Below are 121,896 nucleotides of genomic sequence, written 5' to 3' on the forward strand. Positions count from 1 at the left end.
CAATAGTGATTACGAAAGCACAAAGGAGAGCTAAGACAAGTAGAATATTTTATATATTCAGAAAAATAATAAAAGATTGGCGTATCTAAATGTGGAACCTGAAACAGCTCTGGGCAGGAGCACAGCTCATGTTTACAAGAATAGTTGACCAAGTACTGGATACATGCGTACCTAGTGGAACAGTTTATGACGGGAGGTATGCTCCATGGTATACAGTCTCTGTTAAATTTGCAAAGTAACAGAAACTACTGTACGGTAAGTGTACGGCGAACCGTAGATCTATGGCTAGAAAAATGCTACTTTGAAGTCGTTCTGTTGCCAAATAGGCAATGCGCGAGACCTTCAACGACTACTGTAGCAAAATCTTATCGAAAAATCTCTCATAATCAAAAGAAATTCTGGTTACATGCAAAGATTGTCAGCAGCACCAAAGTTATTGTCCAGTTTCTCATGGAAGAGATAAAACTGAAACTGAAGGTAGCAAATCAAACGCAGAAATGCTGAATACCATTTACAAACGTTACTTTACAAAGAAAATTCAAGACAGACCAAAACAGTTTTATTTACGCACCACTATAAGGAGTGCTACAGATTTTAAGAAACAGCTCACATCGCTAAAATTGAACAAAGATCTAGGCCCCGATGAAATCCCTGTCAAACTGCAAACGGAGTTTGTGGCTAAGTTAGCGCCTCTTTTAACCATAGTGCACAGCATATACGTCAAAAAAAAAAAAAAAAAAACAACCGTATGGCTGGTAGTTGGAAGAAAGCGTCACACAAAAACATTGGTCATTCGAAGCCTAAATCGCTCACATGACACGAAAGTCGTGAGTTAAGGTAGTCACGTGGATGCAGTATTTCTCGACTTCTAAAAAGCATTTAACTCAGTAATACTCCTACATTTCTTACCTAAAGCACGATCGTATGGGGTATCAAGTGAGAGTTGTGCTTGGGCTTGAAGATTTCTTGAGAAGGAGGACCCAGCAGGATGGAAAGTCATCGACAGATGCAGGAGTAACTTCAGGTGTGCCCCAGGTAATGTCGAACATTAATGACAAGGCACACAATATTAATAGTAAGCACAGACTTCTCGCAGATGATATAATTGTCTATAAAAATGAATCCACATAGCTGAAGGAAGAAGAGTCAGATCTTGATAAGATTTCAAAGGGGTGCAAAGTTTGACGACTTACTTGAAATAGTAATAAATTTAACATTAGGCGATGGTGGTGGCGGTTAGTGTTTAACGTCCCGTCGACAACGAGGTCATTAGAGACGGAGCGCAAGCTCGGGTTAGGGAGGGATTGGGAAGGAAATCGGCCGTGCCCTTTCAAAGGAACCATCCCGGCATTTGCCTGAAACGATTTAGGGAAATCACGGAAAACCTAAATCAGGATGGCCGGAGACGGGATTGAACCGTTGTCCTCCCGAATGCGAGTCCAGTGTGCTAACCACTGCGCCACCTCGCTCGGTCTTAAAATTATGCACTTCACCTACAAGGAGACAGTGTAATATCACACGACCGCAATATCAGTATTGGAATCAGTCAACCTGTTGCACGGTGTAAAGGGCATAAGTGCAGATATTTCTATTGGTAACTGAGGACAGTGTACCGAACGTGAATACATCAGTATTTCTCTCATTTGTAGACAAATAATTATGCCTATTACGAGCCGTAGCAGTTCAGATATTGACCTGTGGACACGAGAATGTAAAACAGTTAGTCTACACTCACAGACATAGTCCAGTTAGCGGCGCAATTATAACCGTGCAGGAAACATCAGGTAATAAATTATATGGCGTGTTAGTGGAAGGACTGTTAGATGCAGACAAAAAACAACCAATACGTGTGTACATATTAAGGCATGACATACAAAAATATCTCCACATGTACCTGTTACGCCCTGTATAAATACCTGGACGTTTTTCTTAGTAGGAATTCACCATGGAACAATCACATAGACTAGGTCGTAGGTAAATCAGACGGGAAACTTAAAAAATGCAGTCAGCCCATAAAATAGATTGCTTGTGTCCTATCATAGGATACTGATGACGTCTGTAAAAATAGGGCTAACAGGAGATGTTGCATATACAAAGAAGGACTGCACGAGTAGTCACAAGATTGTGTGACACATGGGTGAGTGTCACGGCCATGCTGAAGAAACTGAACTGGCAGACTCTTGAAGGTAGACGTAAACTATCCCGAGAAAGCCCGCTGAGAACTTTTGAAGAAGGAGCAATGGTGAGAAATCTAGAAATATCCTACAATCCTCTACGTCTCACGTCAGTAGGGACCGTGAAGAAAAGCCTAGATTAATTACAACGCGCACAGAGGCCTTTAACCCTTTGAGTGATAGTTGTTTCTGCGAATTCAGTGCATTGTAGCAGTCACAGCGTTCAAAGCAATAATCGGTGCTGAGATTGTGCCACGTGATTGTGGTCCTTTGTTATTGATTATATCGAGAAGATCATTGACGTTGAAAGTAAATTTATTTCAAGATATTGTAACGAAAATTGGAGTTAATACTACTTCTTTTGCGAGTAGTTTCGTGGTGAAACCACTGAGGCAGTACGTATTTTCACATAAATTTATTAATGCTTAGGCCCATTTTTGCTTGTTATTTAGAACTACTTTAGGATTACTTTAAAATATACCACATGAAATAATGGGTGGTTGAAAACTGTATGTACCAATGCTTTCAAAATGAAACTAACTCATTAAAACAACTGATTGTTTACTTGTTGGCAATTTCTTCATGTATTCACTGCTTTCTGTGATGATTAAGCTCAGTTTTGTACTCGAAAGGTTAAGCAGTCAATCTTCGCGCGCTCCATACGCGAATGGAACGAGGATAAACCCTAATAAACTGTTGCAGTAGCAAGTACTCTCTGTCATGCACTTCATAGTAGTTTGCAGATCACAGATGTAGATAAACTATAAACGAAAGACATTCACGGCTGCCAGTCAATAAATCCAGATAGGTTTACTGTGTCTGCTACCGACAAATAAACTCCATTTAGTCTCAAATAAAGGGAAATGCGATCCCTCTGAATTTTAAAAGTAATGTGAAAGTGCTGGCCATGTTTCGTCCACTGTGTTTTATCTACGTGTACCAAAGTACGATGGAATTTATTGAATTAATCACTTAATTTTGAAGCATCACAATGTGATGTATGATTAATAAGAAGAAATTTTCAGAACAAAAAGCTGTAACTTTACATTTTATATACGAATAATAAGACATTAATAGTAACTAGTAACTCCATCTATAGCAAGTTTAATTTTATGTTTTCAGTAGATGAGACAGACGACTGTCTTCAGAATTTAGTAGAGTCGTTTGAATGACTCTATACACTCCCTTCTGCAACCGGATTCATACAGACCTCCCGAGGTGACAGAACTTCGTCACTGACTTCGTTTCGGGCTGTCGTAGCATTTGCCTGAGGATATTCACGTCAGAGAAGTCTCACATGTAATGATATATTTGCAATTCCCGCAGAACAAGTCGGTGCTGCAAGCAGGTAGCACAAAATATGCCTGCTCTCCGAACTTAGTCCCTTACGATTACTGTCTCTTAAGGTGTCTGAAGGATGCTTTTCCACAGGCAAGCATCTGATCAAAATGTTAAACACGACGCGAAATACTGTTGCTCGAAGGAAGAATGGAAGGAATGACTAATTTTTATTCAGCACGAGCTGAGTTTACGAAGAGATTTGAAAGAAAATCGACTTTGCAGTTTTAAAGGAAACCAATCCTGCATTTATGATAACTAATTTAAAGAAATCATAAGGAACTAATGAGGATCTCAACGGCCGTCGTCCCGAATGCGAGTCTAGTGTTTTAACAACTGCGTCACCTCGCGCGGTACTTTAGCAAAAGCTAAACGCATATCGTCGTGTGTAACTGATTACTCGAATAATCAGGAGTGCTCAACTGCTCGGTTTGCACGAAGAGTAATGTGTAAGCAAAATGTTTCGCTGTGGTTGAAAGAAAAATCTGTCGAGAGCCTCTGGCAACATTGAAAAAATATTTTCCAGTAAAGTAACAGCAACTCTGATTTTCAGAGGTGCTGATCTATAACAGACCTTTCATCCACATTTCGAATTATAACAGATGAGGCCTGAGAATTTGATACAGATATCTACATTGTCTTGGTGGGTTCACAGAGCTTGTAACTCTTGCTAAACGCGCATTACAAGACTAAGCAAATTTGTGAAACAGCAAATCTAAGAACATCTAGAAAGAAAGGTCTTTGATGAATGCACAAAAGTAAGAGCTGGGCAATACAAAGAGTGATTCAGGTGTTCCTACCGCTGTCGTTTCATGAAACCCGCAGTGTCACATCTGGCTTTCATAAACCACTCGCGAGGCTGCCATGTTCTCTCGTTCACTACGCCCACTACGCCTACAGGAAAAATCAGCATGACCTTTTTATAGGAAATTTAATGAACTTAAATTTTATACTGGAAAAGGTTTTCGCTGGAGGCTACGATTTTCAAGTTAATCAAGAAAAACGTACAGAAGTGACCTTCAAGCGCACCTCTACCCCATACTCATCTCTCACCAGTCAAGATTTGTAGTACTATGTTCGTGGCACTTCCTCCTACCGATGCACAAAAATTTCAGTCTACGTGAACTATTCCCGATATTAGACCTTCTTCGGTTTCTATTGATTGGACTATTATGTCGCTTGAATAGTCGGCTATTCGTTAACATTATTAATTTAAACGTGCTCGTCACGGTAATGAAAGAAAAACGACTTTTGTAAACATTACTCTAAAACTAATTACGTTGACAATGCGATCCGAACTTAATCCTAACAAAGCACAATAGTTTCGTAGTCAGAAGGTCTGACGAATACAACGATGTAATTGCTTATTTTTTGCTTTAAAATTCACAAAATTGATAGGTAAAATTTACACAAACGTAAATTTTACAATCGTCAAGTGCTCAGTTAAGCCGGCGGTACAGTAAGGCCGGTCAATGAAGACCAAAAATCGTCTAATGTGGGAAATAATTCGTGCAGTCGATAATATTTGTGCAGACAGTGTCATGAACAACATACTAGAACTCATGACCGGTGGGGGCTGAGTATGGGAGTGAGGGTGCCTTTGAAGTTCACCTTTGAACGTTTTTTCTCGAATAATTCAAAAACTACGGCCTCTAGCGAAAACGTCTCCTTGTACGAAATTTAACTTCATTAAATTTCTCACAAAAAGGTCCTGTTCATTTTTTCTGTAGTTCTAGTAGTTTACGCGTAGCGAGCGAGAGAATGTGAAAATCTCGCGCGTGAGTATAGAAATGTGGATGCAGGAGAGTCATACGAAAGAAGTGGGCCAAGAGAAAATAGAATCGTGAGCCCCAAAACGAAACAAAGCAAGAAGGAAAATCCCCAAAGAAGAAGAAAGGGGTGCACATGCTACAACATAAAAGATGGATAACAAATATTTTTGAAAGAAAAATACTAGTTATAAAGGATAGAAGCAGACTCTAAAACAACTCTTCGATGGAATTGAAGAGAAGACTGGGTTACAAAATTCACAGAATGATGAAAACTGAAACGGGAGACGGAAGAAAGCGGTTGTATTAACCAGTCTTAGGTCATAGAGCATGAAATAAGTCTCTAATTTCAAAATAATGCTGGTCAACAAAATAAAACTTTTTTCTGCGTACAGTTTGTAAACGCGTGGATTTACCTAATTTTGGGGTGCTGTATTCAATGATAAAATCAACTTTTCTCTAATACGTAACATTTTCTAAATACACAGCAGAACCGCCGGCCGGAGTGGCCGCGCGGTTAAAGGCGCTACAGTCTGGAGCCGCACGACCGCTACGGTCGCAGGTTCGAATCCTGCCTCGGGCATGGATGTGTGTGATGTCCTTAGGTTAGTTAGGTTTAAGTAGTTCTAAGTTCTAGGGACTTATGACCGCAGCAGTTGAGTCCCATAGTGCTCAGAGCCATTTGAACCATTTTGAACACAGCAGAACCAAAAACTGTACGGGCCAACATTCGCGGAACTAAGACATACAAGAAATACATATTCAGATTAACACTATTTAGTGTATATTTAGGCCTAAATTACTTCACAACATAGTTTCATCTCAATTCTTTAGTATTCTAAAAGTGTGACTACGATGCTCTTCTTTTATTTGCCATTTCCTTACCGCACCTGTTATCTAGTGACTCCTGCACGAATAACAAAATTAAAAAATTAGACATCTAAACAAAAGAACAATAAGCATTACAAACGGAAAACAAACAATGAAAGTCATTAAAGATTCAAAAATCTTACTTGGGAGAACAGTTTGAAAGGTAGATTCGAATTCTACACACCAAGATACGTACTAACTGATATATCATACCCCATATGCAAAATGGCTGTTGAGTAGTGTAATCGACAATTTTAAATATGTAGAAAGCCTTGTTAATTAATACATAGTGTTCGATTTCTAAATATTATGAACGAAAAAAGAGGAATCTACCTTTGTTGTTCACTGTGTCCGTGTTGGAACAGGGCATCAGCTCCTGTCCTCTAGAGAGAAAGATGACAAACGGCTGACGGTATTGCAATAAGAATTGCAAAGACTTTTTTTCTTTTTATATTTCTAGGTGAACCAGGAAAATGTGGGATTCCTGGCGACAGACAGACATCTCAATATTGTGGAAAGATTTCACCAACATATTCGACCACAATGCGGGAAAACCTCGAGAAAACCAGTAAGTGAACATCGGTTCCACCGCTCAAGCAGAAACTGGGCTGCATCGCCACTTTGCATTTACGCGTCGTACCTGTATGTTGCAGATTCAGGTACGAAAGCTTGTCCGCAAAGGGCGACCGTTCTGAACAGCGGCAGGACCCCGAAGGATTGCGATAATTTCCCGACGAGCCGAGCGGCAGTCCGACGCGCATGCGCACGGAGACCTCGAGAGGAATGCCCGTCGCTAATCGCCCCAGAAAGTTAGCCCACGCGCCGCGCATGAGGACTGCCTGTGGGGAGAGCAGAGCGTAATCCCGGCCGTTAATCCCGACGGGATGGGACGGAAGGGTCGGGACGTGGGACGGGGAGGGATCAGCTGGGCAGCGCCTGGGGGCTGCCGGCAGCCGCGTGCAGTATATAGGAGCGCGCCGGCCGGCGGAAGGCGCAGTCGCCCGGCGGGCCGCGCAGGAGCACCACTGTCCGCTGTACACTCAACACCCACCCCACTACCTCCCACTACACTACGCTACACACTCCGTAAGTACGCCCACGTGCGCCAGCCACACGTCACTGCTCGGCTAATTCTGCATACTGCCCACCACTGCTGCACGCCTGCTCATTGTGTATTTACAGCTCATCCGATACACCTTTTATCTCGAAGGTATTTACTTGTCTTTTGGTTCGAACTTCACTTTACTTATTGACCGAACGCGTTTCGCACAACTAGGTTCGGCATCTTCAGTGATCCACATTATAAATTTTTGTTACAATTGTTTCGTTATTTCACTCATTTTTTCCCCTTACGTTTGGCTCAAGCAGGGGCCGGGAGACAATTTCGATTCCTTGATGCAATAATTTACCAACAGCAGTATGTATTGTAGAAATTTATTTTATTTTATGAACTTCTATGTGCTACCAGTTTCGGCATTATATTGATGCCATCTTCAGGCCCCACTCGTCATATCGTGAAATCACTATACACGGAAGGAGCCATATAAGTGGATCCGTGAATCTGAGTCTGTGTCGCTTGGCCAGCAAGAGCTGTTGCAGGACGAATTGATTCACGGATCGAGTTATATGGCTCCTTCCGTGTATACTGATTTTACGACTATGACGAGTAGGGCCTGAAGATGGCATCAATATAATGCCGAAACTGGTAGCATATAGAAGTTCATAAAATAAAATAAATTTCTACAATACATACGGCTGTTGGTAAATTATTGCATCAAGAAGTTCATGCCAGCTGTCGTCCCACGATCCATAATGGATCAACGAAGAATTTCGATTCCTTCTCATATGGTCTTTTCTTATCCTTCTAAATTTACTGCTTTCTTCTCAAAACATATTTCTTCTGATTTTATGTTATATATTTCTTAATGTTATTTTTTTAAACTTATCAGCTACAACTTGTTGTTGATTTCTTTTTCCAGATGTACATAAAGATCTGATTCTTCATTCTGTAAAAATGCCCGAAAAAAATCTTTTGATGGTTTTTATTATTTTTTCTATATTTAGATATATTTGATTGTCGCATCTTAATTTGCAGGCATTTCTTTATTATTTTGCTGTGTTAATTATTTTACCTTAACTTGTTTAGATACTTTAGTCTACCATGGCAATCGTTTTTGGGTTAATTCGTTATTTCATTTGCTTTTAAAAAAGTACATTGATTAATCACAACCGGCCGGAGTGGCCGATCAGTTTTAGGCGCTACTGTCTGGAACTGCGAGACCGCTACGGTCGCAGGTTTGAATCCTGTCTCGGGCATGGATGTGTGTGATGCCTTTAGGTTAGTTCGGTTTAAGTAGTTCTAAGTTCTGATGACCTCAGAAGTTAAGTCCCATAGTGCTCAGAGCCATTTGAACCATTTTTGTTAATCACTTACTTTCAAGTTACCCACGGACTATTTATGTCTATCAGTTTCTGTGCTTGCTACATTTCACAGTGTGTGTGTTTGAGACAGAGAGTAGGTAGTTCAGACATATAGAAGACTTGCTACAAAAGTAAGTGATTAATACGTATGCTTTACATTGACCTAATTGAAATACGGAAGTTACCAAAAACGTGTTGCTATGGAACGTAACATATCTGAACAACCTAAAGCAAATATAAGAATTTCCGTTGCACATCACTGAATTTATGTTTAAGAATTAGACGAAACACTGTCTTCAACAACAAAGTAAAAATCAAAGGACGAGCCCAGTGAAACTGTTATGTAAGCTATGTCACTCATAGTAATGATTATTCTCGTTATATTTCGCTATTTAGCAAATCGACCGAAGAATAATTCCTTATATTAATTTTAGAATTACTACAAATAACGTTTTACATTTTATTCCCCTGAAGCGTTTCCGATTTTTACCAGTCTTCAGCTTTCATAAAGCGAATATTCTTCTTCTTTTGACTACATTTGTGCGGTGTAACTGCCTTTGGTACTACAGTTAATGGTTCCCTCTTCTACTATTATTCATATGCGATTATCAGTTTACTCCAGTTTACTTGTATCCACAATTCGCAGTTGCTCGTATGATTGTACTGAATACGCGGGAAGTGTAATCTAAAACGCATTCCGTCGCCTTCATACTGATATTCACGCGTTTGGATTCGTGTAGTTCTGTCATCAAGTACAACTTCTTTCTTACATTACGTCATTGCTCGTGCAAAATGATGTAGGAAAGTGAACTGCTGTGACGAGAAGATTGCTGCGTACCATTTTTTTAATTTCGCGAATCAAAGTAAAGTAAAAGTGAACAAGCATGGGAAACTACTTTCTTCGGGTATTTTATTTGGGACTAAACACATGTGAGGGCTAGGTTCATGTCATCACCCATTGTGAGTCCCAGGTACTTCACAAAATGACTGATTTTCACTGTGACTCATCAGTCCAACAGACGAAAATTATCAGAATGAAGTGCGCTTCTTTAGACTATTTTCCAAGTTTGTAGATAGTTGTCCTTGTATGAGGTCGATATCTGAACTGGACAGTATAGATACTCCAACAAACTGCCACTGCGACCAACATGTACAACATTGTACTTATTTCTGCGTTCTGCAATTATTTTCCCACGCTTTCCGTGTCACTCACAAGATTCAGCATATTTTATTTTTTTCCTGTTTTGGATCTCCTGAAACACACAGGTTAAAACGCAGACCACAGACTATGGAACCATTAAGCAGACATGTTGGGCGCCGCGAAAGAGCAGATTATTAAGATTAGTTATGTGAGGTAACTCCATACTTTTGCCTATTGGATTATGTGCAAATTAAATAACTATATCCGTCTACGTGCCCTCCATATAATAGGAAAGTGAGCTAGAAGGCTATATGTTATCCAAGACTTCCTGTTTTTCATTCTACGTGCTGAAGAGAGTAAAAGGTACACCGCAGTGCTCATTTATTCTTTTTTTGCCTTCGATTGCTGTTCGTCATTATTTTGTTAAAAATTTCACTTCACTGTTTTCAATAATGTGTTTCTTTCTTACTTTCGTGAGAATCAGTTCCGAATCTGAAGAATCTCGTTTAATTTTCAAATGACCTCGTGTTAAAAAAAATGCTAACTGCAAAAGTGTTGAAGCAGGTTGCAACTATGTTTTGCTTACATTTTACATATCGATGTTTCCAAAGAAAGAGGTATCTGTGAGTTCAAGTTTGATTTAGACGGTGAATTAGCACTATCCAGACCAATCACGAAGTTTTCTGTATGTTCGAAGTCTCCGTCCAGTAGTTAAATTTTCTACGCTGAGTGGTGGAAAAAGGCAGAAATTGTATTTTTATCGTTCGCGATTTGTTGTCGACAGTGAGATTTCGGACTTATTTCTTCAAAAAAGTTATGGGAAATAATCAGCTGTAGGCTTTTTGATCGACCAATGTAGAGTAGTATCAGCTAAATTTTGCTGTCATCAGTCGGCTTTTAATTCTCTTGCAAATCATGAAACTATTACATAATTTTTCTAATGTATTTCTTACTTATCATTCTGCATTTGCTTTTCAATGTGGGCTATTGTGAATATTCCTAACACACAACACAGTTCTAATCGATAAATTCAGACACTGCTGGTCGATACTCAAGCAGTCGTGGACCAGTCAGGGGGAGGGCAGGAAGGGTACAATTCTGCATCTACATGACTGCTCTGCAATTCACGCTTAAGAGCCTGGCAGAGGATTCATCGAACTATATTCAGACCGTTTCTCTATCGTTCAGTCTCGAACGGCAGGGGAATAACGAATACTTAAATCTATCCGAGCAAGCTCTGATATCTCTTGTTTTATTACGTACGGCGATCATTCCTCCCTACATAGGTGAGCGTTAACGAAATTTTTTTTGTATTCGTAGTTGAAAGCTAGTGATTGAAACTTTGTGAAAAGATCGCGGCGCAATGAATAACGCTTTTGTTTTAATGATTGCCACCCAAACTCGTGTATCATATCCGTGACAATCCTCCCCTATTTCGCGATAATACAAAACAAGCTGCCATTGTCTGAACTTTTGCCATGTCCTCCGTCAATGCTCTCTGGTAACGACCGCGTTCCGTGCAGCAGTACTGCAGAAGAAGACAGACAAGCGCAAATCTGTTGCATCTTCTAAGTGTTCTGCCAATAAAACGGCGTCTATGGTTCGCCTTCCCCACAACGTTATGTACGTGATCGCTCGAATTTACGTTGTTCGTAACTATAATCCAATTACTGCGAAAGAAACCATAGCGGCCTTCGGTGGCAAGTAAGTCAATGGACGCCTATCCAAAATTAAGACAGGGACGGGGGTCACCACAGTATCTTAACCCTTAGGTTCCAAGGTCACATTTTTGTCACACACTGTCCCAGGTGCAGTCTCATCAGTGACCGCTATAAATAGCCATAATAATTGCATTTAGGAGTTTCAGTGGAACAGTTCAGATTTTATGTTAAAGTTGGTATGGATACCATACAAAGAACATATTTAAACAAATTTTAAAGTTAATTTTTACAAAAACAACGCATTTAAACAGAAAACTGTACAAAAAGGACTTAATATTACAGGATAATGTTATTGCTATGAAAACTCAAATACTCTATACAATTTATTTTTTGCTATATTTTATCATTCATGTAATAATAAAAACATAAAAACTCCCACAAAACATAAAAAAATGAAAATTACGCTAGAATTTTTTTTGGTGTTTAGTTTCCTTCTCAGAGGTTTTGTTTGCATTCGCTGGAAATTTTAGTACAGCTTTCAAGTCAGACTGACTTCTTGCAACAGTGGCAAATGTAAGATGTCTGTCTCTCTTATTTTTTCGGTCGTAGGTGGAGCATGTTTTACGTTCTTTCAGTCGTTCTATAAAGATTTGTACTCTTCGTTCTGCTACGCCCAAAACACAGTGAAGGATGCACGAAGTTGACAGGGTATGTGATATGTGATACTTGTTGTTTCGCTTTTTACCTGTGGTCTCATCAAGGAGTTTACAAGCTTCTTCAACAATTAAAGCGGTTCCCCTGAGTATTGTCTTTGCAGGAAATGTGAAGGACAAACGCATTAACCCCACTTACGTCCAGCATGCGGAAAAATAATGCCATTGGCCCTCGTTGGATGAGGCTTCGACGACCAATGATATTTGTTTCGACCTGATGTATTTCTAACAGAACCTTTAGCTAAACATCCAGTCTCCAGAAGTCTGTCTTTATCTCTTTCATCATTTGTTTCATTCAAGGAATTCACAGGTGGCAAAACAAATTCGTCTTCACTTTCGCCCTGGTCCTATAATGTATTATGTTCATTTTCAATTTCGTCGCGACTATCTGATCCAGCATCATTTCCTGAACTGTCTTTAAGCCATTGGCAAACAGTATCCTCAAAGGCAGTAGCATGAACAGCAGACGTAAACCTGGCTACTGAGTCCAAACGCAAAGTTCAAGGTACGGTGTCACAGACCTCTAGAACGAAAGAAGCAGTAATAGTATAGGTTCACGTCACATCCACGTGGGTACTAACAACGGAAACTACGGCAGCTTCGGGAAAGAACAACTAGACAACGCTGTAATCTCCTACCCCACCATTACGCATTAATGCAACAGAGTAACAACAATCGCTAGCGGTCTGCGAGACAGCAGCTGGGATGTTAAGGGTGAAGCAACTCGCCACGCGTATTTTCTGTGTCAGCAGCTGCAGCTGGTGTGCCCACGACCACCCCCAGCTCTGCGCGGAGCGACCGAGTTGCTGCCTCCGCAGCTGTACGTCTATCCAGCAGCGAGGCTAAGCGAAGCGCGTGCCACCTGAGAGAGCGACAGCAGGTGTTTGTGCGGCAACCTGGCCTCTCGTTAGCTCAGCTGCTTACTTTGCACGTCCCCGACGGCGCCAGCCCCTCCGGCGGCTAATGCAGGAACTAACACGTTGGAAATGACGAAATGTCTCGTAGCTAATTGCCGATTGCGCAATCATACCCCAAGCTGCCGGTCCTAGATTCGGTATTCACGAACAGGTCGTTGAGTCTTGCCAATCTGAGTGTCAGCCGATTCTATCCTCCTTTTCTTTCCGTGAAATTGTGTTCGACAAAACCTTTCATGTCGCTTTAGGATAGAAAGAGGAGATCAAATACATGCGCTTTCATGTATTCCATGAGTCCCGTTCACATGTATCAGCGTAGATACAGACGGGTTAATGGCATCGGAGACGTAGCTCAAAATGCCTTCTAGTGTTCTACGAGATGCGCCAGAAATATTGAAAGCATCTTCCATTAACACAAATACAGAAGTGGTGTTTGAGTAATGACCACGGTGCAACACACTGAAAGCAGTCCAATTTTATGAATAATCGGTGCAGTTTCAATAACGCGACGTTGTAAAAGGACCTTTCCGAGCAAAGTGAAGTGAAAGAAAACAATCGTATCAGCAATACACATTTTACTTCTCTGCGGTTCGCCAGAAGGTCGCATAAGGTAATACTCCTGAATTTATGCACGCGAATTGTAATTTTTTTAAATGTAGGGCCTGTCTCGATTATCGAACTTTTTTAGTAATATTCCACTTCCAGAGCCAGAAACAGAATTTAATTGCGAATGATTTATTACCCACATAATATGTGGTTACCTACTAAACTCTCATAGCCTCTAATGGTTTTCAGGGCTGATGCATTCACTAGAATTTCGCAGCAAGTAACAGAAAAGTCAACAACAAATACGTTTTGCCGTATTATACTTATTCTCATTATCAACGGTAAAATAAGAAAACGCGCATAGCATACTGAAAGCTTCATTCAGCAAACGGCGGCTATGTTGTGGCTGGGTTCCTCTCTCGCGTATTGTTCTCTCTGCAACGGTACTGAGAAACTAAAGCTTTGGCGCGGAATGCGAGTACAGCTGCGCTATACCACAACTACGGTTCGGTAGTTTTGGTACATTACATAAACGACTTCGTAAATGGTAGCATCACCAATAGTACTGGTAGCACTGATAGGGAAAGAAACATATATCACGTCAGAGAGAGTTACTGGAAGTCAAATACTTCTCTTAGTTTCTTCGTTTTGCACGGTACACCGTTCAGTATTAGTCCATTGTTTATTTTATATCCATACAAAATATAAACTACATTTTATAAGTAATAAAAATTAACCAATCGCGTAACTTCTGCTCTTTTATGTCACCGAAGAAATTACTTTTCATCCAAGTACAGTTTGTAAGCACGAACATAAAAATTCTACATAATTATTGTTGTTATTTTGTAGTCAGTAGAAAGTTCTTCATCTTGATCAAAGCCATGAGATTCCTGTTATTACTGATAAGTCCGAAAATTGTTTATGAATACCAGAAACATGCTTTATAGAATTTCGACGAAGTACTGAAGCATTGTCTGACATGATTTTGTTTTGCGTTTCCCTTTTTAAATTTTACCGTTTTTTTTTTTTTGAGATCTGTTTTTTAACGCTGTATGATAAATCTGTATGGTTTTTTTTACGTTTACGCAACATCCTCTATTTCACATTGCAAATCAACAATTTTCGAAAAAAAAGCTGCATTAAATATTGACAGTTTCAATTTTTCTGTAACTATCGTTCATTTTTAAGTAAGAGACATGAAATAATTATCTAGAACAAAAATGTTCCATAGGTTACACGGCCTTTTATCTATCTTCAGTCAGTGTCTAGAGGGTTCACTGCTTCTGGCTTCTAGGGGAATCTAATCAGTCACTGATCGCATATGCAGACAAAGCGACCGAAATGAGGTAACGCCCGACAAGCAATGCACCTAATGTACAGGCAACGCGGTTACGGTCTTAACTGACTAAGGTTACTAGGAAGACTACCGTAGTCTACGCTTACTTACGGTAGTCTACAGTAGTCCACGGTAATTTTACGACTCTTGCCTGTGAAGCGTTCGCAGGTAGTTTAGGCGGTAGTTTAATTGCGCGCAAAACAAAACCTCGTGCTCGTGTCACGGTCCGTGTAACGCTTTAATATCGTAGAAAGGTTTCAAGGTAAGTGAGCATGGAAAGAGAAACAAACGAAAGTTATCATTCCCTTCATTTATGTAATGTGTAGAGGGATTCACCCACTGATAAAAGAAGTGAGCATCACTGCAACTAAAATGGATGCAGCTGCAAGGCAAGTCTACCTCTGCCAGTAGCTTCTCAGCACGAATACACCGCAGGCTAATTTTTGCGTCCTAATTTCTCTTCTGATTCTGATACTAGCGTTTAAGTGTTACACTTGCCACGCCGTCAGTATATCCATGTCGACAGATCGTCGGTGAACTTTCCACTCGGCAGCTCGACACTGTTACTTGCTTCTTACAGGGCAGCCAGATCTGTTGCAAGCCCTTCAGCAACTTGTACCTGTGACGTGGCTGTAAACTGATTTCCTTGGCATCGACCAGGGAGTTCATAAGATATAACTGACTTCCCATAATTGATGTGTTCATTTGTTAACAGTTCAGCATGAACCTTGCTTCGATTTAAGCTTAAATGTGAATCAAGCAGGCCCTTGTTATCCACTCTTTTCTGTAGGGAAACCTTAAAGTTCATCGTGTTTTCTCTTCATACAATTAGAATCAATAGTAGCTTACGAGGCTAGGTGCTGACAGTGAAAACAAGTGTTTTTTTTTTTTTTTCGTGTGAATCAGTACCTGGGTACAAGTCTTTCAGTTGGAAATTTTAGCTACTTGCGTGTCCCTAATGTACCACCACTTATCCAACCGAGGAAAGAAGACCCACAGTTTCACGTGGAATTCGAAACACATGTCATTCATATCTTTGATAGGTGAAGGTTAGATTAATGGCAGACGCAAAATTTTGCGTGGTCCAATTCGATCGGGATTCGATACCGCGGAACTGTTCGTCACAAAATCAAAAGAGTGGAACAGAAAGCGGATACATAACAGGAAACCTCATAAATGTCTTTAAATGAATCTCACAGCAACTACTTCACACTATATGCAAACACGTAAGCAGTATTGTTACTTGTTGTATAACTCTCAAAACACAGATCCAGATACTACCATGCTTGCGTCAAGAAATTATGGAGCCTCCACAGTGCTCTAATGCTGACATATGTTCGACTACACTATATACAGTGCTGTGTCAGTTTAAAAACTGGCGACTCTCAACAAGTGTTTTACAGCTTCACTGCACAATAATTAGTCTAATAATTGCCAAGGAAGTACGAAATGTGTTCGATTCAGTGTAATAACTCAGGACATGCCTTTCTTCTTCGATCCTTTTCAATATGTGCACCTCTTGTGACGTCTGTGCCAACTTATCTGTTTTCTAACTGCATCCATATTTTGCACAGCAAGTTTCGTTCGGCGTAAGTAGTTCCATTTCGACGGCTTCAAACGACCATCTTCACATCCAGTTGCTCGACACGCCAGCCATACTTTCAGGGACAACGTGTTCAGTGAGACGAGATAAACTGGTAATCTGCAATGATAAGTGTGACTGCACCAAAAACTAAAAAACTAAAAAATAAAACCATTTCAAATATTTTAGCAATCGCGATCGTTTATAGACAGTATATAAAATAACGTCATAATTCGTAATTTGCATGATTGATTCAACAATAACTTTAACAGTAGTTTGGTAAACATGGCTTTCAAACTGCCCCAGAGGAAAAAAGTCAAAAGGTGCACGAGAAGGTAAGATGACAATCTCTACCAATCCAACCTACAGGAAACGTCTCAGTTCAAGAAACCAAACTATCTTGCTGGAAAAGGATTGTTGGATGAATGTTAGCTAACTGTGAAATCACATACAGCTGTCGTCTCTCAAGTTTTCTCAGCGTGACTATATTCATACACGTAAGCAGTGTCGCTACTTATTGTATAACTCTCAAAACACTGCACAAAAAAATACAGGCGTACTTCCTTGTGTACAACCGAAATGTTGTTCCCGTTTCATGCACGATGTTTCTACCACCAAGCCAGGAATCTTCGCTGGATGTTGCGAGTTTATGCTACCTGGACTCCAACCAGACTGTGAAGTATCGTTCGACTCGCGCCGCTGTTATAGGTGTTTGTGTGTTCGACTCCAACGCCTATTACTCCCTGTGATGCTCTTTTGTTTTCCAGATCCCGTGCTGATATTCCGTGAAGCACACATTCACTCAGCGTTTCCATCAGAGCTGGGAAACTATGAAAACTTCGAGAGAATGTTCGTTTTACTGAGTAGCAGTCCGGTCTCTGAGAAACGAAGACCATCAAAAGCCCGTTGAACTCACAATCAGCTACAAATGGCGGAGCGAGACTAATAGTAGTTCACAGTCTGATTGAAATCCAAACAGCGAGTACAAATCACAGCGTAGCTCGCAGCACTTGGAAAATGCGAATGGAACAGTCGTCGAAATATTGAGCATAAAATGGAAACAGCAACTCGGCTCTACACCTGGAAGCACGCCATTAATCACGTACTGCTTCAACATCTGAAGGTAGTTGGTTCCATTAATTGTATCTTCCACAGAAAGACAGGGTAAACCGTAAGTCAACAGCACTCATTAATCTTTACGACATCACATTCCACTCCTCGTGCAACACTTTCAGGTGAAAACTTGACTATCGTAAAACGGAAGTTTCTTTAGAAAACATTAAGCCAGCTCCAAACAGTAACAATCTCTACAGCAAATAGAATGAGCTTAGGACTAACGTCTTCTGGCGCTCACTGACGTAATAACAGCGTGCACAGACGGAATGACTCGGACCAAACTAGGAGTTCATCCGAAAAACGCGTACATCACTACAGTTTATAAAATCTCTGCACAGCACGATAGCGAGAACAGTAACAGTGAAGATTTTCCTGGTAGAGAAATGCTTGGAATCTTTTACGCACAGACCAACTCAACGGCAGGGTGAGTTATCGTAAAAGCCTACACAAAGTGAATCGTAGAAGTAATATTATTCCTTCTTTACTTTGTTACTTTGTGAGTTCCAGCTGTGACATACCCTCTAAGCAAAAAAGAAGAAAAAGAAATAAACAAAAAGATTGATTCATCACGAAAGAATTACCAGAATGGGACGGGAATCGATAGACGTGGGTATACGTACAGGCAAACAAATGGGGCGTCTCCAGACACGTCTTCGGCCTGGAATCTCATTGACCGGACTAGGACTGTCTTCAGTGATGAGTACCGCTTCGCCGGCCCGTGTGGCCGAGCGGTTCTAGGTGCTTCAGTCGGAACCGCGCGACTGCTATGGTCGCAGGTTCGAATCCTGCCTCGGGCATGGATGTGTGTGATGTCCTTAGGGTAGTAAGGTTTAAGTAGTTCTAAGTCATAGGGGACTGATGACCTCAGATGTTAAGTCCCATAGTGCTTAGAGCCTTTTTTGAGTCCCACTCCGGACTGAGCCGCAATGACCAGCGAAGACGTGTGGATGCCAACGTGACTTGCCGCCCGTCATACAGTCCGACAACTAGGAGTGATTGTCTGGGGTTCCATTTCATTTCATAGCAGGTCCCCTTTGATAATCATCCGCTGCCACTTTACAGTTAGTTACATCTACCGATTTCTGTCCTATTCGGATAATTCCTTCGTCGAGCGTCTTTTTCTTTTCTTCTACTTAGAGTGTATTTCTCCAACGTCACACAAAGCTTGCGAGTAACATTTGTCTCTAATCACTAAAATTTGATTAGGTTACGCATGCTGCTCCGCTCAGCGGCATAGAGTCAAAACTTTTGCTGTCAAATGGGCGAGGAAGCAAATTGGTGTGTTGGACTTTACAGAGCATTAGCTTAATGTAAAGAGCTTACGTGCAGGCATAGCGCTCAGTTTGATAGTTAATTTAGTTTGTGAGGATTTAGAGTTATGAACAACGCCGAGGACAGACAACTTTTCGCAATAACAGACTTCGTGTGTGTATAATAATTTGTGAAAAGAAATGCTTGTACTGGTATTAAGCTAAATGATTTGACTTGAAATGTTTGTGGCTGGATAAATAGTAAACCTGAAAAGAACAATAGATAAAAGAATATAAACATTCAGTCAACTCCAATGTCGTTAATGAGCTGCAGTCAGATAACTTTTTAAACCGAAATGGGAAAAAAACTTCAAAACCTTGTGAGATTGTGTTCCTCGCAGATACGATTTTTCATCAAGGATCAATGGAAGAATCTATTAACATGATTTAATTGAAGGCTCTTAATGAATGTGTTTCTAAGTGCATAAAATAACTGTCTACATAAGTCTTGAGGAATGAGTTAATGCAGACAGCTAAATGATACCGTGAGTCACAGAAGTAGTTGTTTCTTGCACAGAGTAGAATCTGTCGCAATGAATGTGGAAGTTGATATATGCTGCATGTACAGCATACAAGACTTATTCGCAACTTCGTGTGGAGAAGGAGTAAGTAGAATGCATCAAAGAAAGTACATTAAGGTCACACGAGAAAAATAGTGCGGTAAATTAACAGTAAGTTAACTGAACATAAAGAAATACGGAAACAGATGGAAGTTTTTCGATATGTGGCGTAGTAAAGAAAGATGTGTTTACCTGGTTTGCACACGTGAACAATATGAATGAAAGAAGTGTAACACTAAGTGTTGATGAACGTCCAAGTTAATGGGAGAAAGGTTGCGTGGAAGAATGCGTTCGAGAGCAATACTAGTTCTCGACGCCTGTTGGAAATATGTCAGGGGCTAGATTGATAAAACAATACAAAGGAACCATTCTTCCTGACGCTCGATGAGAAATGGATGAAGGGTAATGAATGTGCGATTTTAGAGTCTTGTTTTACGTTCCATAGAAGCAGCAGACAAAAGCGAAATAGCTGTCCTTGGTGAGTCGGTTGACTTGAGGAACAATAATATGGTCGGTGAAGTACGGAGGCCAAGATAAGAACAACATGACGAACTAAGGCAGCTTATTTACCGCATGCCTTAACAATCACTTTCCTGCGTGGCAGAGATAAGCACGGACACGGTTAACAACAACGTGCGCTTATGAATCGCGCCCTTTAAGAACAACTTTCCTCGATCAGTCGCTATGGAAAAACTGTTCAACTGGGTGATGATCAAGGACAGTTAAATAAAGTCGCGTGATGTAGTTGGTTAGGTTGTTAAAACGGGAGCCCACTGGGGCCTCTCCTTGACATTTCTGAACGACGTGTTCACTTTGCGACTAATGCAGATGAATATGAAGAACGTGTACGCCATCTCCTTTCATCAACTTTGTTAAAATTCGGATACCGCCACACAGTCCACGGTTTCAGACGTCGAACGCTATAGCGCAGTCGCTCTTTAACGACCTCGGTTACGGAAGCAGTTCAGTCGTTATAACACAAGTGATAGGGACGGATTGTTTCGAAACTGAGACGAGACTGAGAGGAGCGCTCTATTAATAGTAACTTCTAGTGGCTGCAGCTGGTATCAGCTAGGAATTTCATAATAAGTATGTCTTCCACAACACGAGCAAAGTTATTTCGTAACTGAGTTGTCAGCTGATAAATATCGATTGCGATTTTCCGCAATCTGAAACGAGGATGAGCGAGTATTATCTTAGTTTTCATTTGACCCACATTATTACGAAAATTAATAGCGATATATTTCGCTGTTCATTTCTATTTGCCCATGAATTTTTCAACGTAAGACAGACATCAACTCACTAACCTTTAAAAAGAGAGAATACGTATGCACTCGAAAATTCACGATAGCAAATAAACCTAGCACGTAGCTTTTCAAAATTTGACAATTCTGCGATGAACAAAAACGATGGATGGTCTTAAAAAAGTGTTACATGTTTGCATTTTTTTGCGGAATTCAGACTAAGGTTTTTAAAATGATTCATTTCGCAGTCAGTACATAACGTTGCACATTGAAAGTAAACACCATTAACAAAATAGAAGCTTTCGAGTTGTGGATGTGCCGCAGAGTACTTAAGCTACCGTGGACACAAATGAGGAAGTCCTTAAGCGTTTTAGCTGAAAAAAAAGGTTCAAATGCCTCTGAGCACTATGGGACTTAACATCTGAGGTCATCAGCCCCGTAGACTTAGAACTACATAAACCTAACTAACCTAAGGACATCACACATATCCATGCCCGTCGCAGGATTCGAACCTGCGACCGTTTTAGCTGAGATCGAGTACTATATAACATAGAAAGAAGGGGTATTTCAAACATATCACGAGGAGGATGACTTCAAAGAAAGAAATACAAGGCAATATACCCCCATCGGCTGCATAATGTTTCGCAGCCAAGATGTATTCTTCCTCCAAATTTCTTACATGATATTCAGTCAATGATAGACGCTGCAGCATATTGAATAGCTATCGAAATTTTGATGAATACCTGCGTCCATTTAAAGTTATTTTCATGTCAATGATAAACGGAAAGCGTTCGCTAAAATGACGAAAGCGGCGTTTGGAAGTTGTCAGTTTTTGAGATCTTCCTTCTCGGCTTGTCATCGTGTGCATTTGTATTATTAAAGACGTAAATGTCTTCCAACACTTATTTGAATCTGTTTAGCTCTAATGCTCCGTCGGTAAAAATGTGGCATACCTTTTTCACTAGTTAATCGCAGTATTAAACACACATCAAAAAAAGTATTGCGTCACCTCGGTTCCGAGAGTTCCGGAACCTGTGCAGAAAAATGGAATAGAGATCAACATAAACATCATTTCTGCTCTTTTTATTGCTCATGAAAACCACCTTGTTGTACCACCATACAGCGAGACCTTTAGAGGTGGTGGTCCAGATTGCTTTACACACTGGTACCTGTAATACCCAGTAGCACGTCCTCTTACATTGATGGATGTCTGTATTCATCGTGGCATACTGTCCACAAGTTCATCAAGGCACTGTTGGTCCAGATTGTCCCACTCCTCAACGGCGACTCGACGTAGAACCCTCAGAGTGGTTGGTGGGTCACGTCATCCATAAACAGCCCTTTTCAACCCATCGCAGGCGTGCTTGATAGGCACCAGTTTGCTTTTGTTCTACAATATTATTTTTATTGCTAACCGGTTTTCGGCCTACTAGGCCATCTTCAGGCATTTACTGAGTATTATCACCAAAGAAGTTAAATGTTAGCAGACAACATTGGAAGAGAAGTAACACATCTAGAGCGAAGTAGAAACATACAGTGAGTAACATCTTTGCAATGAAATAGTAAAAACTGAACAGTACATAAATAACAATGGAGTTGACAGGAAAACCTTTAGCACAAAATAAGAATAGCATGCCTACATAACGGTTTCTATTGATAAACAAAACTATTGAAATAAGATAAAATTAGTACTAGGCAAGGCTGCATCAAGAGGTATGAAACATGGAGAGTGATACACAACCAATTAAAAAGAAGAGACAGTTGTCAATGTAAATACAGAATACACGAGGAACTTAAGCCATATCAATACAATAAACAGAAATTAATAAATGCAGGAAAATTGAGGTGTTTGAGGGAACCTATAGTTTGAGAGTGTGGTGGTACTGCATTTTAACATTAACATTATAATCAAAGCAGTGGCTGCATACCAGTTATTTTATCCAGCATACCAGTTATTTTATCTTATTTCAATAGTTTTGTTTATCAATAGAAACTGTTATGTAGGCATGCTATTCTTATTTTGTGCTAAAGGTTTTCCTGTCAACTCCGTTGTTATTTATGTAGTGTTCAGTTTTTACTATTTCATTGCAAGATGTTACTCCCTGTATGTTTCTACTTCGCTCTAGATGTGTTACTTCTCTTCCAATGTTGTCTGCTAACATTTAACTTCTTTGATGATAATACTCAGTAAATGCCTGAAGATGGCCTAGTAAGCCGAAAACCGGTTAGCAATAAAAATAATATTGTGGAACAAAAGCAAACTGGTGCTTTTCATTTATTATTATAATGTTGTTCTACCAAGAACCGACGGAAGATTCTGTTAATATGCTTGATAGGGTTCATGGTTGGAGGACATGCTGGCCACTCTAGTCGAGCGATATCGTTATCCTGAAGGAAGTCATTCACAAGATGTGCACGATGGGAGCGCGAATTGTCTGTCGTCCATGAAGACGAATGCCTCGCCAACATGCTGCCGATAGGGTTGCACTATCGGTCGGAGGATGGCGTTCACGTATCGTACAGCCGTTGCGGCGCTTTCCATGACCACCAGCGGCGTACGTCGGCCCCACATAATGCCACCCCAAAACAGCAGGGAACCTCCACCTTTTTGCACTCGCTGAACAGTGTGTCTAAGGCGTTCACGTCTCCGACGATTGTCTGGTTGAAGGGATATGCAACACTCATCGGTGAAGAGAACGTGATGCCAATCCCGAGCAGTCCATTCGGCATGTTGTTGGGACCATCCGCGGCCCACCGCACTGCATGGTGTCGTGGTTGCAAAGATGGATCTCGCCCTAGACATCGGGAGTGAAGCGCATCATGCAGCCTACTGCGCACAGTTTTGGGTCGTAACACGACGTCCTGTGGCTGCACGAAAAGCATTATTCAACATGGTGGTGCTGTATCAGGGTTCCTCCGAGCCGTAATCCGTAGGTAGCAGTCATCCACTGCAGTAGTAGCCCTTGGGCGGCCTGAGAGAGGCATGTCATCGATGTTCCTGTCTCTTTGTATCTCCTCCATGTCCTCACAACATCTCTTTGTTTCACTCCGAGACGCCTGGATACTTCCCTTGTTGAGAGTCCTTCCTAATACAAAGTAACAATGCGGACGCAATCGAACCGCAGTATTGATCGTCTAGGCATGGTTGAACTACGGACAATACGAGCCGTGTACCTCCTTCCTGTCGGAATGACTGGAACTGATCGGCTGTCGGACCCCCTCCGTTTAATAGACGCTGCTCATGCTTGGTTGTTTACATCTTTGGGCGGGTTTAGTGACATCTATGAACAGTCAAAGGGACTGTGTCTGTGACACAGTATCCACAGTCCACGTCTATCTTCAGGAGTTCTGGGAAGCGGGGTGATGCAAGACTTTCGTGATGTTTGTATTTCGGTACTAGTTAAAAATAATAAGTGCTCAGAAGTTCTGCTTACTACTCTGACACTGCTGCTGCATTAGACATGTAATATTTGCAGAGGTTTCTGAACAGTTGTGTGTGTAGCTCTACTTTGTTAGGACATCCTATGTTATACACTGAAGAAAACATTTTGAGGGTCAGTCTTATCCTGAATGTATTACTCGGGACAATTTGGAATATGACCGCTCAGTAATACTGTAGCAAGAGAGAATTGTGCGGAGGAATATGATTGTTTAACGTCTGTAAGAAGCTGCTATGATGTGTATCTCAACACCGCTCCTCCTGAATGAGGACTTTTGTCTTGACCACTGCGCCAAACTGCTCTGTACGGAACAGGGAAGAGTCGTTCCGGTAAGGTAGGCCCGTCAAGAAGATACGTGAGTCAGCAAAGCATTGCTGCGGGAGCTATCGTTTTAGACAAATTTGATGAAATTTCCTGGGGTTGATCATTGCATCAAGAATCGATGTGGATGTTTACGCAGTATCATTAGCAAGTTAAGCTTCCTGCCTTTTGTCTGTAATTACTTCGCTGACAATGACAAATCAAACGCTGAAAGACACAAATTCTTGCCAGAACGTTGCTCAATACAGCGTTAGAATGAGGACACGTATTTCCCGGCTGTTTCGGCTGGCGAGACAGCAAGGCCCCAAGACCTTCCGGAGTCCCAGCGGAAGACTTTTGACCATAATCTGCAACGGAGAATTGTATCCACCGATTGAAAAAAAAAAAAAACAAAACAAAAAACGTAAGGGCACACTTGCCTACAAAAATAGAAACAAACCAGGAGAATAGATTCACAGAACTTCTGTTCTATATCACACACTCCTTAATATAGAGGAATTCTAGAACATATTCAGATATCAGAAGTAACGAAGTGGATGTAACAATACGACCTTTCCGGCGAAAACCAGCGTAGATTCAGAAAGCACTGACCAAGAGAAAATTAATTCGTGCCTTTACATGCGATATCTTAAGTACAATCGACAGAGGTAACATTTATGGACTTGGTAGTAGCAGACGTCTGAAAAATTTATGATTCAATGCCACAAGGCAGCTACTTAAGAAAATATTTTCGTAGTTATAGGGTAAATGCAAATAAATTGCCTTTTGATGCACTAATGTAAGTGGTATTTAAATGGTAGATATACTGTATGATAACATTTTTTTGTTTGAAAATTAGTTTGATTTCTGAAGAAGTCATTAGTGATTGAAAAAGTGTGGGAAAATTAACATGTATCTTTCTTGAACGGTATCTGTTATTCGCTGGCTTAATGATCTCAGATTTATTTTAGAGATGAAAGTCATCCACGAACTGGGCTACGCGCACAACCAATGAAGTCACTGTTCGTGTTCTGTGATTAATGGTAGATGGATAAGACCTTTGCACTCGCAGGAATCGTATAGACAGCCGTGTCCACGATTGCAGATAACAGCCTTCGTGTCAGAAAGATCTGTCTATGGATACCACGCCAGCAACTGGAGACCCACCTATTGGAATTTTCAATGCACGGTTGATATGTTTAATTATTACATGACAAAATCCGTACTCAAGCAAGCATCTGGGTAATTTGGCCCACACGCTCCCACGCCTGGCTCCTACATTAGAATCTTCCTCGAAGATGCACGTCCTACAGAAGCAATGTATGCGGACAAAGGAATGTTGTGCTGTTTCATTACAGCAAGTGGGCAAATTATAACATTAAAATTTGAAAATTGTAGGACAGTAATTGTAGTTTCATAGTTTAGTGTGCCTTCTTTAGCTACTCGAAAAAGTGTAGTAATAGTGACGTGAAAATTGTAGGACAGTAATTGTAGTTTCATAGTTTAGTGTGCCTTCTTTAGCTACTCGAAACAGTGTAGAACACATTGGCAAGATCCAGCGGTGGGATCGTTTAGTTGGCGCCAGAGCGTTACTGAGATGTTCAAAAACTCCAGTGGCAGACATTACAAGAAGGGCATCGTGCGCCAGGGCGAGGATTACTGTTAGAGCTGGTTCCGGGAAGCTTCGGGTAACATATTGCTTCCTCCCACATGCGTCTCACGAAATGACCAGAACGAGACAAGCAGAGAAATTAGAGCAAATACGAAAGTTTACGGACGAAAAGTTTCCTCGCACACGGCAATAGCGAGTGGAACAGGGAAGGGGGTATCTGATAGAGGTATCAGAAATACCCCCGCCATACGAGGTAATGTGGTTTGCTGAGTGTAGCTTTAGACGTAGATTTGAAAAGTATCGGATCCTGGCACTTCAAATGGTTCAAATGGCTGTAAGCACTATAGGACTGAACATCTGAGGTCATCAGTCCTCTAGACTTAGAACTACTTCACCCTAAAGCCGTCGGCACACGGACCGTGCATCCGAACGTTGAGCGTTGAGGGTGCCGAGTTTCTGGCGTCATAGCGTGGAACAGCACGTCCGGCAGTCTTTCCGAACGTGCAGAGCAGTATCTGGCACGTCAGATATTCTGAGCGTGCGTCTGAGCGTTGACCAATGAGATGGCACAACGCCACCTACGTCACAAGCACGCCGTCTCCCTTCAGTACAGAGTTGTGAGGCGCCATAATGGCATTCATTTCTAGCCTATATGTATATATGCTGTTTCTGAGTATCAGCAAATTTGGAATCACGGGAAAAACCCGTTGTTAATTGTGTGATTCGTTCCAATGAAATGATGAGAAACATCATATGCGTGGCAAAAGAATTATTGTAACCTGCGTATTATGAGAGTAGGTTATTTGAAGGCAGCGACGCACTGAAGATCCACCCAAAACGAATTTTTCTTGGTACAATTTGTTATAATTAAATTTCGATTAGTAACATATCTCCGGTTAAGATTTTTAGCTAGATGTAACATAATAGTGCAAGACGCACAGAGTGTAGTGTTGGTTTAGCGTATAGCCGGCACGGTAGCTCAGCGTGCTCGGTCAGAGGGTTGGTCACCCTCTGTAACAAAAAAAACTGAGTGAATGGATCAAGAAGAACCTGAATGCGTGTCATCAGATGGCCGCCTCGAACAAATTCAACGAACCATATCGAACAAAATAAGATAAAAAACAAAACCGTATTGAGTAGCGCCTCTGTTATGTATTGAATTCTTTGTTGGGGCGGTGGTTCGCGTCATGACAGTTCCAAATTTTTTTTCCTAACATTCGCGTTTTTATTAGGTCCTGATACTTTATTAGCGTTTTTATTAGGTCCTGATACTTTATTATTAGTTTAATATAAGTAATACTATAATAGTTGATGTTATGTAAATATAAGTTCACCTTTTCTGCGGGGTGACTTCGTTCGATTGGCTTAATCTACAGGACAGCTTGCGTTACTTGTATAAAGATATTTTGCTCCATTTTCTTTTACGCTTCGTAATTCAGATGTTGCAAAGATTCTGCTTCTGGGTAGGAACAGTGATCAAGTAAGACTGACCTTGTGGTTTTACTAAAATGTGGGAATGATGAAATAATCTTTATCTTATGCGGATAAGTATTCCAAATTTGAACCGCACTGTTTGTAATGGAACTTTTATAAGTCTGTGTCTTTACTGATTGGACATGGTACTTTCCTTTCCGTGGACGATGGAGGAAATGTGCGTTTTCATAGAGGTAACGTGGGAATTTTACGCACGCCCGTTGAGTAAACAGTATGATTTACGAACTAGAAACGTCCCTCAACTGCCGCTGGAGTGCGTTGCGATCGCGTATACCACTTTGGATCCCACGTACTGTATGCACAAGTCCCATCGTTCCTGAGCGTTCAGCAGCACGTTGAAGTTGGCACGCTCAACGTTAACGTTCAACAGCACGGTCCGCGTGCCGACAGCTTAAGTAACCAAAGGCCATCACACGCATCCATGCCCGAGCAGGATTCGAACTTGCGACCGTAGCAGCATCGCGGTTCCGTACTGAAGCGCCTAGAACCGCTCGATCCGGGCACTTCCACAATCACGTTACAGCTCAGGCCTGCCCGTATGGGATTTCTCTCGCTTCCCTCTTTCCGACAGTGTAATTGGGAGCATACAGAAACGTCTCTTCTTTCTATGAAGCGTTCCTCAACGAACTCAGCGGGGGAACATCTTAAGAAGCCTTCACACGGTTATTCGAGTGACAGTATAGGTGAAAAGTTCCAACATGATTCTCACAATATACGGGAAGCGAACAAACGAGGAAGAACAATGCCCCACCGCAACACGCTGATGGTCGCGTTTACCTGAGCGGCGCGAGGCTGACAGAAACTAGAGACATAGCGGGACAGGTCGCTCCCCTCCCAGACGGGCTTGGCAGCGCAGACGGCAGCGCGACACACACACACACACAGGTCGCGCGACTCCTGCTGTGCTGTTCTTGCCTCGGCGTTTCGTCAGACACAGGCAGAGAACGTCACGCGAGTTTATCGTCGCCTAGCGATCATGCAAGCACTTTATTGGCAACACCAACTTGAAAGGACGGACATGCGAGGCGACTGCGCTGCATTCAGGCGGGGGCAGATGCAGAGTTCATTTCCATCTGTCGTAGGAGGGTACGTGACTCCTCGCTGCACACGCGATTGTCATCTGAACATTATACGCGGTAACGACATACGAGCGATAGCTGTAGAGTTTTAATTAGCTCCTCGTAAAAATAAAGTTACGAAACCGATTTTTTGTTTGTCTGCAGGTACATTTCCGAAGTCCTGGCTCACGTTAAAATTTTAACGGGACACAAAATAGCACGTCACTAACAGGACACAGCACAAATACGTGCAGCCCACCTCCACTGTATTCACGCTTCCGGCGTTTGGTTTTGTCTCCTCTAACAACATGCTGTCGAACTGTGGAGTGTGGATTGCAATGTGTACCAGGACTGCACACATTTGCCACCAGACAAACAAACAATACATTTCGTAACTTTATTTTTTCGAAGTGATCATTATAACTTTATGACTACTGTTCATAGAGAGTGCTCGAAAAAGTACCTTAGAGTCCGAAATTCCCGTTACTAAAAATTACAGCAAGACTGCTTGAAAATTTTTGAGAAATAATCGTCCATGATTCATAACGAACCTTTCCCTTTGCGGCGGAATGTTCGCTGTAACAGGAAAATTTTATGTGGTGCCTTAAAATACAAAGACATTTCTGCAGCTTGCATGTCAGTACGCTGCTTATGTATTCAAGTGGCTTCCCACTTGACCTTCCGAGACCAGAAACATCCGGGCGCCCGCCGAGCATCAATCTGGAGACTAGCGCGGAGCCCGTCGCCCGTCTCTCCTGTAATGGGTCGTTCTGACACTGACTTGTGTTCTAGACCAGGCCTTGTGCACGGAGCTTTGACTTTCGTGAACAGTGTGCATACCAACTAAACTCAGTTGGTATGAGCGCTAACAAACTAGACAAATGGAAAAAAAGTAATTAGAGGCAAAAAATGGAATCGAGATTAGGCTTTAGCATCCCGTTGACAACGATGTTATTAGCAACGTTCACGAGCTATTTTTGGTCAAATAAAGCTCGGGAAATTGGGACCATCCCTTACAAATGAATCGTCCAGGTACCCAACCGAAGCCATTTAAGGAAGCACAGATAACCTAAAAAGTATCACCAGTTGGGAACCAGAATACCACTTCTGAACGTGAACCCAGTGAGCCATCTCACTCGATTTTTTAGCTTCGGAGCAAGAACAGCAGGACCTTTGGATCTCCCTCCAGACAAGGCAAGACTCTTTCGATGGAAATTCGTGTAGCAAGATTCGGTGAAATTTCGAGCATATTCCGGCCGATCATGAAAGAGTGCGGTGTCTGGCGGTTCCTTAACAGCTTAAGAACTGGTGCAGATAGAGCGAAGCAGAACAGCAAGTGTGAGTGTGAAGAAAACCTTATTTCCCTAGGTGTGGCTCAGTTTTAGATAGATGCCACCTGATTTGAAAATTTGGTGGATGACATTACTGAATCTTCCTTTTTTTGGTAAATATGTACATACTGTGTATAACTGTGTGTATTGCAGGAATTAGCTTCTGACACGAGTAAACAAAACTAGACTCAGCGAGAGGAAGATGAAGGCATTCGCCATGAATGATGCAGGGAATCTACAGAAACTTAAAATCAGTATCGCGGGACGGAATTTAATTGCTGTTGTTTTCCAATTCAGTGACATTGCACAATGCCCTCGTTCACCTCTCTATTCGCGGCATTAGCTACACCAGTGATTTTGAAAACGAAATGGAAGTCCACAAAATCGCAGAAAAGTTTGTCACATTTCTCTACTATAAGTATTTGGGTACAATACCGCACAGTGTGACCGATTTTGCAACAAATGTGGCGTTCTCGCGTCGACCGTGAAAACACATAATACTTGCGCGTATCTTGTTTTCTCCTCACCAGCAGTGCCCAGAACCGCCAATTACATAAAAGCGGGATTCCTCTGAGAATATCAGGCAGGCCTATTTCTTTTGATCCGAATCATGTTGTCTGTTTACACACCACTCCAATGTGACAATCTTTGCATCGCAACCGTTCTGCTTTCGATACAATGTAGAGGTCATCAAATTCTTGTAGATGAAGTGGGTGCCTGAAACACTAGGAAAGCCTGGAGAAATTTTATGCAGGAGTAGCAGTTCTCTTCCTTTTCACCAGTTATGTCCTATTTTTTTCTGACTGTTGTACTTTGTCCACGAATTATCCATACGGCTGGCTATTTCTGCTGTTACCAGCAACTTTCTTCAAACTTGAGGATCCTCTCTTCGGAATTTCCGTCGCACTAGAAACTGTGAATGTGGACGTGCTGCAGCGTTAAGGACACAGTGCTTGAAAGAACAATGATTCGAATATTCTTTCGGGATTGCAGATTTCCGTGCTTGTCATAAGCCGCTTCGAACATGTCGGCACGAATGACGCCTACCGCGTGGGTTCTGAGGCCCTCCTCGGTTGCTTTCGGCGGCTGGCTAATTTGGTGAAGGCAACTAGCAACCCACGCGGGGTGCAGGCTGAGCTGTCCATTTGTAGCATCGTACCCAGGGTTGATCGCGGTCCTCTCGTTGGGAGAAGAGAGGAAGATCTAAACCAGAGGTTTAGAGGTGCGACGGTATCGGATGCGCGTTTCTCGACCTCCGCTGTCGGGTGCAGAATTGTAAGGTTCCCCTTAATAAGTCAGGCGTGAACTACAGGCAGGAGGCGGCTATTAGGGTAGAGGAGTACGTGTGGCGTGCATATCGGGTTTTTTAGGTTAGAGAACCCCTCCCTTGGTATCAAAGACGATTTGCCTGTTAAATCAGCCACAGTGATCTCAGAGAATCTTAGTCCTCGCAGATCAATATGACTTTAGTAAATTGCAGGAGCATCCAAGGAAAGGTCCCAGAATTAGTATCGCTTACCGAGGGTTATAATGCACATTTAGTATTGGGAACAGAAAGCTGATTGAAACCAGACGTCAATGACAACGAAATCCGAAGTTCAGATTGGAATGTTTATCGTAAGGATAGTTTTGTTGCCAAAGGTGGCGGCGCGTTTATTGCAGTAAAAAATTCGATAAAATCTAGCAAGGTTATCACGGATTCCGAATGTGAATTAATCTCGGTGAAACTGATTATCCGAGAACGGTCAAAAACGATGATCGGATGCTTTCATAGACCACCTGGGTCTGGATCTGTAATTGTAGAGCGCTTCAGACAGAACTTGCAGAATATCATTAGTAATTTTCCTGATCATGCAATTGTAATAGGGGGTGACTTTAACTTGCCAGGTATAAATTGGGAGTGTTATCCCATCAAAACCGGTGCCAGAGACAGGGATTTGTGTGGCTTTGTTCTGGATGTCTTGCCCGAAAATTACCTTGAGCAGATAGTTAGAGAACCAACTCGTTAGGGTAACCTCTTAGACCTCCTGGCAACAAACAGACCTGCACTTATCGAAAAAGTTAACGTAGAGGAAGGTATCAGTGATCGTAAGGCTGTCACAGCATCTATGACGACGGGTCCTACAAGGAATGTTAAGAAAGGTAGGAAGATATATTTCCTCAGCAAGGGTGACAGGATACAAATTTCAGAACATGTCAGCAGTCAGCATCAAATATTCGATTATGAGGACGAAAATGTCAAGAACAAACGGGAAAAAATTCAAAGACATCGTTCAATATGCCCAAGACAAATATGTTCCGAGTAAGGTTTTAAGGTGTGGGAAAGATCCACCATGGTTTAATAGCTGTGTTAGAAAAGCGCGACGTAAACAAAGAGCACTTCATCTCAGATTCAAGGAAAGTAAAAACCTAGCCGACAAACAAAAGCTGCACGAAGCGAAAATGAGCGTAAGGAGAGCAATGAGAGGAGCGTTAAATAATTTTGAAAGTAAGATGTTGTCAACCGACCTGAGTAAAATCCCTAAGAGATTTTGGTCGTATGTTAAATCATAAGTGGATCAAAATCATCTATTCATTCTCTTAGTGACCACACTGGTTCCGAAACCGAAGATAACAGAGAGAAGGCTGAAATACTGAATTCGGTCTTCCGAAGTTGTTTCACCGCGGAAGACCGTAACGCTGTCCGGCCTTTCAATCGTCGTACGGACGTCGAAATGGCAAATATTGAGATAACCGGTCGCGGAAGTGAAAAGCAGCTACAGTCGCTTAGTAGTGGAAAGGCGTCAGGCCCAGATGAGATACCTATAAGATTCTATAAAGATTATGCGAAAGAACTTACTCCACTTCTAGCAGTAATTTATAGTAGATCGCTTGAGCAACCAAAGGTACCTAACGACTGAAAGAAAACGCAGGTCATTCCCGTTTTTAAGAAAGGCCGTAAGACAGATCCACACCATTGTAGACCTATATCGTTGACGTCAGTTTGTTGTAGAATTCCGGAACATGTTTTATGCTCAAGAATTATAACGTTTTTGGAAAATGAACATCTCCCCTATAAAAATCAACAAGGATTCCGCAAACTGAGATCCTGCGAAACTCAGCTCGCTCTGTTCCTCCATGAGATCCACAGCGCAGTGGACAGCAGCCCTCAGGTTGATGCCGTGTTCCTTGATTTTAGTGAAGCATTTGACACCGTCCCGCATTGCCGTTTAATGAAAAAAATACGGATTTACGGAGTATCGGAGCAGAGGAGTACCTCAGGGAAGTATGATACGACCGTTGCTGTTTACAATATATATAAATGACCTACTAGAAAGCGTCGGATGCTCTTTAAGGCTATTCGCAGATGGTGCAGTTGTCTATACCAAAATAGCAACGCCAGAAGATAGTAAGAATTTGCAGAACGACCTGCAGAGAGCCGGCCGCGGTGGTCTCGCGGTTCTAGGCGCTCAGTCCGGAACCACGCGACTGCTACGGTCGCAGGTTCGAATCCTGCCTCGGGCATGGATGTATGTGATGTCCTTAGGTTAGTTAGGTTTAAGTGGTTCTAAGTTCTAGGGGACTGATGACCGCAGCTGTTAAGTCCCATAGTGCACAGGGCCATTTGAACCATTTTTGAACCTGCAGAGAACTGATGAAAAGTGCGGGCTCTGGCAGTTGACCCTGAACGTAATAAATGTAACATACTGCGCATACATAGGAAAAGAAATCCACTACTGTACAGCTACACTATTGATGTCAAACAGCTGGAGACAGCGTCTGCCGTAAAATATCTAGGCGTAACTATGCAGAGCGACCTTAAGTGGAATGGCTACATAAAATAGATTGCGGGAAAAGCAGAAACCAGACTCAGATTCATCGGAAGAATCTTAAGGAAATGTAACTATCCACGAAAGAAGTTGCTTATAAGGCGCTTGTTCGCCCGATTCTTGAGTATTGTTCATCTGTCTGGGATCTCTATCAGGTAGGACTGATAGAGGAGATAGAGAAGCTCCAACGAAGAGCGGCGCGATTCGTCACGGGATCGTTTCGCTGGTGAGAGGATGTTACGGAGGTGCTAAACAAACTCCACTGGAAGACGTTACAAGAGAGGCGTTGTGCATCATGGAGAGATTTACTATAGAAATTTCGGGACAGCATTTTTCAGGAGGAGTCTGACAACATAATATTCGCCCCCACACATCTCGCGCGTTGACCACAAGGAGAAAATTCGAGAAATTAGAGCAAATACAGAGGCTTACCGGCAATCATTCTTCCCACGCACTATTCACGAGTGGAACAGGGTTGGAGGGATCAGATAGGGGTACCGAAAGTACCCTCCACCACACACCATTAGGTGGCTTGCGGAGTATGATGTAGTTATAGATGTACGAGTAGATGAGCAGATCACGGCCAATTTCCTCCCACGATCCGAGTCTGTGCTCCTTTTATAAAGACCTCGTCGTCTATAAACCCTAATCTTCGTTTTATCTCGACTGTGATGACTTGCTCATCTCATAGAGAGAAATCAACGGGAAGGAACTGAAATAGGTAGTATAATGAATGGTACTCTTCGTCAAGCACTTTGTGTAGATGTAGATGTAGATGTAGATGATTGCCTCCAACGAAAGCGGACATTTCAATTGTTGTTTACTGTTGCAAAAGAAACTGCCCATAAACAAGAAAATACGAAAGGAGTTACAGTTTCTACTTACTACGTCTTATAAATTCTTTGAAGGCGCTATCCATTCCGTTTAATTGAGCTTCCAAGTCCTCAGCCGTCTCTGACAATGTCATGGACAAAGCTCAGCTGTGCTGAGGGAATTATATTAGGAAATGAGAATTTTCAATTTAGGCAGCGGATGACGATGGCCGAGTAGAGGGGATGTAAAATGCTGATTGGCAATAGCATAGACATATTAAAAATTGAAATACTGTTTCTGATGTAGTGTGCATTATCTTTTCAGTCCTAAGTTGTGTGATGATGGTGCGTATTTCAATTTTTAATAAAGAGAATTTTCTTAACACGGGTTGTAAATGCAGGCCCTAGGAAGTCATTGCTGAAGGCAGCCTTGTACGAAGTGACGCGTGGGTAATTAACATTCAGACAAGAAGATTTTGATAGTTGGTGTTACGAAAGAATGCTGAAGATTGGATGGGTAGATCAGATAACTAATGAAGACATGGTGAGTCGACATGGGGAGAAAAGAACTGATTCGAACAGCTTGACTAAAGGGAGGGGTCGACTGATAGGACACATAGTGGGGGATCAAGGAATCATCTGTTTGGTAACTGCAGCAGTTATGCAGAGAGATAAAGAGGTTTTCGCGGAGTAGACTATCGTCGAGAGCTGCAATGAAGAAACTAGTTCTTAGGACTGAAGATCACAACAACAAAAACTTTTTTCAGGCGATTAAAGTTTCAAATTTTTACCGCTTCTCGAGTAGTATGCTTGTAAAATGCAAAAATTTTCGGTATCAAGAGGTCAGTAAACTACCGGTCCGGTAAGCCGACACCGCTATGCGCTCGCTTTCGAAATATGTGGAGGCGAGCCTGCCGCAGATGGAAACCGCTTTGCAGATTATCGGCGGAGAGCTGTCCATCCTGGACGTGGTTCTTAGGTGGTTTTTCGCGTACAACTTTGTGAATAGCGGTCTGGTATACACGCTCACCTCAGATACAGACTATGCAAACATTTCGAAAAATGTTATCATACGCCGCGCGGGATTAGCCGAGCGGTCTTAGGCGCTGCAGTCATGGACTGTGCGGCTGGTCCCGGCGGAGGTTCGAGTCCTCCCTCAGGCATGGGTGTGTGTGTTTGTCCTTTGGATAATTTAGGTTAAGTAGTGTGTAAGCTTAGGGACTGATGACCTTAGCAGTTAAGTCCCATAAGTTTTCATACACATATGAACATTTTGTTATCATACTTGAGCGTGAAATCTACATTAGACCCAGACAGGTGGGGTACACGCATTCCTTCCCCAGGGAAGGGGGTGGGGGGTGGATGGTGGCGTCAGGAAGGGCGCCGGTCTACCAAATTGATCATAAACTACTGCTCGAAAAACTTGGTTGCTATGGAGTCCGTGGTACTGCTCATGCATGGTTTAAGTCATACTTATCTGGCAGAGGCCAGAAAGTAGAAATAGTTCATGATGGAAAGTCATACTTTTCTGGTTGTAAGGAAGTTAGTTATGGGGTGGGTGCCCCAAGGTTCGGTGCTGGGACCCTTGTTGTTCTTGATCTTTATAAATGACTTGCCAAACTATTTAACACAAGCTGATTGTGTACTTTTTGCTGATGATACAAGTCTCTTTATTAAAGCTCAGAATGAGACTGACCTTAACAGGAAAATTGAAACAACAACAGTTGAAACAAGTAAATGGTTCAGGGACAACAATTTATTTGTGAATGAGAAAAAAACATTATGGATGAATTACAGACATGTGTCAAATAATGTGAAGCCCAATATAACTGTGAAGCTAGGCCAACAGAATATACTACAAACGCCAAATACAAAATTCTTAGGAATTTGGTTAGATGAGCATCTAAAGTGGGACAAGCACATAGATGTGCTCAATAAAAAATTAAGTAAATGTTGCTTGGTATTTTGAATGCTCAAAAATTGCTGCAGTGATCAAACAGTATTGTGTACATATTATGCATTTATGCATAGTCTTTTGCTATATGGTGTCATATTTTAGGGCAATTCAAGTCAGGCAAAACGCTCTTTTACTATTCAAAAACGAGCGACAAGGATCATAGAAGGAGCTGCACCTAGAGATCCATGTAGGGAATTTTTCAAGGAATATAAAATCATAACTCTTCCATCCATTTACATCTATGAACGTATATGCTTTCTGAAGTCTCACCCCCAGTTTTCTTCTTTAAACAGTGAGTTCCATGACTATACAACAAGACAGAGTAATGACTTTCACAGAGAAGCGCGTAAGAAAGCCCAGTACAACAAGAGTGCAATATACCAACCGAAAATTTTCTATAGTGCTCTTCCCTTAAAAATTAAAAGGATTCAGAAGCTGAGCAGTTTTAAAAGTGAACTCACAAGAATGTTAATTAGTAATAGTTTTTACAGTGTTAGTGAATACATGAATTCTTCAGAAAGATAGCGTGCCTTCACTTATCTTATGTGGCCGGCCGGAGTGGCCGAGCGGTTCTAGGCGCTTCACTCTGGAACCGCGCGACCGCTACGGTCGCAGGTTCGAATCCTGCCTCGGGCATGGAAGTGTGTGATGTCCTTAGGTTAGTTAGGTTTAAGTAGTTCTAAGTTCTAGGGGACTGATGAACTCCGATGTAAAGTCCCATAGTGCTCAGAGCCATTTGAACCATTTGAACAAACTTGTGTCGTGGGGTAGACTCTTTTATGTACACACAAAAATTAATTAATTTGTCAATATAGAGTGTCATAATCATTGTTTCTTGTTGCTGACCATTATACACAGAATATATGTAACTTATTTGTGTCCTATATTGTTACAAATTTATATCATGTAAGCTATAATTGTTTTTGCCTATATATATATTTAATTCAGATTTGTTCACTGATATTTTTTACATAATATGTTGTTATTCATATTTTTTCTGTATGTAATACATGACAAATCCCATATCATTGTACATGATAAAACGGGTGCTCAATAAAAACCAAATGCCACTAACGACTGCCATACCGGCATATGGCAGTGCCGACCCTGTAGAAAAAAGGGGAAAGGCAAGAGGGAAGGGGAGAAAGAAAGTAGGCCGTAAGACAGCAGCTGTGGGATTGCGTGTCAGCTCCTGCTGTGGAACGATGGCCCCCTCCCCGCCCCTTACCGGCTGTGTGCCAGAGACGGGCTGAACGGCGAGCGCGCTGCAGCGGAACGGAAGACTCGAGACTGGTCCGTCGCGCAGGCGCAAACGTGACCTGCCTCGCCGCGCGCCAAGGTTGCGCCGCGCACTCTGCGGTCTGCGCAGGTGCCAGACCTCGTGCCTCCACCACACGAACACGCGGCCCGGCCGGCAAAAGCGCGCCCACGCGCTCGTGCTGCCTTTTCCGGTGCAGTACGCTTCCGACCTCCGTCACACGGCCATTCTCTGACGATTGGGTGACGTCAGAACCCTTAAGTCGTGTATCAAAATACGCGCATCTGTGATTACAAACAAGTCGAGTGGCTTTGTCGAGGCAGTCATATCGGCTGTCAAATGTGTGCTCTACGCCAGTCGAATAGATAGCGTGTTCTTGTACAGAAAGCCTTTAAAGGGATATCACGAAGAAGTCGCATTCAAGTTGTTTAAGAGCAAGGGCCCTCGTATACAAGCCATATTAAACTTAAGAAACGTTTTCTCTTGCGCAGTACGCGCTATAAAGATATTAGTTTTGGAGTAGTATAGAAGATCGAAGGGATTTCGGTAATTAGCAATTATTCATCAGACAGTTTTTCTTTGCAACTTGAAAAGTTGAAACACAAAACTTTTAATTTTTAGCATATTAAGAAAAGACTGTGACAAAATGCGCGAACTGTTATGCTGTACAAACGCTTAAAACTGTTAGGTCTTTTTCTGTAATTGTTCACTTGAAAATGCACGTTTTCGCGAAACGACGTTAGAAATTCTGTCACAAAGCAACTCTCCAACTCTGCTTCCTTTCTCTAACTTTCCTCTCGAAATCCTGTTTCCTCTAAGCATTCCACTCGCAGTGGGAAATCGGGAAGGAAGTCATTTAAGGGGAACCGGAGGTGCCTATGCTGTCTATGTTAAAATCTCGAAGTTTGAGTAACATTTATGACTAAACTACCAAATAGAAAAATTTGAATTTTTTTTTACATATAGAGTGGGTTAGTATTGAACTTATGACATTTTTTTTATTAATGACCCAATTTTTTTACAAATAATTGCTTTATAATTAAACTGAAATGAAACTACTGAACATATTGCCAAATGGCTGTGTTACAATGTAAGCTTGACCACTAGGAGTGCTGTATAAAAATTTCATCTCTCTAGCTTGAGTGGATTTTGAGAAAATGTTCCTTATATTCGAAAAATTCTAATTTACGGGAAATGGCTATCAAAGTTTCTCAATACATTCCTGCACTATAGGATGGATTATCCGGGTCTTCTTCTTCATCCTCCAAAAGCTTCCTCTTCTGTCTTCTTTTCTGGCCTGTTGTTCCATCATACTTCATATGCCTTTCTCTTCTTTCTGCTCCTCTTATCCTTTCTCTGTCAATATTTCTTAGTGCTCGTACAGTATTCACCCCAGCTGTAAATCCTAATGCCTTCAGAACTTCACACTGTTCCCTTGGTTGTAGGTTGCTATTGCATCATAAATGCCAAAGTGCAGTGTTTTTATGCTTACAAACACCCTTTTAGGAATCACTTTCCAAATCAAATTGTTTACGCTCTCATTAGGATTCTGCGTCTTTCCGTGTAGACATTTGTGTAACAATTCTGGCTGTGCTAAGTCATGAAAAATTGGTTTTATTGCATTTATCACAGCTGCTGGCAAACCATGTTTGTGATCATAGTCCTTTTTTGCATTATATTTGCAGCAGGAACCTTTTGGGCACAGGCTGTGTTGAGGGTATTCATTGGAAGAGGCAGTATGAAGGAACAATGCCCACACTGCTTTTCGCATGTCACTAACATTACTAGTATTTTGCCTTATAGCATACCCATAGTATCTCTGTAGACGTTCAATCACCTCATCAGTAAGCCTGCCTCTCCCTCCTATTGTCTTTCCATCACTGAGTTTACTTGAACCCAAAGTTTGTTTGAGCCTTCGAAGCCGTGCACCCATACGCCTTTGCACATGCCCAATGCATTCCAACTTTTCAACTACAATTTCATTTCCATATGGTTTCAGTTCCTCTATAGTCTTGAAACCTTTGGAGTCACCATCCACAAGGTAGTATTTGTACCTAACGTTGTATCTGGGCACTGAACGTTCAAAAATTTGTTTCACTCCTCCACTTCCATTGCTCCACTTGATCCACTAAAATGTGCCTCACAGGTTCCACTGTGCTCTCCTTTGATTTTATTTTTGCACCTGCAATGTTTTGATAATATTGCAACATCTATCACTTTTGCACTATCACCACAAGTAGCCATTACAACCCCATTCAGGGATCTATGACCCCTCTTTTGCCAGGAACCATCTAATGCCACTACCAAATCCCTAGAACCACCGTTCATTTCTACAGATTCCTCCACTGTTCCTTCATGGTTTTCAAAGCCACATCTTCAACAGAGGATCCTACCAGCTCACAGTAGTACCCAAATTTGCTTGGAGGCGATGGCAAGTTCATAATACCACAAAACAGTTTACCAGCAGCAGACCCTTTTCCAATGGATCGAAGACCATACACAAGTCGAACATTCACATAAAACACTCTAGATCGTCCATTTTCACCAAAGAGACTGGCATGTGAATTATAGAAAGTCACTTGATACTTGCAACATGCACAGATTGTCTTCATCTCACAAGCTAAACCAAAGTGCTTTGTTATCTCTAGTCCCACTCCTACACTTGAACACATTTTGCACAGAACACTTTCTTTCAGCACAGAAGATAATAATCCAATATTCAGTACTTCGTTAATGTCATCACTGTCACTAATATATTCAGGAAATCTGTCACTTCCACCAGTCAGCTTCTTGCTAGATGATGTCACAGGGCTATGGCCGGCCATGTGTTGCTTAGCAGAAGAACGCACTGTTTCAGTAATTGTAGTATCGCAACTTGTTATTAGTGTTAATTTTCTTTTCCCTACGTTCTTCCTCTTCTTATATACACGGTTACTAAAACATGGCATCGTAACCAGAACAACGCTTTACACAAGAAGTATAATAGTACCAACAACAGGCGCAACACTGAACTAATTCGAAACGCTAAACAGCAAAGAGACGATGTTCCGCTCTCTTAGCGCTTCATTTGTCACAGAAAACAATGTAGCCAACCCTTGCACACTCGCTGTATGCGTAACGTAAGGCGCTGTATGCGTAACAGGCCGAGAAAATCCCAAGCAGTTCGCCAAGAAGTCAGGGTGTTAGATGCATTCAGCGGCCGCCCATTTCCTCTGCAGGCGTGGGGGAAAATGGTAATAACTCCACTTCTAGGGCGAGTAGAACAATAATTCAAAGTTTACATTAAAGAGGACTGTTCCAATTAATTTTCGGTAGCAAAAAAAATTGTAAGTTTTTGGATTTGACCCTTAAGTTTACTTTTAATGGTCGAGTTGCCGGCTGCAAGTCTCCATTGGACGCCACTTCAGCGACTTGCGTCTAACTTACCACAGTTATCCATCGGGGGAGGTTACAGTTTAAGCTGGATTGCGAAGCACGTGTCGTTCCTGCTGACGCCTCACTTCGTTGAAAGATAAAGAGGCTAGATTAAAGGCATACTGAAAATTTCCGTGGTCCAGCCGGGACTTAATCTCGCTACCTCTCGGTTTCCGGCACGCGGGTTACTGCTAAACCACCAGGGTCGACTATGGGGGTCATGGAGCTCATGTACTTAATAATATCAATTTCCAAATTTCGTAGCTATCTTTCGGGGGCTGAATCAACATGAAAACAAAGCGTCTCGAAAGTGGCAAGGAATTCAGAAACCAACAAGCCACTTTTAACACAAGACAAATTGCAGTAGCTTCGGTGAAAGCCTGCCCACATGGTTGGGCTTTCGGCCTATCCGGTAACATTCGAGTCAATTACAGGCACTTACCGCACAGCCTCACCTAAGTGCTATGAACAACAAATTCGACACGGGTCGTGTGTCCATTTATCGAACAGCAAACCACAGGAAATAATAAGTCACCAAGAGTCACATCCTCGAATACTGGTACAGTGTGAAAGACTTCTACCCTGAACGACGCCCATCAGTCTTTCATCCACCTTCTCTGGAATTCCGCCCTTGCAACAGTAGTTTACGGTCTGCCGCGTCAGACGTACCTTTAGGTTAACCCGGCTTGTGAGGGTGCTGACACGATAGAAAATCTGCACGTGACGGGGAGAAAGGAGAGCGCTTTGCTAAGCTGCAGCTGACAGTAAGCGTTAACTGACAATGGAAGCGGAATCGTTCCTACTGAAGCTGTCAGCCTGAAATTAACTTCCGCTGTTAGGCTTGTCTTGAAACAGAATGATATCCGAGAGCTACAAATTTAAATATTGCCAACATTATCTTAAGGGTCAGTCATTTTTTAATCATTATTCGGACTTGAAGTGGCGACCACGCCCAGCTAGAGAACATTCACTGTTTCCAGTGGAACAGGTTGACGACTTGTATCTACACCTACGCTATCTGTCCAAAAATATCCGGATACGCTGGGGGTTTAGAGTCATAACGACGTATCTACAAATGAATGTCTTGAGATGAAGACAAAGGAAACTTTGCAAAAATAGAAACGCTATCATTCTACCACCAAATGCACATTGCTGATAATTGTGATGCGTCATCCAGAATGAGATTTTCACTCTGCAGCGGAGTGTGCGCTGATATGAAACTTCCTGGCAGATTAAAACTGTGTCCCGGATCGAGACTCGAACTCGGGACCTTTCCTTTCGCGGGCAAGTGCTCTACCATTTTTTTTTTTTTTTTTTTGTTCACTTTCGTTCGTTGCATCTGCTCTTGGCGGACGTCGTATGGCATGCGGTTAAGTTCGTTGTTGATAGATTAACTCAGTTTTTTTTATTGCAGAGGGCTGCTAACCCTCTGACCAAACACGCTGAGCTACCGTGCCGGCATCATCTGAGCTACCCAAGCACGACTCACTCCCCGTCCTCACAGCTTTACTTCCGCCAGTACTGAGTCTCGGTCTGGCACACAGTTTTAATCTGCCACGAAGTTTCGTGATATGTCATGATTCTTAGAGTGCGTTTATACTCATTCAACAATTCCCAGCTTTAACATTAAGACTGTGGTAAAGCAAATACGTCCAAAAGGCCAACTTTGTAGGCACGTCGTTATTACTATAAACCCCCAATCCGTATGTAATGCGGAATTGTTTACTAGGTGTAACGAAAGCTGGACTCGCAAGTACGAAAGGAGATGGGAGGTATTGTGTTGTCACACAGAGGAACAGTAACAGCTAATAGGGTCGGTAAGGAGAACTTAGCGACGTCATTGCATTTCACCTGAATAACAAATCCATCAGGGGTATTCCAACCCTTCTAAAGCTGCCCACGTCGAACGTGATTGTGAATGCAAACGCGAAGGAACAACACAGCCAAATCAAGACCCGGTAAACTTCATCTACATCTACATCTACATCTACATTTATACTCCGCAAGCCACCCAACGGTGTGTGGCGGAGGGCACTTTACGTGCCACTGTCATTACCTCCCTTTCCTGTTCCAGTCGCGTATGGTTCGCGGGAAGAACGACTGTCTGAAAGCCTCTGTGCGCGCTCGAATCTCTCTAATTTTACATTCGTGATCTCCTCGGGAGGTATAAGTAGGGGGAAGCAATATATTCGATACCTCATCCAGAAACGCACCCTCTTGAAACCTGGACAGCAAGCTACACCGCGATGCAGAGCGCCTCTCTTGCAGAGTCTGCCACTTGAGTTTGTTAAACATCTCCGTAACGCTATCACGGTTACCAAATAACCCTGTGACGAAACGCGCCGCTCTTCTTTGAATCTTCTCTATCTCCTCCGTCAACCCGATCTGGTACGGATCCCACACTGATGAGCAATACTCAAGGATAGGTCGAACGAGTGTTTTGTAAGCGACCTCCTTTGTTGATGGACTACATTTTCTAAGGACTCTCCCAATGAATCTCAACCTGGTACCCGCCTTACCAACAATTAATTTTTATGATCATTCCACTTCAAGTCGTTCCGCACGCATACTCCCAGATATTTTACAGAAGTAAGTGCTACCAGTGTTTGTTCCGCTATCATATAATCATACAATAAAGGATCCTTCTTTCTATGTATTCGCAATACATTACATTTGTCTATGTTAAGGGTCAGTTGCCACTCCCTGCACCAAGTGCCTATCCGCTGCAGATCTTCCTGCATTTCGCTACAATTTTCTAATGCTGCAACTTTTCTGTATCCTACAGCATCATCCGCGAAAAGCCGCATGGCCCATTTTAATGTCAACTAACAAGTGTCTGCATACAGTTGATCTGTAGTATATAGTCTACAAGTTAGCTTACAGTCTGTGGCGGATACACTGACGGCCAGGGACCATCTAGCCTTACGGAGGATGGTTGCACAAAATCGTATGAAACCAGCGGAAGTAATCACTCGTGAGTTCCACAGTGCTACCAGCAATCCAGCTAACACGACGAATGTGCGTAGGGAATTAAAAAGAATGGAGTACAATGGTCAAGGGGCTCCTCATAAGCATTGATGTACTTAGTGCGAAAGTGGCGATTGAGCTGGTGTAAAGAGACACACCACTGGACAGTGTATGGCTGGAAAGAAGTGCTTTGGAGTGATGAATCACACTGTACCCCGTGGCAGTCCGATGGAAAGTTTATCTATAATCATGTTTAGAGCCAACAGTGAAGTAGGGAGGAGGTGGTGTTACGGGGTGGGGGTGTTTTTCGTGCTTAGAATGTAGTCTTCTTATTGAATTTAGGAAAACGCTAAATGCGAAGCGATACGAACACATTTTACAGCGTTGTGTACTGCGAACTGCAGAGGAACGATGATTGTTTGTGTCAGCAGGACAATGCACCAAGTCAGGAAACAGTGTCTATGAAGCAATGCTTTGTGGTCGATAGCGTCTCTGAAATGGACTGGTCTGATCTGAACCCAATGGAACATCTTTGGGGTGATTGAGAACGTCGGCTTCGCTTCAGACCGCAGCTTCAAACGTCACTATCTTCTCTGGTTTCGGGTCTGGAGGCAGAATGGGCTGCCGTTCCTTCACACACCTTCAGACACCTCACTGAAAGCGTCCCCAGCAGAGTTCCAGCCGTCATAAAGGCAAAAGATGGACATAACCCATTTTAATGTCAACTAACAAGTGTCTGTATACAGCTGATCTGTAGTATATAGTCTACAAGTTAGCTTTCAGTCTGTGGCGGATTTAATGACAACCTCGAGGAAAATTATGACTGACTACTGGTGGTCTCTGCGCTCTCCTGTAAATAATGTCGTGTTAGCTCCAATTCATTTGGCATCTGTAACAGTAAGTTCATGTACGGATTTCCACTGACGTGTGTTTCACTTTTATAGTTGTTACAGCAAGTTTCAAGACTTTCATGTATGATTCTTCAGATGTTATGGACTCGCTTCATGTGAAAGACAAACAACAGTCATGTTCATTGTCGTTCTGACCATCTCGTTCTGTCTCAAGGAAATCCAGACAAGAGTAACGGTTCGTGAGCAGTAAGTAAGATCAGTCACGTCCGAGGTGTGGTGCGGGCGAGTCTTGGGGGAACTGGCTGAATTGCATTCTGATCCTTTTATGTATTTATTTAATTGCTTAGAGACAAAAATTGACATTTAAGCAGACTATCTTTTGACTTGTAACTTCTAAGCGCGTATGGTTGACTAGGCTGTTTCATGAAACTTGATGCCAGATGAAAACCGTGTGCCGGTCTGCCCGTACCTCTCTCCTACTTTTGAAGTGAACATTTGAGGGCGGCTCGCGAGTCCTGCCTGAATGGCTCAGTCGTTAGGAGTGTTGCATGCGACACACTAAGATTCCGTGTTCGAGTCCCAGTCCGACACACAATTTAACCTGGCAGAAGTTTCAAAACAACGAAAACTCCGCTGCAGAGTGAAAGATTCATTCTGGAGTCCGATTTATGATTACATGTGTCGGTATCTTAGGCAGAGTAGTTGCTTCATAGTTGAGTCAACAGCTACCAAAGAGACGTGGCGTCGTTCAGTGATCATGAGTTCAGCTGTAGGAAGCAGAAAGATTAACAGCGCGCTACGTCCGTCTTGCGTAACCTCGACCTGTTGGAAACTGATCAAAGAATAATCTATTTGTTTTTTTTTTTCACACTGCCTTGGCTGATGCCCTCAATTCCCTTAAGGCAAATACCGTGATGCTTCCTTTAATAAGCTCTAATGAAATCGTCGTCTAAAGAACGCTAAACCCTAATCTGCCTCCGTTTTCCTTTTTTAGTAGTATAATGTCAACTACTTCGCAGCGTTCAATTCCCGGTACTGTAAGGGATTTTTCAGTGATGGAAAGACTGGAAGGGGATCCATTCAACCTCGTGACACCAACTGACGTGTTAACTGACTGAGAAGTAGTGACTGCAAAGTCTGCAAAGCCAGCAACGGCAGGGAGAGCGGTTTGCTAACCCCCCTTCCCTTTCATATCGCATCCTGACGACGCCACGGCGGCTGGTGGGCACCACGCTGTCCTCTGGCCCTATCACGGAGCTACCAACGTGAACCATCCATCGCGTCGAGCGAAGCTACGCTTGGGATGACCATCAGCATTCAGCTCTCGGCAGGAACCCTACCTAAGCAGCTGCTTCACAGAAGAGGTTCCCACTGCACGTTTATTGTAGGCAACAAATCTTGTCTTTCAGCTAGGAAGTGTACTTAGCCGATCGTTCACGTTCACTACCTGAGAATTCTAAGGAACAGAGACATCGTTGAGTAAGAATAACCATAGGATATAATGGACGATGTGAAACACAGTACATACTTATTAGAGGTGGACTGCTATATTTATAATGGAAAACGGTACAGATTTCACCACATGACAAAGTAGGATTACAAGCATCAATAACGTTCGTGTTTGACACAGGTCGGTCGCCCAACAAAAAGGTCCAAATCGGACTCTCAGTAATGAATATGCCCTCCTCGGGCATTACTGCACATTTTGCATCTATTATTCACGTTGGCTGCCAAATTGTTGAGGAATCCTTAAGAGATATTGTCTCAGTCCTCTCTCAAGGCGGTTTTCAGTTTTAACACGTTTCAGGGAGGTGGTGTCCGTTCAAAAACAGTTCTGCAAAGTGCGTCACTTTTGCCAAGTGCATTCTCTATGTGGTTTAGGACCGGGAAGTACAAGGGCCAACCCGTACGTGCAATACCTTCACTGTCCAGTGTGTGCGACATCTCAGCGGGCTTTGTCGCACATAAACAGAAAGTCGGGACCTACCGCACCCCTAAACAGCGGGACATGATCCAGAATTATCACCATGTAATAACACTACGCTGTAACGGCATCTCGCACAAAGCTATGCAGCGGTGTTCGGCCATTGTGCATATTGCCTGCCGACATCATAACGCCTACGCCATACCTACGACGTTCATGAACATTCTGAGGTGTGCAACGTGTTCCACTCTGTCTCCACACTAACTGGTGGCCAGAATCACTTGGCACAGTGAAGCAGGATTCGTTGAAGAACATCACACTTGACGACTGTTGTTGACCCAACGAACATGCTCCTACGAACTCTTTCTCGACAAAGGCGGTTGAAGTGGGATGCATTTAACAGGCTTCCGAGCATACAAACCAGCCTCATTTAATCGCCGCGAAATAGTTCTATCAGAGACACGTGTACCGGCAGCGTTTGCAAGATCTGCAGCGGGATGCCTATGAGTGAGGTGTCCGTTCCTGTTCGCCACTAGGGCGATGGAACCGATCCTCTTGTGGTATTGGTGGTCCGTCTATGACCACCGGCATGCTTCCGCATAGCGTTTCCACCTTCAGCGCCCTTACTTTAATCGCGAGATGACACTTTGGACACGCCCACTACTGTGGCCACAGTAGTGGTACTTGGACCGGCTTGGAGCCGTAACTGCTCGTCCACGATAGCAGGCCTATAATGATTCCTTGCACGCATGTGTTTATACCACACGGAATGTAACACCGATTTCACAACAACCTTCGACAAACTGCTTACCGCTTGAATCGTCGAATGCACACAGAGCGTTCGTGCACAGGCTTCCTTGCAGTGAACACCTCCCGCCCTCTACATTTTCGTTTACTATCATTGGTCAGGTGTTCTGTAGCAATTGTCGGTTGTTTCTTAGCTATTGGCAGTTCAAATGGTTCAAATGGCTCTAAGCACTATGGGACTTCACATCTGAGGTCATCAGTCCCCTAGACTTAGAACTTCTTAAACCTAACTAACCTAAGTACATCACACACATCCGTGCCCGAGGCAGGATTCGAACCTGCGGCCGAAGCAGCCGCGTGGTTACGGGCTGAAGCGCCTAGAACCGCTCGATCACAGCGGCCGGCTATTGGCAGTTGTTCATTGGCAATTGTCAAGCAGTGTAAAAAAAGTCGGTGATGCCAAATAAACCGCTGTTTAATAAAACTGATTGATCGAATACAAACGTAATCCGTAGCAAACGATTTTCTCTGGTCGACTCACGCAGGAGGCCGCTGAACGAGAGATAACTCCTGTTCACTGCCGCCGCCTGGTGGCAGCCGACTGACCTTGGCTCATTTTGTCTGGGGCGCCTTTGTGTACGGGGCCACCTAACAATACGAAGAATGCGAAGAGCCTTCTGTTGTGTATAAATCTTTGTCTGTTAGTATTTCAGAGTACTGGACTTCGACCTGAAAAAAAAAAAAATTCCTATACACTATCGCTGGCTAGACAGTTATTTGACTATTGGTCTGCGAATGCGAGCTTGCTTAATTGCTGTAGGGACAAGAAATATATTGCAATGTGGCATAAATGTCACAGAGGTAGTCAAATGACGTCTAGTCTCCACGGATACTCAAGCGCTTTTACAAAAAAATGGTTCAAATGGCACTGAGAACTATGGGACTTAACATCTGTGGTCATCAGTCCCCTAGAACTTAGAACTACTTAAACCTAACTAACCTAAGGACATCACACACATCCATGCCCGAGGCAGGATTCGAACCTGCGACCGTAGCGGTCACGCGATTCCAGACTGAAGCGCCTGGAACAGCACGGCCATACCGGCCGGCAAGCGCTTTTACATTAAGTTTGCTTATGTTGAGAGCCAGGTGGCGTTTCGCAAAAATTTTCTAACGCTTCTGCCCTCATGTAAGCTCGTCGATCCCTTTCATTGAGGTTTGTCTCTTTCTACTTGTTACATTTTGCTGATTTTATGTTGATGCTTTCGTCACTTTGGTCACCGTTGATGTGTCGATAATCGTAGACACATTTCCTGCAACATTCTGCCCTCACGCACAGGACTCATATTTTTCCTTGTCTAAGACCAGCCAGTGCAAGAACGAATATTTAATACTACGTAGAGTTTAATGCGACTGCTTTCCTTTGCCGTTACGTTAATATAGGGGATGTACCAATAAGGGTGACCAAACTTTCAGGAATCATTCCTCACACATAGAGGAATTAAATGTGTTATATGGACATGGGTCAGAAATGCTTCATTTCCATGTTAGAGCCCATTTTATACTTCTCTTCACAGTCACAGTAAACGTGGGAAACACACAGAAACACAATGTACCAGTATTACTTGAAACGTTTATCTTACATGAATGTTCAGAATACCCTCTAGCTTACGTTTAGTTAGAACGTACAGCAAGTTGTAATTCTTAGGTTCAGCACCATCTTTGTTGTTCCAATTGAATGATGGTAATGGTGATATAAATCTCACTTCATTGCTTATGTTGACATGCGTCGACTTCGTGGCTCTATTGGTATAATCTCCACACTTTCGTCGGTCTGAACCAAATAGATTTGAAGCTGATTTCGCATCGACGACGGGGAGGGGGTTCACTTCGACTGTACTGAACAACTTAGGAGACGAATAGATTTTTCCTTAACCAGCAATTAAGCATTTAGTCTGGATGCTTCTCAGTTGACTAGGATAATCATAACCAAGGTAGGTACAGTGTAAACGTGATGATGTTCTGGCGCTGTCTGTACCATAAGCCAGGTAGGCAGTAATTCATCACAGCGCTCATCGATCTGGTTGTGCCCTCTATACAGCTTTAGTACGGTTGTATGATTACCTAATATATCGTAGAGGTTCCTGAAAATGGTGCTGTAGTGAAAGCAAAAGCTTTAAACACAGTTAAAGGATTTATACATACTAAGAACAGAAAACAAAGAACAGTGTGTGTCCCAACGTCTACCTGAAGCTGGATATAAAGGGACTGAATGTGAAACTGCTCATGCCTTCCAGAATATATTTTACGTCACACAACTTGTCTGTGACGGAGCGAATGTACTACGGATTTCTGAAATAATATTTTGTTCAAATTTCTCACGTGTTATGTTACTTGAATCATGTTTTCTTTATCATCATTATTAGTACAGTCATGCACACCGTACACTTCTTCACACCATCCGATCAGTGGCACCATTATCCATTCGTTTCCTGTCAGTGTCATCTCATCATCGTCTTTATGGATGTTGACTTCCCATCTTCTGCGGTGCCTCTGCTGCCATCCATAGGTCCCGCGAATACCTCAGGGGAATTTTCCATTTACATGTTCTGCCCAATTGATTTGTCCGTTTTTGTTCAAATCCTCGATAGTGAACTCTGGAACATTAAATGCTTGGAACGTTAATATATCTTCGTGGCGTTTAATGTTTAATAGTCACAGATAATTACTAATTGCACAGAAGACTAATAGAGTCTAGTTTCGAAAGTCTGTCGAAGCGATAGAGAGTGATCAAAGTAAATGTTGCATACTGCCGGAACTTTAATATTGAACGTTGTCATCCAGAAATAGTTTATGATGACAATACACTGGGTCGTTTGTAATGTAATTCTAATGGAAACAGCTCGTGTTCTACCAGAATGTGCGGTCCAAAAAAACCGTGTAACCTGCGAACATTGCAACACTTCTGCAGTGTGTTATTGCTACAGTTTTGTTGATTCAGGATGGTTCGGACAACAGTAAGGTACAGTCAGAAGATCCGTATTGCCACTCTAATGGAGCAGGGAATGAGACAGGTCGACGCAGCAGCGAATGTCGCTTAGGTCAAAGTGATATCTCCAGAATCTGGAATAAGTTTATAGTGACGGGATCAGTTGAGGACCGTCACAGAAGTGGCCACGAAAAAAAAAACAACCAGCAGGAGCTATGCAGGACCGATATCTTCCAATAACGGCAAGCAGCATCCCTCAACACAATGCTTCACGTCTAGGGCGGCGGTTCCAAACAGCTACAGGAGTGCTGCTGCCAACCTTACAGTACGAAATATGCTGCTTGAGCACGCGTTACGTACCGGAAGACCTCTCAAGGTACCTCCTCTAAACTGGGTTCGCAGGGAGCTCATGACGCATGGGCACGAAACCACTTTTTGTGCTCGGTATCGGCGCAGCAGTGGACGCAACGCTCTTTTATGATGACACACGTATCAGTCTTCACTCAGACAATATTGATATTCGTGAGTGGAGGAAACGGGGACAATGTTTACACCCTAGGTGTATCGTAGGCCGCCACCCTTGTCAAGGTGGTTTAGTCATGTTTTAGCGTGGAATCATGTATGGCCACAGGATACCCCTCGTGCCGATATTTTGGAGGATGACTGGTGTAATGTATCGGGACGACATCCTTGCATGCATTGCCTCTCCATTCGGTTAACATGTTGAAGCGGAATTCACGCTAATGGACGACAATGCACGGCCCCATCGTCACAATCTTCTGAACGTCTTCCTAATAAAGCATAGAATCAGACGGAGGCAATGGCCTCCACATTCTCCAGATCTCAGCTGCACTGAGAATGCATGCGCCATGCTAAAACGGGCGCTTTGCAATCGTCCTGCCCCACCTTACAGTGCGTCATAGATGCCGCTGTCGAGAAATGGGACAATACTCCACAGGCTTATCTGGACAATTTGGTAAAGAGAATGCGTAATCAAATTCAAATTAAGAGGAGGGGCAATTGGTTCAAAAACAATGTGTTAAGCAAGATAACACTGCGAAGAAACAGTAGTGTTTGGAGCAGATCCTTGTCCGCAGCTCGTGGTCGTGCGGTAGCGTTCTCGCTTCCCGCGCCCGAGTTCCCGAGTTCGGTTCCCGGCGGGGTCAGGGATTTTCTCTGCCTCGTGATGACTGGGTGTTGTGTGATGTCCTTAGGTTAGTTAGGTTTAAGTAGTTTTAAGTTCTAGGGAACTGATGACCATAGATGTTAAGTCCCATAGTGCTCGGAGCCATTTTGAGCAGATCCTTTTGTAAGGTTTTTTTCATTTGTGTTTATCAAGTGGAATTGTGTTTATCTACTTTATTTTTGTTTTATTATCACTGTACCTGACAGCAAAAATCAGTTTTGTTACCTGTTATCTCCAGTGTTGACAATAAAGCAATATGCAACATTTATTTTGACGACTGTATTTCGGAGAGTGTGTATCGCAGTGTATGCGCGATATTAAACATGATCGACCAACTGCTGATTGTCTTGCCTTAATTTCCATTTCACTGTCACTTTGAAAGCCACATCACAGTTATTAGAGGCATACTTTCATTATTCATGGCTTCGATGCACTTGTATTCTGCTTTCTCTTTAATCATTTGTGATATTAATTTTAGTATTTTTAATATGTCCTCTAGGTATGACGTTCTCACACATTAGCACAGCGTTGTAAGCACAGAAAAAAGTATTTAGCACTGCTTTGTGTACTTTGTTCTTCTCACGTAACTATTTTGAAAACAGTGTCAACGTTTTCTACCACTACGTCGGAAGTTTATTGGAGAGACGACATTTTCTTGTATGAAGCTAGTTTTGATCTCAAAAATTTAACAATTTTCTCCAATAGTTATAACTTAGCAGAATCGTGGTCGTAAACCCGTAAAAACCAGCTCAAGTAGGTTTTCGTCGTGCTGATATTCTCGCAAAACGTTTAATAGGATTGCTGTGTATGTAATGTGACCTTTCCTTTCTAAATCTAAGAAAATAGGTGAGCTTTAGTGTTAAAATGTCAGCGTATCTCACCAAGTAGCCTCAACTGTCTAGTTATCTACTGTCCATGTTTCATTGAATCCATTCTGTGAATCAGCTAAATCGCGTATGTTCCGTAATTTTCGTATTGGGTACAATAACTAGCTGAAGTCCAGCAAGAACTATTTAAGCGAATTGACTCACAAAGCATTGAAGAGAGGCAGTAAGACATTTCCAGCTCATCAAAGCACTAATGAGTGTCATAATATCTACATCTACATCTAAGTGATTACTCTGCGGTTCACAATTAAGTGCCTGGCAGAGGCATCTGAAAAGTTGAAATGTGAAGAGAAAACTACTGAGCTGTTCTATAAACAGACGCGCGACTTAGCTAATAGTAAGGATATCGTTGTTTGTCATTGTCGGTGGATGTAGGTGAACCGCGGGGAACCCCGTTCCGAGCACGGAGTCGTGACGTCAGCAGCAGCCGCCTGGCGTCCTTGCCCACTGTGTGACCTCTGCTTCTGCGCTACCCAGCGTCTGCGGCTGGCGCTTAGACAGGAGGCGGAGGTCAGGTTACCGCACGTATTTCCTTGATACATTAACCGTGCATAACTCCAGCGAAGTAGTGTAGTGGCCAGACAGGCAGTGGTTTGGAACATGGTCGTCAGATAGAGCCATCGTACCAGCGTGGGATTAAAATGTGCGCCTTTGTTTTTCGTGAGTAATGTCCCGACAAACTGAGCATTCCCGCACCTATTTCCCGGGCCCCACAGAGACTCTCCTGCAACACTTGCTGGACTGTCAGCCATAAAACATGGGAAACGCAGCAAAATGCTATAACTGAAGTCTCTGGGTTCCTTTTGGAGTGGCCCTAACGTTCTGTAGCTCAGTAGTTGCAATACTTACATTTCCTGCCAATTTAAATTGGGCGCCAAAACTTGAAAACAAAACCATTAGTTATGCTGGGCAAATCTCTCACTTTCTGAACTACTCAGAGACGCATCTCACTTTGATTCAAAGCTTAAATCCGGCAGGCAGCCTCTACAGATGTTCTTCTGCATACCTTCGAGGCCTAGTCCTCTCGGTACGCAGTTTCGATTACATTACGCGCGCTGTTACTCGCAGCGCCAGCTGCTTAGCCTCGTCTAATACTCGGTGGCCCCGTCGCTTTTTTTGGGCCTGTGTAACACAACACATAGAGCCAAGAGCCAGTTCCTCAAAACGAAACACCCACCAACTCTAAAGGGTCGCCACCGGACTTGGTCTCGACATAACATGAACTGATATCAACTAGGTGATGAGGCTCATGAAAGGAACAGACGACAAAGGCATGATTAGCTAGTTTATCACACGTTACATACATCGCCGAACGATTCGTTTATCGAAATGACGTGGAACGACTCAGTTTACGGGATATGTATACGGGATTAATGTTAACAATAATGAACGTATTTTTAGTCCTACCCGTGCGCCTGCAATCGAAAAAAATTTTTTTTTACATGTGATCAGTTTTAAATAAAAATTTGTCCAAGGAATAGAAGAAGTTGTCCAGGAGAAATTATTTTAGATTAGATTTATGGCGTGGTTTGCTACCTGTCAGACATTTTACGATACTGGACAGATGATCAACAATTTCATTGCTGCACATGGAACTACTTTCTGAGACACTGAAAGCTCTAATAATATTGTAATAAAGGTCTTTTTTCCTCAAGTGTTGTTGGTATGGTCAGCACTATTCTTCTCAAATTGTAATGGGTTATTTATTATGGATTTTATAAGTGTATGTATGTATTGTGATGGCACAGCAGAAATACATAACTATTTGAAAACGTGCTTACATAACGACCGCTTGTGAACACCACGTATTATTTTGAGTGCACGGTTTTGTGCAGACAGTTCCTTCAAACAACTTTCTGGGGAGGGCAACTACAGCTCAGAGACATTGTGTATAACAATAAAAAACCCTCCATTAAATAACGATTTAAATTATCTTAAAAATTATAACAATTAAAAAAGTCCAAAAGACGCATAGCTGTGCAAATCTGCTCTATTCTCAACTGCCGGTCTCATCTTCAGGTTTATAAGGCTATATTTTCATAAAGTAGGTGAACATTACGAATTTCCAGGATTCGGAAGGAAAAGGAAGGAAGACTGGGTTTAATGTCCCGTCGACATCGAGGTCATTGAAGGCGGAGCACAAGCTCGAATTGTGTCGAGACCGGGGAAGGAAATCGGCCGTGCCCTTTGAAAGGAACCATCCGGGCATTTGCCTGGAGCGATTTAGGAAAATCACGGAAAATCTAAATCTGGATGGTTGGACGCGGGTTTGAACCGTCTTCTTCCCGAATGCGAGCCAAATGTGCTAACCACTGCGCCACCTCGGTCGGTCCCAGCATTCGGGAAGTTGTTCACGTTAGTTCTCGTGGGTTGTAATTAAACTGAGTGCACCCAAAAGATGAGTGTCAATATTTGCAAAGCATGACAGCTGAATGAGCCAGGCAGGATAGCACCTCGCAGGATGTATCACAAGATTCGGTAGGCATCAGTTGTGTAAAACCGATCTACGTAAAACTTAAAATTCTGTATGATCGATTTACTTGGAACTACCTTGCTTCAGGAAAGGATACAACGGCTATGTGACACCTTTCCGAAACGAATTTGTGCATGCATCCAGGTGCAACGTCATACTGATAAGTGGGTTGATAGGGACAACTTGTAAATCTGACTCGCTTTTGTAATCAGTGGAATTGCATCACATACCCTCCCAACTCGTGAAGTTTCATTTCGTTTACCCTTCGCCTTCTGGGTGCTTCTGTTTTTTCTCAGGCAGTGGTCGAGTCTCGCAAACTTCCTGAAGACAGTTAGATAGCTACAGGGCCTATGATTGTTGACTTTAGAGTACTGGGAGGTTTAACTACTCTCGCCTGCCAAAGCGACGCTGGTGACCCTTTTTTAGAATTATTCTGGCAGTGTAACAGTGCAGAGGATTAATCCAGGTACGTTAGCGAGGTTGCTGTTTAAATTAGCGGAGCAATACATCGAGTAATTTGTCTTGCGAGCCGCACATCGCCAAGAATTCGGGTATTCTAGCCGCGGCACGGAAGCTTCGAGGACGGACGAAAGGCCCGTTTCAGTCTTAACATGCCGCCGAATGACAGTTAGCCCTCAGTTACCGCTGCCTTACTCACACGGGAACGTCCCCATCACACCTCCCTCACATTTAGTTATAAGTTGGCACAGTGGATAGGCCTTGAAAAACTGAACACAGATCAATCGAGAAGACAGGAAGACATTGTGTGGAACTACGAAAAAAATAAGCAAAATATACAAACTGAGTAGTTCATGAGCAAGATAGGCAACATTAAGGATGAAACGTCCCCTTAGAAAAATTTATACAAGACTATGCTTAAACTGACACACAATATTTTTAAGCGCAACGCAATCTGACTTTCAAAAGTCCCTACAAAAGAATGACCCTGACTAACATTAACCTATACCTTTCACAAATCACTTACCTCACAAAAATCTCCGTTACTCGAACTACTGCAATACAGCGAGCACGACTACTGCCAGCTAAATAACAGATTCAAACTACGGAAGGCACTAACTACTAGTAGGCATAGTTAGCAAATGAAAGATTTTAATAGAGAACAAACATTGTATTTACCCTAATAGTCATAATATATAAAGCAGTTCATAACATCCATTCTTACAAATATCAAAACTCCGCCATTTCTCTCCCCACATCCACCACTGCTGGCGGCTCACCTCCAACTGCGCAACGCTACGCGCTGTTCACATCCAACTGCCGCTGCCCAACACTACAATGGCAGACAACAATGCAAACTAGCCACAGACTGCACACAGCACAGCCAGTGATTTTCATATAGAGCGCTACGTAACGTTGCCAATAAGAAAACATAAACAGCCTACTTACAAGGATAGTTTGAGCTCAGGAGCGCCGTGGTCCCGTGGTTAGCGTGAGCAGCTGCGTATTCTCGCAAAGTTATGATCTGTCCGTTCATTCATTGACGTCTCTGTTCACTGTAATAAGTTTAGTGTCTGTGATTTGCGACCGCACCGCAAAACCGTGCGGTTAGTAGACGAAAGGACGTGCCTCTCGAATGGGAACCGAAAACATAAGGTCATAGGTCAACCGATTCCTCCACAGAAAAACACGTCTGATATATTCTATACGTTCGATCCCTTAAGGAACTTTCCGGTTCCTTACAATTCGGAAAATATTCATTGACCTTATTATTGAAGTCGCGAGCTATATTTGCTGGATTCATATTGCCCACGGAATACATCTCACGTATTTAGTGCACTCCCGTCAAAAGTAGTGAGCAGTCAACTGCCAGCCAGGGAGCCCCGTTAGCAGGAATACTCTCTCTTCCGTGCACTGTGGTCGACTGACGTGTGTTTCGATGTTTGTTTAGGTGTAGCGTCCCCATACTACGGCGCAGTTACCTCGAATCGGACGGACAGACGGACAGATAATAATTATCTGAAAATAAAAAATTAAACTTTTCACTCGAGGGAAGACTTGAACCAAGGATTTCTCGTTCCGCAGCTGCTCACGCTAACCACGGGACCACAGCGCTCCTGAGCTCATACTTTCGTTGATCTTGCCTGTCTTGCGCATGGACTACTCAGTTTGTATATTTTGCTTATTTTTTTCACAGTTCCACACAACTTCTTCCCGGTTTCTCGATTGATCTGTGTTCAGTTTTTCAAGGCCTATCCACTGTGCCAACTTATAACTAAATCTGAGGGGGGTGCGATGGGGAGGTTCCCTTGTCAGCGACGCCTCGGACAGATGAGGAACGCTCGAATGGGTCCGTTTCTCAGCGGAGGAACAGCCGGAAGCTACCGGAGGAACAGGCGCGTGTGAAGGAGGCCAATTGGCGCAGCTACAGCAGCGGCGGCAGCGCAGAAGCCCGGTAGGCGGCTTTGTGATCCAATGAGGCGTCGTGACGCGGCCGCTGTATTGGCGTGCGAATGAGCGCCATCCGACGCCTCTGCTCGCGGAGCCGCGCCTTGCCTCGCTATGCTTTGGCGGCGCGGCTCGTGGCCTGCCGACTTTAGCCCGCTCACCTCACTAACCTGCCGTGACCATACAGAGACCAGTGGTGGAGTCCTCCCGACAGCTTGTGGGACGCGACGCTCTCCCCAATGTATTCCTTAAGCGTAAACAGTATAGCAGGACGTCTCAAAACGTGGATCACGTTAATACACTACTGGCCATTAAAACTGCTACACAAAGAAGAAATGCAGATGATAAACAGGTATTCATTGGACAAATATATTATACTAGAACTGACATGTGATTACATTTTCACGCAATTTGGATGCATAGATCCTGAGAAATCAGTACCCAGAACAACCACCTCTGGCCGTAATAACGGCCTTGATATGCCTGGGCATAGAGTCAAACAGAGCTTGGATGGCGTGTACAGGTACAGCTGCCGATGCAGCTTCAACACGATACCACAGTTCATCAAGAGTAATGACTGGCGTATTGTGACGACCCAGTTGCTCGGCCACCATTGACTAGACGTTTTCAATTGGTGAGATATCTGGAGAATGTGCTGGCCAGGGCAGCAGTCGAACATTTTCTGTACCCAGAAGGGCCCGTACAGGACCTGCAACATGCGGTCGTGCATTATCCTACTGAAAAGTAGAGTTTCGCAGGGATCGAATGAAGGGTAGGGCCACGGGTCGTAACACGTCTGAAATGTAACGTCCACTGTTCAAAGTGCCGACAATGCGAACAAGAGGTGACCGAGACGTGTAACCAATGGCAGCCCATATCATCACGCCGGGTGATACGCCAGTATGGCGATGACGAATACACGCTTCCAACGTGCGTTCACCGCGACGTCGGCAAACACGGATGCGACCATCGTGATGCTGCAAACAGAACCTGGATTCATCCGAAAAAATGACGTTTTGCCATTCGTGCACCCAGGTTCGTCGTTGAGTACACCATCACAGGCGCTTCTGTCGGTGATGCAGCGTCAAGGGTAACCGCAGCCATGGTCTCCGAGCTGATAGTCCATGCTGCTGCAAACGTCGTCGAACTGTTCGTGTAGATTGTTGTTGTCTTGCAAACGTCCCCATCTGTTGACTGAGGGATCGAGACGTGGCTGCACGATCCGTTACAGCCATGCGGATAAGATGCCTGTCATCTCGACTGCTAGTGATACGAGGCCGTTGGGATCCAGCACGGCGTTCCGTATTACCCTCCTGAACCCACCGATTCCATATTCTGCTAACAGTCGTTGGATCTCGACCAAAGCGAGCAGAAATGTAACGATACGATAACCCGCAATCGCGAAAGGCTACCTTTATCAAAGTCGGAAACGTGATGGTACGCTTTCTCCTCCTTACACGAGGCACCACAGCAACCTTTCACCAGTCAACCCCGGTCAACTGCTGTTTGTGTAGGAGAAATCGGTTGGAAACTTTCCTCATGTCAGCACGTTGTAGGTGCCGCCACCGGCGCCAACCTTGTGTGAATGCTCTGAAAAGCTAATCATTTGCATATCACAGCATCCTCTTCCTGTCGGTTAAATTTCGCGTCTGTAGCACGTCATATTCGTGGAGTAGCAGTTTTAATGGACAGTAGTGTAGTTTTGGGAGTCGCGCAATAATCTGCAAAAATATGTTTCCCGCAATCGTATCCTTGGTTTTTGGCAACAGTATTAACATTTTTTTTTGGGGGGGGGGCAATGTGAGGGGCGTCCAATAAATAATGCAACACAATTATTTTTCTCGACTCTAGCGCTCGAAAAAAAACGCGAAATTTCTTGTCGGTCATCGAATATTCCCTCTTCAGCCCCTATAGTTTCATGAAGTTCCGATAGGTGGCGGCGCTATACACAAGCCTTCCAAATGGCGCCTGTAACGCAGCTGCGTTCCAAGCAGAGAGCTGTCATTGAGTTTCTGATGGCGGAGAACCGGGGGCAGCAGATATTCATTGGCGCCTGCAGAATGTCAACAGAGACGTGGGAGTGTACAAAGGAACTACGAGTCGTTGGACGAGGAGTTTGTCATCATCGCAATGAGGTCGCGCAGACGTGTCCGATCTCCCGCGTGCTGGCCGGCCGCAAAGAGCTGTGGCTCCTGCAGAGTTGGACGTCAGCGTGTTCGTCGCTACAAAAATGCAAACAAACTTCACCTTCTCCATGACAACGCAAGACCTGGCTCAAGTTTGCTCTCCCGAGACAAGCTCACGAAACTTCACTGGACTGTTCTTCTTCACCCACCCTACGTCCCAGATTCCGCACCTTCCTACTTCCATGTATTTGGCCCAATGAAGGATGTACTCCGAGCGAAGCAGTACGTGGGTGATGGGGATGTTGTTGATGCAGCCTGACGTTGACTCCGACGTCGTCCAGTAGAGTGTCATCATGCGGGCATAGAGGCCGTCTCTGTAAGATGGCGTAAGGCCGTCGCACTGAGCGTAGATTATGTTGAAAAATAGGGTTCTGTAGCCAAAAAGTGGGGAATTCTGTGTATTGGAATCCTAAATAAAACAATCTGCTTTCAGGAAAAATAAGTGTTGCATTATTTACTTAACGTCCTTCATAGAAGAGGGAGACCCGCCAGGAATACCGAGAGCGCTAACGCGCTGCTTCCTGGACTCGGGTAGGGGCGCCGGCCCCAGATCGAATCCGCCCGGCAGATTAACGACGACGGCCGGTGTGCCGGCCAGCCTGGATGTGGTTTTTAGGCGGTTTTCCAGATCCTACTAGGCGAATACCGGGCTGGTCCCCACGTCCCGCCTCAGTTACACGACTCGCAGACATTTGAAACACATTCACACTAATTCACGATTTACACTAGACGCAGACAGCTGGGGTACACTAATTCCGTCCCAGGGGGAGGGGAGGGGGGGGGGAGTTTGGGGAGGCGGCAGGTAGGGCATCCGGCCACCCCTTCAAATTAACCATGCCAATTCCGTACTTAACCCTGCGCACAATGCGGGATAAAGACAGTAGCAAAAGACAGAAAGAAAAGACCTCGTAGAAGAGGGAGAACCATAACCACTCACTGGTTACAGTCGTTTATTGCAGTTTTTCATATTTAATTGCAAACGTCCGTATTCGTTTACTGTGGCGTTTGTCTCTACATCGGCAAACGTTTAACTGCCGGCGTTTGGGAACTTTTGTCAGGTTTCGACAGTCACAGTTGCGGGCAGGCTGTGCTGTGCTACAGTTAACGGTAGTTATGTGCGAACGGTTAGTATTAGTTTGGGGGCCTTGTGTGTTTGGTGATCTTGCAACTTGCTCAGTTTCTGTCACAGCTGATACCTGTCTAGAAGTTTAGTGCACATTACACTGTCTCTCATAAGAGCAGTTAGGTCCATTTTCTCTGCTATTTAGGCAGATATTTCTAAATTGTTTTTGCGTTGTGTAGCTGGAGTCAGTCCAAATAATTACTACTCGTTACATCTTTCATGCGACGCCCAGTGCCAACGGAAAGGCCCATTACAAACAAAAATATTTGTAAATCCAAAATTTACGCCCCCATTCGATAGAGCACTCCCAAATTAGCCTAGTCCGATTGTAAGTAGGCTGTTTATGTTTTCTTATCGGCAACGTTACGTACCGCTCGGTATGAAAATCACTGGCTCTGCTGTGTGCAGTCTGTAGCTAGTTTGCATTGTAGTGTTTGCCATTGTAGTGTTGGGCAGCGGCAGCTGGATGTGAACAGCGCGTAGCGTTGCGCAGTTGGAGGTGAGCCGCCAGCAGTGGTGGATGTGGGGAGAGAAATGGCGGCGTTTTGAAATTTGTAAAAATGGATGTCATGAACTGCTGTATATATTATGACTTTTGATGAATATTAAGGTAAATACATTGTTTGTTCTCTATTAAAATCTTTCATTTGCTAACTATGTCTACTAGTAGTTAGTGCCTTCCGTAGTTTGAATCTGTTATTTAGCTGGCAGTAGTGGCGCTCGCTGTTTTGCTGTAGCTTGAGTAACGAAGATTTTTGTGAAGTAAGTGATTTGTGAAAGGTATAGATTAATGTTAGTCAGGGCCATTCTTTTGCATGGATTTTTGAAAGTCAGATTGCGTTGCGCTAAAAAAAAAAATATTGTGTGTCAGTTTAAGGACAGTCGTATATAATTTTTCAAAGGGGACGTTTCACGATATTCGTTTTATCCATGTGTATTAACAGGGACAGTAAAACGCGAAGAATAAACAGCAATCCAGTAGCGACCCAGAAGCGCTGCATGCTTTCACTGTTCCCGTTGAAATGAAATTTAGAAATGAGTGTATGGCACTGTTGGCCGGGAGGCCCCGTCCGGGGAAGTTCGGCCGCCAAGTACAAGTCTTATTTCAGTCGACGCCACACTGGGCGACTTGCGCGCCGGTGATGAGGATGAAATGATGATGAGGACAACACAACACCCAGTCCCCGAGCGGTGAATATCTCCAACCCGGTCGGGAATCGAACCCGGGCCCGCTGCATGGGAGGCAAGCACGTTAACACCCAGCTATGTTAATACATATCGATGAACCAAATATCCAATTACACTAACATGGCACCACTCTATCGAATGAGTACGTAAAATATCTCTTTAAAAATAATTCAGTTTGTGACGGAAAACAAGCCGACGCTTTCCGTCGACGATTGGTGTCTCATGAAAGACTTTGCTCGGGCTGACTCCAACAAAACAATGCAAAAATGAAATTGCAAGTATCTTCCGAAACACCAGAGAAAATACACCTGACGACTCTTAGGAGAGCCGCCCTGTATAGAGTTCTGTGTAACGTAGTCCAGTGTTTCCGTAACATTTCAGTCTACAAAGGCCGAACCGAGCGAGTGAATTGCGTCATGTTACTGACTGGCACTGTCTGAGAGCCAAAAATAATCCAAAATATACCGTAATTGGTTTCAAATTGCCTAGCGGATCATTGTCAGATGGCACACGCTTTTAGTGATTGTTTGTAGCATTTACGAATTTTTCATAGGCCATAAAGTCTAGGGCACGTCTACACGAAAAGTTTCATCCATCACTACCGTATCATCCAAACCTGGAAGATTTGCGAGCAGCTAAGACATCTGGTCGTGGAAACCTTCATTTTATAAACAAATCCGTGTGCTCGATTTGTTACGAATGCTTAGCAAGATAAAGGCTGAGACTCGCTATATTAAAAAGACAGAGACTCACAAAACATGATTTATATTCCAGAACACCTGTAAAGTTTTTAACGGCTGTTGGAATCATCGAAAATCCAAAAAAGTCTATCTAATCCCGTACATTACTCAATAAGATGCACTTAAGACTACCGTATGAAGCCTCTAAATCGCTAAGGCTAGGAAACCTGATATTGTAGGTGAACAGCTTGTATTACCAGTGGCACTAGGAACGAATGAAATCAGTCTTCAGAACAGAGAGAGGCTCATGAGACCAGCATTGACGGACAATAAGCCACGCTTCGAGTTATTGCATCATATAATAGGTCGCTTCCCTATATTTAATTTGTATGTGATATCAATTAATTAATAGTTCATTTTTAATTTTATTACTCACTTTTGCTCATTTTCGTTGTTGGGGTTGTAATCCACTATTTTAATCAAATTTCTTTCAGGATGTACTTATCTGATTCAAGCGTTCGTTGTTTGAGCGTAACAATTTACTCGATTGGGGCTTCACCGAAAAACGTCGTTGGGATAGCGTCCATGCAGACAAACGTGTGTAGAAACTAGTGTGACGGTGCTGTTAGTACTAGTTACATATATAACTCTGAGTGGAGGTCGTGAAAAATGCACGTCTAAGAAAGGCATCACCGAAGAAGTTTGAGAAGCCCTACTCTACGTCCTCATGAACTAACAATATCCACATCGGTTATGACGGTTTTTCTGAATTACGTGGACACATTGAAGATGTCTTTCATCTTTCCCGTTTTTAGTACACCATCCTCGGAAGTACCACGAAACGCCGATCACCCATGATCGTTGTGGTATTGTGTTGACTGCCATCGAGGGCCAACAGAGAATACCAACGATGGTGCATCTGCGAAAACAGTCGCAAATGTGCTGCGGATATTTGGAGTTGCCCCTACCTCTGATACATGAAGATCAATGCCATGAAACTACGTGTTGAGTTTTCTAGAAAACACAATTTCAACGGTAACACTTTAGGTGACTTTCATTTATTTGCCCAGTCATTCTTCTCAGCCTCAGATTCCGTCTACCATAATAATAGTGCACGCAATCAGACGGTTATAAATATCTGATGAAATGACATTTTCACTACGTTCCTCGTCATTGCTGGATTTGAATATTATCTTGCCATTGTAGCATTTGCTTGAAAAGCTATCGACGATCTTTGCTCTGTAGCACCGTTTCTCAATGGGAGTATTTTATATCGGTATGTTATGAACGGTACAAAATTCCAACGAAGACTAAATGCTTTTATGCCCAGGAGTGTTCAGACTGAACGGCAGCGAGTTATCCACCTCCATATCAGGCCCTTTTTTATATTACTTTTCCCAACCCTTGCACTCCCAGGCTCCTCGTTTTGGAACGATCTGACTTGATAGCTGCATGTTTCCTGTACGTTTTCTAAATTATTCTGGACGACTGCAGCGATGGGTTCCTCAATTTTTTATGTCACATATCATTTGTCGCTCCAACGTCGATCAACTGAACTAGCGCCCACTTCAAATGACTCCAAGCAGACGTGAATAGTTCGATCATTCTTCCACTTTTCTCGCTGCTCTTGTTCTCGGTTGCAAAACTGCCTCGTTGAAATTCTTATCCTACACCCCTGGGAAAATTCCCTCTGGAAGCAACTCTGTAGCTTTTTGCCGCGCTTGTTGGGTGGACAGTAGCTTGGATTTCAGTCTCCAGAACAGCACGTATCACCACATCTGGTACTTACGGTTTCTTTTAAAATATGTAAACTTTAGGGGGTGACCTTTACACTGGTATCGTCTCTGCACTGATAGAGACATCAACATGGCTTATTTAATCTACGTCAGCAGTTGATGTATTCTCCAAACTGGACATCAACTGATTAAATTTATTTCAGCTTGTCGTAGGTGTGATTCCACAGTGTCCCTGCTTATTGAAAATCAGCACTATGGATTTTGTGCACCAGGCGTTCTACTGCATTGACAAATGCGAAGAGCACTATTTCTGAATGGTTTATAAATGTTCGCTTATCGGAATGCTTGTTGTTTACTGGACACCAATGGCTTCAAAAAGGTCACGCAGTATCGCTTTCAGACAGTGTTATTGCCTACAACGGAACAGCATCAGGTTGGTGTCAAGGCTTTCTGCTGATTCTTACGCATCTTTCTTCAGCTGTAACGATTTAATTCATTTTGGAAGAACAGACTCTCGACAATTCATTCAAAATATGAAGTGTATCGACACATTGTCTCACTAGCGTGCGCAGATACAAAACGATGTTATTACAGTATCGTTGAGGTTTTATTGTGCTATTTGCCTTTCATTGACACGCTGAATTCCCACGTCTGAATGCATAGTCCACCCATTCCATTCCATTACATATCCGACGCTGGGCACAGTTGCCACATAACTTACGTGTGAACGCTGTTGCATATTACCACGTTATGTTGCAGGTGTTTATGGTCGCTTATTGTCTCGAGAAAACGTTTTTTTCTTAACTTCACAAGCAACTTTGCGTAAAAAGAGAGTGCCCCAGTTTTCCAGTGCATCTCGGAAACACTGCTATCTCAATTCGGGTTTTTCATTGTGTTATGGTAAACACTGCGATGTCAGTGAAAGCGGGTGTACATCTTAGCAACCAACTGAAACTCTAAGTAAGCATTTTTAATCCTTGGGAGAAAATGTTATTGTTTATCTTTCTAATCCACAAACTTTTTAAAATCAAGAAATTCACATTTTCAGAACCCACTATTATTTATCGTTTTAATCAACAAACATGTTTTAACGAAGTTGCAGCATTTTTATTGTGTTCTAATTCATTTACTGGTCCGAAAATCTGTTATAGTATTTTTCGTGAGACAATATAATTTTATATCAATAAACAAATGAGAACATTCTGAAGATTACATGTTAATGATGCCTATGCAATAAAAACATAAATAATTTTGCGAACTACGAATATATTTTAAGCTTCAAGTACGGAATCAGAGTAACGAGTATCCACAATGGTTATCCATATATGAACTATGTCTTCAGCCGTTAACGGTAAAATGGGTACTCATCTAACATCTTTCTGTTCTCGGATGCTCTGTTACTAGTTAACTTGAGTTTCTCTTCAACTGGAGGCGAAGCGAAATTCATTCATTCGAGAAGAGAGACAACTATGTTTGTGCTAGCCTGTTTCGTACGAAATATGGGCCGTGCCCTGTTCGGTATAAAGAAACTACAGTTGCTCTTAAGGTAACTTTTTGCTTCTGTGGACCTTTCATCTTGGGGCATCGTGGCTCAAGTTTAATTTCATCTCATTTCGGTGTGGGTCGCTTGGAAGAGTCATAAAAGGCCCCGATCGGTCAGATTATGGGCCTCGGCAATTGAGTTCTATTATTAGCCTCTTGTCTTTTTTTTAACAATGGACAGATAATGGGCCCCTTCCGCAGTTCACCCTTATTATAAGGGCTGTACCTGGAGGTCTTTCCACGTTATGTATGTATGTGCGTGGCTCACCCTACACGGTGGGGCACGGGAAGCGCTAATCGGCGTCTCATGTTTGCGTGTTGAGATTCCTCAGACACAAACTAGGCGTCAGACGCAGTAATCTGCTGAGTATTTGCTGCACGAAAGCATGTTACATCTGTCTTGAGGAACTTAGCGAGCTTTTTAGACGTAAAAATTATGAGAAACGTCTGCTTAATAAGACGGAGTAGGGCCTCAACTATTGCAATAGAGTAGACAAGCAATAATCGGTTCTGTTAAAGAATCTTAGTAGGAATGCTGATCGTTTTGTTGAGATGAAATTAAGTAAAAATATTGCTAAAAGGAGGACAGTTGCCGTTGACAGGTTGGTGAAACCGAAACTGCGCACTGTATGAAGAAGGCGTTCAGAAAAATACCGTTACGTATGAATCCATTTCATTTTGCTCATTTTTCAGACGATCCAACAATAGAGTGCAGTTTGATCCAGTTCTGGTTCTGCCTTTCCCCAACTAATCTATGAGTGCTACACCCCAGAATAAAATAATAAATAGAAAAGCCTTGACATCTTAAAACGTCTTTACCTTCTTCGGGGTGGACCCATTGGTATTTCTCTATTGTTTCTCTATTTAATTCTGATGCGTAACGATGGATCTAAGTAACATCATCGAATGCAAAACGCCTAGCGGGTTGCACGTAAATATCCGAAACACTGCTATGAAACATGCACTTTTGATCAGCAGTCCGCAATCGTGCCACTCACCTGTCTTACAGAGTTACCTCTCCCCATTTTTTCGTGCAACACGTCACGTACTCGTTCAGTTGGAATATCGCAGCTTTCTAACACACTTTCACTGAGTGTTCCTACTTCTTTTGTGGTGACCCGAACTGCGCATTTGGATATATTTTTCTCTTTAACCACATTTAAACTCGGTAATTCCAAAATAAATGATCTTCCACGTTAATGCAGAGTCCCCGTTAGGTTCACGCGGTTGCATTTTGTTCTATACAGCAGTCCAGCCCTTCAAAAGAAGATACTTAATAATTCGATTTTTAGTTTATTTTTCCATGATTCGCTGTAGGTTCAAATGGCAGTCAATAGTTAATTGCAATACATCTCGTTCAGACTCTACACAATCGCTACAAGAATCGTGCTTAACAACAAATATGTAGCTTAACCAAATCCTACAACACCGTGGAAATTTCCCAGACTTACCAAACGATCCTCGTGTACTTTCCAGTTTATCATTGGTGATCTATTTATTTTCGTTTCATGTTCTACCCTTATTTGGGACAGGTTTAGTAACTGCACGTTCAAAACCCACTCATACGTCCATGGTGGGGCTCGAAACCTGACTGCGTGGTGATTTATCGCGCGTTTCGCAACTACCAATTACAACGGATTACGTTAGACTGTACTGAGGAAAAGAAATTAATAGCTTCCTTAAATCAACTATATGATACACTGGACATTGGCACAGCCCATGAGTTTGCCTTTTGAACCATTAACTGGGCTACTACAGCATAAATTTATCTTGTGTGGACCGCAAAAACTGTAAGTGCTAAAAAAAACAGTAGCATAGGGTCTTTCTTTTAATATACGATAGAAACCTGCTTTATACATTCAAGAAATCAAGTTTCTGATTTTAGAGATAATTCAGCTTTCAGTTTGTCCTCTCTTTTGGTTTCTCTCTGAATTACTCTTGACGAAACAGTGAAACAGCCTTAGAGTGTGAAATCGTCGACCTGAAGGTCATAGCTTACACGGGCCGGAAATTTATTGGATAATTTTCGCTGTGACTGTTATTGTGTTTTTGAGACTAGGATAGTACTGTAGATCTACTTCTGGGGTCTGCGCAATTTGCGGGGATCTAGTTTGGTATCTTCCTACGTCTACCTATCTACATCCATACTATACAAATCACTGTGAAGTGCACGGCAAAGGGTACCTCCAATTTACCACTTCACGTATGGGGCGCGCAAATAATGGCTGCTTAAACATCTCTGTGCGCGCTGCAACTAATCTGTCTTCGCGGCTCGTACTCGAGCTATACGTAAGGGATTATTCCTAGATTCATCATTTCAAGATTAACTTGACACTTCATAAGTAGGCTTTCTCGGGATTGTTTACACCTACCTTCAAGTGTCTGCCAGTTCAGTTTCTTTTGTATATCCGTGACGCTCTCCTACAGGTCAAACAAACCTGTGACCATTCGTGCTGCCATGTTCTGTATACGTTCAGTATCGCCAGTTAGTCCTGTATGATACTGATCCCACACACTTCAGCTGTTGAATCCTGCCTAGTCGTCATATATCGAATCCTGCCTAGTCGTCAACATGGAGTGTCTAGGAAACCTGCTACCTCGGATCGCTAGACAACAATTCAAACAAATCGTATTCATGAGTTTTATTACGAAAAGTAATTGTCAATACTTACCTATGTGTTAAACACATGTGTCGCAAGCAAAGGGCGACAGACAAAATAAGAAATCTCTTCAGTATAACAATTCCAAGTTTGTGCTACACAGAATGTACAAGCAAGGTAATGAGCTTTGACACTTCTATTCAGGTCGCTGGTCTTGAAGCTTCGTAGAACTGGCCGTGGCCAGTCGGGAGAGGCGCTTATGTTCTCTTCAGACAGAGGCCGCCGCTGTCGTGTTGTCGTCCTGGAGAGGGGTCGGTCAGCGTGCAATTGGCTGACGTCTTCTTCACAGCCCCCTCTGCTCTATCGTTCCCAACTGGAGTTCTAGCGCTTGACTTTACGCCGCAACATCAACAGTATTCTAGTATGGGTCACACAAGCAGTCTCATATGTAGAACGATCGCACTTCCCCATTACCGCACCAGTTAACTGAAGTTTTCCACCTGCGTTTACCTTCTACTAAGCCTATGAGATCATTCCATTTCATACCACCAGAAATTGTTACACCTGCAAATTTATATGACTTGACCAGTTACAGTTGTGACTTGTCGATATTATAATCATAAGGAATTATGTTTTTTCGTTTTGCGAAGTGGACAGGTTATTCATTTCGAAATCTTAGGAAGCTCTAATAGAGTACCTGTGAAAATCTTTTGAGAAAATATTTTATTATCTGTGGAAAATCTGTTACTATTAATATGTCTTAAAGGTAATTAATATACAACAAGAATGGTAGTGGTCCCAACACTCTTTCCTGGCGCACAACTGAAGTTATTTTTGTATCTGTCGATGACTCTCCATCTGAGATAACATGCTGCTTCCTCCCTACCAAGAAGTCCTCGATTCGGTTACAGATTTCGATTGATACCCCGTACGATAGTAATATCTATAATAAGCGTAAGTGTGGAACTGAGTCAAATGCTTTTCGGAAATCAAGAAATATTGCATATAGCTGACTGCCTTGATCTGAGGCCATCAGGATATTATGTGATAAAGTGCGGGCTGACACGAAAAGAATAGCACCCAGAAGACACAGTCGAACGTCAAAGTGACTTCGTGCTTGTAGACACAACACCACGTAAACGATTAGAGCTGCAATTCTCTGTGACACAGGTAAAACGGCAACCAGAGTGCATTAGTGTTGTTCGTGTTTAGTGTAGTTACCACGCAAGGTAGTGTATTAGAAGGGGTTTTCACAGTGTCGGATGTTGTGTGATCTCTGTGCAAGACACGAAGACGCGAAGTACTCGTACGAGACAGCTTTATAAGCACCAGACAGAGTTGAAAGAGACATCATTTTGGGTCTCCATTTGACCGGTTGCTCGAATCGTGTAATATCCAAATTTATGGGGCGACAGGATGAGGTAGTAGCCCTATGTTGCAGTGTACAGAAATGTGAGGCGTATGCGTCGGCAGAGTTCCGTTCGACCGTGTCCGACGGCCACTTGGGAGAATCGCCGTATTGTGCACCAGTCACAACACATCTACACCTGCCGTCAGAGAACAAGTAGTGTACTCCCTGCCGCATTACGTTTCATCCCACACCACTGGTCAGAGACCACCTCACGTGTAGGCTGCTGGTAACACCACAACAGAAACTGCTGCGTTTGGAGTGGTATCATGAGCGGCAAATGTGAACTGCTGGTGAATGGTGTAGCATTGTGCTCAGTGATGAATCGCTATTCTGCACTACCCTGCACGATTATCGTCGGTTAGTATGGCAGCACCCAAGCGAGAGGGGCCGTTCTTCCAATGTTTTGGAGAGATACAGCGGTGTTACTCCTAGCGGCATGGCGTCGGGAGCCATCAAGTATAAAAGTATAATTTCAGGTCATGGCTGGTAGTGACTGAGGAAAAACTGACGATATATCAGTACTTGATGGACATCCTGCGTGCTCACGTATTACCTGTCAAGTGACACTACAGTGGCGCCATTTTCCAAGAGAACAGAGCTCGTCCACAAATGGAACGTGCGTCTTTGGATGTCTGCTTGACATTGAGGTACTATTGTGGCCAGCAGGATCCCATATCTCTCCCCGTAGAATGTGCAGGTATCCAGGATATCATAGACTAGTTACAACAATTGCGGGCCATTTTGTCTTTATGATATACATTATAACAAAATCAGTGGACGCATCCAGGGCAGAGGGGTGCAACGTCGTAATGATAAGTGGGTTCGTACTCCCAAGTACTTTGTAAATCCGACTCTATCTTGTAACCACTTAAATAACATCATATACCCTCTGGGCCCATGTTGTTTCGTTTCGTTTCGTTTCCTCCTTCCCTTCCGGATGCTTTACAATTTTTTTCAGGCAGTGTTTCTTGACTGGGAGATGATGCAACCGAATATGGTGTGGCAATGTGTGATCCAACGTCATCATGCTTGTATGCACAGGTGAGGTATAACTACGTGCGTTGCTGTATGCATTATAGAGCTCCTGTAAACAGAAAAAAGAATGCTCTCAGCTATGCATGAAATTTCGCCAGTAACACGTACCCTGTTCCGCATTACTTGAGTCTGGACGTTCACTGTTTCATTGCGATACTTTTTTTTTCGAAGTGTGAGTGTAAATGTCAAGAGATAATTTCAGTTTTTTGTAAAGGAAATGTTAGCAGCTGCCACATGTTTATGAAGGTTCGATATGAATTAAGCATTTCAGTAACAACAGAACTGACTTCTTCTTCAGCCGACGAAACAACTGGTAGACTTACGGAACACAGCTGAAATTGAGAGTAGCAAAGAAACTGTACATATGCTGAACTTCAAATATTCTTTTACAAGGGAAAATTGAGAGGTATTGCTCTGGTTTATTTCTCATAGCACTACAAAAATGTTTGGTATAGATATTAGCGTTATTGGTGAAACGGCTGAAATCGTTCTATGGCTCGATGGAATCCATATCGAATTTGTGGCTGAGATACCCCCTCTTTTAAACGTAATCTACCGCAGATCCCTCGAACAAAAAACGGTGTAAATACAGGCGACACGTGTCTGCAAGAAGAGTGTCTGCAAGAAGAGTATTAGAAGTGGTCAACAAGACTGCCGTCCAATATCGTTGACATCCATTTGTCGTAGAATCTTATAACATATTTTGAGCGCATACATAATGAGGCATCTCGAACAGAATGACCTCCTCGATGCCAAACAACAAGGATTTGGAATACATCGAACACATAAAACACAATTCGCTTTATCACATTACATCCTGAAGACCGTGGATCAACGATTTTGAACAGTTTTAATTATAGTCCCTATTTTTCCGTATTTGCTATTATAATATTTCTTATACTGAGTCTATCAAATGTTGAGTAATAGTCTTATTTATGTTTCTGTTTCGCCATTTTTAGTATTTATTCTGCTACGCTATGCAATAACGAAATGTTGACCATATATAAATAAAGGCCCGCGCCCAACACCTTACGCGTTTATTTTGCAGTTTATCCTCTTATGGCATATAATGGTGTAACATTATTACACCATGCATCAACAGCAGAAGCCGAAGCCTGATACATTACACATTCAAACAAGTCGAATGTTAGTAGTGGAAGCATGAATCTATATGCAAACACTTTCCAAGAAAGTGGAAAGATTACGCGCCATTACCGTGCTTGTTTACAAATTCGATAAATGGGTAAGGTATTTCCATAGTGCTGTTATACAAAAACAATATTCACGAAGAAAGCTGCAAGCAGAAGTAGAATGGTGGAGCTGAACGAATGCAGCAGATCTAGTTCCTATCGTAAATCAGATGTTGCTGTTTGAATTTGTCGCTCATAGTTCCCTTTCTCGTGAATTCCGATAATAGTATGGGTTACTGGAGGAGAGAGGAGGTTGTGATCTTTCCCCACAAGTCAGAACGAGGCCACGGACACAAACAGAAGCAGACTTGAAAAACAATAGTCCGCCTTGCGGTGGACGGCGTTAACCACAGTCTGCTGGTTGGTGTTGCTGTTACTGGCTGCTATATTCGTCAGGCTGCAGGTGATGAGTTTTGCTCCAACGATGATTGAAAATACTCGTATTTGTAAAGCTGGTAGTGTAAATGTGCTACGTTGCTGTGAAATAGCACAGTATCCGACATGGTACGTCTCAATTAAAGCAACATTCGGCGCGACGGCCAAGGTTTATATTACGCTATGATCTTAGCACAAGCTGTAGATGATTTATCTTTAAAGCGGGCCGGTGTGGCCAGCGGTTCCAGGCGCTTCAGTCTGGAACAGCGCGACCGCTACGGTAGCAGGTTCGAATTCTGCCTCGGGCATGGATGTGTGTGATGTCCTTAGGTTAGTTAGGTTTAAGTAGTTCTAAGTTCTAGGGGACTGATGACCTCAGATGTTAAGTCCCATAGTGCTCAGAGCCATTTGAACCCTTTTTTTTCTTTAAAGCCAGTATCACTGTTCCTGTCAGGGATTCCGCCTGTATTATCCCACCGGAATCATTGCACCTTTGGTGGCCACTTATTGATGTGTTGCCCCTTGGTGTTCTTCTCGGTATGTTCGGACAATCTTTGCTTAACTGTTTTGGCAACAGTCGTCGATGAATTCCCTCTCAGTTGCTGGTGGCGCACGCTGTTGCTGGTGAAACATCAGATAAACCATTTGGCTAAGGATGGCCGGAGATCCTGAGAAGAACGCCGACAAGCAGCACATCCATGTCTACGAGAATACTCAGCGATCGATGGTAATAAAGACCGGCCGGGGTGGCCGAGCGGTTCTAGGCGCTACAGTCTGGAACCGCGAGACCGCTACGGTCGCAGGTTCGAATCCTGCCTCGGGCATGGATGTGTGTGATGTCCTTAGGTTAGTTCAAATGGTTCAAATGGCTCTGAGCACTATGGGACTTAACATCTATGGTCATCAGTCCCCTAGAACTTAGAACAACTTAAACCTAACTAACCTAAGGACAGCACACAATACCCAGCCATCACGAGGCAGAGAAAATCCCTGACCCCGCCGGGAATCGAACCCGGGAACCCGGGCGTGGGAAGCGAGAACGCTACCGCACGACCACCAGATGCGGGCCCTTAGGTTAGTTAGGTTTAAGTAGTTCTAAGTTCTAGGGGACTGATGACCTCAGAAGTTGAGTCCCATAGTGCTCAGAGCCACTTGAACCATTTTTTGCTAATAAAGTTCGTCATTAGGTCACATCTCAGTCTCTGTTTCTTGTAAACATGTTACCGGTTTCGACTTGGTTTGGTTATTACCCATCGTTTAGGCAGTTAAAAAACATAGTATCGGTCGTATAAGACTCTGAGCATAGTAACGATACAGCCTACGTAAGATAATTATTCACATCTCGTAGATTCATTGTTGTAAAGTTGGTTAACTGTATCTTTTTAACATGCAAAACATCTGGTGATACAGTGAACCTCGCTAATCCAACCATGGATGGTCCAACTCCTCTCTTAGTCCGAAGCTGGCCGAAGTGGCCGTGCGGTTAAAGGCGCTGCAGTCTGGAACCGCAAGACCGCTACGGTCGCAGGTTCGAATCCTGACTCGGGCATGGATGTTTGTGATGTCCTTAGGTTAGTTAGGTTTAACTAGTTCTAAGTTCTAGGGGACTAATGACCCCAGCAGTTGAGTCCCATAGTGCTCAGAGCCATTTGAACCATTTTGAACCATCTTAGTCCGACCATGCCACTTCAGGTGTTTGTTTACATAACTCGTCGTCTGCGATATGGATCAATAGGAGTTGACCCTTAATAGGTGCGGTAGTTCAATTAGTTTTAGTATGGAATAATTTCATCTACATCTACATCTACATACATACTCCGCAAGCCACCGCACGGTGCGTGGCGGAGGGTAAGCTGTACCACTACTAGTCATTTCCTTTCCTGTTCCAGTCGCAAATACAGCGAGGGAAAAACGACTATTAATACGTCTCCGTATGAGCCCTAATTTCTCATATCTTATCTTCGAGTTCCTTTAGTGCAATGTATGTTGGCGGCAGTAGAATCGTGTGGCAACAGCCGGTTCTCTGAATTTTCTCAATAGTGTTTCTCAAGAAGAACGTCGCCTTTCTTCCAGGGATTCCCATTTCAGTTCCCGCAGCATCTCCGTAACACTTACTTGTTGTTCGAACCTACCGGTGGGAGACAGCTTATAGGACGCTGGTGCGACCTGTTCTTGAGTACTGTTCGAATGTTTGGAATCCGTACCAGGTCGGATTGAAGAAGACATCGAAACGATTCTAAGGCGGACCTGCTATAATTGTTACCGGTAGTTGCGAACAGTACTCAAGAATAGGTCGCACCAGCGTCCTATTTGCGGTCTCCTTTACAGGTGAACCATGCTTTCCTAAATTTTTCCCAATAAACCGAAGTCGACCATTCGTGTTCCTTACCACAGTTCTCACATGCTTTTTCCATTTCGTATCGCTCTGCAACGTTACGCCCAGATGTGTAAACGACTTGTATGTGTCAAATACACTCCTGGAAATGGAAAAAAGAACACATTGACACCGGTGTGTCAGGCCCACCATACTTGCTCCGGACACTGCGAGAGGGCTGTACAAGCAAAGATCACACGCACGGCACAGCGGACACACCAGGAACCGCGGTGTTGGCCGTCGAATGGCGCTAGCTGCGCAGCATTTGTGCACCGCCGCCGTCAGTGTCAGCCAGTTTGCCGTGGCATACGGAGCTCCATCGCAGTCTTTAACACTGGTAGCATGCCGCGACAGCGTGGACGTGAACCGTATGTGCAGTTGACGGACTTTGAGCGAGGGCGTATAGTGGGCATGCGGGAGGCCGGGTGGACGTACCGCCGAATTGCTCAACACGTGGGGCGTGAGGTCTCCACAGTACATCGATGTTGTCGCCAGTGGTCGGCGGAAGGTGCACGTGCCCGTCGACCTGGGACCGGACCGCAGCGACGCACGGATGCACGCCAAGACCGTAGGATCCTACGCAGTGCCGTAGGGGACCGCACCGCCACTTCCCAGCAAATTAGGGACACTGTTGCTCCTGGGGTATCGGCGAGGACCATTCGCAACCGTCTCCATGAAGCTGGGCTACGGTCCCGCACACCGTTAGGCCGTCTTCCGCTCACGCCCCAACATCGTGCAGCCCGCCTCCAGTGGTGTCGCGACAGGCATGAATGGAGGGACGAATGGAGACGTGTCGTCTTCAGCGATGAGAGTCGCTTCTGCCTTGGTGCCAATGATGGTCGTATGCGTGTTTGGCGCCGTGCAGGTGAGCGCCACAATCAGGACTGCATACGACCGAGGCACACAGGGCCAACACCCGGCATCAGGGTGTGGGGAGCGATCTCCTACACTGGCCGTACACCACTGGTGATCGTCGAGGGGACACTGAATAGTGCACGGTACGTCCAAACCGTCATCGAACCCATCGTTCTACCATTCCTAGACCGGCAAGGGAACTTGCTGTTCCAACAGGACAATGCACGTCCGCATGTATCCCGTGCCACCCAACGTGCTCTAGAAGGTGTAAGTCAACTACCCTGGCCAGCAAGATCTCCGGATCTGTCCCCCATTGAGCATGTTTGGGACTGGATGAAGCGTCGTCTCACGCGGTCTGCACGTCCAGCACGAACGCTGGTCCAACTGAGGCGCCAGGTGGAAATGGCATGGCAAGCCGTTCCACAGGACTACATCCAGCATCTCTACGATCGTCTCCATGGGAGAATAGCAGCCTGCATTGCTGCGAAAGGTGGATATACACTGTACTAGTGCCGACATTGTGCATGCTCTGTTGCCTGTGTCTATGTGCCTGTGGTTCTGTCAGTGTGATCATGTGGTGTATCTGACCCCAGGAATGTGTCAAGAAAGTTTCCCCTTCCTGGGACAATGAATTCACGGTGTTCTTATTTCAATTTCCAGGAGTGTAGGACCCTAGTAATACTGTAGATTAAAGGTTTGCTCTTCCTACTCATCCGCATTAATTTACATTTTTCCACGTTTAGTACAGCCTTCCTTCCAGTGATTCCCATTCCAGTTCCCGAAGCATCTGCGTAACACCTACTTTAGACCTAGCTAACTTTTTTTGTAACTCGATCACTAAGTGTTATTGTGCACGCAAGTGTTTTATAAAATAGTTACAGTGTTCATCTTTCGTTAAAGTGTGCAGAACAAATCTATGGCATCAACTAAACATGTGACGTTGTCTTTAAAGAAGAAATTGAAAATGACTGAAAGGTTAGGTAAAGACGAGACTCTTTAGAACGTTGCAGGTGAGGTCGGGATTGGCATGACAAATGTTAAAGACTGGAGAAAAAATAGGAAAACTATTGAAAGTCATAAAATTATGATTGACAAGGAGAAAGAACTGAAAATAAAAAGACTTTGAAGAAGCCTGAAAGTGAAATGCTAGACAATGCGTTGAGGATGTGGGTTGGGTAAGAGTGAAGAAAAGGAACTCCGTTGTCTGGACCAATCATAACAGAAAAGGCACTGATTTTGTATGAACAAATAGGTGAAAACAATGAAAATTTACAGTGAGTGAAGGCTGATTACGTCAGTGGAAAAAACGACGTGGCTCTCTAAATGTAATTATTTCCGGCGAGAAGCTGTCTGCTGACGAAACAGCTACCAATGAATTTCTCCTGAACTTTTGGAAACCTAATTAAAGTAAATATGACCCCTGATCAAGTGTATAGACTCTGGCTTAAAGTACAAAATACTCCCTATAAGAACTCCTGCTGCACAAGATAGATCTGCAACAAATAGAAAACTTGGTAAAGATAGAATAACAATTGCTCTATTTAGTAACGCTAATGGCAGTCACAAGATACTGTATTGTTATGCTACGGGTCAATAAACTTTTTGCGTTCCGACCATGCTCCCGGTCACTTAGGGGACGGATTAGCCAGGTTCTACTGTAACTGCATGGACTACAATAACTTGTATGCATGAAGTACAATTTCAGGCTTATATAAAAGTTTCTGCTGAAGAAGTTTCCGAGAACGTAGGAGCACTCACATAGTACACGTCCAAAAATGAATTAACTGTAAACTACATAAAGCCCCCCCCCCCCCCCCACACACCACCACCTCCACCAAGTGCATGGCGAATTCGTTGCACAGAAGTATACATTTCGTGATTTTTCACCTCACTTCATGTTTTATTAACGTTGTTTCTCTGAAGGTCCAATAGGAAAAAAAATCTCTCGAAATTTTATCGTATTTTGAAAGAAAAACATTTTTTTATCTTACAAGGGAATCTCCCCATAGCACCCCCCTCAGATTTAGTTATAAGTTAGCACACTGGATAGGCCTTGAAAAACTGAACACAGATCAATCGAGAAAACAGGAAGAAGTTGTGTGAGACTATGAAAAAAATAAGCAAAATATAAAAACTGAGTAGTCCATCGCAACATAGGAAACATCAAGGAGAAAGTGTGCTCAGGAGCGCCGTGGTCCCGTGGTTAGCGTGAGCAGCTGCGGAACAAGAGGTCCTTGGGTCAAGTCTTCCCTTGAGTGAAAAAGTTTAATTTTTTATTTTCAGACAATTATTATCTGTCCGTCCGTCCGTCCGATGCGAGGTAACTGCGCCGTAGTATGGGGACGCTACACCTTAATACTTCTTTGGGAGTGATTATCACATCCACACGAAAACCTAAATCGGGCAAGGTAGAAGAATCTTTTTACCCATTCGCCAAGTGTACAAGTTAGGTGGGTCGACAACATATTCCTGTCGTGTGACACACATGCCGTCACCAGTGTCGTATAGAATATATCAGACGTGTTTTCCTGTGGAGGAATCGGTTGACCTACGACCTTGCGATCAAATGGTTTCGGTTCCCATTGGAGTGGCACGTCCCTTCGTCTACTAATCGCACGGTTTTGCGGTGCGGTTGCAAAACACAGGCACTAAACTTACTACAGTGAACAGAGACGTCAATGAACGAACGGACAGATAATAAATTTGCGAAAATAAAGAAAGTAAACTTTTCACTCCACGGAAGATTTGAACCAAGGACCTCTCGTTCCGCAGCTTCTCACCCTAACCACGGGACCACTGCGCTCCTAAGCTCGTACCGCCCTGGATGTTGCTTATCTTGCGCATGGATTACTCAGTTTGTATATTTTACTTATGTTTTTCATAGTTCCACACAACTTCTTCCCGTTTTCTCGACTGATCTGTGTTCAGTTTTTCAAGGCCTATCCACTGTGTTAACTTATAACTAAATCTGAGGGGGGTGCGATGGGGAGGTTTCCTTGTTAGTGCACAGAGCCAGTATCGATAACAAAACGAGACCCCAGCAGAATAGCAATGAAACGTGGAAGAGCCATCTGAAGAAGGATTTGTAATGAATCCGAAACCGGTAAAGGCTTGTTTGAAACAAACTTCCTTAAACTACACTACTGGCCATTAAAATTCCTACACCACGAAGATGACGTGCTACAAACGCGAAATTTAACCGACCGGAAGAAGATGCTGTGATATGCAAATGATTAGGTTTACAGACCATTCACACAAGGTTGGCGCCGGTGGCGACACCTACAACGTGCTGGCATGAGGAAAGTTTCCAACCGATATCTCATACACAAACAAACAAAAAATGGCTCCGAGCACTATGGGACTTAACATCTATGGTCATCAGTCCCCTAGAACTTAGAACTACTTAAACCCAACTAACCTAAGGACATCACACAACACCCAGTCATCACGAGGCAGAGAAAATCCCTGACCCCGCCGGGAATCGCACCCGGGAGAACGCTACCGCACGACCACGAGCTGCGGACATACACAAACAGCAGTTGACCGGCGTTGCCTGGTGAAACGTTGTTGTGATGCCTCGTGTAAGGAGGAGAAACGTGTACCATCACGTTTCCGACTTTGATGAAGGTCGGAATGTAGCCCATCGCGATTGCGGTTTATCGTATCGCGACATTGCTGCTCGCGTTGGTCGAAATCCAATGTCTGTTAGCAGAATATGGAATCGGTGGGTTCAGGAGGTTAATACGGAACGCCGTGCTGGATCCCAACGGCCTCGTATCACTAGCAGTCGAGATGACAGGCATCTTATCCGCATGGCTGTACCGTATCGTGCAGCCGCGTCTCGATCCCTGAGTCAACAGATGCGGACGTTTGCAAGACAACAACCATCTGCACGAACAGTTCGACGACGTTTGCAGCAGCATGGACTATCAGCTCAGAGACCATGGCTGGTGTTACCCTTGACGCTGCATCACAGGCACGAGCGTCTGCGATGGTGTACTCAACGACGAACCTGGGTGCACAAAAGGCAAAATGTCATTTTTTCGGATGAATCCAGGTTCTGTTTACAGCATCATGATGGTCGCATCCGTGTTTGGCGACATCGCGGTGAACGCACATTGGAAGCGTGTATTCGTCATCGCCCGGCGTGATGGTATGCGGTGCCATTGGTTACACGTCTCGGTCACCTCTTGTTCGCATTGACGGCACTTTGAACAGTGGACGTTACATTTCAGATGTGTTGCGACCCGTGGCTCTACCCTTCATTCGATCCCTGCGAAACCCTACATTTCAGCAGGATAATGCACGACCGCATGTTGCAGGTCCTGTACGGGCCCTTCTGGATACAGAAAATGTTCGACTGCTGCCCTGGCCAGCACATTCTCCAGATCTTTCACCAAATGAAAAGGTCTGGTCAATGGTGGCCGAGCAACTGGGTCGTCACAATACGTCAGTCACTACTCTTGATGAGCTGTGGTATCGTGTTGAAGCTGCATGGGCAGCTGTACCTGTACACGCCACCCAAGCTCTGTTTGACTCAATGGCAAGGTGTATCCAGGCCGTTATTACGGCCAGAAGTGGTTGTTCTGGGTCCTTATTTCTCGGGATCTATGCACCCAAATTGCGTGAAAATGTAATCACATGTCAGTTCTAGTATAATATATTTGTCCAATGAATACCCGTTTATCATCTGCATTTCTTCTTGGTGCAGCAATTTTAATGGCCAGTAGTGTATCTTTGTGACTGGATGCTGTTTAAATTACAATCCTCAAAATAGTTTTCTACCCTTCCTGATGCAGTTTTAAAGCCCGTGAGTGTAAGTACGCTGCAGTATACTGAGTGCATCTGTCTGCCGGCAGGAAAGATGACTGCAAGGGCGAGGGCCGTTATCGCGTGTTGCGTCCTCTGGGCCACGGCGGCGCTGGCGTCGCAGGGCGTGGACATGTCGGCGGCGCGCTGGCGGATGCAGGCCCGCGAACAGCTGACGTTCGCGCGCAGCTCGTGGGCGCGCGCGGCGCTCGAGGCCGCCTCCGGGTCGCCGCACGCGCGCAACGTGGTGCTCTTCATCGGCGACGGCATGGGCATCCCCACCGTGACGGCCGCGGGCATGCACCGCGCCGGCGAGGGCACCCGCCTGCTCTTCGAGAGGTTCCCCTTCACCGGACTCTCGAAGACCTACAGTGTCAGCAAGCAGGTACCACAATTCCAGCTCCAGTTTTCTGAACAGCTAATTTGGTGGTCAAAAGTTTAACTAGCTATGAGGGCTATTCGTTTATTGAGGTCCACATGTTTTATTTAGAAAGGTCAGCTGCACCTTCCATCTACTTCTCTACACAGTCGCCGCTCCGACTTCCGAGGAGAACACAGCAAGTGCCACAACCCGATTTCCCGGAAACTTCGCTCAGTGGAAGTTGGATCCAACTAAGCGAACATAAGTCTCGGCTTATCCGCAGATTCTCGACCGTTTCTGAGATAACGACGGTCAAAGTTTTCGACGCACTTTATGGGCCTTTTGCTGAGTAACTGGCTCAACCGAAGCGGTAGCACAGCGGCTAGTGTCGTAGGCTGGTAGTTTTGCGCCCTGTCTTCGAAACCCGATTATTATTTTTATTTTTGTTTTTCATTTATCTCCCCATGTGCGTAGAAAGTTACTACATGAAAACTGTCCATTGTATATTGAAATAACATTGCCCTTATTCCTATACCAACTGTATGTCTGATCAATGGATTTAAAAAAAAAAAGTGAGGAAATTATTTGAAATTCTTTTCGGTGAAATTTCTGCAGTGTATCTCGATTCATAACCAACTGCAAGCGTCAAAAATTCGATAAACTGACCAATATATGGGATTTACCGCGAAATTATTGCCAACGTGTGAAGTCTTCAGCAGTGTTAACATCATTCCTTTCCCAGATGAGATTCATAGGAAGAAATATCACTGTGGTAAACCTACCTTCGCTCATGGTGTTCTGAATTTCTGTGTTTCGAATATTTCTACGAGCGGTATATTCCAAGGGAATGCATCAAAGCTTCCTCAAGACTAAACATAAGAACAAAACATAAGAATTAAATATAAGTATTAATATAAGAATTGATATGAGAATGAAATATAAGAACTTGAAAACTTAAAAAGATTGTAACCCCTGAAAATACGATACACACATATTTTGCATAATAAATTCTCTTATTATGAAACTCAGTTTAATTTTACAGTTAATGTGACGCCTTTTTATTCCCTAACTTGATAAGAAACATTCTGCCGTAACCTTCTACGGACATGGCTAAATAAATGAAACAGTAATCGGGCTTTGAACACGGGGCGTAAAAGTGAGAGGCCTCGACGCTAGCACTTTGCCCCCATTTCGTCTGAGATTTCGCGCACTAAAATGCACCTAACTACGTCGAAAATTGTGTCGGTCGTTTTCCCAAAAACGGCCGAGTATCTACAGATAAACCGAGAAACGTGTTCACTTATTTTGAGTCATCCTCCACCGAATGAAGTTCCTGGGAAATCAGGTTATGGCACTTGCCGTGTTCTCCTCGTTAGAAATTTGTCGTAGTGTTGCACCAATTTTCCAGTGTCCTCATTATTTGCTTTCCGCCAATTTTTTACGCTTGTCTGCAGCTCGTCGTCTGCGCTAAAATGTTTTCTTCATAGCCAGCGGTTTATATGAAACTCATAGGGAACCAGGACCGGGCTGAACGGTGGGTGATCAAACATTTCCCATCGAAAACACTGCAGGAGCTTCTTCAATGCACCTGCAGTGCGCGGCCGAGAATTGTCATGAAGAAGGAAATGCATGACAGTTACGTCATGTGGGCTGCGTGAAATCAGGCGAAATGTCTCAGCATGCACTCATACTTGGCAGGAGGTACTATTTTCTAGGCATCTTTACATGTTCACTGTGCTTTAAGAACTGGAATGAGTGACGTGATGCAATCGATGGACATGCTAAAGACACTGCCCAACACATCTGTGCGAAGCTTGGCCTGCTTTTGCCGGCCGGAGTGGCCGAGCGGTTCTAGGCGCTACAGTCTGGACACACGCGACTGCTACGGTCGCCGGTTCGAATCCTGCCTCGGGCATGGATGTGTGTGATGTCCTTAGGTTAGTTAGGTTTAAGTAGTTCTAAGTTCTAGGGGACTGATGACCTCAGCAGTTAAGTCCCATAGTGCTCAGAGCCATTTGCCGTTTGGCCTGATTTTTCACTGTGGTTTCCATTTTGCGACTGATAGGATCTAAATAAACCAATTCCCCTCTTAAATGCAAGAAAATAATGAAGTGAAGAGCTATACAGTAAAAAGATTTTTAAATTAAGCCCCCAAAGTATTACCAGTGACTCACATTTGTCCTTGTATCATCAAACTATATTGTAACAACCCTCTATAAGAAAAGTTACAGGAGAGATGTCTGTAACTATGACCCATTTCACTACTGACATTCTCCAAAGTTTTTGAGAAGGTAGTGTATTCTATAAAAGTATCCTATAAGATCGACAGTAATATCCTCAGTAGATCACTTTTTGAATTGCTGAAGGGTTTCTCAATGGAGAATGCCATCTACATGTCCACCCACCAAATTTTACAAGCATTAAATAACCAAATAGCTTCAGTTGATATTTTCCGTGACGTATATAAAGCATTTGACTGTGTGAATCACATTATTCTCCCAAATAAACTGAGGTTTCACGGAACATAGTGTAGCCAAACAATGGATAATGCCATATCTAACAAAAAGATTCCAGAAAGTTGTGTCTCATAATTTATCTAATCTAAGCAGAGGAGATTCTTCTGATTGAGGTGAAATTACTTATAGGGTTCCACAAGATTCAATTAGGTCCACTATTGTTTCCCATATATGTAAACAATCTTCCGTCAAATGTAAAAGAAACAGATTTCGTTCTTTTTGTGGACGGGATTAGTACTGTAATCTATCCACACACACGTGCAGCAACGAAGAAATGGTAAATAATATTCTAGAAGAATCAGAAGAATCATTGAGTCATTTTCTGCGAACAGTCTCACTCTCAATTAAAAAAAAAAAAAAACCATATTCAATTCTCTACATCCAGAGGTGCAATGATGAGTGCAGCACATGGTGAAGGAATAATAATTGGGGGGGTGGGGAACATCAAAATTCTTAGGTGTCCATATCTACGAAAATTTAAACTGGAAAAAAAAAACACATCTTGAAACTCCTAAGACAACACTGCTAAAGTCGCTCTTCGAATCATTGCAAATCCTCGTAAGAAACAAATGTATAAGTAGCCTTATTTTACTATTTTCATTCAATGACGTCGTAAGGAATAATATTTTAGGGTAACTCTTCATTAAGAAAAAACGTATTCATTGTTCAAAAACGTGCTGTAAGAACAAAATGTTGTACTGAACCGCTATCATCTTATAGATGTCTATTTAAGGACTTAGACAGTTTGATTCAAAAATGGTTCAAATGGCTCTGAGCACTATGGGACTCAACATCTTAGGTCATAAGTCCCCTAGAACTTAGAACTACTTAAACCTAACTAACCTAAGGACATCACACACACCCATGCCCGAGGCAGGATTAGAACCTGCGACCGTAGCAGTCCCACGGTTCCGGACTGCAGCGCCAGAACCGCTAGACCACCGCGGCCGGCCTTAGACAGTTTGACTGTAGCTTCACAGTATATTTATTCCCTCGTGAAATTTGTCGTAAATAATACACTGCGGTTCAAAAGTAACAATAATTAACATAATTAAAATGTATTCGCTACTCCACATTAAGGTTATATTTCTGATCACCTACTTAACGACATAAAATGTCTGGCAGACAGCAATGTTAAATTTGCAGACAAACTGAAAATGTTTCTCCGGTATTAACTCCTTCTAATCCATCAAAGTATGTCTATTATTGTAATATATAAAAAATGGTGGGTAGGAATCACTCGCTCACATTTGTATTTAAAAAATTCTTGTAAATGGTCAGCATGTAGCCATATTTACATGTGAATATGTAATATTAATATAAAATGGCTCGTTCCGTTTCTCATGATTACGGTTAATATATAATCCATGGGATTTGCAACCAACATCCATTCAGAACCATATGCTTCGTACAGACTTTGGAAGCAGTCTACAACAACCACTGGATAATGGTGTAAAATTCCACACAGACCTTGTTGGAAAAAAAAAAAAAAAAAAAAGAATGATCTATATGTATCTGACCTGTTAGAAATCGGCCATGGGGCTATTCCTGGCACAGCTGATTAAGGTACACCTGTTGTTGAGTTTCAGATATGATAAAGAGTAAGTGTTTGTGAACTTCATTCACTTCTCCTTGGTAACATCTCTGAGGCTGTTGTTAAGTTCAACTCTGCGCTATATCCTTTCTCCTCGGTTTTCCAGCTTCCCGGCATCACGGGAGGGACACTGCGGAATTTGGTAGGTATAGCAAGGAACTTCGGTCCCACGTGCCAGCAAAGAGCCCGAGTATGAGACCGGGCCCGCCACACACTTCCAACTTTTCATTAACTGTCATCGCATTGCATACTCAGCTAAAGAGTAACATAGTTTCACCTTACATCGCTCATTTTGTTGCACACTCTTAATGGCACACTGGTTAACGTGTCTGCCGCGTACAGTGCGTAAGCGCGGTACAGATACCATCAAGGATTTCTTTCAATTACAGATACCACTAAGGATTCCTTCTTAGTGAGGGAATGGGAAAAGTTTTCACTCAGAAGACAACTCAGGAATTAAGTAAAGGAGCAGTATAGTCTCACACTTCGAGAGGCTAAACTAACGGCTGAGAGAGCATTGTTTTGACGATAAGATCAGATAGTAAGGCTTGGGCAGATGCCAAATGGGTAGCTGGAAGACCAATATCTCACAGAGTGAGTGCGCATCTAATTCCAGTTTTTCAACACTGCCTACAGCTACATCTTTGCTGTGCAGGCCGCAGGCCGGTGTGCGGCAGTGTGTCCACGGTATACCCCGAACAATCGCACGTTGAGGGGTATGTGAGACTGATTCAAATACCCACCCGGTCATCGATGCTTAGGTTTTCCGTGACTGCCATAAACCACTGAAGATATATTCCAGGGCCTTTCCGTTGCAAAGGATATGGACTATTTACTAGGCCACCTTTCACTAGCCTGAGCTTATTCTCTGTCTCTAGGCGACCAAGGCGTGAACGGGACATTGCAGTACTCTCCTTCCTTTTCTCTTGGAACAATCGTTTTCGAACGTTTAACATTAAGCTTCTCTGTAAGACAAAGCGTCTCTCTTGTAGCTTCTACCACAGAACTACGATTAGCATGCCCCTAACGTTCTCGCGCTGACTAGACGAAGCAATGACGAAGTGTACAGATCTCCATTCAATCTTATCTATTTGCTGATTTAATCCTTCTTGTTAAGAGCTCCATGTTTTACAAGCTACCGTACTTGTTAATAAATAACATTAGAGTAGGATGCTTTCAATGAACCCAAGACAGGCTGTCGTCTATCCAGAGTTAGTTTTATGTGGTCGTTTCACCTTAAATCTCTCTGGAACTATATCCCTAGTTCTAGTATAATCCAACACTAACGGACCTTCTGCCTATTTAGAAGCGATACCCTATAACAGCTTTTGTTAGGGACAAATTACAGTCCTTTTCTGGAGCCCAGGCCCCAAGTACAACTAATATTGTAGCCACTGTCTCTCTTAAATTCTTACGGTTAGCGCCTGCAAAAGTTAACTGCGGACTGGCCGTTTCCCGAGTTTGCACGTGCGACTGCCAGTCGGCAGTGGGTCTCTCAGAACTCCTCTAAGATTTTCTGGCATTGCACTTCCCCTATACACAACAGCATCTTCCGTGAGCAGCCTCATACAGCTTCGGAGTTTATCGCGACGACATCTACGTACAAAATTTTCTCGGTTTCCACGATTCATCAGGTGGCAGTTAAAATTCGAGCTTTCGATGATATTCATTATTCAGGAGCTGAGAGACTACCGTCACAGATGCTTGTTTACTTTGGGCTGTGTTCGATGTAGTACATGAAATGGGGGAGAATTTTCACGTGCAATTGTGAAAAATGATCAGTGAGGAAAGTAATTCCCCCCCCCCCCCCCCAAGCCCATCCCCCCCCAAGAATTACAGGGTGGAAGAGAAGAAAAAACCCCCTCAGCTCCACCATTTCCCACTGAAATTGAATTTTTAATTTAGGTTCTTTGTTGCCACTTCATTTTAGAGCCCAGACCCCAAGTACCACTAAGATTGTAGCCATTGTCTCTCTTACACTCTTATCGTCAGTGTCTGAAAAATTTTACTGCGGACTGACCGTTTACCGAACTTACACACACGAATCCCGCTACAGGTGGTCGGAAATCTCTTGCTCAGTACTCGTTTGACGACAGGAAATAGCTACGTACGGCAGCCTGTGTAACTGAGCTGAACATTTCAAGGCTAGACAGTGCGCGAATTATCGCTTTATGGGAAGAAAGGTTGTCATGCACAGGGCACTTCCACCCGAAATGCATTGCACCATAGCGACGTCATTCGGCACCACTATGCCTTTAAGCTCCTATCATTATGTTTATATGCGGGATAACTTCCGGAAGACGAAAACTGAATTTCGGAAACAGTTTTTAGTTATCGAGTTTAGATGTTAAGGCCTGAAAAGGTTTTGCTAGACCGGTCAAATATCGGTTTTCCGATCGTTACTTGTTTTACACAAATGGCGTCTAGAAATCAGCTGTTCCGGTTTCTGACCAGTCAGCGAAATGGCTGTTTCTCTTTAGGTCATTACTACAGGTAATGCTCAGTCCAATGGTTCAAATTCTTCTTCATTGTACAATAGGTCACTCCACTCAGACTAACCGACTCCTTTATTTTTTATTTTTTAAAGAGCATTTGTAAACTTAGTGAATCATGCATGAACAACAGAAGAAGACTACCTCCCACATCATGAGGAATTATGTTTAACGCTATTATTGTGGTGTACGGATGTTTGACGCCTCTCATCACTAACGAAAGTAGTTAGAGGTCTATGTTGTACCGGGACAGGATCGTCCAACCTATTGTCCAGCCGTATAGTCAAGACGATAATATACGAGCCAGCCGTGTAGACCTTTCTCCTAGAGGCAGGAATCATACGAGTGCCGTGAGCTGCGGTTCCTGCTGACACAAACTCGATGGAGCACGCTTGGCACCTATTGAAGCTTGTAGTACTTTGGTAAGAACCCACCTCGTACGCTGTGTGACGTCAGGAGATAGGACGTTCCGTCTGTTGGGAAGTGCACGTACACTATGTGATCAAAAGTTTCCGGACACCCCCAAAAACATACATTTTTCGTATTAGGTGAATTGTGCTGCCACCTACTGCCACGTACTCCATATCAGTGAGCTCAGTAATCATTAGACATCGTGAGAGAGCAGAATGGGGCGCTCCGCGGAACTCACGGACTTCGAACGTGGTCAGGTGATTGGGTGTCACTTGTGTCATACGTCTGTACGCGACGTTTCCACACTCCTATATATCCCTAGGTCACTGTTTCCGATATGATAGTGAAGTGTAAACGTGAAGGGACATATATAGCACAAAAGCGTACAGGCCGATATCGTCTGTTGACTGACAGAGACTGCCGACAGTTGAAGAGGGCCTTGATGTGTAATAGGTAGACACCTATCTAGACCATCACACAGGAATTCCAAACTACATCGGGATCCACAGAAAGTACTATGACAGGTGGGAGGTGAGAAAACTTGGAGCCGCTGCTCATAAGCCACAAATCAAGCTGGTAAATGCCAAACGACGCCTGGTTTGGTGTAAGGAGCGTAAACATTGGACGATTGAACAGTGGAAAAACGTTGTGTGGGGTCACGAATCACGGTACACAATGTGGCGATCCGATGACAGAGTGTGGGTATGGCGAATGCCCGGTGAACGCCACCTGCCAGCGTGTATAGTACCAACAGTAAAATTCGGAGGCGGTGGTGTTATGGTGTGGTCGTGTTTTTCATGGAGGAGTCTTGCATCCCCTGTTTTGAGTGGCACTATCACAGCACAGGCCTACATTGATGTTTTAAGCACCTTCTTGCTTCCCACTGTTGAAGAGCAATTCGGGGATGGCGACTGCATCTTTCAACACGGTCGAGCACCTGTTCATAATGCACTGTATTTGGCGGAGTGGTTACACGACAATAACATCCTTGTAATGGACTGGCCTGCACAGAGTCCGGACCTGAATCCTATAGAACACCTTTGGGATGTTTTGGAATGCCGACTTCGTGCCAGGCCCCACCGACCGACATCGATTCCTCAGTGCAGCACTCCGTGAAGAATGGGCTGCCATTCCCCAAGAAACCTTCCAGCACCTGATTGACCATACGCCTGCGAGAGCGGAAACTGTCATTAAGGCGAAGGGTGGGCCAACATCATATTGAATTCCAGCATTACCGATGGAGGGCGCTGCGAACTTGTAAGTCGTTTTCAGCCAGGTGTCCGGATACTTTTATCGCATAGTGTATCAGTACACCAGCAAACCCAAAGTCTGCTGCTGGGTAGCCCCGCGCAGTAAAACACACTTTGATCATCCTTAGGGTCCTACCGCACTGAGAGGCCACGGCAGGTCTGCTGGACGCTCTGCTGGCAGCGCTCAGGTGTGGCAGTAGGAGACGCCAACACAGACGCCAGAGTAGCTCTTTCTGTCTGCGCTCAGTAGAAGAGCTAGTGGGTTTGTGTGCAAGTTCGAAATACAAAGGGAACACAGGAAAAGACGTTCTGAGTACGTCCCTTCTTTGCTGGTCATGACGTAAACGGGTTATTTCACACGCTGTATAATGATTTAAGAAATTACAGTGCTAAATTTCCAGTTTCGTGAGAATGTGAGTACGTTCGTTTGATGAGTTAATGAAGATCTCCCGAAATTAAATGACGAAAAAGTGCACTGTTTTAACGAAAGTAATCTCACCAGAGGAAAAGATTTCGTGACCTGTCTAATCGGTAGGTAATTATTTGTTGTCTACTGTGATATTTACCGTTTTAGTAGTAGCTGTAAAATATACATAGAAGTGATTTTTCAGTTTTTATTTGAAAAGTGCGTCATGTAGAATTAATTCATTTTACAAATGTTTTTAAACAAAAAGTAGGAGACCAGCCTCATTTGTTTACATATCTTGTTTCTTAAAATAATTCTAGCGTATCTGATGTGTCGAACCTATTAGCATCACTTTCTGCTGCAGGAGATGTAGCTATGCTATTTCGGTCTGGAAGTAGGTTTTAAGTAAAACTTTCATAGTCCGGATAGTAAAATGTGCTTTGTCTGTGGTGTAAAGTTCTTGTGGTTGGAGTGGAGTATCAGGAACAGGCTGTACGGAAACAGAGGATCTATAATCCCCGCTACTTCCAGCCGGCCAGACTCCAGAAGGTCGGTTATTATAAGTGGTCTGAATGTGATTATAACGTGGAGAGGCCTGTTCTTTGAACTTTGCTTAATTTATGGCGCTCGTAATTCCCAACACTTTTTTTTCAGTTCGCGTCTTGAGTAGTCCTGAGATGACGTGTCCGTAGTTGCTGAACACACCTGAATCTCTCAGATAAAAGATTCGATGTCAGAACTATCCACAGGGCTCGGGCGAAAATAACTAGCAGGGGTGAGCGGCAGCTAGCGCTCGGCAGGTCTGCTGGCGTCCTGGTGCGGGAGCGGCCGCGAGCCGGCGTGTGTTCCACTGGCAGAGCCGCCAGGCTGGCACGCCTGCCAGCATAATCTAGCTAGCGGCAGTCGCTCTGCCGGCAGAGCCGCCACTCTCAGGTAGACGCCAAGTGCGGGAGGCTCACTGCGCCCCACGCCTCTGTCTGGCGTCTCTGCCAGCAGGCCTGCCGTGGCATCCCAGTGCGGCAGGGCCCTTAGCATGCTGTCCACAAGACCGGCGACACGATGTTGCCAGAGCCTGTTCCACTCTCTCGTGGCAGACTCGAGCAACAACGTGTCGCCTGTCTCATGGACAGCGCGCTAAGGAAGATCAAGGTATGTTACAGAGCACAGGATGGAACAACACGGTACTGAGTGTCACCCAGCAGCAGATTTAGATTTCACGCATGTGAAAAAGTGCACTTTCAAACACAGTGTCTCTTCACATACGTTCAAATGGTTCAAATGGCTCTGAGCACTATGGGACTTAACATCTGAGGTCATCAGTCCCCTAGAACTTAGAACTACTTAAACCTGGCCATCTCGAAACCAGCGCCTATATACCCGCACGGTAAAATTCTGGACCAACCTGTTGGAACCAGTGTTTGGCAGCGTGCACAAGGGAGTTATCATCTTCAAACCTTGTTCCACGAAGAGAGTCTTTCAGTTTCCCAAAGAGATGATAGTCACATGGAGCCAGGTCAGGACCGTAAGGCGGGTGTTTCAGTGTTTTTTGTTGTTTTTCTTGTTTCTTTGTGAGCCACTGTCAACATCCTGGGAACCCACCTGGCACAAACCTTTTTTAACGCCAACACTTTCAGTATTCTGCAAACACTTCCTTCCCCTATCCCAACGTAGCGTGACAATTCGTTCTCTCTCTGCACATTGTCTGGAGTGTGTGCAGTACGAGGCCTGCTGCTGCGAGGACAATCCTCAATATTGCCGTGCCCGCTTTCATCACGTAACCTGCTTGCCCACTGACTAACTGTACTGCGATCGACAGCAGCATCTCCATACACCGTTTTCAACCTCTTGTGGATGTTTCCCACTGTCTCGTTTTCACAGCACAGGAATTCTATGACAGCACGCTGCTTCTGACGAACGTCAAGTGTAAATCATGGAATTCTTTTAGATAAGCTTAATCATTATGGTTTGAGGGGGGGCAGTGCACAAATGGTTTAATTCATACTTAACTGGAAGAATGCAGAAAGTTGAAATAAGTGGTTCATGTAATGTTAAAACAACAGCTGATTCCTCAAACTGGGGGGGCTATCAAGTACCGGGGTCCCTCAGGGTTCGGTCTTAGGTCCTTTACTGCTCTTGATATACATTAATGACTTACCATTCCACATTGATGAAGATGCAAAGTTAGTTCTTTTTGCTGATGATACAAGTATAGTAATAACATCCAAAAACCAAGAACTATGTGATGTAATTGTAAATGATGTTTTTCACAAAATTATTAAGTGGTTCTCAGCAAACGGACTCTCTTTAAATTTTGATAAAACGCAGTATATACAGTTCCGTACAGAAAATGGCACAAGTCCAGTAATAAATATAGACTTTGAACAGAAGTCTGTAGCTAAGGTAGAATTTTCAAAATTTTTAGGTGTGTCCATTGATGAGAGGTTAAACTGGAAGCAACACATTGATGGTCTGCTGAAACGTCTGATTTCAGCTACGTATGCTATTAGGGTTATTGCAAATTTTGGTGATAAGAATCTCAGTAAATTAGCTTACTATGCCTACTTTCATTCACTGCTTTCGTATGGCATCATATTCTGGGGTAATTCATAGTTGAGTAGAAAAGTATTCATTGCTCAAAAACGTGTAATCAGAATAATAGCTGGAGCCCACCCACGGTCATCCTGCAGACATCTATTTAAGGATCTAGGGATCCTCACAGTAGGCTCACAGTAACCTCACAGTATATATATTCACTTATGAAATTTGTTGTTAATAATCCGACCCAGTTCAAAAGTAATAGCAGTGTGCATAGCTATAACACCAGGAGAAAGGATGATCTTCACTACGCAGGGTTAAATCTGACTTTGGCACAGAAAGGGGTAAATTATGCTGCCACAAAAGTCTTTGGTTACCTACCAAACAGCATAAAAAGCCTGACAGATAGCCAACTAACATTTAAAAATAAATTAAAAGAATTTCTAGATGACGACTCCTTCTACTCATTGGCTGAATTTTTAGATATAAATTAAGGAGAAAAAAAAGAAAACTTAAACATTAGTGTCATGCAATATCTTGTACAGACATCTTTTATTAACCTGACAGGTTCCACATCATTACGAAGTGTCGCATTCATGATCTATGGAACAAGTATTAATCTAATCTAATCTAGCAGCCATCTTGAAGACATGCTGTGACGGCGCCACTCACGGGAACAGGTTGAACTAAGTTTGAAAACGAGCGGGAAGGATGTATCTACACACCGTAAAACTTTCAGGCATGCAGAATGAAAACTGTATTTTTACAAAAATAGTGTGCATTTCTTTTGGAGTGACCCTCGTACTAAGGCAGCTTGTCCGGATGGCAAGTAACGTAGGTCACGGGCACCCGCGGGGCATAAGGAAGCGAGGGGAACGATTGTTTTTCCGCTACCCGCCTCGACCCTCTCGAGCACTCTCCTTAGTTGACTACTGCACTTTGGGGTAGTGCGTCTCCTACCTTTCAGTCCGCTAAATGTGAGGAGTGCAATCTGCACTAAGACTCAGTGTGGCGTGTGCACGGTTGCAGGTGGGCGACTCGGCGGCAACGGGCACGGCTTTCCTGACAGGCGTGAAGACGTCCAACGGCGTGCTGGGGATGGACGCGTCGGTGGTGGCCAAGCAGTGCCCGCGGCCGGCGGACGTGGCGGCGCGGCTGACGTCGCTGGCCGGCTGGGCGCAGGCGGCGGGCCGCGTCGCCGGCGTCGTCACCACGACGCGCATCACGCACGCCACGCCCGCCGCGCTCTACGCGCGCTCCGCGCACCGCGACTGGGAGTGCGACACCGAGCTGCCCGAAGGCTGCCAGCAGCTCGACATAGCGCGCCAGCTGGTGCGTACCGCCGACACGCAGGCAGCCGGTATACAACGAGCAGTCAAATGAAAACTGAACATCCGCTACAACGGGACCACAGAATGGTTCCATTTAAAATTAATCACCATAGGCGTTAAGACATTTATCCGACTGGGAGACGAGGCGATCAGTGGCTGTTTCGCAGAACACGGTAGGTCTCTGACGGATCAACTGCACCCACTTTTGCACTTTCTCGTCCACCAGAAACCGACGTCCACCCGTGCCTTTCTTTAGGTCCCCAAGGATCTGAAAATCGCACCATTCGGGCTGTACGAAAGATGTTGTAGTGTTTTGCAACCAAATTGCTCAGGTGTAGTTTTCATCCGATTGGCAGTGTGGAGGCGGGCGGTACCGTGCAGCTTACTGGAATTTGTGTAAACAACTTAGAATTTCTTTGTTGGGGGGAGATGTGGGACGTTCCCACTGCTATGATTGTGGTTCGATGAACCCTCTGCCAAGCACTTAAATGTGAATTCCAGAGTAATCATGTAGATGTAGATGTGGCTTTCCCGTTTTCCCTCGGGCTCAAAATGGCTCTGAGCACTGTGGGACTTAACTTCTGAGGTCATCAGTCGCTTAGAACTTAGAACTACTTAAACCTAACTGACCTAAGGACAGCACACACATCCATTCCCGAGGCAGGATTCGAACCTGCGACCGTAGCGGTCGCGCGGTTCCAGACTGTAGCGCCTAGAACCGCTCGGCCACCTCGGCCGGCCCCTCGGGCTCGGAATGGTGGCACCGCGTAAGGTGACGATGACCTTCTTCGCCGTCTGAGGGACACTCTGCTCACCAAGTTCCTCGAGCGTGGAACCACAATCGATGCGCAATGCTATGAACATACTTTTCAGAAACTGCGATGCACCATAAAGTCAAAATGCCCATAATGCTGTCAGAGGGAATCATCCTGTTCCATCGCACACTACCAGTCGGATGGAGGCTACACTTCAGCGATTTGGTTTTCATCGTGTGATTGACACATTTTTGTCGACCTGAAGAAAGACGTACATGAACGTCGGTAAAAAAAAAAGAAAAAAAATCCTGTCTCATTTCTTTGTGCGATAAATGTCTTAATGCATATGATGATTACTTTTGAATAAAACCACTTCATGATCCTGTTGTGTAGGCGTTCGATTTTCATTTGACTGCCCTCGTAAGAAGCATGCTGACTCGCCAAACTGCTGTCCAGCGTATTCATATGCGCCTACAGATCCACACAGAGAAGTCTGGTTAACCTGCCAGTCGGTAAAGAAGTACTATAGCACCAGCAGTGTGTTGCACGCATCCTAGTTACTCTGCATTCTTTCTCAAACAATTTTACAGAAACAATTCGGTAAAAAAATATTCTTTCATTACTTATGCACTTATTTGCCGACTTAATGGTCAATCAATTGCGTCTCTTTTCGTTAATGGTCACTGTGATACCTCGAAAATAAGTAATCCATGGCACGAAATCTCTGTTCACCATTTCATATACCCCCTAGCACACATTCATACTACCCGCATAACACATCAGTCATGCCAGGCAGCCTAGATATGAGGCATTACCAACTTTGTTTTGTGCCCATCCTGTCCCTTAGGGAGCTAGGTGGTACTTCCTCCCATCGTACTTCTTTGCAGAGAATAAGTAGTTTGTGCAGCAAGTTTGGCTGAAACTGATCCATTTGTTTAGGGAGACATGTTCAACATACATAGACACATACATTTATTTTTCATCTACATCCAGTTAGCTAGCTGTTAGAAAATTCATGAAATATAATACTGCTAAATAGAAAATGAAGAACTGCTAAGCCAACAACACTGCAATACCAAAGATAATTAACACAATGATGATTAACATAATAAATGCAATGTGGATGAATAAGAGGGGTTAAAAGATAATTAAAAAATAAATCATTTGTAAAAATAAAGAACAACTGGTCACCATTATATTTAATCGACAATTAACACCTACTACTGAACAGCATTACGTTATGTCATGTTAAATAATTTTATGGGTTTGAAATGAAATGCGCTAGCATCACATTCTTCCCTGTTAAGCCTCCAAATCAGAAAACGGCGTTCTTGAAGATTATATTACTGTAAATGATACAGATCTACAGATATAACAACAATTTGTAGAAATTACTTCCGTTGGTCTAGGTATTCAGCTACAATATACACTCCTGGAAATAGAAAAAAGAACACATTGACACCGGTGTGTCAGACCCACCATACTTGCTCCGGACACTGCGAGAGGGCTGTACAAGCAATGATCACACGCACGGCACAGCGGACACACCAGGAACCGCGGTGTTGGCCGTCGAATGGCGCTAGCTGCGCAGCATTTGTGCACCGCCGCCGTCAGTGTCAGCCAGTTTGCCGTGGCATACGGAGCTCCATCGCAGCATCTTTAACACTGGTAGCATGCCGCGACAGCGTGGACGTGAACCGTATGTGCAGTTGACGGACTTTGAGCGAGGGCGTATAGTGGGCATGCGGGAGGCCGGGTGGACGTACCGCCGAATTGCTCAACACGTGGGGCGTGAGGTCTCCACAGTACATCGATGTTGTCGCCAGTGGTCGGCGGAAGGTGCACGTGCCCGTCGACCTGGCACCGGACCGCAGCGACGCACGGATGCACGCCAAGACCGTAGGATCCTACGCAGTGCCGTAGGGGACCGCACCGCCACTTCCCAGCAAATTAGGGACACTGTTGCTCCTGGGGTATCGGCGAGGACCATTCGCAACCGTCTCCATGAAGCTGGGCTACGGTCCCGCACACCGTTAGGCCGTCTTCCGCTCACGCCCCAACATCGTGCAGCCCGCCTCCAGTGGTGTCGCGACAGGCGTGAATGGAGGGACGAATGGAGACGTGTCGTCTTCAGCGATGAGAGTCGCTTCTGCCTTGGTGCCAATGATGGTCGTATGCGTGTTTGGCGCCGTGCAGGTGAGCGCCACAATCAGGACTGTATACGACCGAGGCACACAGGGCCAACACCCGACATCATGGTGTGGGGAGCGATCTCCTACACTGGCCGTACACCACTGGTGATCGTCGAGGGGACACTGAATAGTGCACGGTACATCCAAACCGTCATCGAACCCATCGTTCTACCATTCCTAGACCGGCAAGGGAACTTGCTGTTCCAACAGGACAATGCACATCTGCATGTATCCCGTGCCACCCAACGTGCTCTGGAAGGTGTAAGTCAACTACCCTGGCCAGCAAGATCTCCGGATCTGTCCCCCATTGAGCATGTTTGGGACTGGATGAAGCGTCGTCTCACGCGGTCTGCACGTCCAGCACGAACGCTGGTCCAACTGAGGCGCCAGGTGGAAATGGCATGGCAAGCCGTTCCACAGGACTACATCCAGCATCTCTACGATCGTCTCCATGGGAGAATAGCAGCCTGCATTGCTGCGAAAGGTGGATATACACTGTACTAGTGCCGACATTGTGCATGCTCTGTTGCCTGTGTCTATGTGCCTGTGGTTCTGTCAGTGTGATCATGTGATGTATCTGACCCCAGGAATGTGTCAATAAAGTTTCCCCTTCCTGGGACAATGAATTCACGGTGTTCTTCTTTCAATTTCCAGGAGTGTATATGGGTCGTAAACTATATATAGATTTCACTGTAAGGAACTGCTTATGGGCTGTTTAAATTTTGAAAGTTCATTGACAGCAGATTTAATCTGAGGCGGGAGAACGTCACACTTTTGTGCTGGTGTGATGCACTCCTTTCTGTACCATGCTGAGGTTCTTTAGCTCAAAATGTATATCAAGGTTTCCTCTTGGGTTTGCGACTGTCATAGTTGATGTTTAATTTGTGCAGAAACTGATTCTTACAAATAAAACACATCATTGAGTCTATGTATTGGGATTTTCTAGTCAGAATTCCTAACTTTTTTAGTAAGTTTCTACGTAAGTATCTACTGTGATCTCTACACCCAACTCTTATTATACTCTTTTGAGTGACGCAAATTTTATTGGCTGCGGTTGCAGCCCTCATCTCCCAGAATATAATGCCGTAAGATAATAGTAAGTGGACGCAGCTAAAGTATGCAAATTTGACGGCATCGATTTCACAAATAGAAATAATAATATGGTCAGCCCAAGAGGCTGAACTTAACCTTTTTGGAAGGTCAAGAATATGTTCAGAGCATTTAAGGGGGGTAGGACGTCAAACGGGCCGACTTGGAGCGGGAGAGGCACCACAGGACATTTTATTTTCTACTGTCTATACTTTTACAAATAAATTCATAAAACTTTGTCAGCATGACCAGGAAGGATTCGGGGTTCACACTCATAGCAGAGGAAGTTCAAAAACATAACAAAATAAATTTTTTTACATGTGAACTTTCATCATTTTTTCGCTTACTATTGGCTTCATTTGTTGCTATAGGTACATTTTTCTTCACAAGTAAGAGAGATTCTTTGATGAATTTTGCACAGCATACAAATCATACTTACAGGTGTATGAAACTCTAGAATTTTCCAAATCTATTAAAAACTATGGTAAAAATTGAGATAATTAACTACAAAATTTGATTTGTTTCTAAACATAAAGTTTAAAACGTAACAGCTCATTCATTTTTTCGTAAATTAAATAGATTCTAGAGTTTCAGACACCTGTAACTATGGTTTGTATGCTGTGCAAAATTCATCGAACAGTCTCTCTTACTTATGAAGAAAAGTGTACCTATAGCAACAAATGCAGCCAATAGTAAGTGAAAAAATGATGAAATCACACACGTAAAAAAAAATTATTTTGTTATGTTTTTGAACTTCCGCTGCTACGAGTGTGAATCCTGAATCCTTCCTGGTCATGCTGACAAAGTTTTATGAATTTACTTGTAAAAGTATAAACAGTGGAAATTGAAATGTCCTGTGGTGCCTCTCCTGCTCCAAGTCGGCCCGTTTGACGTCCTACCCCCCCCCCCCCCCTCCCCTTAAGATTATCGTCAATATATACACAAAGGAACATAGAAGATTCCAACTTATTAGGTCTTGATTAAATTAATGTTAATCTTTCTGTGCAATTCTTTACTTGCTTGGGAATGAGTGAACAGTATTTTACCTGCTTTTGACCGAACCACTTTGGAATTTCACCAAATACAGTGTTGGGAGTTTGTTCAAGATTACTGGTGGTTGCTTTGTTACAATAAAGGTCGTGTAAAATAAGTCTCAAATGTGGTAGACATCGCAAGGTTGTTAATAAAGAAGAGGTCCAACAGGGGACCAAGAACAGAGACCTGTGGAACTCCAATGTTGACAGTTCCAATCTCAGTATGGACTACAACCAAGCGAGAGATGGATGACCCGTTGGGAGTATGCTTCCATTGTTGGAAGTATTTCCCACCGAGCTGACTTCCAGATAAAAGCGTTGGCTTCTTTCGTAGAAAGGTGTGACGGTATGCACAGGTGGAGGAGATGCCGGGCATGGAGCTGCGCGTGGTGCTGGGCGGCGGGCGCAAGCAGCTGGGCGACCTGGCGGCGGCAGAGCGCGACGGCACCGACGACGACGGCTCCTGCGGCCGCGCCGACGGCCGCAACCTGACGGCCCAGTGGCTGCGCCTGCCCGGCCGCCGGCACCTCGTCCACACCAGGGAGCAGCTGCTGCAGGCGGACCTCGACAAGGTCTCTGGTCGCTCATCTCTGCTCCACACACTATAATAATAATGGCGTGTGACGAGGGCCTCCCGTCGGGTAGACCGCTCGCCTGGTGCAGGTCTTTCGATTTGGCGCCACTTCGGCGACTTGCGCGTCGATCGGGATGAAATGATGATGATTAGGACAACAAAACACCCAGTCCCTGAGCGGAGAAAATCTCCGACCCAGCCGGGAATCGAACCCGGGCCTTTAGGATTGACACTCTGTCGCGCTGACCACTCAGCTACCGGGGGCAGACACTTTACGCACTGGTAGCCAGCTACAATTAGGAATAGGCTATACTCAGTATCGCCGTATGTCTGGCTCTTTGTGGCCTGTCCCAATTTTTAGGAGTGTCACGATCCATCCCACATAAGCCAAAAGTCCCAACTTTTGGACAGAGCTAACAATTTGAAATACACTCTATACATATAAAACAAGACGCAACACTTAGTAATAATTCGAATAGGACGAAAATGAGTACATATGATGTACTCATACATCTACAGAAAGACAATTGATTACAAATTCAGAAAAGCTGGATGAGTTTTTTTTCCAAGACAAAAAGCTTCACGAACTGAGCAAGTTAATAATGCATTGACCCACCTCTGGCCCGTATGCAAACAGTTATTCGGCTTCGCACTGACTGAGTTTTTGGGTGTCCTCCAGAGAGATATCGTGCCAAATTCTGTCCAGTTGGTGCATTAAAAATCCCAAGCCAGTTGGAGGGCCTGCCAATAACGCTCCAGACGTTTTCAGTTGGGGAGAGGTCCGGCGACCTTGTTGGCCACAGTAGGGTTTGGCAAGCATGAAGACAAGCAGCAGCAACTCTCACCATGTCTTGGTGGGCATTACCTTGTTAAAATGTAAGCCCAGAATGGCTTACCATGAAAGCAAATAAGGCCAGAATATCGTCGACATACCTCTGTGCTGTAAGGGTGCCATGGATAACAACCAAGGGGGTCTCCATCTCCATCTACATTTATACTCCGCAAGCCACCTAGTGGTGGTGGCGGAGGGCACTTTGCGTGCCACTGTCGTTGCCTCCCTTTCCTGTTCCACTCGCGTATGGTTCGCGGGAAGAACGACTGCCGGAAAACCTCCGTGCGCGCTCGAATCTCTCTAATTTTACATTTGTGATCTCCTCGGGAGGTATAAGTAGGGGGAAGCAATATATTCGATACCTCATCCAGAAACGCACCCTCTCGAAACCTGGACAGCAAGCTACACCGCGATGCAGAGCACCTCTCTTGCAGAGTCTGCCACTTGAGTTTGCTAAACATCTGCGTAACGCTATCACGCTTGCCAAATAACCCTGTGACGAAACGCGCCGCTCTTCTTTGGGTCTTCTCTATCTCCTCTGTCAACCCGACCTGGTACGGATCCCACACTGATGAGCAATTCTCAAGTATAGGCCGAACGAGTGTTTTGTAAGCCACCTCCTTTGTTGATGGACTGCATTTTCTAAGGACTCTCCCAATGAATCTCAACCAACAATTAATTTTATATGATCATTCCACTTCAAATCGTTCCGTACGCATACTCCCAGATATTTTACAGAAGTAACTGTTTCCAGTGTTTGTTCCGCTATCATATAATCATACAATAAAGGATCCTTCTTTCTATGTATTCGCAATACATTACATTTGTCTACGTTAAGGGTCAGTTGCCACTCCCTGCACCAAGTGCCTATCCACTGCAGATCTTCCTGCATTTCAATGCAATTTTCTAATGCTGCAACTTCTCTGTATACTACAGCATCATCCCCGCTCTGAAATGAAATGGCACCCCAGATCATCACTCTTGGCTGTTGGACATTACACAAGCAACAGTTAGTTTGATATCACACCCCTGTCCGGGGCACCTCTGGCATTCGGGGCGTATAGCAGACAACAGTTAGATTTTATCGCACCCCTTTCCGGGGCATCTCCAGACGTGTCTTTGCTGATCATTGGGGCTCAGTTCGAAGCAGGCCTCACCACTGAAAACAATTCCACTCTAGTCAATGAGATTCCAAACCGAACGTGACCGAAATCACTTCGAATGGGATTGTTGATGTGCAGAAGTCAACAGTAGTCGGCGCAAAGGGTGCTGTGAGCTCAGCTCCCATTCTGCAAGCCTTCTATTGATGGTCCTTGTGGTCGCTGAAGAACCAGTTGCACATCGGATCAATAAGAATGATGAAACTGGAGCTCTGTGTGCCCCTCTCATGATTGCTTAGTCCTCACGTTCTGTCATCTCCATATGTCAACTAATTCTTTCTTGATGGTGTTCAACCATGATTGACCCGTTGCTACCAACATCATCGAATAGTGGCTTCGCTCCTATTCAAATGTCGAGCAGTTTGCTGATTAATTCAACCAGCTCACTATACATCATCTCTCAATGCTGACAGTTGCGTATATTGTTCGTGTACCTGTCTGCGAGGCATAGTTACTTTCCAACTGGGTGCACAGAATGAAATTCACAAAGACTCTGTCCTGGTATCGACGTATTCACTGTTTACTATCCTTGCCAACTGTGCAGTGAAACTGCGCTGTGGCATCACGTATTCATCTATCGGCCACCGAAGTTTACGATTTTGGATTTTCCATTGACACCTATATGAATGTCGATGCCACCATTTGCATAACACCTTTGTGGTGCATCATTTTGTTGGTCTTATGGTATATATTGTGTACTCACATCAAAAATCTTCGAGTGCATGTAAGTTGCAAAATTATTTTCTGAATGCATCAATGATAGTAACAAGGAAGATTATAATGCAGTGCTTCAGGAAATTTTTAGAGCTTAGCTCTGATTTTTTAACCACCTGTCCCAATTTTCTGCAAGTTGGTTGTGTCTTGTGGTACAAACTACGTTACACGTGAGTAGCCCAGGTGCAAAAGCCGCATGATAAGCGAAACTTCGATAATTGCGAAAAAACTGTACCCATCCAAACTATTAAAGACTTCATTTCTTTTGTAAAAATAAGAAAAAAAAATGTAATCAATTACACGGTATTCATGGCTGAAATCTGAGACTATATGCTATATGTTTGAATCTTAAGTGAAATATTAACTTAGCGGTTTTTGCACCCGATTTATGCAATTAGCAGGTTTTGCAAATGTATCAATACAATTACAAACAAACATTCGGTTGCAAAATCCGCTGTTAGGAATGACAGAAAGAAGGAATTTAATTGTTGTGAATATAAACAGAATACGTTTTATTTCAAAGACGAGTCTGAAAATTATATAAAATTTGCATATGAAAATACGAAGGTGACAGTATTTTACCAGGAAAAACTGACTTACTTAACGTCAAAAAGAAAACGGATATATGTCGAAAGTTGAATCTTAGTTAAAACAGCGACAGAAAATTTTAGAAAATGAAATTAGCTGAAAATTGTTTTTAAGTGACGTCGACCTTAACGCTACCCACCAAGTCAAAATCGCTTCCGGCGTCTTCAGGTGGTTAGCAGTGGCAGGAGCTACTCTGGGAGTGCCTTCCTGCTTGTCTGACACCACGGTGTAGAATTTGAGTTTCTCTTTGGTCGCCCAGTCTTTACCAAAGTAGAGCTGCAAAAGCTTTTTGACGCCTCCAAGTTTAGCTTCTGAAAGTTTTACACCGTCTGTGATTGGTGTTGGACTGTTTCCTTTGCTGAAATTTTTTCCCATCTTCAGGATGCTCTTACCGTCTCCAGCTTCAAAGTTGTGGAAGAGCTCTCCACGAACTAGACACATATTCTTGTTTTTGTTTTATTGTGAACATCATTTTTTTGGCTTCCTGTATCTGGAAATGCCAGTTACCAGGTAAGTTTCATTAATCCTTCCATGCGTGTCATAACAGTTAGTGTCAATCAGTATTCACTGTGTAACACTGCTTTCATAATACTCTTCATGTTCTTATCTTTCTGTTCTGGAAACATTTTTTCCCACTGATCAGGACGCTTGCTTCTTTTCTGGGAAGGACCGTCACCGTTGGTCTTGTTCTGGTTATTTGAAATAGTAGGAGTTCAGCAAGAAGTCGAATCCATCTACTGCAATTACTCCCACTTCGTTTGTGTCATCTTCTGCATTTAAACCGTCCACAAAATCACTTATTTTTTCAAAACTCTCATGTAAATACATCAACAAACATACTACTGATCAGCTGAACTGTGCTTATTGGCATATATTTCGACAACGCATCGGCAGCGAGAGCTTCATTGTTGCGTGTAAGTTAGCTACAGCGCAGCCAATCTAACTCTGAATAAGAAAAATATTCCTTAGAATCGTAGCAAACTGAAAGGTAGCTTTGAATGTCTAGATCGGTAAGTCTGATGTCAGTTGGCATTCCCTGTATCCGGACCTGGCCACCGACTGCCATGCCTACTGAACTTGGCGAGTTTTGCAAACATTAGACATTTAGCAGGCTTTGCACCCCGAGACAATGTGTAGTTCGCGGCTTTTGCAACCGAATACGGCTTTTGAATCTGGGCTTCTCACATGGAGAGACAAGGATAAATGTTCAGGTCTGAGTCAGGACTCAAACCTGCAACATCCAGTACAGTGTCATGGTGCATTAGCCCACTGAGCTGGTGATTGCATTATTTTCTGATCTGTACCGACCATATTTTTAATACAAGGGCAGCACTTTCGTGTACAGTTGTACCAGTGTACCAATTTTGATACGCAGTGGTATAAGGAAATACTTACGGTATCTCATGATTATTAACAACCCCCTTCCTTTTTTGTGCCATCAAACGTTTAAACCACTAGTCACTAAGTCCCAGTTTTCAGCCAATTGTTTTCTAGTAACACTAGCTAAATTATTCATTCTAGTAATGAGTCACATCATCCCAGTTCCAACCCAGCAACAGCTTCCACCAATTAATAATTATTTAACATGTTTCAGTGTAGAACTTGAAGTACAGTGGAACACATGAATTAGTTCAAATTACTGTAGCACTATGTGGAATGATAAACTTGTTTTCAAATGCCTTCATTCTAGATGTTTTCTCAGGTTACTCCCCGTCGTCTTGAAGCATAACATCTGATCACCTTGTGCAATTTTGTTGCCTTTATCTCCTGCAGAAATACATCCCGCATATAATGTGTCCAAGAAGTCAATATAACATATTGTATGTTGGAGCACTGTCACATAAAAACTATATATCCAGCACATCTGTAGGAGCACCACCATGTATTAGACAGAGGTGTATGCAGCTCCATGTTCTTCTTGACATCTTGCAGAGCATCTCAGAAGTTATGCTTAGAAAGGCCTCATCAACACTTCTACGAAATTCTTTGTCTTGTATCGATGTTTAGCCACAAAGACTTCATTATTCCCCGCAATGAACTAACTGGCATGGTAAGGTCCAGGTGTCATAGGAGCCGTTTCAGTGGGTCTGGAGATGCTGTTGAATTATGTCAAATCTATGTGCTTTGAAACTATTCATCAAGGAGCTCATGCACCTGAACAGCAAAATGTGTTGGAACTCCATCCTGCTACTGCATTGGAGGAATCTAACCTGTATTTCATGCTTCCACAAAACCAGAAGTCATGCATGGAAGTACAAATAGCTCAAACTTCATTTATAATGGAAACTTATTGATTGATATGTTTGGTAAACATACTAATAGCAACAGCACAGATCACATTATTCTTGTTGCTCTAACCACTTCATAGCCATTTCAAGCAATGAAAAGCTTCCTCAATGGATGGCCTGTTTCCAGCACAGTATGTCACTAGGCTTTTCCTCCAACAAGGCTGAGCGATTAAGTACAAAGGGAAATGAGAATATAACTTTCAAATTGGGAACAAAATGTCATTCTGGACAAGCCCTTGTTTAATGTAGGTCATAATGATATCACTTGAGCTTTAGGCATGCGCAGGGGAGGGGAAGGGGGTATCCACTTTCCTACCAGGCATGAGGATCAACCTGTACAGAAACAATAGGCGTGGCTGATGTTAGTGCTAATGTTTTGTAGTCTAGCTGGACAACACCTAAATACATCCTGTCACAATAATCCAAATCATCTTCAACACTTATTTCTTGACCTGCTTGTGGAACACCAATGGAGCATAGTCCATTGCAGACCAATACAATAGTTGCCACTAACAATCAATGATTATGTGAATGTTCCTCAACACAGGCTGGCTCATAGTATTCTGGGAATGTAAAGTGTGTCAGTTCCCTTTTTTATGACACCATATAGTGCAGAAGTTCTTTCTGCTCAGTCATGGTGTCACAGAATGTTACTTTACTTCCACATCAATAATGTGGTGCCACTGCCCTCAGACTTCAGTCAGTAATATACGATATGATTCATAGTTCTTATATTCTTACAAATCCTACATGGAGCAGTTCTTTGGATGGACATGGGTGTACATGCCATCCTGCTTTCATAATTCAAGTCTGTATTGAATTGCAAGGAACTCAAATACTATTGAAAGAATTGCCAGAGATATCCATATGAACACAATAAATACAGTGCAGTGACATAAAGTGAAGAGTTTTATGCTGGACAAATAGTTATAGTCTAAAACTGAAAAGAAATAAAGGTTAGTTTACGTCAGTTTATCATAAGGAGTGACATTTCTACCTCATATTTGAATAACTGACATACCTGAGGATCTCAGATAGCTAGAAGAAATTTGTTTACAGTGTACAATGTAAGTGTGCGTCCTGAAATAAAAATTGCCTGACCCTGATATGAGACTTGGTGTAAGAGTCACACTATGTTTCATTATGCTCTTGCAGAACTCGAATTTTGGCTGAGGATTCTGCATCCCTGAGAAAAACATATTTTCATACAATTTTTGATTGTGTTGCTGGTCAGTCAGTCAGATCTCATGTCTCTACACCGAACAATTTCTCTGCTCTTCAGAGGAATAATGTGTCAATAGAGACTGTTCTAATAACACACTGTAAATGGCTTAGTTTCATTATGCTCTTGCAGAAATTGAATTTTGACTGAGGATTCTACATCCCTGAGAAAAACATGGTTTCATACAACTTTTGCTTGTGTTACTGGCCATTCAGTCAGATCTAATGCCTCCACACCAAACAATTCCTCTGCTCTTCAGAGGAATTATGTGTCAATAGGGACTGCTTTAATAACACACTCTAAATTGCATAAGTAGAATGTAATTCATTCATTAGTCAATGTGTGGAATGTATACACCTATGTTTATATATATGTGTATGGAGGGGAAGTGGGAGGGGAGGTTGAGCATATTCCAATGCATCCAGTGTCTTCATTTCAAGAGTATTTTTCTCTTAATATTGATGATTTGTCAATATGGAAATGTTGAAGCTTTATTCAAAGGCATCTGGGAAAAAGGAGGGGAGGGGGGTTCTGTATGAGGGAGCACTTGCTTGCTTCTGGAATCTGGGCACAAGACTTTATTTATTACAGAATTCTCATTATTGTCTATCAGTGATTGTCTACAATTCTACTTAACTGCACATTTAACATTGCAGGTAATAATGTTAAACACCATGACTTTAGAAATCAAGATGAAAGGACCCTATACAGAATACTAATGAAATAGTGCCATTAATGTTTTCTCTGGAATTTCCTCACAATTATCTTATTGAGATGCAGAATAGTGCTGATCCAACACCATGACACACAATTTCAGTGGAACATAAATATGGCAGCAGCATATGTACCCATTGTGAGTCCTTAATTCTCTTAAGGAAAAAGAATAGATGGCATGACAAAAATACAATAAATCAAGTAATGTGATGAAATGTGAAATTTTGTTAGTAAACAAAGTGTAGATGACATCAAAGCTGGATAAGTCTTTTTTAAAAGTTTATTCTCTGTTTCTCCAATTTGAGGAGTATCTTTTGTATGGTATTTTTGCTGAGATCCAACACGATTTTCTCATTTGTTCTGACTTTAATTTCTGTTTTGTATTTTTAATGTTAAATTCCAAACTAACCTTATGGCAATATGAATGAATATTTTTTGTTAATATTTTGTAGCTAAATTTCATAACTAGTTGGATAAAAAATGACACAGATATTCATATTAATAACACAAAAAAACGACTTCATATATACTGTTGATGTATGGTTCTTGTTTAGGTGTCAAAGTAATCTACCTTAAAAATACCAGACAGATATCAATTGTTTGAGATACTATGTACTTCTTATGAAATTTAGTATGTGGGACACAATGTGTTTGCAAATTCACCAAATCAGTTACATCAAAACTCAGTTTTAGAATATTACCTCCATTTGACAAAATTTTTACATACACACTTGCCTGTAATTTTGTAGTTTGCATGTGTTTTGCAGGTGGACTACCTGATGGGACTTTTCAGTGCAGGACACATCCCATACACTGATGCTCGCCGGCCCAGAGAACATCCCTCTCTGGTAGAAATGACACAGCAAGCCCTGCGTCTACTGTCACGTCATGACAATGGCTACTTTCTCCTCGTAGAAGGTGGCCGTATTGACCATGGCCACCACAAGAACTATGCTCGTCGTGCACTCGAGGAGACTCTTGAGCTTGAAGCAGCTGTTGCCGCAGCCCTTACCCTCACTGACCCTAAGGTGTGTAACCCATCTCTTGATGCACTAACATCATTAGTATTAAATTTTACTTATTAAGGTGTCTTATGAAATGTGACCAACAGCCTATGTTAAAACAGCTTATTTTGCATTTTTTCAAAGTATTATGTTGTAAGGACTTATTCTCTGGGAAAACTCAAGCCATGTTCAAAATATATTATTGCTGCAGAATAAAGCTATCAGTCATTACATGCTCTCAACATAAAGCACATTGTAAGCCCTTATTCTCTGAATGTAAAATAATGACTGTCATGAATCTGTATATATACAAAGTGTTAATCTGTTCAGAAAACAATCTGCATGGCATAAAACATAGAAATAATATTCATGATCACAACACAAGAAAAAATAAGTCCATACATAGATCATACCATAGACTGTCAAAGACAATCAATAGTTGTAAGGCAATGGACATAAACTATGTAATAAGCTTCCTCAGATGGTACAAAACCTTCCAGAGTGTGCATTTAGGAAAAAATTAAATAAATGGCTTGTTGCCAACCACTTTTATGAATTAAAATAGTTTTTTAATTGCAACATGGAACTGTAAGCTAGCAACTGATGAGCTATGTTGTTCTATTTACTAATGTAATGATTACACCCCATAAAAAATTTGTCTATTGCTGTAATGGCCTAATGACAATAAAATTATCTTATCTTACCTTCCTATCAGTATCACATTGGAAACCTTTTCTTGTGAATCACCTGCTTGCAAATGGCAGCTCTGCCAATGTGCTTTCCTTTTATACAGCATGTACACAATACTACCACCATCTGTGTATGTGCATATCGCTATCCCATAACTTTTGTCACCTCAGGGCATATGGGCACTGTATAGTCTAGAAGTGATTAATTGAACAAATAAGAAAAGGAAAATGGCATTGATAAGGTAGCATAGACAAAAGCATTTGTGAGCAACTGAAACTGTTTCAGACTGAGACTTCTACCTAGATAACTATTTTTGTAGCTATGCTGCATCAATGCAGCTGCTGAACTCAACCTATGCAGCTTCACAAAGTTTCAAGTTACCACTGGCTCATCTCCTTCCATTTCAAGCTGTGTATAGGCTCCTTCTCATGATGATTTTGTGCAGCTAGCAAACCTTGATGCATGAATAAGTAGAGAGTTTCAGTAGACCCCACCCTCAGGATTAAAGGTTAGGATAAAATTGCTTTTTTTTCTACTCTGAAAAGGAACCAGTGGAAAGTGATGGATTTTCCTTAGTCAGTTAGCTGCATGATTTATCAAGAGCAGTTTCGTACTGTGACTGGTAGCTGTGTTACACCACATAAACCAAGAGTCTGAGAGGCTTATTGGTCCTGTTGGTTGCAGTGATACACTTCAATGGAAAGGACTCTCCTGAAATGGCAACTCATATTAAATGATATGGGAGCCTGGCAATCTATTCCAACTGATGAACAGTAAAAGGCATTACTTACTGAACTCATTTATTCCCTCTGCCAAATTTAGTATTGTAGTAAAGGACAATCTTTGGTTTTATTTTTTTGTTCTGGGTCCACTAATTTTAGTTCCTTATAGATACTGTTCATTATGACCCCTTACCTAATAACCAGTAGGTTGACCTTTGGCATGGATAACAGTGGTAACTCAACATGGTACGGTAGCAATGAGGTCTTGGTTGGTCGCTGGAGGGAGTTGGCACCACATATGCACATGAAAGTCACCTAATTCCCGTAAATTGCGGGAAAGGCAATGATGAGCTCAGATGCCATCTTCAGTCGCATTCCAGATATGTTGCATTCCTTGAACCACACCATCACATTCCCAGCCTTGTGACACAGTGCATTGTCTTTTTGAAAAATGCCACTGCTGTCGGGAAACACGATCATCATGATGGGGTATATGTGGTCTGAAACCAGTGTAAAATTGTCTTTGGCTTTCATGGTGCCTTGTTTGAGCTCCACTGCACCCATTGATGCCCACATGAATGTTTCCCAGAACGTAATGGTGCCACCACCAGCTTGTCTTCATCCTGCAGTACAGGTGTCTAGGAGCTATTGCCTGGTTGGGTTTATATCAATAGTAGATCATTGGTTGCAATGTTCTGGCTGATCAGTGCATATGTGACACAGAAAGTGAAAGAGGACTTCTTGTCAAAAATTTTGGATTTGAATTACTGTAATTTTTATGTTTGGCATTAAATTATGAATAATTTGCAAAAGAAAACACATTTCTATCTCTAAATTTGGGTCAGTTATGACAGGTTGACTATCTGTGGTGGAAAAGAGGTGTTTTGAGATAATGTGTTTCAAAGTTTCACATTATTACCATTGTTTAATTGAACATATTTAAGAAAAAAATTCTGCATATATATTCCTCTTTAAATGTTTTTGTCAAATGGTACAGAATTGTCTTAGTTAACATTACACACTATGCGGTTAATCACTTCAGACCTATAGCACATTACAGTGTTCATTAATTTAAAGACAAGTAAATTGGCCCAACTTCAAGAGGAGTTAGTGAACCCTGAACTGCTTTTTTTAGCAGAATATTTGTATTTTTATTCTATGTTATGGTCAACTGCAAATTGGCAACATATGTAGGCATTTATAATTGTGATATAGAAAGAATCAGCCTATTTTTGGCATTACTGTAGTCATAAATTGATCTTCTTTTATACAAAGCTACTCTGAGCTCCTTAAAATGCCTCTAAAATTTAGGAGATGCTATTTTGTGAAGAATTACACACATAGCTATGAGACTGGAAAGGGGCCTCATGTCAGGTCAAAGTTATTTTTCCATAACCACAAGGTAACCATTTTCAGAAGATTGACATCAATTGCTTACAATGCTCTTATTGAATCTTATTGGTTTCAAACAACTTTTAAACTTGTACATGCATGTACAGACTGAAGTAAATTAGTATAATACACAAAAAACTAATATGGATATTTTAGACATTATCATACATTTTTTGCTTGTACTGAAAATTTTATTTCTCCAACAAGAAGTCCCTTTTCACTTTCCATCTCACATATACTGAATTACACCAGACAGTTCCTTACTAACCATATTATCACAATGATTTTGCTGCATAACTTATAGCATGCTACTACTAGTGTTGACAGATACAGTTCACTGCCAAAAAATTTCCTTAAAGAGAACCTGACCACATTTACATATTTCTTGGGTCATTGTGTTCTATGGTTTGTCAATACCTGCAGTCATTAGAGAGGCACTGGCAAAGAGTATTTGTACCAAAATTACTGTGGAAACAAAATCATCATTACCATGATTGAATATAATACACAGTGAACTGTAACTTCATGTAGTGTTTAAGTTCTTAAAATCTGTAAGGACATTTTTCCTGTTTTCATGATAATTCTCATGTAAAAATAATATAGAAAAAATAAGAATAGGCACTCACTCATCTACTGATGAGAAATGAGTGGTTCATAGGAGTCAGACAGTAATAATAGCTATTGGGTAGTTATTTTAGTCTGTGTACATGCTGCCATATATGACTACAAAATTTTAATTATAATGTTCTCAGGCAATAATATATGAGTGCTGTGGTGGTCAACCTTGAAATGATTCCATGTCACTAATGTGAATTACATCATATTCATGATGATTAATAATGCCTTTAAATTCCCAGGATACATTGATTGTGGTGACAGCTGACCACTCTCATACAATGTCGATAAGTGGATATCCCAACCGTGGTACTGACATCCTTGGTTTTGTCCACAATGATGGTGAAGAGCCATATGAGACACTCACATATGCAAATGGTCCAAGCTTCTATACTCATCGTAGTAATGACACTAACAGCACGTGGGTGAATGTAATGGAGATGAATCGAAGTGCTCCGACATACCAACACTTTTCTCCTAGGTAAGACATGCATGCCATTCGTAGTTACGGAATCTATGTTCACAATTAATGATTATTTTCAACAAGTTTGTTAACAATCTAGATAACATCATATTACAGTATTACCAGTTTTGGCTAGATGCAGTCATCTTCAGACTTGTAATCCTGTAAGCTATACATGTAATGCTTACTAACTGCATATGCTGTTAGTGAAGCATTTCATATGTAAGTTATATGATCATACATCTGAAAATAGCTGTGCTGATTATGAGGGCTATCCAGAATGTAACGGACGTTTTGAAATAAAGAATTAACAAAATGGAAAAATCAGATTTTATTATATACATTTTAAAGGTACACTCTTAAGCTATTACAATGTCATGGCACAAGTTTTTCAATACCATCTCTGTAGAAATCTGTCACCTGCAATTGCAACCATTAATTGATAGTGGAATGCAATTTGGCATCAGTGTCAAAGTGATTCGTGGCAGACCATATCTTTATTGCTGAGAAGAGCTGGTAGTTGCTCAGCACCAAATCCGGGCTATATGATGGCTGATTATAAACCTCCCATCCAAAACCCCATAGAAACTCTCAGTTATGATTAACTGAGTGTGTTCTGATCACCTGCCTCAACTGTGTCTGTGTTTGACAACTGGTTTACAGTTTTTTGCCAACAAAAATGTAATCATAAAATGCATGTCACAACTAGAGGGATTTTCTATTGCAGTGCACATTTCAACACATTACAGGAAGCAAAGTAGCAGAGACATGGTCCACACACTACCAATGCTGGATGCATACTGAGAGTACGAACATTATGGCACCAAGATGGTGGCTGTAGGCCCTATCAGGTCCAAGATAGAATAAAACGTTTGTTATTTTCCAGATAGCCATCATACATGTAATTACATGATAAGGTTCACAGTCTAGGTAGAAATAGTGTTCTAATAGCATGTAAAAAATGATCACAGTTTATCTCTGACAGTCAAAACATCATGTTAATGAATGTTTAAAGGTGTATAAAATGTTACAGATAACATGCTGAGTGAACAGCTAGCAATTCTTTAAATAGCAAAAATGTTAACAATACAATTATGTTAAAATTTATTACTGGAAAGATTCTCTGAAAAGGTGAATTAAGAGAGAGTGAAATATTGCTCTTTTTCATTGGACTATTACATCAGTATTCTTTTAATTTATGTGTTTATTCTGTTACCAAAAGAAGATTAGCAGATTTGCATCATACAAGGAAATGCTACTAAATTATATTTAAATTACTTCATGACACACAATAGCAAAAACTTGTAAAAAAAATGCTATGACGTTTGCAAAAGACACCAGTTGGTGTCTCCATGAGAAAAAAAAATACAATAAATAAATAAATAAATAAAATAAAAGTGTGAAGTACAGAGTGGTTACATAATATCTTTGCAGTAAACTGTTACTGCTAGGTCTGGTAGGAAACTGTACATGACCCATGATGTATTTTTGCCAACGCCAATACAACAGATTTTTTTAACTGACTGGTTATCCAGAGTCTTTGTTATAACACCAAGTGAATGATAATGTCCAGGGTACTTAGTCATGTGAGGATATCTCATATTTATATTGAATTCTTATCTACACATAATACTAATACCCTATTTTCTGTAAATTACTTTTTATTTGGAAATAATTACAGTTTCAATTACTTTTGCAGATATTTAAAAGATGAAACTCATGGAGGAGAAGATGTCGCTGTCTACGCTGTTGGTCCAGGTGCCTATCTCTTCACTGGTGTATATGAACAGAACTATTTAGCTCATGCTATGGCTCACATAGCAAATATTGGGCCTGATGCTATGGTTTCTTCTGCAAACACTGCACACATGTACAACTTCAATGTAACTGCACTTGTTTCACTCCTTGCTTCAATATTATTAGGCATCTTAAGATAGCCTTGACTCATTTTCATGTGTGTGAAGACTGTAACAGAAAATCACAATCACTGATTACTTATGGAGCCAATCATGCAACATATGTACAACATAAACCTATCAGTATTATAATTCATAACAGCGGAAGCTGTTACTTAAGACACTTTATGCAAAATGAAAGAGTGAATGGAAACTTATTCCCTCACATGCAGAGCACCTATGTGACCCTGTTTCAATGCCTGCAGTACAGCATTTGTAAAACCATAAAAAAATTATATTACTCAGCTACTTTATATAGTTCTACTGTGCAGACAGGAGTAACAGTTAAAGTCTTGCAGAGTTATGTCATTCTGGTGCATAAATTATATTAAAAAAGTTGTGTCTGTAATGATATTAAAATAAAAGTCCATTCACATTTCTAAGACCATTTGTTGCTGTGGGCAAGCTTACACAGCTTCTTTGAAACAGTAAAATTACATTTTTGAAAATAAAATGTGGCTGTACATGTGCAAATACAGAACATTAGAACCAAAAGTTTAAAGGTATACACATACCACTTCTGAAATTCTACTACCAAAAATTTTATTCTGATATGTTATAAATATGAAAACAATTTTTAAAGCTAACATTCTGTGGATGAAATTTGCATTTTACAGTGGTAAAAAAATTGTGTATTTCACTTAAAGTATATGATCAACTGTTGCTATTGGTATTATTGTCAAACTTTATTTCTCTAACAAATTATTTCACAGCAAAACCTGATATTCATGATTTCAAGGTGCTTCTAGTCTGTGACTCTTCTAAGTTTAGTATTAAATATCTTATATCATTTCTGACTCTCAGGACATGCTGTCTATCATATATGGCTTTGGTGTTCTGTGTTCTGTAACTATATTCTGAAAGAAAATAGCCCAAAGAAATTACATTTTTTTTACCCAAAATGTGGTGTATTCTTTCAGTATGTTTTGTATGTTTACTATCTATTACAACACTGTTTTGATTGTTAACTAAGAGTCTTTTATTATTTTGGTGTGAGCTATTTAAAGTCTTTGTTCCATACAGTATCCTATTTCATAAGGCTCACTGAAAACCATACACTTTTTCTATTACTATTTACAAAAAGAATTGATAAACACAGGACCTGTGTGGCACTATCATTATTTCTCCTATTTGTTGCCTACTGCTTGAACTGTGAGATAGGCTGTTTCACACTTCCCATTCCTGTAGTTGCTAATGTCCTTTCTCAAATGAGTTCATTAAACAAAAGAAGCTGAGGACTAGGAATCACTCAGCTTTTTATAAATAAAGGGGACTTGCGTAAAAGACAAGAAAACACAAACACACAGACACACACACACACACACACACACACACACACACACACATACACACACACAGAGAAAGAGAGAGAGAGAGAGAGAGAGAGAGAGAGAGAGAGAGAGAGAGAGAGAGAGAGAAATGCCAAACTATTACTTCCAAAGCTGTGACTTGCAGAGAAAGTTGAAAAAACCAGCCTTGTACATGGAGTTGCAATGAAACTCACAATTTGCAGCATTATTCCCGGAACTGATCATAGCCCTTTCATTCCAAGTTGATTGTAAAGACTGGACCTCAGACTTTGAAGGTTCCGTGACAAGCTAGGCTGTGACTTCTTGGAATTGCACCATAGGGTTAAGAAATGTAGTGTCCCCCTAAATGGGTCATGTACATATCAGAGGCTGCCACTCAGGAAGCTGACTGTGTGTAGGGTGCACACAAGGGTATTTTAAATTAAGCCACAGTGGATGAGATACTCATAACTGAAATTGATAGAGTCTGAAGCTGCACATGAGATTATTTGGTCAAGATTCAGTATTAGGGGTGGGCATAAAATAATAATTAGATCCTTGTGTCAGCCACCAGACTCATCTCCTGGTGTAACCAAAAACTTCAGAAAAAGCCTCAGTTCACTTGTATGTAACTTAATCACACTTTTGTTAGTGGTGGGTGTTATATAAGACATCGTAGTAAAAATTACTAAATGCCTTCTCTGAAAACTACCTATAACAGATAGTTGGGAACTCCACTCATGGTGGAAATATATTGGATCTGACAGCAATAGATAGATCTGACCACAGTGAGGATGATCAGATCGAAATTGATAGCAGTGACCATGATGTAGTTGTGGCAACAATGATTATCAAATTACAAAGGAGAGCTAAAACAAATAGAAAGATATATATGTTCAGTAAACCAGATAAAAAAATCAGTGGTGTCTTATCTTAGTGAGGAATCTGAAACTTTCAGCACAGGCAGGAGCATTTACTGGAACTATAGTTCAAGTTTAAAAGAATAGTTGACGATGCACTGGATGGATATGTACACAGATGATCAGTCCATAATGGGAGGGACTTCTGTGGTACACAGTCACTGTAAAGGAACTTCTAAAGAAACAGAGATTACTGCATAATAGTTGTAAAACAAAATGTAGGGCTAAAGATAGAGAGCTGCTAAATGAACACATTTGGCTGTCAAGAGAACAATGCATGATGCCTTCAGTGACTACCATAGTAGAATATTGTCAAATGATATTTCACAAAACTGAAAGAAATTTTAGTCTTATGTAAAGGCTGTTAGTGGCACCAAAGTGCCCAGTCCTTAGCAAATGAGACAGGAATTGAAACTGAGGGTAGCAAAGCAAAAGCTGAAATGTTTAACTCAATTTTCAAATGTTCCTTTACAAATAAAAACCCTGGATAATTGCCCCAGTTTAATCCTCGTACCACTGAAAAGATGAATGAAATAAGTATTAGTGTCAGAGTTGTAAACATTAAAACTGTAAACATTAAAACAGCTGTAAACATTAAAACTGAACAAAGTTTCAAGGCCTGGTGGAAACCCTGTCAGGCTCTATACTGAATTTGCAGATGTGTTAGCCCCTCTTCTAAATAAAATCTATCATAGATCCCTTGAACAGAAAGCAGTGCACAATTCTTGGAAAAAAGTACAGGACAAACCTGTCTATGAGAAGGGTAGTAGACATAGTCCACAAAAATACTCTCCAATATCCCTGACAGTGATTTGTTGTAGCACCTTAGAACGTATTCTGAGCTCAAACTTAATGAAGTATCTCAAGCAGAATGACCTTCTCAGTACCAACCAGCAAGGATTCCAAGATCATCGATCATGTGAAAGCCAACTTGTACTTTTCTCTCATGACATACTGAAAGCTTTGGATCAAGGGGTCAGATAGATGGAGTATTTCTTGATTTCCAAAAATCATTTGAGTCAGTACCACACCTATGCTTAATGTCAAAAGTATGATCATATGGAATATCAAGTGAAATTTGTGACTAGGTAGAGGACTTTTTGGTATGGAGGATGCAGCGTGTTATCTTGGATCATCAGATGTAAAAGTAGCTTTGGATGTGCCCCAGGGAAGTGTGTTGGGACCCTTTCTCTTCATGTTGTATATTATTGACCTTGCAGACAATATTAATAGTAACCTCAGACTTTCTGCAGATGATGCAGTTATCTGTAATGAAGTGCTATCTGAAAGAAGCTGCATAAATATTCAGCCAGATCTTGATAAAATTTCAAAGTGATGCAAAGATTGGCAACTAGCTTTAAATGTTCAGAATTGTAAAATTGTGCACTTCACAAAAATGTAAAACACAATTTTCTATGACTCTAATATCAATTAGTCACTGTTGGAATCAGCCAACTCAAATAAATACCAGGCTGTAACACTTTGTAGGGATATGAAGTGGAATGATCGCATAGGCTCAGTTGTGGGAAAAGTAGGTGGTAGACTTCAATTTATTGGCAGAGTACTGGGGAAGTGCAAGCAGTCTATGAAGAGGATTGTTTACAAAACACTTGTGTGACTCATTCTAGAATATTGCTCATCTGTGTGGAAGCTGTACCAAATAGGACTAACAGGTACACTCCTGGAAATTGAAATAAGAACACCGTGAATTCATTGTCCCAGGAAGGGGAAACTTTATTGACACATCCCTGGGGTCAGATACATCACATGATCACACTGACAGAACCACAGGCACATAGACACAGGCAACAGAGCATGCACAATGTCGACACTAGTACAGTGTATATCCACCTTTCACAGCAATGCAGGCTGCTATTCTCCCATGGAGACGATCGTAGAGATGCTGGATGTAGTCCTGTGGAACGGCTTGCCATGCCATTTCCACCTGGCGTCTCAGTTGGACCAGCGTTCGTGCTGGACGTGCAGACCGCGTGAGACGACGCTTCATCCAGTCCCAAACATGCTCAATGGGGGACAGATCCGGAGATCTTGCTGGCCAGGGTAGTTGACTTACACCTTCTAGAGCACGTTGGGTGGCACGGGATACATGCGGACGTGCATTGTCCTGTTGGAACAGCAAGTTCCCTTGCCGGTCTAGGAATGGTAGAACGATGGGTTCGATGACGGTTTGGATGTACCGAGCACTATTCAGTGTCCCCTCGACGGTCACCAGTGGTGTACGGCCAGTGTAGGAGATCGCTCCCCACACCATGATGCCGGGTGTTGGCCCTGTGTGCCTCGGCCGTATGCAGTCCTGATTGTGGCGCTCACCTGCACGACGCCAAACACGCATACAACCATCATTGGCACCAAGGCAGAAGCGACTCTCATCGCATCCATTTGTCCCTCCATTCACGCCTGTCGCGACACCACTGGAGGCGGGCTGCACGATGTTGGGGCGTGAGCGGAAGACGGCCTAACGGTGTGCGGGACCGTAGCCCAGCTTCATGGAGACGGTTGCGAATGGTCCTCGCCGATACCCCAGGAGCAACAGTGTCCCTAATTTGCTGGGAAGTGGCGGTGCGGTCCCCTACGGCACTGCGTAGGATCCTACAGTCTTGGCGTGCATCCATGCGTCGCTGCGGTCCGGTCCCAGGTCGACGGGCACGTGCACCTTCCGCCGACCACTGGCGACAACATCGATGTACTGTGGAGACCTCACGCCCCACGTGTTGAGCAATTTGGCGGTACGTCCACCCGGCCTCCCGCATGCCCACTATACGCCCTCGCTCAAAGTCCGTCAACTGCACATACGGTTCACGTCCACGCTGTCGCGGCATGCTACCAGTGTTAAAGACTGCGATGGAGCTCCGTATGCCACGGCAAACTGGCTGACACTGACGGCGGCGGTGCACAAATGCTGCGCAGCTAGCGCCATTCGACGGCCAACACCGCGGTTCCTGGTGTGTCCGCTGTGCCGTGCGTGTGATCATTGCTTGTACAGCCCTCTCGCAGTGTCCAGAGCAAGTATGGTGGGTCTGACACACCGGTGTCAATGTGTTCTTTTTTCCATTTCCAGGAGTGTATATTGAACGTATACAGTGAAGAGCAACATGAACGGTCACAGGTTTGTTTGACCCACTGGAGAGTATCACAGAGACGCTGAAGGAACTGATTTGGCAGCCTCTTGAAGATAGACATAAACTATCCTGAGAAAGTCTATTAACAAAGTTTCAAGAACTGGGTTTAAATGATGAGTCTAAAAATATACTACAGTCCTCTATGTACCATTCACATAGGGATCATGAGGATAAGATTAGAATAATTGCTACACACATAAAGACATTCAAACAACCATTCTTCATGTGCTCCATACATGAATGGAATGGGATGAAACCCTAATAACTGGTACAATGAGACGGACTATCTGCCAGGCACCTCACGGTGGTGAGGAGATGGAGCTGCAGTCGAGAGTTAGAATAATGAAGCTCAAAAATGGAGGACTTTTTCTGATCTTTTAACTGTGTCTATGGACCAAAAACCATTCACCTGCATGTGAGTGGATGCCTGTCTTCAACTTCTTAATATTATTTCTTTCCAGGTATTTCTGTTGTTGCAATAGCTGGCAATCAAATATCAACAGTCTTTTAGCTAGATGCTGCTCTTGATCACTATACACAAGTTTAGAACTTCAGCTGAATTTCTAAGTTCAAAGGTTACTAAAATTACTTGATCATGATAAGGAAAAAGTTTTGACACAGGAGTTGAAAAACCACATAAACCATTAGGTGGTATGTGTATTCACATGTAAGTGTAAGAATTCCAGTGAAGTGAACAGGCTTCTGCAAGATGTTCACTTATCAAAATTACATAATATTCACATTACATTGATATACAGCCTAGATTCTTTTTTGACAACAAATGCATTTCCATAAGATTATCCATAGGGCAGTATTGCATAAAAACATGCTAGCCAAACCATTTTCATAATTAATCATAACTAGGCATAAGTGAGTCTTTTATGTTGCTGGAGCCATCTAGATGCTTAGGAGTCTTACACAAAGCACTTTTAAAATCAAGCAATGGAAAATCCAGGATGAAATGTAACAGTTTAAAAAAAAGGATAGTTGTCACTCACCATATAGCAGAGATGCTGAGTCACAGATAGATAATCAAAAAGACAATCAGCAAATGAGCTTTCAGCCAACAAGGCCTTTTTTGAAAATAGACAAAATACACACACACACACACACACACACACACACACACACACACATCCAACTCACACACGCATAAGCATAGGCTCTGGTGGGTGAAGTCAGACAGCAAGCAGCAGTGCATGATGGGAGAAGCAATTGGGTGATGAGGATAAGGAGGAGGCTGGAGCAGAGGGGGCAGGGATAGCACAGTAGGGTGGGGGATGGTGAAGTGCTGCTTGTGGGAGTGTACAGGGATGAGGTGGGGACGGGTTAGAGCAGCTGGTGCAGTCGGGAGGTTAGATGGAGGGCACGGAAAGGAGTAGGTGGGGGGGGGGGGTAGCAGAAAAGGAGAGAGGTAAAAAGACTGAGGGTTTGCTAGTGGAATAGAGTGTAGAAATGAGAACAGGGAAGGGGCTAGATGAGTAATGACAATTACTAACGAAGGTTGAGCTTAGGAGGATTACAGGAACATAGGATACATTGCAGGGAGAGTCCCGCCTCCACAATTCAGAAAAGCTGGTACTGCTGGGAAGAATCTAGATGGCACAGACTGTGAAGCAGTCATTGAAATTAAGAACATCATGTTGGGTGGATTGCTCAGCAACAGGGTGGTTCAACTGTTTCTTGGCCATTCATGTGGACAGACAGCTTGTTGGTTGTCATGACCATGTAGAAAGCAGTACAGTGGTTGCAGCTTGTAGGTGACATGACCATTTTCACAAGAAGCCCTGCCTTTGATGGGATAGGTGTGGTTTGTGCCCAGTGGTGGTGGGTCTATTATAGGGATGTGAGACATAAGCAAGGGGTTGGGAGCAGGGGTTGTGTAGAGATGAATTAGGATATTGTGCAGGTTTGGTGGGTGGCAGAATACCACTGTGGGAGGAGTGGGAAAGATAGTAACACATTTCTCATTTTAGAGTGTGACAACAGGTGGCTGAAACCCTGGTGGAGAATGTAATTCAGTTGCTCCAGTCCTGGGAGGTAATGAGTTATGAGGGGAATACTCCTGTAGCTAAATGGTGAGAATTTGAAAGGCAGTGGGTGACTGGAAAGATAAGGCATAGGAGATGTGTTTTTGTACAAGATTGGGAGGGTGCTTAGGGTCTATGAAGATGTCAGCAACACCCTTGGTATATTCTGGGAGGGACTGCTCATCACTCTGAAGGCCATGAGTGGCTAGGCTGTATGAAAGGGCTTTGTGGTATAGAATGGGTGGCAGTTGTAAAAGTGAAGGTACTGCTGGTGGTTGGGAGGTTCGATATGGACTAAGGTAATATTGTAGCCATCTTTGAGGAGGAGGTCAACATCAAGGAATGTGGCTTGTCAGGTTGAGTAGGACCAGGGTGAGGTGGAGGTCAACATCAAGGAATGTGGCTTGTCAGGTTGAGTAGGACCAGGGTGAAATGAAAGGTGGAGAAGGTGTTGAGGTTCTGTAGGAATGTGGATAGCATATCCTCACCCTCAATCCAGATCACAAAGATGTCATCAATCTGAACCAGGTGAGGGGTTTGGGATTATGGGTATTTAGGAAGGATTCCTGTAGATGGCCTATGAATAGATTGGCATAGGATGGTACCATGCAGGTTCCCACAAGTGTACCCTGGATTTGTTTGTAGGTAATACCTTGTAGCCTTGTTGGCCAAAATCTCACTTTCCAAAAGTCTATTTGTTGTACCTATCTGCGACTTAGCATCACTGCTATATGATGAATAGCAAATGTCCTTTCCACAAATTACTTTTATTTGTTTAGAATTTCATAAGATTGTTAGACTAAGAGTTAAGCTCTTGGCTCTGAATCAGTTTTGAGGTTGTTTATTATTCTCGAAGCTGTGCCTAGTTTTTGGCCCTTTTATCAATACACTTGAATCATTAACA

General features: G+C 42.9%; 1 protein-coding gene across 1 annotated transcript; it reads left to right on the forward strand.

The window, feature by feature from the left end:
• The first annotated feature begins 7,089 nt into the window (after positions 1-7,089).
• LOC126162247 (alkaline phosphatase 4-like) lies at positions 7,090-114,145 on the forward strand. Its single transcript, XM_049918624.1, has 7 exons — positions 7,090-7,237; positions 80,765-81,099; positions 93,309-93,611; positions 99,037-99,252; positions 107,540-107,800; positions 111,438-111,676; positions 113,358-114,145. The coding sequence occupies exons 2-7, from the start codon at positions 80,770-80,772 to the stop codon at positions 113,593-113,595; spliced, it is 1,587 nt and encodes a 528-aa protein (XP_049774581.1). The 5' UTR covers positions 7,090-7,237; positions 80,765-80,769; the 3' UTR covers positions 113,596-114,145.
• The last annotated feature ends 7,751 nt before the right edge of the window (positions 114,146-121,896 follow it).

Source organism: Schistocerca cancellata, chromosome 2, assembly GCF_023864275.1.
Source record: "Schistocerca cancellata isolate TAMUIC-IGC-003103 chromosome 2, iqSchCanc2.1, whole genome shotgun sequence".
Taxonomy (NCBI): Eukaryota; Metazoa; Arthropoda; class Insecta; order Orthoptera; family Acrididae; genus Schistocerca; species Schistocerca cancellata.

Coding starts and splice junctions, on each gene's coding strand:
- LOC126162247 (XM_049918624.1), top strand. CDS start 80,770: ATGACTGCAAGGGCGAGGGCCGTTATCGCGTGTTGCGTCCTCTGGGCC. Junction 99,253..107,539: donor TGCAGGCGGACCTCGACAAG/GTCTCTGGTCGC, acceptor TGTGTTTTGCAG/GTGGACTACCTGATGGGACT. Junction 111,677..113,357: donor TACCAACACTTTTCTCCTAG/GTAAGACATGCA, acceptor TTACTTTTGCAG/ATATTTAAAAGATGAAACTC.